Genomic DNA, 133,009 nt, shown 5'->3' with positions numbered 1-133,009 from the left:
GAGAAGTGAGGACGAAACCTCCGGCGGTGCTCGGGCTGAGACCACGCCGCCGTCGCCTCCGCGCAGCCACGCCCTTTCTCTTTTGACCTCCAGGTTTTCGGCTGGCGCTGGCTCTTTTTGCAGACTTGACGGATCGTAGAAGACCTGTGTCTCTCCCCTTCGCTCCCTGCAGGCGTGGCCCTCCAGCTCTACCTCCGAGCTGAGAAGCTGCCTCACTGTCCAGAGATACCAGCTGAAGCCAGAGAACATCTACCCACAGCAGAGAAACCAGGAAGAGCATTCTGCCTGTTTAATACATTACAATATGGACGGTTTCCTTTTAGTTTAAATATATATATATAGATAGATAGATAGATAGATAGATATCATCATCATCATCGTCATCAGTTCAAAGAAAGTAAAAACTCCTATATACCTCTTAATTTTGTGTGTGTGCGTTTTCTCTCCCCCAAATCTGTACCCATCAACTCTCCCCGTCTTTTCCTTTGGCTCTAATGAGACAGCATTGGAGGCAGGCTGGGAACGGATACACAGAGGACCTCCCTTCCGGAAGTTAATCTCACAACTTGGAGATCTTCGCTTAAGTCACCACTGCCTGCCGTGTCATCTGTGGGATCTCTCTGCCAGAAGGCCTAGTTTTGTCACAAACCTGGGATTGAGGGAGACCAGGAAGCTGCAGAAGTTAAGGAGGTTGGGCAGGCAGAGGTGGCTATAGATGTTGTATTTCACCCTCATCAAACTGCTGGAAAGCATGATATCCAAGCTTTAAGTAAGTGGTGGAAAGACCCTGGGAGTCAGAGATCTGAGCCACCCAAAAGCATGCACAGGATGTTGCTTTATACTAGAAAGGGGGCTAGCGATGAGTGTAGGGGTTGGGTTAGGCCCGCAGTGGTGGGCAAACGCATTAGTCAACAGAGCCAAATATCAACAGTACAACGATTGAAATTTCTTTTTTGAGAGCCACATTTTTTAAACTTAAACTATGTAGGTAGGTACATTGTTATTAACTTAATTAGGGTACTCCTAAGGCTTAGGAAGAGCCACACTCAAGGGCCCAAAGAGCCGCAGTTTGCTGACCACTGGTTAGGGTTATGTTCTGTGGGTGGAGAAATAGCACAACAGTCAGGAATCTAAGTACTAACCTTGGAAACAGTTGCGGGCAGGGAGCTGCAAAAATTGTTTGTGAAACTTCCTGCTGTAGAGGAATCCAGAACTCCCCTGAGGGTCCCGCCATGCTGTGGGGGGGCGAAGCTGTAAGCAGGCAAGCCCCAGGGCATCTGCACGTGGTGAGTGTGGTGGAGAGACTGGGGTCCTCTCCTGTGAGTGTGGGAAGCAGCTCCAATCCCCGAGGAAGAAAAGGTGCAGAAGGAAAATGGCTATCGGACGGTCAGGGATGACATTTTGGGAGGCCTTACTCTCATTTCTGACACTGGTTCTCACAACTGTCCTAAACCTGGCGGCCTCCTTGAGGTCCACAAAGCATGTCCTACGTAACAGTAAGATTGGGATTACTATTAGGATGGGCTCCATTCCTGCTGGAGTATACCAATCACAGTCATTATTTGTTATTTTCTTATTATTTTTAATAGATTCGGGGTTTTTATGTTTCTGACGTGGTGTATGGCAAGTTGGTAACCCTTGGTTAATATGCTTTAGTGCTCTTATTTCTATTTTTTACAGATTAGAATGTATACATTGTATGTTCTAAGATAGCATTTCCCAGTTTTAAAAAATATTCTACAGCCCTGACCGGTTTGGCTCAGTGGATGGAGTGTCGGCCTGTGGACTGAAGGGTCCCAGGTTGGATTCCAGTCGGGGGCATGTGCCTTGGTTGCGGGCACATCTCCAGTGGAAGCTGTGCGGGAGGCAGCTGATCGATGATTCTCTCTCATCGGTGTTTCTGGCTCTCTATCCCTCTCCCTTCCTCTCTGTAAAGAATCAATAAAATATATTTAAAAAAAGAAAAAAATATATTCTACAGACCGTAATGTTTTGTATGGGTTACGTGCCTTGTAGGAGGGTTTAACCTATTTCCACTACTTAAAGTAGATGAGAATCTTTGACAAAGATATAAAGAAAGGAGAATTATGAAAGGGGAAAAAAAATGTGGATGATCGAGATTAAAAAGAAATTTGGTAGATTGGGGCCGGGGCGTTAGGAGTCCAATCTTTGATAAAGTCTTGTTTGCTCACTATTATGCCTTTGAGATGAGGGCTTCCTGAGTGAGAACTGTCCTCAAATACTTCTTAAGAACGTCAACAGAAAGTTACCTCCTCCTCCAACATCCAAACGGAACTGAACATTTTTAACCATTAAGACTTACCACTTTCCCAAGTCTTGCTCCATAATCTTGGCAAAATGTTTTTCTGATGAGCCTCTCCTTCTAAGAAATTCCACTACTTCTTCTTACCTCAATATATGATTATTATATGCTTTTTTATACAGCACTTTTGTAATCCCTCTGCCAGGTATATTTTCCTAATTAGACATAAACCTCTGATATGCTGGAAACTTCTTTTTATATTGTCCATCTCTCCCCCTTAAAAATACCATTTAAATAAATACTATGGATAAAAATGTGAGTTGTAGCAATAATTAGGTAAGAATTTAAGAACAATTAGAGATTGGCCAAATTCTATTATTTATATCTAGTGAAATGTACTATAGTTTTTGTGTTTTGTTTTTTAAAAAAAGCCAGTAGACTAGTCTTTCTAATGAAAATGTTTATTTTCTAAATTAAAAGAGTAGGATGCAAAATTGTGACCAGTATGATTGCTTTGATGTGAAAAATAATCCTAAGCATGGAATAAAGTGTAAAAAAGGAAGTAACCAAAATATATCAATTACCACTTCTGGAATTACCATTTTATAAGTGGGCAATTTTTTAAAATTTTCTTTTACTTAAGAATGGTTAAAGGAGCTTTTTTAAAAAAAAAAATTTATGCCTTGTAACATACATCTCTATTACTCTCATATTCCTAATTTGGGACAAGCTAACATGTTCTTCAGAAGCATATTGTAACCCTTTAATAATTCAGTAGCATAGCCTTCCTCTAAACCAGCGGTTCTCAACCCTTTCACAGGGGTCGCCTAATACCATCGGAAAAACACATATATAATTACATATTGTTTTTGTGATTAATCACTATGCTTTAATTATGTTCAATTTGTAACAATACATCCTGCATATCAGATATTTACATTACCATTCATAACAGTAGCAAAATTACAGTTATGAAGTAGCCACGAAAATAATTTTATGGTTGGGGGTTACCACAACATGAGGAACTGTATTAAAGGGTTGTGGCATTAGGAAGTTTGAGAACCACTGCTCTAAACCTTCCCTGTTTTACATATTACCATATTTTTATCTAGGACTATACCATCTATCTGATTAATTGATGTAATAACTCCTGCAATTTACACAAATTATACAATGCCATTTTGAGATTCAAAAGGAATAAATGGATTTATTCATTTTACATTAACATGACAAACAAGGAAAGTATATGCCTTTTTTTTGTCTAAAGTTTTACACATGTCTCCTTTTTCCCCAATTGACTCCCCCCACCCCCCACCCCCCCTTACCCCCACAAGCCCCCATCGCCCCAGTGTCTGGGTCCATTGGTTATGCTAATATGCATGCATGCTAGCCCTTTGGTTGCTCTCTAACCCCCCCACCTCCTGAAACTATATGCCTTTTAATGGGAAAACATACCATCTCCTATTTAAAAATCTTGCCAAAAAAGTTGAACCCGATACTAGGAAATATAGAGAACATGTTAAACAGTATGGCTAAACAATCAGTAAAATTCAATCTATAGAAAATCATGGGACAAGTTAACTTCAACCAATAGGTTGCAGGAAAGAAGACAGAGAAAATTGTAGGTTAAAAGAGGCTTACTTAATTAAACCTGACTGACGTGGCTCAGTGGTTGAGCATCTACCTATAAATCTGAGAGCCAAGGTTTGATTTCGATCAGGGCTCAATCCCCAGTGTGTGTGTGGGGTTGGGGTGGGGGGTGGGGGGAGCAGTGAAGTTGGCGGGGGGGGGGGGGGCGTGCTGTATAATACATTAACACTAAACATATTTACCTCACAGTTTCTGAGAGTCAGGAATCCACGAGTGGCTCAGCTACGTGTTCTGGCCCAGGGTCTTATGAGTTTGCAGTCAAGCTGTTGGCTGGGTTGCAGTCTAATGAAGGTGATAAAAGATCCAGTTCCAAGATGAGTCACTCACAGGACTTCCCTGGTTTCTTTACAACATGGCACCTGGCTTTCCCCAGAGCAAGTGATCCAAGAGAGAGAAGTCAAAATCACTCAAACTGATATATCATTACTTCTGTATCCTATTAGTCCCACAGATGATCCCTGATACAGTGTGGCAGGGAACAGCAAAGCACAAATACCAGGAGGCTGGCTACTACAATTTGGCCTTCAAAGATTCATATTCTTCTCATATGCAAAACACACTTATTCTCTCCCAAAGTTCTCCAAAACAGTCATCCCATTACAACATTAGCTAAAAGTCTAGAACTTGAAATTGAGTCCAGATATGGATGAAGCTTTTCAGGTGTAGCTCCTTGAATAGAATTCCTCTTAAGAAGAGGACCTATAAACTAAAGACACGCAGTATTTGCCTAAGAGTAATTCTCCAAGGCTCCTAACTCTGCTTTCCAGTCTCTTGGATCCACCCACTGAATCGTCCTTGCTTCTCCATGTTTTCAGCTGTGCAGTTCTCTGCCTGTAGCAGCGTGGATGTCCAAAGCCTGTTTTCATTTGGTTCTCTGTCCTTTCCAGTCCGGGCTGGCCAACAGCCTAGTAAATATAATTTTGTTTTAAAAGTCTCTTAAAAAGCATATTCTGCTAATAGAATTCTCTTATAAACTTTGAGGGTCTCCTGTGAATTTTATTTCAGTTCACATCATTAAAGCAACACTCATAAATGTCTTCCCTATAAACCCTTTTCTACCTTGGTCTTGTCATGCACCGCACCCTTAAACTTCTTAGAAGTCCTGTAATTTCATTAAGATGGAGAGGCACACCCTTTATGTCTAAATGAAAATACGCCGAGTTACCACATTAGATCTTTTTAGGTCCTAAAGGGCTTCCCAATGACACCCTCCGCTTCATACTTTCCTGTTAGTGCCCTGGATTTGTTCTTCGTTCTGACCCATTTCCTAACTTTATATCTGTCACCTGGAGAGTCCGGGAATCTTCAAATATCACAAGTTCTGGCTCCTTTTGACCATCCTTTAACTTATCTCTCTCCTTATGTCTTACTATAAGAAATAAGAAAACATCTTTAACGTTCTGGCTGGAAATCTCCTAAGGCAGATAACCCAGTTCGTTAAGCATATTTTCTACTTTGCACATAATTGCAGGTGACAAATTTGCTACACTTTATGCCCCTTCAATTTCCAGTAAGATTATTCTAATCCGTTAAGACCTCATCTGCAGCCTTTTCAATGTTACCACGCGTCTGCAGTTTCTTTAAGGCTCTCAAACTCTCTACCACTTTCTTCCACATCCTTCCACCTTCCGTCTTCTGCCATTCCAAAGCCACTCCTACATTGTAGGTTTTTGTTGTGTCACCATGTCACTTTTAAGTATCAAAAACTTTATTAACTTCCTATTGCTTTCTAACAAATACAACAGGGGGAAAAAACTGCAAGTCTATGGACATGGATGAATCTAACAATGATAAGCAACAAAGCAATTAACAAAAGGATATTGCAGTAGGATTCCACTTCTATAAAGAACCTGCTGTGAACGTAAAAAATATCTTTCTTAAGGATGGGGACATATGTAAATCTATAAATTAAAGCAAAGGAATGATAATCACAGAATCCAACTAGTGATTTTCTCTAGCTGCCGAAGGGAGTGGAATAAGGAAGACGCCCACAAGAAACGTAAAAGTAGCATAATTAGACATGTTGTTTTAGCTGGCACAATCCCAGTTTGTCTAGTTTCCTGGTATAGTAATTGCATTCTTTCACTCTCAAAAGTGTCCCGGTTTGGCTAATAAGTTTTATGTTTACTCTTTTTTAAAGTAACTTTCCCCCTCTTTAATCTGAATAGAAGGCATATGGATCTTCATTGTCCAGTTCTTCCTTATATCACACAGGCATTTTCCAAATATTAACTTGAAACTAGCCAATATTTAATAATAAGATTTAAAACTTTAGTGACAACACAGTAACAAATAAACCTACTGTGTGTACAGGATAAATGTAAATAGGATTTGAATGAAGTCCTCATCTGCGTGGATGTGGAGATAGATAACATACTATGCATCTGGCACTGTGTTAAGCCCTTTACAAATATTACTGCATCTTCACAGCAAGATTTTTACATAAGTATATCTCCATTTTACACATGCAGACTCTGAGGCACAAAAAAAGTATCCATAATTTAGCCAAAGTCATACTGCAAGTGATGGAGCAAAATTTGAACTCAAGCAATGTGACAGCAGTCTACATGTCCTTAACCAAAATTCCAAAGTACATAATAGACATTCTTAATTTTTTTTATGGCATGTCTGATAAAGCCTAGAAAGCCCTTTTTTTAATCATGTTTTAAGTGCATGAAATATGCATAAGATTATAAATGAAACCAATATACTAAAATACAGTAATCAATGTATTCTACAAAAGTGTGCTATACATATGCTCCTTTTTTAAATTGTTATACATATGCTTCTTTATTTTTATGTATCAAATAAAATATATCAGAGGATCTAATAATATATATAGTTTTTAAGTGGTAAACATCAATTGTATCATGAGATTTCTACAATATAGTAATGTGGCAGGAAAATAGCTGTGATTTTTATTGGTGAAAAAGTCAGCAGTACTTCTAACAACACTGTGGTCTATTACTTTTGTTCACAATCGAAAGAAACACTAAATTTCACTCTGAGGTTAGCAAAAATTAAAATTTACAACCCTTTGTTTTATGACCTTAATTCATAGACTTTCAGACATATATTTTACTTCAGAGAGGTTATCTTCTCCACCCCTACTCCTCCCACTTTCTGTTTTGGAATTACACTCAAAGTGAGGTATACAAATAAATCAGTTTATTAGAAGTAAATATTTATCCATGTGGTGTATTTGAGTGGGGGATGAGAAACAGGAATGTGTAAGAATGAAGAGGTATGCATATAGATAATGGGAAGCTGCTTTAGAGTGTTTTATTTGGTTCCAAACATTTACATTGCACATGCAATTGTTCATAAAATAATTCATTATTGATACCACAGTGCATTGCAGTATACTATTTGTCAATACCTGTAGCAATGCAACAATCAAAAAAAAATTCAAATAGCTGAACACCTTTTAAAAGTTTCACTGGGCTAAAGGAAAAATATCTGACAAGTTTTTTATTTGCCTTTCTCATGATTTGATGTCCCAGCAGAGCAACTGGGGAACCTAATTCTGACCAACAAGGAGGAATTGCTTGGTTAATTGGAAGTGACAGAAACCTTGGGAGAAAACAACCACATACCAAGGATAATTATAAGAAGGTAACATGGGCCCTAAAGGATGGTGTCAAGAAATCTGAAGCCCCCAAATGAGGTGAGACTTGCAAAAAAAAAAAAATGCTAAGACAGGACAAAGAACAGGCTTTTTAAAATTCTGTTCAGAGTTGGATGATGACCAAGGAAGGGAAAAGCCCTCTTGCAGTTTCTAGTGTAAGGTTAGAGCTGACAGAAAGTGGAGCTCCCTAAATATTATATTGCTTCATTCTCTAGAAAGGAAACGTATATGACTTGACATAGAAAGAATTGTGTGTTTTTGTGGCATCAGGCAGGCCTGGGTTTAATTCTGTTTTTCAGCACTTAGTAGTTACATTACCCTGGGTCTCCTTCTTCTCATCTGTAAAATGGAAATAACTGTGTCTTTCTCAGAGAATTGTTCTGAGTAATGGAAGTAACACATTCAAAACACGGAGCCAGGCTCACAGTAGTGACTCAATAAATAGCAACATAATAGCAACTCAAAAGAGTAGTATAAACACTGACAAGAAGCAATACTCTTTCAAAGTTGGAGAAGAAATTCTAAGAAACCTAACAGTTCCAATTTAGATTATATCATCTGATGGGAGTGGCTTAAATGGAAGGCTTTGGGGGTGGGAGGTGGGGAGTACAAATGAGGCCTGAGAACAATCGTCCTCCTCTTTAAGGAATGATGGGAAACAGAACAGGTGCTAAAACACAAAACCTGGGCAAGTGTCGGTCTTCAGGGTGAATCAGGGTGAGAAGCGGAAATCCACAGCCTGCAATGATTTGCTTTTTGACTCAGTGATATTTTCTCCTATTGGTCTAGTATGCATTTGCTCAGGGAAGGGGGAATTTTTTTAAAAAAGTAACTGAAATGTAGTAGACAAAATTGATCTGTACCCAACAGGCATTGACATTTTTCGTCGTACACTTACAAGGTGGGGAAGAGGACGGGCTGGAGGATAGACTGACTCCTGGATGGCAGGCAGGCAGCCCCTGCAGAGGATTTTAGTGTAGAACCACAGTCTGGGCTCAAGTCTAGATCGTCATATTTAGAATCATAAATATGGGATTCTAACCATGTAAGCAGAGTTCAACAAACTAGTACAGATGTTTAAGTTTGTTCACTCATTGAGGTGTCACAAATGAATGGAACATCGACTCTGTGTAAATGTCTGTGTTGGGCTTTCGAGGCTCCAGGAAGGAAGGGTTGGAGGAAAACGTGACTGTTCAGCCTGGTGTATGTTTCTGAGAGCGCGATGGCCGTCTTCAAGCATCTGAAGTACTGTCATGTGGGAAAAGGGCCACACTTCCTCAGGAGAGTCTCAGAGCGTGAAAGTAGACCCATTGGTAGGACTTACTGTAAGCCTTTCAGTTCAATGTCAAAACACTTACAGACTGCTTTACTTGTTTTTAGGCCATTTCAGTTCACTGTCAAGAAACACTACCTAATAGAACTGAGCAAAAAGTGAGTGAATTCCCAGTCACTTTGAAGGGTTCAAGCATAGATTGTTGCCTACTCGACTGGACACTGTAGACGAGGTCCGAGCATCAGAAGTGTGCTCTCTGGTGTGATTCCAGCTGTGTGAGAAGTTATCATGCCTCTCTGGGACTCAGCTCTCTGTAAAATGGCAAAGTTTGACTAAATTGCCACCATATTCCTTTTGAGTTTTAAATTGTTTTGATTCTGCTGTAGTGTAATTACATTTCACTGTCTTTGTCAGATTTACAAAGTATCGGCCTTTTATCACTTGAAATGCATCTCACTATACTTATGAGAATTAATTGAGATGCTTGAAAAGCATTTGTGAAAATGCAAAACACTAACTATAAGACGTCATTGTAGTTCAACATCATGGACTATTAGGAAAATGCAAATTAACACCACAATGAGATTCCACTCTATACCTATTAGAATGGCTAAAAAAAAAAATACTGATGATACCAAGTACTGACAAGATGCAGACCAACTATGTCTCTCATACTTTGCTGATGGAAATAAAAATTGGTACCTCACTCTAAAATCTTTGGCAGATTTTTTTTTTAAAAAGTTAAGTATAACCTTACCATAGAATCAGTAATACAATTTCTGGATATTTACTCTAGAGAAAGAAAAACATGCGTTCATACAAAAATCTGAACCTAAATGTTCATATCAGCTTTATTTGTGGTAGCTAAAAACTTGAAACTACCCAGATATCTTCCAATGGGTGAATGAATGAACTGTGGTACATCCATAGCATGAAATACTACTCAGAAATAAAAAGGAACACACTTGATACACACAGCACCTTTCATGGATCTCAAAACCATTATGCTGATTGAGAAGTCAATCTCAAAAGGTTACATGTGGTATGATTCACATATGTAATATCTTTAAAATGGCATAATTTTAATGGTGCCAGGTGTTAGAGTTCGGGGAGGGAATAACTCTAAGGTAGCATGAAAGAATTACTTTGAAGTGATGGAATAATTCTATATCCTAATTTTGATCACTACATAAATCTATTATATGTGATAAAATTTATAGAACAATACACCAAAATATATTTATCTTCAAGGTTCTGGAAAGCAAGAAAATGTATATCTTTATTCACTTTTTGTTTTCACTGACTTTTCAATTTTTAGCTATGAATTGTCTTGCAACCAATAATGTAGAATGTTTTCGTATGAAACATTTTCCTTCCTGAAGAATACCATAGAGACAGAAACATCTGTGATGAGAATCATTGATTGGCTGCCTCCTGCATGCCCCCTACTGGAGATCGAACCGGAAACCCCAGGCATGTACCTCCAACTGTGATCTCCTTGTTTAAGTGGTCAACCACTGAGCTCCGCAAGCCAGGTGAGGTGCCGACAATAAACTGACTTTAACTGCAGTTAAAGCTGCAGGTTTGTGACTTTTGGACACCATGTTATAAGCCTTTGAAATGATGTCTCTTTACTAGACAGTGGAAACATTCTTTGTGCTCAGTGCAAAGGCAGCAATGGTTGGACCTTGTTTAGCTGCTAATGCTTTTTAGAGAAATTGTGGAGCTGCCGTTTTTTTTTATATTTCAGGTCCTCTCACAGACAGGTCTATAAGATGACATTAATTTGGGCAATAGGAAAGGGTTGCTATCGATAAGTATTACCAATGATGCATACTGTTCTTTGTTTACTTCCAACCACGAAAAACAACACTTTGTACTTTCCAGAGAAACTGAAATCACCTAGTCCTTGCAACTTAGGTCGTTTCAGTCTGGGAGAAAAAACAAAACAAAACACACCACACAACTCTTTTCAACTCTTAGCCAGTTCCTTCTGGCTTTCTGAGAAGGATAAACCTCTGAAAGAAAAGAGATCAAACTTACATGGGGCTAAGGGCAGCTCAGATAGCTACACTTTGTAGTTTGTTGAAAACAGAACTAGCTTTACTGGGAAAGAGATCATGTGTTATAGTTGTAAGGAGCAGAGAAAAGGTTAGAGGGAAGGTTACTAGCTTAAAAAATCCCATCTTAATTCCTCTACCTGTTGCAGACCTTAAAACTCTACCATTAGAAATTAATTTGTTTGCATTTTAAGAGATTATTTCTTATAGCAGTTCCTGTGTGTGTGTTTGTGGGGGCGGGGGGGGGGGCGTGTTATAAATTCTCTATCAATTTCTTTTCCTAAAAGTGAGTTTTGAAAACACAGACCAGGAGGTAACACTAACTCCTAAAAGCTCTGATTTGACTGTAGGAGTGCTGTGGAGAGAAATGATTGGAAGAGCACAAACTATAGTTGAAGAGATGCTAGAGGGAAATCTCTCTGACCATAGAAAACAGTGATTTCAATGTGTGATGACTATAAGGAGAAAGAGAAAAAAGAAGTGGAGAAACATTTTGTTTTTTTCATTTGCTGCTCTGGGCATCCATAATAGAAGAAAGAAAATACATTACTATATGATGAGATAGAATGAAAATGATAGACAAAATAGAAGGGTCATTCCCCTGTCATGCTTAGAATGTGAGAGCAACTTAATTTTCTTAAATATCTTGGTCATTAAGATTTTTCTAGCCATAATCATACTAAATTCATTTTGTTTTTTGTTTTACATTTCATTGCTTTCTGGTCTTATTTTTAATTGTTTCCTCTTTTCGACTTATTTTGAATTACTTTGCTTTTCTTTGTCTAGCTTCTTAACTCAGAAACTTAAATTACTAATTTTTATAACTTCTTTTCTAACATATATGTTTAGAACTGTAACTTTTCCTCCAAGCTCTGTTGGAGGAAAAAGTCAGCTTGAAATATTTTCTAATTTCCATCATAATTTATTTTTTACTTACTAGGTTAATTGAGCATGCAATGTTAATCTCAAATATTTGAGTCTTTGAAAAAAATATCTTAATGATTTTTAATTTTATTGCAATAAGAGAACGTACTTTGCAAGACTTCAGTCTTATAAAATTTATTAAGATTTGTTTTAAGGCTCAGCATATGATCTATATTGGTGAGCATAACATGTGTACATGAAAATAATGGATATTCCTGCAGTTGTCATGTACTAGTATAGTGTTCTATAAATGTCAGTTAGGTCAAGGCAATTGGCTGTGCTCAGATCTATATCTTTACTGATGTTTTCTAAGTTTTCTATCAATTTCTTGGAGAAGGATGTTAACTCTACTATGATTGCAGAGTTGTCAGTTTCTTAATTTAATTGTGAATTTTTATTTTATGTGTTTTGCTGATCTTTTATTATTGTCTTCTTAACAATCTATTCTCCAATTATTATGAATTATCCCTATCTTTGTTAATTTCCTTTGTCCTGTGGTCTATATCATGTGATATAGCCACCTTACCCTTCTTCGATTTTTGCTTATATAGTTTATATACTGTGTTATCTTTTTAGTTTAGTCTAGGGCCCTAGTAAGGTCACATTTAGGTCAGGTTGCTTTCCTCTGAGTTTGTGCCAAGAACTGACTGGTTCTGAACCTGCCCGCTGGTGGTCTCCAGGCTCAGACCCATAGAGAGGCAGTCAGAAGGCAATTTAATGAACCAATCAAACACAACCTTATTATGAGACATGATCAATAAGATGTAATCCTTTTATATGACCTACTAGAGGCCCAGTGCACAGATTCATGCACCGGTGGAGTCCCTTGGCCTGGCATGTGCCCTCTTGGGGGATGTCAGTGGCCTGGTGCACAGATTTGGCCTGATCCCTGCAGGCCAGGTCGAGGGACCCCATCAGAGCATGAATCCATGCACTGGGTCTCTAGTATGCATATAAGACCTTTGGTTAATCTCTTCCCACCCTCCTCCCTCCCCCCTTCCCTCTGAGATTCATTATTCTGTTCCATGCTTCCATGCCTATGCATTGAGTGTCTTCCCCCTGGTGGTTAGTGTGCGTCATAGCTATCAGTCAAACGGTTGAACAGTCATTTGGTCACTTAGGCTTTTATATATATACATGTATTTATGGCTCGAAATATCATTCACACTAGATGGCTATTGTTGTGCTGAGTGTTGTCATTTTTTTAAATTTGACAATCTAAGAGCAAAGATGTCAGTGCCCCTGACTAAATAGTCATGTATTGCAAGTTTTAAAAATTCTTGCAGCACACTGGTTGAAAATTGCTGATATAATAAACTGAAAAGAGCCATCCAAGGACAAAGAAAAACAAATACTATCATTGAAAACACATAACATTCATTCAATCAGTAATATGGTTTCTAAAAACAATAGGTAAGTATGTATATGAAACACATAAATATAGATATAAATGCATCAATATAGCCACTAAGCAATCATCAAAAAGTATATAAGATAAATTGTATACACTATCAAAATCTGCCATGTATTATATTTCTATTTAATGCATACAAATGCCCTAATGATTATTGAATGGAAGCAAGCTTAAGCTGCAAACAATGTCTAGAAAATTGGTCACTAAGACTATATTAGAAATCTTTCAAGAATAGAAGTAAACAGAAAATAAGTAGGTTGAATTGTTTGCATAGTTGTTGTAAATATTAAATTAAAATGTACTACAGTGCTCTGGCCTAGTGGCTCAGTTTGTTGGAGCCCCCTCTTGTCTACCAAAAGGGTGTGGGTTAGATTCTGGGTCAGGGTACATACCTAGGTTTTGTGTTCAGGTTCAGTCCCTGCTCAGAGTGTGTACGGGAGACAGTCAACTGATGTTTCTCTCTTTCAAATCAATTAATACAAATTAAACAAACAAACAAACAGCTGGTACCATTTTGGGGCTCAACCCATTTGGTTTCAGAGACTCTAATCCTATATAATAAAAGGCTAATATGCGAATCGACCAAACAGTGGGACAACCAGTTGCTATGATGCATACTGATCACCAGGGGGAAGATGCTCAATGCAGGAGCTGTCCCCTCATGGTCAGTGAGCTCCCACAGGGGGAGTGCTGCTCAGCCAGAAGCCTTGAGCTGGGCTCACAGCTGGCAAGCACAGAAGCACTGGTGGGAGCCTCTCCCACCTTTGTAGCAGAGCTAAGGATGTCTGACTGCTGGCTTGCTCACATCCCCCGAGGGCTCCCGGACTGCGACAGGGCACAGGCCAGGCTGAGGGACCCCAGCCATATGCACTTGGGGGCGACCAGGCTGGCATGGGAGGCCATTAGGGGCAACCAGGCAGGCAGGCAGAGGTGGTTAGGGGTGATCAGGCAGGCAGGGGAGCAGTTAGGGGCATTGGGCAGGCAGGCAGATGCAGATGAGTTGTTAGGAGCCAGTGGTCCTAGATTGCCTAAACCAGCATTTGGACATCCCTCAACGGGTCCCAGATTAGAGAGGGTGCAGGCTGGGCTGAGGGACTCTCCCCCCCTCCCCCCTGCGCACGAGTTTCATGCACCGGGCCTCTAGTAAATTTATAATTCTTTACCAAAAATAAATAGAAAATAAGCAACCATATACAACATTTCATTATGTGGGAGAGAGAGGGGAACTCCTGATATGTCTCAGTATAGTCCTGAGGCTTCTCTGCATAGTTTTAGGGCATTGCACAACCTAAGAAGGCTGGGCTAATGATTTTTCCAGTCCTCTATAATTCTTCATCAATGATAAACTAGCCTGGCTTTGTAAGATGTGTCCTTAGATTTTTGCATATCTCCAAATCAGTCAATATCACTAAAGTAAATAACTATTTTCACTCCCCCACTCCAATCCTATATAATAAAAGCCTAATATGCTAAGTGTCCAGTCATCTGTTCATCCATTCAACCAATCAAAGTGTAATATGCTAATGATATGCTAAGCTGCTCAACTGCTTGCTATGACGTGCACTGACCACCAGGGGGGCAGTCGCTCTGATGGGTAGATTAGCTTGCTGCTGGGGTCCAGCCAATCGGGACTGAGCGAGATGGGCTGGACACACCCTGAGCCCTCCTGCAGTACCTCTCCAGCTGGCCAACCTCTAGCATCTCTCCCTGGCCCAGATTGTACACCCATGGGGTCCCTCAGCCTGGCCTGTGCCTTCTCGCAATCCAGGACACCTCAGGGGATGTTGGAGAGCCAGTTTTAGCCCAATCCCACAGGCCAGACCAAGGGACCCCACTGGTGCATGAATTCGTGCTCTGGGCCTCTAGTATAACCATACCAGAAATAGAAAACTAAAGAACCATTCTGAAATGACATTGCTGGGTAATTCACTAGGCTTACTTGTTACCTACATAACTTGTTTCCTCACATCATCAACCTTGCATAATGATGTAACTGTTCAGATACAGTCTTTTGCATATCCTTTATATAATCCCATTTTTGGTTTAATCTTGGGCTTAGTATTTTACTCCAAAGTATGTGTAAGCTTAATAGAAACTAAATACAACCCACAATTTCATTTTCAACATTAGAAATTATGATGGAAACATAGTGAATGATTTTGTGAAGTTCATGTTTTAATTCTATATGTCCTGCTAAGGTATAATGAAATTCATGAATCAATGAAATAGCAAAATTGAAGAAATTAAGGATATCCACTGATAAAAATACACACACTTAAATACACAAAAGTAAATACTAAAGACCCAAAAGAATTCAAAATGCTTCACAGATGATTCTTTATCATTCATATTAATGAATGGCAGATGATCTTCATTTTAATTAATAGGTGTAATTTTTTCACCCTGCCAAATTTTTACTGACCCCACTGCTACATAGTTTAAGCATAATGTCTGCTTTCTCTCTTTGCATCATCCTTTGAAGGGAGAGCTAGTGAATAATAAAAACACACAATTGGACAACAGGTCTAGAAAGGGCAGAAAAGAAATTCTGAATGGTTTATGACTTGTACAATCAATAGGTGACTACCCTATTTAATCTCATAATTCTCTTGTGAGCTAGAATGGCAAAATGCGATTTGCTAATAAGAAAATAGGCAAAGAGAATATATTCACTATGCAAATTCCACATGATTTACCCAATGTCACCCTGAGCTAAGGCTCAGCATAGAATTGAGTGATTATTGAGATAATACAAACAGGGCATTGGATTACTACAAAAGCACATGGATCTCCTTCCCAGAAAATTTAAAAATAAAAATGCACATGTTGGCTTAGTATAGTTTTGCCAAAAGATATGACTATTAACTTTAAGGAATAGAACTCCTTTTAAAATAGCATCAGATATTTCCATTTAAATGAAACATTTCTGTTTTCCCTGTTAGACTCAGGACACTGGGTTGTGCTGGATAGGTGCTCAAGGGCAGCAACACATAGACCTTACCTTCAAGGGACTTTAAATCCAGTAGCGAGTATAAAATGTATACCGGTGACTATAAGATGCTCATAGCAACATTAGTGCTGCAAGAAAAACATAGAGGAGAAGGTAATTACGTTTAGCTTGGAACCTGATAAAAAGTTGGGTAGTGGGTAGGGGTACAAATGAAACCAGACTGGACATGAACTGATAATTATTGAAGCTGTTTAATGGGTATGTAGGGGTTTATTACATTGTTTGGTCCGTTTATTTTTTTTTTCCATAATAAAAAGTACTTCCTAAAAAGGCTTCATGGATGAAGTGGCATTTGAGATAGAATCTGACAGAAGGGCACTATTTGGTAAACCAAGAAGTGCAGAAGGAAACAGCAAAATTTTGGCATGGGGATGAAAAAGCCCTGGCCTGTGAGATTCAAAGTTGTACTGCTTAGCTAGAGCATAAGGTATATACTGGGTAAAGGAGAATGAAATAAAACGAAACATTATTTTCATTATTGTTTTGATGACATTGAATATTAAATTACGACATTTAAAATTATTACAGCAGTTAATAGTCATTGGTGACTTCAGCATGATTTGATTAAAGCTTGGGTTATGAGGAAAAGAGACTGGAGTGAAGCAGATCTGAATCCAAATTTCAGTTAGGAGGACATCGTAAAGTTCAGGAGAGGCTGTGCAGTCCAAAAAAGAACGGTAGGACTACACATGGAAATGGAAAGGTAAAGTGGTAGTTGGAGGATATTAAGATTATTGATTGAACTGGGAGGAAAGAGACAGAGGACAGGGAAAGTCAAATATAAATTCCAGATTTTGTTCTCAGTCTGGGTGCACAGACGCAGTAATGGCAGGATCAAAGTAGGTGAATACGACAAGGTAGGTTTTGACCAAGACTAGTCTGAGGGGCTAGGAGGAGAGCATCCAGACAGAGGGGACCGAAAATTAGCCCAAGAGAGGAATGGGAGAAGAGCGAAACTTGGGACTTTTTCATCAGGAACTAAGCACTGAAGCACACAATTGCTGAGCAGGTGGGTGAGAACAAAATCTTGGGGAATTAAGGGCTTTGTTTGATATGAGAAAAAGAAAAAGAGCTAAAGATAAGAGAACTCAGCAATACTACCAATAACATCTTGTATTTATTCAACATTGGCCAACAATTAACAATGTCAAATTTAAATGGCATAAAACAATAAAAGTTTATTTCTCACTCAAGCGAGAGTCCAATAAGGACATTTCTGCAGAGGGAGCTCTTCTCTCAGCAGCAATGCAGGGATTCAGGCTCCTATCTTGTGGCTTTGCCCTCTTCAAGGTCCTTGAAGTCTTGCCTATTCATCCAAAGGATGGGGAAAGCGAATGGAAGATCATGGTGGGACAGTTTTAGAGGTCATCCCTGGAAGTGATGTGTATCGCTTCTGCCCACCTGTGATTAGCTGGACCTCAAACCACCCAGCTGCACACAGTTTTTGCATCACATTTTAGAGGACTTCCTTATACTTCACTGTATAGAACAATTTCATGGAAGGCAATAAAGCACAGTTGTTAAAAGCATGATCTCTAGAGTTAAAATCACTTGAATTTGTTTGCTGGCATCACTATTTGTAGTACAGGTGTCACCTGGGATCAATTCATTGACTTCTCTGTATTTTGCCCGTAAAAATCTAACCCATAGGGTTGTTCGATTCAATGAGTTTGACAAATGTAAAGTGTTTAAATAGTGCCTGGCCATGTGTCTGTCATCAGCAAGTACTCAATAAGGATTAGCCATCATTATCATATTAGAATTATTATAGTAAGACGATAGCAATTTAATGGCAGATGGGCATGAAATAATGTAAAATGTAGAGAGGCAACATCAAAGGTCAGAGGAGAGAAAGCCATGGATTTGTCCATTAAGCTATAAGAACAATTGCAGAAAGTTCTACTTCATTATTGGTGTTTAGTATCAGCCAATAAGAGGTGAGAGAAGCAGGATTTCAAACTCACAGCAATTTTCAGTTTATGTGTTTAGAACTGCAAAATAAATTACTTCTGAGCAAATTGGATGGCATTGCAGTTAAGTTAAATCCTAGAAGGTTGAGATGGGGTCTTATGCTAAAGGTCGTTTATTGAGGCAAGTTAACCATCCCTTAGAGAAAAAGTGCTTATCAATTTGAGATTCACATTCTATTCCTTCACTCTGAACAAAAACTTTTAGTAGGTCACAACTGGAGGGTCTGAGTCAGCTCATTTCCCCTGAGCAAGTACTTCACTGTACCTTACATAAATGTAAGCATGAATACTGCCCACTAGCATTTCTTTATTTTTGGAAAGTTCACTTCTCTCTCCATCTTCTATTGTTCTCTCTCCATTCTGTCACATAATCTTTTCATTTCATCACTTTTGTGGTTTCTTGGTAAGTGTTCGTATATTCTTTTTTTTTAAAAAAATTATATTTTAAAATAAAACCTTTTGCTTTGATGTAATTGTAGATTTACATGCAGTTGTAAGTAATAATACAGTGACCTAGTGTACCCTTTACCCCTCAGTTTCCCCCAGTGGTAACATGGTACTAGTAAATGCAGGTCAGTATAGTATAATATCATAATAAGAATATTGGCTATGATATGGTCAAGATGCAGAACATTTCCATCATTATAAAGAACCCTCTCTTTGCCCTTTTATAACCATAGCAACTTCTCACCCCCCAACCCTCTCCTTGAACCCTAGCAACCACTAATCTGTTTTCTATTTTTATAAGTTTGTCATTTCAAGAATGTTACATAAATAAGATCATGTAATATATAGTTTGTTGTCTTAATTTGCATTTCCCTGTTGGTAAATCATGTGGAGCATCGTTTCCCATGCTTATTTGCTATCTGTATATTTTCTTTGGTGAAGTGTCTGTTATGGTCTTTGGCCTATTTTTTAGCCAGATTCTTTGTTTTCTTACTTAAGAGTGTTTTTTTTTTTTTTTTTTTTAAATTTGGGACAATAGTCCTTTACCAGATATATCTTCTGCAAATATTTTCTCCAGTCTGTGATTTGTCTTTCCATTTTCTAGACAGTGTCTGCTGTAGAGCAAAAACTTTAATTATAATACAGCCCGGTTTAGCAATTCTTTTTCAAATCTATGTCTTTTGCAACAATTAAAAAATCAGATAATATATGAATATTAAATAATATATGGATATCACTAATTAAATAATATTATTCTCAAAAGCATTTCTAAGTCATTTTTCTGGCCTTTCTCTACCTTACCTTTAAAATACAAATAAAGAGATATGAGGTTTCAAGCATGGAAGCCAGGAGTCTTCATTGAGGATATGTCAGACATCAGGAGGACATTTCATTTCCTAGACCTAGGGTGCAGGTTGCTGTAGTCAGGCTCTGTGTGAAATAGTGGGGTATTTACATCCATCCACCGATGGCGTGTTTCCCTGTTGTAAAGATGCGGCTCTCATATCAACCACCTCACCCCATTGCAATAGGAATGTCATTCTAGGGAGGACGTTCCTATTGCAAACTCCTCATTCTCCAGTTCTCCCTGCACCATCCTTGAAATTTCATCTCTTTATTTAACTTGACATGAACTCCAAACGAAGAGCTGGGAAGGCTTGGATGTTTAAAGTGGGTGTCGGATTATATCTGGATATGTAAAAGATATAAATCTGGAAGGTCTATGTCACAAGAATAACTCATAATTGCCTCCTATTACTTAAGCATAAGCCACGTTTGTCATACTAATATACTCAGGCAGCAAAATCAAGGTTTTCTTTCCTTTTTTTTTAACCAGCAGAGTCACACTAGTGAAGAAACTTTACATATAAATATACAGAATACCGGACAGAAACAATTCACAAGAACCAGCCCTCCATTTTATATCTAAAGCAATGAATGGATCAAAGAACAGTAGAAAGAAAATGAAAAGAAGACTGGATTAGGTAGATTTTTTTCTAACTCATAAATGTAGGGGGTGGGGTGGACATAACCCATATGAGGCCTCTGAAAGTATTCTGAAGTGTTAAGTTCAAACATCACTTTCATGATATAAATGAACAGCACAGTTTTAAAGAACATTTACCACAGGACATTTTAGAAAGCTTTTCCCTATATTCCCCCAAATCCAGGGAAATTTAGGTTTTATCAATCAGGAACGAAAAGATGAAACAAAAGACTAGGGTAAAAAGGGAGTTATCTAGGAAATAGGTGAACTGAGTTACATAAGTAAAGGTAAGAATGAAACAAAAATATTTTGCAGCATTGTAAACACTGTTATAAGTAATAAATTACAGATATACAAAATGTTTCTTTAATATACTTTTATTGATTTCAGAGAGGAAGGGAGAGGGAGAAATAGAAACATCCATGATGAGAGAGTCATCAATTGGATGCCTCCTGCTTGCCCCTCCATGGGGATCAAGCCCGCAACCTGGACAATCCAACATTCTGTGAATTTGTTCCCTGACTGGGAATTGAATTGTGACCTTCTGTTTCATAGGTCAACACTCAACCACCGAGCATACAAGCTGGGCAAAACCTTTTTTTGACAAGTAAGATACACTAGGGTAACTCTGTTATAATAGAAAAAATAAAATAAATGAAATTATGAAAGAGAACATTATAAAAAGAGAAGGCAGAGAACAGAGAGAGCCAACAAATGGAAGAAAGAATAAATGAAAATAAATGAAAGACCAAACAGAAGAAAATTTCTGGTCTGAAGAAAGACTGATATACATAGATCTTGTATGCAGCAAAATTAATAAAAAGACATACTACTATTAAATATATCCTATGTCTTTAGGGAGTTCTAAGTGAAAGGGAAGATTCTAGAGATGTCATGGAAAAAACAGATTTCTTACCCAAGAGTAAAAGTTGGATCTTTGACATCTTATAATAAACAAAATAAACATCTTATAATAAACTAGAAAAAAATAGAGCAATATGTACAATTTTGAGGGAAAAAAGATTCAGACTAAAGAATTACATATAAAAATGAATTTCATTTATTCGTGAAGGCAGCAGAAATGAGTCTGTTATATAAGACCTTAGAACATATGCCACTCATCTATTCTCCTTAAATAGACTGCAAAGAGACATGTCAGCTAAATGTGAGAAAAAGAAAATATAAAACTCAATAATAGCATTAAAGGATCAGTTGTAAACATGAAAGACAATAAACCAGAAATAAATTAATAAAAAGCTTTTAAAAGTAATTTTAAAAAAGAAAGGCAAGATCGCTTTAAAAAATGGCACATAGCATAAAAACTTTTAACAATAATCTGGATGTTGGGTGGATGGGGATACTACTTTCTTTGTATTACTTATTTTATTCAGTACATTAATCATTAAGGAAATGGATTTATTTATTTAATATGATAATAATCATTAGTAGAATGATAAAACTACCTTCTATCAAAATCACTAGGTGAAGTAGTTAATTTTAGTTTGTATAAGACAAGCCTTGAAGTCAGTAGAAATAGCAACAAAACACAAAATCACAAAACAAAAACACAAAATCAAAATGACACATGTTATTTAACATGTGCAAACATGTTAGCTATGACAATATATGTGAGTTAAAAATTTCAATTAAAACATAAATATTTACTAAGTCAAATTACAAAGTCAATTATATGTTTTTTATAAGAGTCAGATTATCAAACAAAAAAATATTTTAAAGTAAAATGGTTAATCTGTTTTGACAAAGTAAAATGAAAAAAAGCAGATATATTATTAATTTTTGGCATAGTAGAACCCAAGGTAAAGACAGAGCATTAAACAAGAGAAAGGTAATGATTGTTTTATTTTTATAAAGGATAACTCTATAATAGACATAACAGAATGTGCATATAACATTATAAAATGTATAGAATAAAACTATAAAAGTAATAGATAATAATTCTATTAGTATTTGATAGGGTAAAACATTCATAAGTTTATATGGTGTCTAAACAGCATAATTGTTAAAGTTTAATTGTTACATATAGATGTATATATTTAACTTTGTACCCCATGAACAGAAGATAAATTATCTTTCAAGAATCCATGAAATATTGGACAAATTGATAATAAATTAGACCACAAAGAACTGATTTAAAAAATGAAATTATACAGACCTCATTGTTTACTTTAGACCAGTGGTTCTCAACCTTCCTGATGCCGCGACCCTTTAATACAGTTCCTCATGTTGTGGTGACCCCCAATTTCATTGTTACAAATTGAACATAATTAAAGCATAGTGATTAATCACAAAAACAATATGTAATTATATATGTGTTTTCCAATGGTCTTAGACAACCCCTATGAAAGGGTCGTTCGACCCCCAAAGGGGTTGCGACCCACAGGTTGAGAACCACTGCTTTAGACAATAAAATTTAAAGTTAATAACAGATGATTAAATAAATAGATGAAGTCTTATAAGTAATTATTGGATTAAAAGGATATCAAAAGTACAATTATCAAATATTTAAAAAGTAAATATAAATATGCTGTTCTTTGAATTTTTGTATAGGTCAGAAGACTTTCATAATAAAGTTTGGAAAACTACCATGTGGGAATCCGTAAGTTTGAGTATCTCCTTCTACTCTCTGCTCTGCACTGGTGAAGGAAAGAAGTTTCATGGACCAGTTTGGAAATAGCCATGTTGAGAGCAACTTTCATCATCAATACTACCTGGAGGAATTTTGTGCTTCGAAATAGTTTTCAAAGATCACTCCTGGTAGCACTTTGAAGATTTATTTTTTTAGCTAATTTATATTCACAAGGTATGGCCTTCAAGGATATGTGGCCATTCAAACCACTATATACTTTAATACAATCTTTGCAATAGAGTTATTCAGGTGAACATTTGATATCTGGTGGTATAATCCTCTGATATGATAGTGTGAGTCTGTAAGTTAGAAGTTAACATGAAAAAGTGTCATGGAATTCATTTGGGTTCCGTACAATTCATCATCCAGCAGGTCAATGCAGACTATTGGTATACTGTTGGCGGAAGGGGGGTTAAGTAGGAAGAAAAATGCCAGAGCTCTCCTTTCAGATAGAATAAAATTCTTAAGTTTTAGGATTATCCTGCTCAGAACAACATGTACCTTTTGGTGGCAATTCAGGATTAAAATGCTGAATTCAAAAGATCAGGACAACTTGGCTTTTTTTTTTTTTTTACTTTTATATGTGAGAATAAATGGTCTACATCGAATATTATGAGGCAAGTGCTCTCACAATTCAAAACCGCACATTGCTACCAGTAGTGATTCTGGCAAATAAATAATTTTCATGTGGACTTCCAGTCTCATACCTGTTCCCTTGAGTTGGTCAGTGTTAAAATGCAGTTCCCAAATATTTGATAAATTTTGTTTTTTTCTTCCCAAATTTCTGCAGCAGTTACCACTTAATTTCCTTTTTCACCTTCCTCTTAAATATTATTATTTTTTATTTTATTTTTAATAATTTCAGAGAGAAAGGGAGAGGGAGAAAGAGACAGAAGTATCAATGATAAGAGAGAATCATCTATCGGCTGCCTGCTGCACGCCCCCCTACCGGGGATTGAGTCTGAAACCTGGGTATGTGCCCTGACCAAGAATCGAACTGTGACCTCTTGGTCCATGGGTCAATGCTCAACCATAAAGCCACACAGGCTGGGCAAACCTTTCTATATGACCCAAGTAACCTTATTATGCAATTAACAAATTAATAGTTTTAAGTGGCTGAATAAGAGAGGGTTCAAGAATATCTTTTGAACAGAACAGAGAACCCAGAATCGACCCAAGCCATTATGCTCAATTAATATTTGACAAAGGAGGCAAGAGCATACAATGGAGTCAAGACAGTCTCTTCAATAAATGGTGTTGGGAAAATTGGACAGATACATGCAAAAAAATGAAACTAGATCACCAACTTACACCAAACACAAAAATAAACTCAAAATGAACGAAGGATTTAAATGTAAGACTGGAAACCATAAAAATCATAGAAGAATCCATAGGCAGCAAAATAGCAGACATATGTCATAGCAATGTCTTTACCGACACAGCTCCTAGGACAATGGAAACCAAGGAGAAAATAAACAAATGAGACTACATCAAAATAAAAAGCTTCTGCACAGCAAAAGAAACCATCAACAAAACAACAAGAAAGCCCACTGCATGGGAGAACATATTTGCCACTCTTATCACCAATAAGGGTTTAATCTCCAAAATTTATAGGGAACTCATACAACTTAACAAAAGGAAGATAAATAATCCAATAAAAAAATGTGCAAAGGCCTAAATAGACACTTTTTGAAAGAGGACATAAGGAAGGCCAAGAGACATATGAAAACATGCTCAAAGTCACTAATCATCCGAGAGATGCAAATCAAAACAACAATGAGATACCATCTCACACCTGTCAGAATGGCTATCATCAACAAATCAACAAACAACAAATGTTGGAGAGGATGCGGAGAAAAAGGAACCCTTGTGCACTGCTGGTGGGAACGCAGACTGGTGCAGCCACTGTGGAAAACAGTATGGAGTTTCCTCAAAAAATTAAAAATGGAACAGTAATCCCACTTCTAGGAATATATCCCAAGAAACCCAAAACACCAATTAGAAAGGATATATGCACCCATATGTTCATAGCAGCACAATTTACAATAGCTAAATGGACTACTATGCTGCTGTAAAAAAAAGAAGGAATTCTTACCATTTGCAACAGCATGGATGGATCTGGAGAGCATTATGCTAAGCGAAATAAGCCAGTCAGAGAAAGATAAATATCACATGATCTCACGCATTTGTGGAATATAATGAACAATATAAACCGATGAATAAAAATAGAACCAGGGACATAGAAGCATCAAACAGACTGTCCAACACATGAGGGAAGGCAGGAGGTGAAGGGGTAAGACATCAACCAAAGGACTTGTATGCATGCATATGAACATAACCAATGGACACAGGCAGTAGGAGGATGAGGGCACGTTCTGGGGGTTAGGAGCAGCTGGGGAGAGGTCAATGGGGAAAATGGAGAGTCATGTAATACTTTAAACAATAAAGAATTTAAGTTAAAAAAAGAATATCTTTTGAGAATCTAGAAATATGATCATCTTAAATCTTGCCACCAAAAATTATTTTCAAAGAGTATATTATTTTAAAAATTGAGTTTATAAGGTTCATTCAGCATTTGTTAGCTTTTGATTTCACTAAGAACATAAAGATAATGAAAGTCAATCATGGACATGTTAAATTTCTCACTTTAAAGTTTTTTTGTTTGTTTGCATTGCATCACTTATCTAATTTCTAGATAAATGTCTAACTAAGTTCAATGATTTACATCACAGATCTAATGAACCATATCTTTAGAAGTGTTTTCCCTCTGGTAAAGTTCAATACACTGTTGAGATTTATTGCTTCTAAGAATTAACATTTTATCCCCTAACAATAAAATAACTTGAGAATAGAATAGTTAACTACACAGTAGTCCCCCATTATCTTCCATTTTGCTTTCTGCAGTTTCAGTTAGCTGCAGTCCAACCTCACTCCAAAAATATTAAATAGAAAATTCCAGAAATAAACAATTCATAAGTTTTCAATTGTATGCCATTCTGAGTAGCACAATGAAATCTTGTGAGTTCCTTCTCTGTACTTCTGGGGAAATGAATCATGCTTTTACCATGCTGTATTTGCTCCCCTCCTGTTAGTCACTTAAGTTTTCAAATTAGTTGAGAGGGAGGGAGGGAGGGAGAGAGAGAGAGAGAGAGAGAGAGAGAGAGAGAGAGAGAGAGGAAGATAGAGAAAGAGAGAGACTACATTCACATAACTTTTATTATAGTATGTTGTTAAAACTGTTCTATTTGATTATCATTGTTAATCTTACTGTACCTAATTTAACCTTATTATAGGTATGTAAGTATAAGAAAAACATAGTGTATATAGGGTTTGGTACTATCTGTGATATTAAGCATCCACTGGGGGTCTTTTAATATATCCTAGTGGATAAGGTAGGACTATTGTAGGTGTGTCTACAGGTTCATCTTGAAAGACAAGATAAGAAGGAAAGAAGAAAACTTCTTTTTTAAATTATTGGAAAGGAGAAACCTTTGGAAAAGCTGACATTAAATATTTTACTGCCTACTTATAATTTGTTAATCTTTCTTTTGAAGATTTAATGAGAAAGATTCAACAAATAAAATATCCAATGAAACTATCTGCCACATTTTTAAGTTAACATATCCCCTTCCATGTTCCATAATATTTTTATTTTTACTGTTTTACAGTTTATCTTCTAAAAAATCACCATATTTTATGCATTTCTCGTAGTATATCTTAGGATGAATGCTTTGATTTCTGTTTCAGAAAAGAAAAATAAAAAGAAAAGAAAAAAAATCAACCAATAAGATTTTGATAACAAAACACATTTCCTTAAATGTAATTCCAATTCAATTTAGGTTTAACATGATTTTACAAAGGATTTATACCTCACAAAAATATGTTTATGTGTTTGAGGTGAAAGTGACAATTTGTCGATGAGAAAAATAAAATGCATTTTGAGTCTGAAAGACTTACATTAGAACAATTGATAATATCTAGAATGTGTGCTATATTTTAATGAGAGGAAACCTTTTCTTAAAATCACCCAGAACTAACAATCTTACGCATAAAAACTTCATTATGCCGATCTCCCCCCCCTTTTTTTTTTTGCTTTAGTCACTATAATTGGGGTAGAATGCCTGTTAAAATACACAATTCATTCATTTGTTTTAAACATCACTTTCGTGAGTTAAACAAGAATTACCTGAGCTATGATGTCTCTAGATCAGTGATTAGCAGTCCCTTCATTTTTGCTAACTGTATTTTCTTCCTCTGTGCCTTGCATTGCTCACCAGATTTTATATATAAGTTAAATTTTTACCTTATGTCCTTAGGAAAGTGAGAAAAAAAGAGCCCACAACATGCCCCAGAAAATAGATAAAATAGACTCATGCTAACACATATCATTTTGAAATTTTAGTACACTGGATATGGTGTTCCAGAAAGAAAAGAATAGGTCACACAGCAAAATAAAATTATTCCATACTTCTCATTGGAACAGAGGAAGTTCAAGGTCAGTAGAAGCATACCTTCAAAATTTCTGAAGGGAAATGACTTCCAAACTAACATTCCATCTTAAGCCAAATTTTAATCAGGTTTCAGGAAATAAGTAAATTTCAGGCAGGAAAGTTGCTTGTTTCCTTCTTTTGAGAAGTGACTGGAGACTGAGTTCTACCAAAATGAGGGAACAAACCAAAAAAGATCTGGCAAACCAAAAACAGTTTTTCCAATTCAACAGAGAGATGAAAGTAATAACCATGATGTTCCTGAAGGGAGATCTCAGGATGAAAAACGAAGGCATATAAGATAACCTATGTATATTGGAGCATGGCAGAAGGATCTGTAAGAAACTCTATTAGGAAAATGAAACTGATAGAATGGTTGATCCATTTGAACATTTTTGAGAAAAGATTTAGACAACTTGTGAGAAGTTTTGGTGCAATCATTGATAAATATATAAAAAATTAAGCAAATAAGAAAAGAAAAAGTATTAGTTCTACACAAATAGAAGTTAACAGTAAAAGGAATCATGGTTTCCTTCCTGGCCCAGCTAGGAATAGTATTTAAATGACATTAATTTAGCCATTCCAGCTGTCTTCTAGTTACTCTTTTCATGGCATATCTACTTCCTATATTTTACTTTTAATCTATGTGTGTGATTTAAAATGTTGAACTTGATCATCTGGGTGAGGTGGTAATTGTCATCTTTCTCCCTTGTAGAGTAACTATCCCTTTCTCTCTTCCCTACTGTACTCTCCAATGACTTTTTAAACTAGGTACAATTATTACTTTGATTTAATTTAAAATTAATTAAAGTATATAGATGTTTTCCAGACATTTCTTTTCTGAACTACATGGCACATTCCTAGAAATTTGGGCAGCGACATGCAAAAGTGCAAGACAAATAGCCACTAAAGAGCTATAGTGAGCATGGAGAGGCCTTCTTTAGCAAGGAGAAGCAGAGTAACCTGTGGTATGCCAATATGAGCTGGAGCAAAACCATCATCAGGTTTAGGATTAGCAATGGATTGGAAGTACATGGATGGATTAGAAATTGATGGGCAGTATCTCAGGGCCCAGAAAGTGGGAACGGAGATAGATTAAGTTGCCACAAAGCACTGAAGTGGATCAGACAGGTTCCCAGGCAATTGGTTTCCATATTAGAAAGTCAGGGATCTATTAAGATAAATAATGGATCAGGAACTTAAGTAAGGAATCTAATCAACAAGAATAGAGCACCCTTGAGAAAAGCAAGGAAACAAAACAAAATGTGGCATTATAAAGTCATTTTGACTCAGGTCAGGGACTATTTCTGAACGCCAGGGACTATTTCTGAACGTAGGAACCAGCTTCCTTTATTATCTACCTGGAGGCTTTCAGCGGGAGTCCTTGAGGCTAGGTTGGATCTCTTGACTGGAGTGGGGAATGAGGAAGCAGCATTTCTGGTGTAATATCAATCATTTCTTGGTAATGTATGTCATAAAGTTTCAATAAAATGGCACAGTTAACATTTTATGTGTTTGATAAATTGAAGCTGGTATTCCTTCCATCTCCAGAAGTATATAAGTCACTATTTTGAGCCAGAAGGAATAAAAAAGCCCATTTTCTTCTGGGATATTTTTCTAGAACTGATGGCCTCTACAACAATAATCAAAATTGCTTTCCCACATAGTTTTATAATGGACAGTGGAGCGTGGCAAACCTTTGTCTAATATAAATCGCCCTTCTGGGTATGAATGTTACTCGTATGCAGAAGTAGAAGAAGAATCTCCAATGTGACTTTTCCTCCCTCACCCTCAGCTTATTTGTCCATGGAAGTGACTGGTCAGAAACAGGTTCTCAGGCCAGTTGTCCACCTTCACAGGGTGGGGAAAGCTGCTTGTTCATTTTATTCAGCAATTAAGTACTTAAGTCTTAATTGCACCTGTAAAAGTCTTAAAATTCTACAAGGGGTCAGGGCTGCAAGGTAAACAGGACACAAAGACTGCTTTTGAGAAGCTCCCATTCCAGTGAAGAACGGTCCCTCGGGTGGATACTGCTCTGATTAGGGTAAGCACATGACGTTATGGAATTTCCTTGGGAAGTGTCTAACTCAACATTGGGGTACAAAAGTTTGTTGGAGTAAAGACTTTATTCAAAAGTGTTACTTGAATCAGAGGGAGGGGACTGCTTCAAAAGGGAGAAAGCTCAAACCAGATCTGCAAACATCTGAAAGGTCATGCAAAAGATATTTTCTTTTTATAGGGAGGGAGAAAAGGGCTAGAAGGAATAAGGTATGGGGGTGGGGTGGGATGAGCAGGTGGCATGATCAGACAGTTGATGAGGAAAGGTCTTTTCTTGGGGTCAGCTAATCATCTGGAGAGGCTGTTAAGGAGGAACTGTTCTGCTCCAAAGCCCAAGGGTGGAGCAAAGTTCAGGTGTCTGGGGAAGGAGAGAAGCCTGACGAAAGTTTGGTCAAGTCAGGCGTTTTGTTCAGATTGGTCACTGGGGACAAACAGTTTAGCTAATCATTTATGAGACAAAGATAGGAAGGGAAGGGTCAGTGTCTGGCCTTCTCATAGGTAAACATGGAGGGCATCAATGAGTCTTATCTAAGAAGAGGAAGACTGAATAGTTCTTGGCCGTAAGCCTTTTCCTGGAGCAGAGGGCTCAGGTAACGTTCATCATTACCAATCGCTAAATTGATACTATTAAGCAAATTAAGGGCGCATTTGAGACAGGGATTAGGGGAGAGGGATTGGTGTAGTTGATCTTGGAAACAGATTGTTGGAAGGCTACTGCAGCAATTCAGAAAGAAACGTTCACTTGAATTAAAGAGTGGTAGTCATATGCCCAGATAAATGTTGTTCTGTGAGGTGGAGTAAAGGGAAATCTAGTCAATGTGAGCCATAAAACTACTAAAGAGGTTTACTAAGGAAGACAGTATACCTCAGTTAAGAAGGCAGTCAAAGGAGAAATCAGATCAAAAAGGTAGATACTCAATTGATCTAAAGTAAGATATCAGACCTCTAGAACCAGAAGGCCAGAAGACATAAATATATAAAACAGACCTATTTTCTGGGCAATGATTTTTTTGGATATGACCCCAAAAGCACAGGCAACAAAATAAAAACAAAAATAGACAAATGGTTAAAAAAACTTCTGCACAACAAAGGAAGCAACCAACAGAGTGAAAGACAACCTACAGAATGGGGGAAAATATTTGCAAATCATACATCTGATAAGGGGTTAATGTCCAAAATATATAAGGAACTCAAACAACTCAATAGCAAGAAAACCAGTAACCTGATTAAAAAAATGGACAAAGAACCTGAATAGGCCTTTCTTAAAAGAAGACATACAAATGGCTAACAGGTATATGATAAATTGCTAATCTTCAGGAAAATGCAAATCAAAACCATGATGAGATATCACCTGACACGCATTAAAATGGCAACTAGCAAAAAGACAAAAAAAGAAAAAAGAACAACAAATGTTGGCAAGGCTGTGAAGAAAAGAGAACCCTAATACACTGTTGGTGGCAAAGTAAATTAGTACAGACATAATGGAAAATAGTATAAAGTTTCCTCAAAATTAAAAATAGAATTACTATCTGATCCAGAAGTGGTTCTGGGTATAGAGCCAATGGAAATGAAATCAGTATCTGGAAGAGGTGTCTGCTCTCCCAGGTTCATTGTAGCATTATTCAAAGGAAGTGTTGTATATACATGCAATGGAATGTTATTCAGCCTTAAAAAAAAGAAGGAAATCCTGTCATTTGTGATGGTATGGAAGAACCTAGAGGACATTATATAGGCAAAATAAGCCAGACACAGAAAGACAAATACTTCATGATATCATAGAACTATGTGGAATCTAAAAAAGTCAAACTCAAGAAGCAGAGCGTAGAATGATGGTTGCCAGGGGCTGAGGGGTGGGGGAAACAGGGAGATGTTAGTGAAACAATGCAGGGGAATAACTTCTGGAGATTTAATGTACAGCATGATGACTATAGTTAAAAAACTATACTTTATGCTTGAAATTTACTGAAATATTTAATGTTCTTACCACACACACACACACACACACACACACACACACAGATAACTATGTAGTGATGGCTTTGTGAATTAGCTTGATTGTGGTAATCATGTCATGATTTTTACATAAAACACCATGTTTTACTCTGTAAATGTATGTAGTTTTAATTTGTCAATTATACCTCAATAAAGCTGGAAAAAATAATTTTTTAAAAGACCTATTTGAAGCCAATTAGATGATTATGAACCTGCTATAATATGTCATACTTTACCACCATGTTCATATTCACAGTTTCACTAGCTCAGTATTAAGCAATGTATTCATGTGACTAGTCACACTTAGAGACTGAACTAAGTATATCAGTACTAAGCCAGAGCCTTAGGTACATCACTCATGCTAGAGAGCAAATGTTTCAGGAGTACACTATTCTCATTCCCATCCAACATGGTCTCCACAGAAATTTCCTTAAGTCTTGGACCCAAGAAATGAGTCTCCTTTTTAAAAAAAGTACCACAAAATTAAAACTATGTTTCTCCCAGACAACAAATAAAATGAATTATTTGCCAGTATCTGCTTAACATAATCAACATCAAAAAATAGTAATATTAAGCCAGTAGAACTTTGGGGGATTTTGGTATGTATGTTTTTTATTACTGTTTGTACTGATAAAATTAACTGGGACACTACCACATCTCTTATCATTGGCTAGATTTTGCAAATGCTATAGTTTCTAATATTCGTCTTTCTTAAGAGATCTTCTCTCTTCAATTCATCCATCAATTACTGAGTGACTGTGATGTGCCAGGAAATGTGCTGGGTTTCAGGAATCTATATATATAAAAACCCAGTGACCATTACTGCAGAACGACCAGAATGGCCAGTTGCTATGATGCGAACTGACCACCAGGGGGCAGACACTCAATGCAGGAGCTGCCCCATGATGGTCAGTGCGCTCCCACAGCAGGAGCACCACTCAGCCAGAAGCTGGGCTCACAGCTGGCGAGCCCAGTGGCAGTGGCAGGAGCCTCTCCTAACTCTGTGGCAGTGCTAAGGAGTGGCAAGCCAAGCAGTAAGGAGTGAGCAGGTGGGCGGTTAGAAGCAAGCAGGCGGGCAGTTAGGAGCAAGAGGTCCTGGATTGCAAGAGGGCGCAGGCTGGGCTGAGGGCCTCCCCCAACCCCGGCCTATACATGAATTTCATGCATCAGGCCTCTAGTGCAATAATAAATATGAAAAAGCTTTATACTTGAGGATTGCACAGTAATAAAAAAGATGAGCATCCATATAGTATATGTATCATGTACTAATTTACACACTATGATGTGAGCTCTTTCATTCTCTAGTCTCATTCCACCCCTGGCGTGGTTTTGTGTGGCTGGGAAGTTAAAAATATTCTTTATATTTTTAAAGAGTTGTAAAAAACAACAACAAAGAAGATAGGACAGATAACTTATGTGCCTGCAAAGGCCAAGATATTTGCTATCTGGCTTTTACAGAAAAAGTTTGCTGACCTATGCTCCAGATCAGTGATTCTTAAACAAGGGTGCTCCTGAAAATCATGTGTGAACTTTGTTATGTTAAATATACAGTCAAGACAGAATCTGGCTATTTTTATCAGAATCCAGTGATTCTCCTGTGTACCTTTGTTGAGAAACTTTGTTCTACACACCTTCCTTAAGACAGTTCACAGAACATTTACCTGGGTTTAGAGACACTTAGCAAGGACTTTGTTCATTAACAGAACTTATGCTAGAGATCATAGAATATTCCTTTCATCTTACTTTGCATGCCTTAGTAGGATAGCCCCCTGCCTCTTGTATAATAACATTTTAAACTAATACAGCAATTTGAAAGGCAGATAACACATTTATACCTACTATATAATTTGATCCTGTAATAATATGACCTAGGATTACTGCTTTATAGGTTAAGAAACTTAGGTTTAGAGAAGTCAAGTACTCAAGGTCATAGAGGGTGTCTGACTCCTACTTCATTGTTCTTTTTTAACATTGTCTCCTACTTACTTTTTCTGATTCTCCATCGAAATAGACTATGCAGTCTATTCTTACTACCTACTAGCAAAATTTCATTACATTCCATAAATCTGTTAGCTAAAGAATATAATTCCTGTTTAACTTGAGAGCCTGTATGTCTTACGGCAGACTTGTGTTACAATAATTCCTCTAATTCGCAAGCACTTTTTCACATATATTATGTACTTGAAGTAAACTAGAATCTAACTCCTTCTTGGGTATAAATGGAGAAAAAAAGTATGTCTCTAGAGCATTATCCAACATTAAGCTCATGAAATAATTTGCAGAGGCACAAAGTTCATCCTGCCTAAGCAAATTAAACAATTTTGTTAACCCTGATGTCTTTGGTTAGAAGTGAAATTTATAACTGTATTGGCTCTGCACTACATAGCACCCAGAAGCCTTTATTTGCTCTGAGCAAGAGCTTTTTATACCCCAGGATATTGATATTCTTCCACTTAATCAAAAAGTATCCCAACTAAATATAACTGCTATATTCTTTTGAATATTCCAAGTCAAAAGAAAAATAATAAAGGATTATTTACAAACATTTTAGATGTTCTCTTACTTCATTCTTTCCTGACAAATCTTTATTTTTGACTAATCATTATATTTGGGAAATACCAGAAGAGATAGAGCTCAATCACATCCCTTATTAGATTGTATTTTTGGAAGTTTCATTGAGAAACAAACAGGGTTAGGAATGAAGGAGTATTCCTTAATGTTAGGAGTAAAATACATTTTAACCCTGTATTGACATAGCTTTGTAGGATATTTAACACTGTTACATGGGAAGTATCTGTGTTGCTGTCCAAGGGTTTACTTATCAATGCTGAAGCCATTTTGCTTTTGTGGATTAAGAATAAAGTTGTTGAACAAAAAGTAGATTCTTTCCGAGAAATGCAGGATGTCCAGGATAGACCTGTGGGGTGTGATGACTTGGTTGAACAATGAAACATTAACACACTTTCAATAATAACTCTCATTAGAAGACTTTATTTCTTTTGAAATACGAGAGACCTTTGGATATTTTCTTCTTCATATATCTTTTGAGTAGTTTATTTTTTTAAAAAAATTTACAGTTCAGGTACATTTAAGTCCTTTAGAATCAGTATTTGAGAATAAAAATATGAATTTAATTAAATGTAGCTTACTTTCTCACTTTTGGCCTGCATATTGTTATATCAAAGTCTTAGCATGAATACAAGAACTTAAACTTGAGGGAACTGTTCTAGATTTGTACTGAAGAAAATTTAAAGTCCTTTTCAATACACCTACTTAATCGATGTGAATATACTAGTACCCGCTGCACATGAACGGGGGAAGTAGCTTGTGCGGGATGCAGGAACAGGATCACCAAAGATTTTGTGGGTCAGAAATGGAATTTTAAAACCACTGCACTGCTTCATAAGGAACCTGGGTAAAGAATAAACTCAGTATTTGTGCTCTGAGGCTAGAAAGTGAGTTAGCAACCTGGTGACAACTGCCTTTAAACTGATGAACAAATTAGAACCAGAGGAATGGATACATGGAACAGGCTGACAGAGGTCAGAGGGAAGGTCGGGGCGGACTGGATGAAAGAAGGTGAAGAGATTAGCCAAAGAACATATATGCGTAGCCAATGGACACAGACAACAGTGCGGTGATGGTCAGAGGCAGAGAGAGAGCTGGAGCTGGGTGAAGGTGAGTAAAGTGGGGGTGGAGGGGTGATGAAGGACATCTGTAAGTCAACTTTTTGTTTAACTGTGGTGGGACTTCTTTTGTTCCTAAGCAGTAAAATAATAATTATGTGTTATACACAAAAAGTGTTTTAAAAAGATGACTTAGAGCCCAGCTGGTGTGGCTCAGTGGAGAAGCATCAACCCATGAACCAGGAGGTCACAATTCTGTTCCCTGGCAGAGCACATGCCTGGGTTGCAGGCTCAATCCCCAGTAGGGGGCAGGAGGCAGCCCATCAATGATGTTTCTCTCTCATCAACGTTTCTATTTCTCTGTCCCTCTCCCTTCCTCTCTCTCTAAAAATAGTAAAGGGGAAGAAAAGTGATTTAGAAATCACTAATAGGATTTGTGTCTTCCAGATGTTCAAAATGCTGTGTTTATGCCCCCCTGTAAGAGTTAGTGTTTCATTGGAGTCAAGAAGTATTTAGACATTTTCAGTGATTAACAAATCACAGCTATTTAAGATTTTAGTTGTTTTCGCATATGTCTTATTTTTTAGGATTAGTATTAAGTGGAAGGTGTAAGATTCCTTTTAACTTGGAGGAAAGACTGAAATGGTCTGATATGGATTTACTAAGGACAAAGTTTAGATACATCCAAATATGTTAAAAATAAGATAAGATAAAGAGGAGTAATTTAAATTTCTTAAAGTGATAAAAAATTTATATTTGCTGGTAGTGATCATAAAATTATCCTCACAGCAAAAATTTAAGGAAATATAATATCTCATAAAGGTAACCATTACTGGTAAAATGAATAGTATAATCTCATTTCTCACAAAGGAAGCTCAAACAGTTGATATTTCCATGAGAAAATACTCATTTCTGGATTACAATTGAATTTGGAGAGATCTTTGAAAAGCAAAGTGCTTTCAACCATGCCTTGTGTGTTATTTTGATTTAAAAAAAACAGCACCTCAGGTAAAATTTAAATATATATTTTCAAAAAACTCATGTTGGTATATTTTCTAGCAAATTCAAACAATTTCTCAGAAGTATTCTTATCAGTATTAACAATTATCCTATATAATAAAGAGGTAATATGCAAATTGACCATCACTCCAACACACAAAATGGCCACCCCCATGTGGACACAAGATGGCCTGCAGGGGAGGTCAGTTGTGGGAGACCAAGCCTGCAGGTGAGGGCAATTGGAGGGGGACCAGCCCTCCAGGGAATGGCAGTTGGGAGGGACAAGACCTGCAGGGGAGGGCAGTTAGGGGCAATCAGGCCATCAGGGGAGGGCAGTTAGGGGTGATCAGGCTGGCAAGGGAGAGAAGTTGGGGGCGACCAGGCCTGCAGGGGAGGGCAGTTGGGGGTGACCAGGCCTGCAGGGGAGGGCAGTTAGGGGTGACCAAGCCTGCAGGGGAGGACAGTTAGGCATTGATCAGGCTGGCAGGGGAGCAGTTAGGTGTTGATCAGGCTGGCAGGGGAGTGGTTCGGGGTGATCAGGCTGGCAGGCAGAAGCAGTTAGGGGCAATCAGGCAGGCAGGCAGGCAAGTGGTTGGGTGCCAGCAGTCCTGGATTGGAGAGGGTGCAGGCTGGGCTGAGGGACACACACCCCCATGCACGAATTTCGTGCACCGGGCCTCTCATTAGTAATAATGATGATTAAATATTTACATGAATAATGAGCACAATTATTTATCTTTAAAATTTACTTTCCAATCAATCAAGCAAGCATACTCTCCACCTGATATTACACTGGTGAGTGAACATATTTTCATTTAATACCCTCATTCACATTTTTCTTAATGCTTATTTGTATATTTCTGTTGATGTAATAGTTTGCAAGAAAAAGAGGTCATGTGTCTGTCTGAAGGTGGAATCTTACGAATATGCAAATAATGTTTTGATGTGATGAAGTTTTTCTTCCAAATGGAACTGTGCCTTTTAAGTTATATTGAATATTAGCCATAGCTTAGAAGGACACAAAGAACATGAAGATTTGAATTCTTAAAGAAAAAAATATCTGGGAAATAGTTGCTTTCTGGTTATAAAATACTGTATTGTTAAATCTGGCCTTCTCAATTTAGGTTAATGCTTTGTTGTAAAAAAAATAAAAAAATAACCACCATTTAATTTTTATTGAAAAGAAGAGTAGTGAACTAGCAATATAAAAAGATACATGGATTGTCTACCCTGTATGTTATAGTGTACTTCTTAAAATGCAAATTCTGGGACACATCTATTAACAGTTTTAATTGAAACAGGTATGAAGTGTCTAGACAGCTTTAAAATGTTTCTTTGGTGCACTCTGAAGAATAAGCCAGTTTTTTATAGTATCTTGTACTGTAAAAATATTCTATGGATGTTTAATTTAACCTTAGACAAAAATCTTACATGCAAACCCAGTGAAATTTTAGGTTGGGAATGTAGCAAGATAACATTGGCCTCTGAAGCTATTATCAGGGTATAGGTAGGTTGAGTGTGTATTTTCTATTCAGTGTTAGATTGGCCCTCACCTCCAAACACCAAAGAAATGGTCCTCAGACTTTGGTTGTTATCAAAAATACCTGGGGATCTTGATAAAAATACTAAGGTCCAGGCCCTATCCTAATTGAACGAGTCTCCACCACTGAGTACCTTTTTTGGCTTTCTAAGACTCTGATACACACCAAAGTTTGCGAAACACTGCCCAAAACAAAAGCTTAAAAGAAAATATTAGGATAATAAAAAAAACACCTATTTTGTTGGAAAAACAGCTCTAAACTATTTAAGTATGACTATAGGTAAGTATTTTTAAAGAAAGAGCAAAGAAAAATACTGAGTGTAGAACTTTTATGAGACAACAATGAAGTTGCCTCCTTCTCACTTTAAGAATTTGGAAAAATATTGCCATCTGAGATTTAAACTAAGGCAAATTCACAGTTAAAGAAAGAGATTTGGACATTAGAAGTTATCCAATACATTATAACTAAAGGCCAGACAGAGACTTGGAGCTTTCTAAAAATACCAATTAGGATAAATTAGGGTGAAAATATGACTATAACTAAAAAACATCAAATCCAGCCAACCACTCTTTCTAATGAAAGACTATGTTTAAAAGAATCGTGGACTACCGAAGATCTTCAGATGGCAAATAAACATAATATGATTCTCAACATTATCTGTTATTATGAAAATGCAAATGAAAACAACAATAAAATACCACTACATACTTATTATAATGGCTAAAATCTAAAAAACTGACAATATCAGTTGCTGGCAAGGATGTAGAGCAATAGGAAGTCTCAAAGCAAAATGGCACAGACACATTGGAGAACAGTTTGATAGTTTCTTACAAAGCTAAACATAAACTTGCCATAAAACCAGCAAACCATGCTCCTAGGTATCTACTCAATTCATTTGAAAACTATGCCCACAAAACCTCTGTACATAAATGTATATTCATAATCACAAAAAATCGGAAGCAACCAAGATGTCCTTCAATGGGTAAATGGATAAACCAACTGCTATACTTCCATACAATGAAATGCTATTCAGCAATAAAGAGGAACAAGCTGTTGATCCACGCAAAGAAAAAATGAATCTTAAATGCATATTGCTAAGTAAAAGAAGTAATTCTGAAAAGACTACATAATGTATAATACCATTTTGAAAAAGATGCTATAGAGACAGTAGAAAGATCAGTGGTTGCCAGTGGTTTTGGGTGGGTGGGGTGGGGGGGGGAGAATTAATTAGGAGAAGCACAGGATAATTTTAAGATGGTGAAACTTTTTTGTATGCTACTGTGATGGGAGCTACACATCACCATAAGTTTGTCAAAACTCATAGAAGGTGATAGCAAATAAGGTGAACCTTAATGTACAAGTTATAAAACATCTTTTAGGTGGTCAGGACATTCCAGGATGGAATGCAGACCATGACAAAAGAACTTGGTTATACTAGAAATGCATGAAACCATCTCACTAAAGAGTTGAAAGATAAGTTGCTGACTGAAGGAATTTTAGAAATGAGTGAATTCTGTAAAAGAAAAAACAAAAGCAAATGTACACACTAATTGATTATGTTGTTTTCTATGGCGGCATGGGTTAACAATTTAAAACCAGTATACATGTACTGGAATTGAAAGACTAAGTAAATGGATGATGGGTGGTGAGAGTCAGTTTTTCACTGTTAGAGTGGGAGGTTACAGATTACCATAGAGAAGGCTAGGATGATCCATATTGTAATGGATTAGAGTTGGAAACTTTAATACAAACTCATGTTTACCTTAATACAGATGGATACATATAGATATAGTTATACATATTTATAGATACCTTGGTTAGTGTACATACATGTATTTTCTTGCTCTGTCAGCTGAGAGAATCTAAAAGCAAGGTCACTCCAAGCAGAAATGAACACACCTAATGCTCAGATCTTTGTTTTTAATACAATTCTTCAATAAAGGAACCAAGACTACTTGAGAAATGACCAGTTCTAGAACTTGGGCAGGAAATATACAGGATGAGATATAATACGATGAGAATTATATCTGTGGTCTTCCTCCCCAAAATCCATTATCTCAGCAGTTCTCAATCTTCCCAATGCCGCGACCCTTTAATACAGCTCCTCATGTTGTGGTGACCCCCAACCATAAAATTATTTTCGTTGCTACTTCATAACTGTAATTTTGCTACTGTTATGAATCGCAATGTAAATATCTGATATGCTATATGTGTTTTCCGATGGTCACGACCCACAGGTTGAGAACCGCTGCCAATTCAACTGTGAGAAAGACATCAGACAAATTCCAGCTGAGGTACATTCCACACAATACTTGACCAGTACTCCACAAAACTGTCAGTGTTATAAAAAAGGTGGAAGGTCTGAAAAACTGTCACAGCCTACAGGAGCCTAAGGAGACATGACAACTCAATGTAATGTAGGATCCTGGATGGGATCCTGAAACAGAGGAAAGACATGAGACTAAAAACTAAGGAAATATTAAGAATATATGGACTTTGTTAATAATACTCTATCAATAATTGTCCATTAATTGTATGGAAGATACCATACTAATGTAAGATGTTAGTAACAGAGAACACTGGGTATGTCACATATGGAAATGTACTGTTTTTACAACTGTCTTGTTCTGTTCTGAAACTATTCCACAATAAGTATATTCCACATTTGTGTATATACAGAAGATATGGACTCTGGGAGAAAAAACAAAACCACAACAATGAGACTCCATTGACACGGCCTTTTACTGCAAGTCTGACGACCCTGAGGATGAACAGTTCAGATAACCTCAGACTGTATTTTCACATCTCATCCTGCCCTACTGACTTGCCATCTTCTGTTTCTCCCCTGATTTCTTCTCTGCACTCTCTTCATCCACAAACTGCTGTTCCTTTTTGAGGTGGAGCCATTTAATTACTTGTTTTCTTGTTGCCTTCTAATCTCCTACCTCAGGATCTCATATTCATTTTAAAAAGGCACTACATGGACCAGGGCAAGTCTATTGGCACACAGGCTTTTCTACCATTTCTTCCTTGATGCCTGCCTATAAGGCCTGCTCCAATCAACTTCCTATATTAACATACTCTTTCTTCTGATAGTATTCAGCACATTAATATATATTTTTATAGTCATGGTATTTCTGTCATGTCTTCTTGAGAGTATAGCCTCCTTTTATTTCTTGTTTAGAAATACTCTGACTCATTTGGTCTTCTGTTGGTTCATTTAAAAGATTTAATTTTAAGTATACCTTCTATTTTGAAATAATTTGTCAACCAGAAGAGCTGTATTACCTAAAACTGAAGGAAGCAGGTATTTCCATTTTGCATGTTTCAAGTAGAAAGCTCCAGCTTAAAGGGGTTCTTTAATTTCTGGAGCATAGAAATTTCATTTGTTGATTGCTTCCTACCACTAGTGGTGTCTTGGTAAATGAGTAACAACTGGATCTCAAAAAGAAAAAAATCTCACTTGTAGTATTTGCCAATTTGCGTAGTATAAAAGACTCCCATTAAGGCCAATTTCAAGCTAACAACATTAACATTGCTGGTTGGGAAGAAATCTGTGGTATCACATCATTATAAACTATTACCACTGTGAAGATAAAATAGATGTAAATAACTTCAAAAATATAGATAATAATAAAATGCAGCATATAAAATAATTAAGAAACAAATTTTAGTGTTTATTACTGTTGTTTTTAATGTGATTTAATTGTAAGTTTGTATGATTTAACTTTTAATAATGACTATGTTTAACAAGCAGTTTGCAAAGTCCTTGAAAATTTAAAAATCACTTCTCATAGGCCAATATAAGCGGGCATCAGCACCATCACTGCCTACTACAAATCTTGGAATTGAATAATTTTGATCAAGAATGCACAATTTGAGGTTACACTAAGGCAGAACAATAAATATCACTCCCTCCCCCACTCCGAAAGGTAAACCTAGTTTAAACACTAAACTTGACACTGGGCTTCTGGGTTTTAAAGCATGGGAGATACTGGCAACATCCATTTAGTTTCTCAGCCTGAAAGACTGAAGGAAACGTGTAACCTGCAACAGGAAGAATGAGAGTGAGGTTGGCAGTAATTTCTAGGATCAGAAGTCTGTAATTGTCCTTTAAAAAGTAAAGGTAGGTAGTCTCTGTCCCCTCAGTTCTAGGATAGGGAGGGAAGGGAAGTGAAAATTTTGGACCAGAAAAAGAATGTAGTTTTGGGGACTCAGGGTCTAAGATTCTAAAAGGTGTGTGTATATTCATATGTATATACTCTCAAGATTCAGACATTTTCTTATTCCAGGTCAAAAGCCAGTGTAGACTAGGCTATACTACAAACAGACTCAAATTTGCTTGAAGAATATGCTAAAAAAAATGCTCAAATTTGCTTTAAAAATATACATTTTTAAAAATATAATAGTCCAGGGCAGCTGCTCAGGTTGGCAAGGGAACCACTTGAATGCAGTCATTTAATACCCCGATCTCTTTCCAACTTCTGGTTCCACCATCCTCCAGTGCCTCCTCCTCATCTGCACTCAGACGGCACAAGGGGAAAGCACATGGTGAAGCATGGGTCCAGCCCGGAAATGGTACAAATTTCTTCCATTCATGTTTCACTAGCTAATCGATCTACAGGATGGGATGGGAAGTGTAGTCTTTCTTTTTGCCCAAGACAAAAGGAGAACAGTAGACAGCTAGCAGTCTTCTCTATACCCACTCATATTCTGGCAAGCCTGGAAAAGTTTACCCAGTATGCCAGATGCCCACAAAGTCCCCATAGTTGAGAATGTGATCAAAATAAACCAGAGGGTAGCAGAAGTGAGTTTCAGCTCATCATTTCTGAGAAAGATTGGAAGACTTTACATTAGCCATGTCATTCATCATTGAAGAAAGGAAAGGAAGCTTGGATTCATCAATGCAGCAATACCAGAGCTCACAAGGCAACAATTACTCCACTTGTCGCAGATAACTTATCTAGGATCAAGTCAAGAAGTCCATTCAAATGCATATATTTATTTCTAGTCATATCCCTTTCATTGAGAGAAGAAAACAAAGCACAGTTATGTCAGGTGCTGAGAGAGGAGCACCTACCACATGTCAGCAATATTTTCTCACTTGGCATTTCCCCCCTAAATCACTTCTGCAGGTGTCTAGTATACATTTTAAAAAATATATGTTTATTGATTTTAGAGAGGAAGGAAGAGGGAGAGATAGACATCATTGATTGGCTGCTTCCGGCACGCCCACCATTGGGGATGGAGCCTGCAACCCAGGCATGTGCCCTGACCAGGAATTGAACTGTGACCTCCTGGTTTATAGGTTGATGCTCAACCACTGAGCCACGCCGGCTGGGCTCTAGTATACATTTTTGTTTGTTTGTGTTTCATGAAGAATATCCTTGGTTTTGTGGAAGCACCTTCCTAAAAATGTAGCCTCATACACATGTTGTAATACTTATACTTCAACTACAAAATACTTTTGAAAGCCTTTTCCCTTTTAAAATATCCTTAACAGCTAAGTTATAAGTCATTCAAAAATAAGTTGTATTAATTTATTTTCATACCTTGATATTTACCCCAAATAGTTTTAGCTAGTTTGACCATGCAAATCTAAGTGATTCCCAATGATTTCTGGTTCTTTCAAAATATTAAACCCATGATTGGCACCTTTGAAGTCATTTTAAAAAGTTTGCCACAGGCTTTGATATTCTAAACAGTTCTAAAAATATTTCAGGTACTTGCAACAACTGTGGACTAAATGTCTAACTTAAGGGGAAAGCTTTGAAAGAAAATATTCATTTGATGTTTAAGTTCTGGTAAACTTGATTTTAAAACACAAGATGAACATTATAATAAACGTATGTAAGAAATTAAATAGTCAATGAATCTAGCATGAAAAGTAAAACAGCTTTATAATTACTTTGTCTAATTACTTCTGTTTGTATTTATTTTGTATTTTTGTCAGTTATATATGCATAGTTTAAAATGTAAAAGAGATTTGTAAGCCCTGTCATATAGAAATGGCAGTCTTCTGCCTTCTCTCTCCCTTTCTATTTCCTCTTTCCTAGAAGTACTTACACCATTTTTGGCTAACCTTTTGATATTTAACTCAATGTCTCCAAATAGCATGCTACATAGCTTCTTGTTTCATAGTTTTAGGTATTATCTATAGGTCTATCACAATAGAAGTTGAAGATCTAGCTCACTTTCCTCCTCATGCCCCTATAACTCATGCACAGCTTTCCATACCCTCTTTCTCCATTATATTTACACCCCAATTTTGTGTTGACATTATTATTGCTATGTAATCATTACTCATAGCTGGGCCATGTAGTGAATCAGGATCTTTACCCTTTCCTACATGACTTTCGAATCATTTTATGCTGTTTTCTTAGTTCCATCTGACATCCCAAAGCCAAGCCCAACTCTATGTCAATTGTTTAAGCTTCTCTCAAGTACGTTAAGATGAGTATTTGATCGATTTCACTCCCTACTCTCAATTTTATCTTATAGGATAAATCTTTCTTGAAGCCTTCTAATTTTCCCCATTCTGGGTGTGTTGCTTTCTCAGCCCAACATTATGGTTATTTTGGATCTTTCCTTATCATGATCTTGTGACTGCCTTATTTCTTGGCTAATTCTCCTGTGTTCTCTTTCTCAATATTCTTTCTTTTTTGATAGAGCAAATCCTCAGGTATTCTTCTGAGAAAAGGTACATGGGAAATAATTGAGAGCTCACATATCTGAAAATGTCCTTATTCTATCCTGAACATAAACTAAGAGCTTTCTAATTATATAATTCAAATGTAGAAAACATTTTGCTCCATCATTTTGAAGGCATTGCTCCATTACCCTTGAGATGTAAGTAGTGCTATTAAGAAATTCAGTGTGCCCTGACCGGTTTGGCTCAGTGGATAGAGCCTGCAGACTGAAGGGTCCCGGGTTCAATTCCGGTCAAGGGCATGTGCCTTGGTTGCGGACATATCCCCAGTGGGGGGTGTGCAGAGGGCAGCTGATCGATGTTTCTCTCTCATTGGTTTCTACCTCTCTAACCCTCTCCCTTCATGTTAAAAATCAATAATATATATATTGATATATATATAATTATATATATATAGATATATATATAATTATATCTATATCTATATCTATATCTATATCTATATCTATATCTATATCTATATCTATATCTATATATATATATATATATATATATATATATATATATATAACAGAAATTCAGCGCCATTTTCATCTCTGATTCTTTGTGACCTGCCCACTCTGGACAATTATCAGATCTTCCTGTGGTACACACTTTTATTTTATTTTTTTTGAAAATCTGGTTTGAGTCTGTCTTCATCGTTTTTCTGGCATTCAGTGGGTTCTTTCAAACTGGAAAATCATGTGTTTTGGGTCTGAATAATTGTTTAATAATATATCTTTAGTAATACCCTCCCCTCCTGTGGTAGGCAGAATTTTAAGCCGCTTCTATGATTCCCACCCATGGTACACGTGCCTTTATAGAATTCTCCTCCTCTTTAGTGTAGATAGAACTTTTAACTTGCTTCTAACCAATAGAATATGGCAAAGGGGATGAAATAGCACACTTTATATACCAAAGGCAAAGGGATTTTGAAAAAGTAATGTAGATCCCTAATCAGTTGAGTTTAAGTTAAGCAAAAAGGAGATTATCTGGGGTGGGCCTGACCTGGCAGGTGAACCTTTGAAAAGAGGATCTAGCTGTAAAAGTCTCTCTCTTTCTCTCTCTCTCTCTCTCTCTCTCTCTCTCTCTCTCTCTCTCTCCTTGAAAAAAGAAGCTTCCATGAGATTTAAAGCTATAAAAAAGTGAATTCTGAAAAAAAAAAAAAGCTTGAACTTTGAAGAGATCACTGAGCTTCTGAAGAGACCTCAGCCCTAGCTGACTCCTTCATTGCAACCTTGTGAGACCCTGAGTAGGGGACCCAGCTAAGGGTGCCTGCACTCCTGGGCCATGGAAATTGTGGGATAATAAATGTACTATGTTGTCTCAAGGAGCCATATTTGTGGTACTTTGTTATGAAGCAGTAGAAGACTAATATATTTCTCCCTACCCTCATTTGTCGTTGTTTGTTTTGTTTGTCCTCTGTTTTATTTGGATTTTGAATTATCTGGGCTAGTTATCTTTTTTCCCCCGTCTATTTTTCTGTTCAACTTTCTGAGAAATTTCCTTGGAATATTTTCTTCTAGTTTTTCTAATCTAGTTTTCCATTCTGCTATCACATACAGGGGTGGGCAAAAGTAGGTCTACAATTGTGAGTATGTGACAGAGAGTTTATTCTTGCATTATTATTTATCCTTATCCTATCTAATAATAGACAAACATGGTAATTAACCGTACCTCCAACATGCATCCCATCGGCTAATCAGGGCGATATGCAAATTAACTGCCAACCAAGATGGCAGCTGGCAGCCAGGCAGCTGAAGCGAACAGGAGGCTTGCTTGCTCCAGTGATGGAGGAAGCCGGTTCCCTGCCTGCTGCTGCTGGCCTCTGAGCTCCCGTCTAAGAAACAATGTTGCAATTATAGAAGCTAAACAAACCCCAGAAACCTGCTTTCAGCCAGCCGGGTCTCAGAGCTGGAGCTGCAACAGTGTTTCAATTATAGAAGCCAAACAAACCCAGATACCTGCTTTCAGCAGCTGATGTCTCAGAGCTGGAGCCAAGCCTCAGAGCTAAAGCCGGCTCTCAGCTCCAGTGACAGCCATAGAAGGTAAATAAATCCCAGAATAAATAAATAAATAAATAAATAAATAAATAAATAAATAAATAAATAAAAGAGGCTGGGAGCTTCAGTTGCCCGCCAGCCTGAAAACGGCCCTCAGCCCCTCACCCAGACTGGCCAGGCACCCCAGTGGGGACCCCCACCCTGATCTGGGACACCCTTCAGGGCAAACCAGCCGGCCCCCACCCGTGCACCAGGCCTCTATCCTATATAGTAAAAGGGTAATATGTAAACTGACCCTAACAGCAGAAAGACTGGGAATGACTGGTCACTATGACACACATTGACCACCAGGGGGCAGACGCTCAATGCAGGAGCTTCCCTCTGGTGGTCAGGGTGCTCTCACATGGGAGGAGTTCTGCTCAGCCACAAGCCAGGCTGATGGCTGCCAGTACAGCGGTGGTGGTGGGAGCCTCTCCTGCCTCCTCAGCAGCACTGAGGATGTCCGACTGCAGCTTAGGCCTGCTCCCCGCTGGCAAGTGGACATCCCCCGAGGGCTGCCGGGCTGCCAGAGGGATGTCTAATTGCCATATTAGGCCCAATCCCCTGGGGAGCGGGCGTAAGCCAGCAGGTGGCCATTCCCTGAGGGGTCCCAGACTGCGAGAGGGCACAGGCCGGGCTGAGGGACACCCCCCACCCCAGTGCATAAATTTTTGTGCCTCTAGTATTATATATTTTTCCATACAACCAACTGTAAACCTACTTTTGCCTACCCCTGTATATATTTTTAAATTCTGATAGCTTATGTGTCCTTTGAATTTCTAATTTGTTACTGCATCCTATTCCTGTTTCATAGTTGCAATATCTTTTTTACCCTTCTGAGGATATTAATAATGTGATTGATATTTTATTTTGAGAATTTTTTCTTCTCTATGTTGGACATGTGTTTCCTCCAAATTGCTTACATATGTAGCTTTATTTTAGTCTCTTTATCTTTCAGGTTGAAGATTTATCTCAGCAAATAAAGATAATAAGTGTGTGTGTGTATGTGTGTGTGTGTGTGTGTGTGTGTGTGTGTGTGTGTATGTTGGGCTGGAAGTAGGAAAGTGGCTTATCCAACAGTTTATTTCAGGGTGATCTGGCCTCCTATTCATTTGGGGAACCTCCAATGTCAGTATCTTTAAAGTTTTTCTTTTGAGCTGGACAGACTGTATAGGGTAGGATCTTCCAGTATCCTGGCCACTGGTAAAAGTCTGTCAACTACTATATTGGAAGGAGGGTAGGTAAAGAAGGCTACGGTTTTCAGCATTTAGCATGCATATTCCTACTTATTTCCCCAGCTTTCAGTAACCTCTCCTCACCTTCAGCTCCCATCCAGCCAAGAGACCCTCTATTTCACCTTCCTCACACACTGGGACTCCAGTCCTCTGCCAGGGTGGGGGTATTGGATGAGAAAGGAGAGAATGGTGATGGCTGCTTGGGTGCTTGGAGTTGTAAATGTCTTTCATGGATCTGATTGCTTTTAACACTTTCAGCATACCCCCTTATTTTACCCCCACCCCCATTTCCAGAGACATCTAATGCCACCCATCTCTGCTGTAAAAGAGAGTTAGTCCCTAGCTTTCCCCTCTGCTGGCTGCAGGATTTGTATTCTCATGTCTATTAGTTCTCTTTAACACTCATTCACTTATCTAGGTTGTTTGTTTGCTTGCTTGTTTGTTTGTTTTGTTCTGCTCTTCTGTTCTCTCTATCTTTGTTGGTTTGTGCTTCCCAAAAATATATCTTACTGCTATTTCTGAGATTTGAGAAGAAAGTAAAAGTAGATGTATATATTTAATTTGCCATATTTACCAGTAAGTCTGTTTATGTTTTACTGGGAAAAAAATATGGTTCCAGATAATTGCTCTACTGAACAACAGACATACCAAATACCTACCTGCTTAACTTTTCTTGGATATATCTAAGAAAGTACATTTATTCACACACACACACACACACACACACACCCCACCCCAAGCTTTGACTCAGGTCAATATATTGATTAAACAATTTTAGAGAATGGTTTTTTCCTCTGGGGAGATAAAGAACATTTATTTGTCAATAAACATACGGACTGTGAAAGAAGTAAATGCCTTTTCATTGATAATTAATTTTTCATGCTCACATAAGACCAGTGACTTCCACCTGCAGACAGATTATTTTGGAATACTGTTGCTTGAAGCTGAGGTTTCTGTTAGCCCCGGCTTTATTCCACTGTTGACAGTCTAGTCCATCAAACCAGAAGAGCTCTGACAAAGTGATAAAGAGCCAACATTGCTTTTGTCTTCTTTTTCTTTTCTGTACTTGTTCACAAAGCAACTGTCCAAAATAATATTTAAGCCAATTCGTGGTTGGAATAAAATGCTCATAATGTAAGGAATTATCTCCCTAAAGATGTAGTCATGTGTATTTGGCAAGTTTAAGGTTGAGAACATCACCAAATAGATGATCACAATTGGCATTTAAAAATCTTTATTTCTCCGACCATTTTAACATCTGTTAGACTCTCCTAGCATTTCTAACCTTGGCAAAGATGCCCTTGCAATATTTGTTTTCCTTTTTAAGAACCCTTATGAAATTCATTTCCCTGAGCCAAGTGTCCCAATAGTGTACTCTGTTTCTAAGTAACATCATCTCCTCAGAGAAGCCTTTCCTGCCCACTCTATACCTGCAGCCTATGGCTCTATCTTTCATTTTATTTATAACACATAACTATCTGACATAAAATTACAACTAAACTACAGAACAACCAACGTTCAGAACCACCTGAAATCTAGCTGAATGGAAGTCCTACAAACTAGAAATTTAAAGAAGCCACACTGAGACTGGTAGGAGGGAAAGAGACAAAGAACAGGCTGGTGGATAAACATCACGAGAAATATCTCAGCTGTGGGGAACCCCCCTAAGGAGTGAGGGGTCCCAGCCCCACACCAAGCCCTCTAGACCAGGGTTCCAGTGCCAGGAAGAAAAGTCCCCATAACTTCTGGCTGTAAAAACCAGTGGGGAGCCTGGCCGGTGTGGCTTGGTGGACTGAGCATTGTCCCATCTTATGTTCCAAATCTGTCCTCTCCTGTCTCAACCTAGAAAGGTACTCAGATTTTCTAAGGACTCCTAGATCATCCTGATTCATTTCCCATTTCAAGGTTCATATTCTTAATCTTCAAAGTCCCTCTGTAAGTTATCGAAGTAGGGCATGGATATCTTTGGGGACTAATATTCTGCCTACCAGCATGACTTTGTCTGTCTTTACTGTTGTATCCCCAGAATCTCAAACGATGTTTGCCACAGACTCAATATATATTGATGGGATGAAGGAACCTAAATAATGGCAGAGTTGGATCAACCCCCTACTGTCTCACACCCGGCCTGCTTTGTCAGGTAGTAGAAGAGGAGGCTTGGGTGGCAACACTCTATTCACAGCCCGTATAGGAAGTACCCAGACTCATTTCCACAACTGCCCAGGGCAGCATGCTGTGTGTGTGTTTTTTTTAACCTGGGCCCCATAATTTTCACCTATTCTGACTTTTTGAGCCCATATCACTGGCAATCAGATAGAGATCATGGAAAAATTCTTGGAAACTTGGGGTCCTAGAACTTACGGGAATCCTGAGACAGGAATCACCCTCACAAATGAATTCATAGCGCTCTCAGTTCAACTAAATCCTGGCATGGTGCCTTCTCAGCAACTAAAACCTCACATTTAATAACCTCTTCAGTGAAACACGATGGACGTTCATACCCACATGTTCAGGCATGTGCAGGCAGACTGAGACCAACACGGTAATTGTGACATTACTTCCCAGAGAGTCAATTACCAACAACAAGTAATTTAAAGCAATATTTTCTTGTAAAACAAACATGGGCCTGTTAGGAGGTAGTATATAACAATATCTTAAGTTTTCAAGGAAAACAGCATAATATTTTAAAGACATTTCAGACTTGCTGTTTTGGATTACTCTCAACAGTCCTGCTCCCTGCCTCCATTGGTGTAATTGGTGTATGATGGGGTTTTGCCACCTAAACATCCTCCTCTACTACCAGTTAGGGGGTACTTTGGTAGAAAAATGTCAAGAAAACTGTTCTAAACCTACCTCAAATATCGATGATCTGGCTTAGGGCATAGTCAGTATACACACATACAACAGTTTTCCTTTTTAATTTTCAGGGGCTAGAACTATCACTCATGAAAGATGACTAAAAGATGACATTTTGTAGATATCACTCAAGGCTGATAATATTCAGACTTCTTTAATAAAGTTTCTAAGGTCACAGATTCCTGGGTCAAGAAATTGCCACCAAAATCCTTCGGCAAAAGGAGGCAAAGCTTCCCCTTGCCACCCTTCTACCTACTTGTCTCTAGATATCCAGAGCCCTAAAGTAACTGCAAGCTTTCTACTCTGGCATCACGTGCTGGTAGGCCCTCTCAAAATTCTTCATGCTCTAAAATGATCTCTCACTTTTTATTGTTCTTCCTCTGTTTACTGCCCCGAATCCTCACCATAAACAATAAAACTGAGCTATTGCTAATTGATATCCTCCTAGAACAGCGGTTCTCAACCTGTGGATCGCCAACCTGTGGGTTGCGCCCCCTTTGGGGTCCAACGACCCTTTCTCAGGGGTCGCCTAAGACCATCGGAAAACGCGTATATAATTACATATTGTTTTTGTGATTAATCACTATGCTTTAATTATGTTCAATTTGTAACAATGAAAATACATCCTGCATATCAGATATTTACATTACGATTCATAACAGTAGCAAAATTACAGTTATGAAGTAGCCACGAAAATAATTTTATGGTTGGGGGTCACCACAACATGAGGAACTGTATTAAAGGGTCGTGGCATTAGGAAGGTTGAGAACCACTGTCCTAGAACAAAGAGCCAAGAAAGTTGATATTCAACGGAAGTAATTCATACTAAAATATGAAGAGCTGGTAAGTATGATGCTTACATTTTGAAAGTAGGACAGTTATCCAAATTAGTTCATTCAATAGGATGGGGATTATGTCTGTTTTGCTTACTCTCAGGTCTCTAACATAGTGCCTGACAGGAAATGAACACTCGACATTTGTTGATTGACTGGCAGAATATTTGGAAATGGCAGCTTTGAGTAAGGCAGCTATCTTAGTGTGCTTATTTTCTATGATTACTTACATTCTTGTTCATTTTGATAGGCAGAGAAATAAGACCAGCCCCCGCCCCACAATTGCTTACTAGTATTGCAAAAGCCTCATCTATGTTGTTTCATAACAAATGCATGGTAGGGTTCTTTGTTTTGGTTTTTGGGATTATTTTCACTTAGAAACTTCTCTTCCTCTAAATGGTGTTCTGTTTTTTTGTTGTTGTTGTTTTTTTTTCTTCTTTCTAGAACTGTTTGGGACATATCATATTTTTAATTTTTTTTTTTTTTTAAAGAAAAGCTCACGAGTGGAGAATGTCAGTGCAATTCTCGGTAGCACAGAACACTGACTGAGTTGAAGTTCAGAGGCAATGTGCAGGATGCAGAGTCTAGAATAAAAGTCCGAATTTCTCATTTAGGCTCAGCCAGTTGTGTGATTCCATGCAAGTCCTTTAACAGCTTTGGTAAGTTATTTTCTCCCACTATTTCCACATCTTGTACTAAACCTTCTAACCCTTGAGGTTTAAGATCTTCAATTAAAATTGTACTAAATTGTTTTCAAAGAAAATCAAAATGTCAATGATACAAATTATACCGGTTATACTGTTACATTTCCAGGAGATTTAACATGCCGTATATAAAATATCTGTTATATGGTTGTGTTGAACAATGCTAATATTTAATCCTATTATATTTTTAAGTGAGTCCATCCATGTTCCAGGTAAAAGCTAAACACAGCAAATAACACGGCCTCATGCTTACGGGGAGATGCAAAAAAATTCCCGCTGGGGAAATGGAACAATCCAGACGTAGCTCTAATAATGATCCTGCTTACCAGGCCTCTCCTGCCCACCTTCTTCTTCCTTTATCAACTTCTTCTTCTTGGGGTCCACTTTCACTGGCAGAGAGTATAAAGAGCTATTGCAAAGAGAAACTGGGAACGTGATAAAGCATTAACCCGGTGGGCAAGAAAATGAATTATGTAACTAAAGAATAGTGTGTGGGGAAAGATGTACAGACAGAAGGTGAATAAAAAGAGGTACTGTGCATGTTATTCACTTGGGCAGGAATAAGAGGGGAAAAATCTTACCACCTCACTTTTTCTCTGCCTTATAGTTCTAGATAAATTTGACAGCTCGGAATTCCTCAGTAACTCTCCCTTCTGTGTTTCACATCTCTTTGGTTCGCCTTTCTTACCTTCCTTTCAGTTTTCAAGTCCCCGTCCTAAACTCAAAAAAGGAAGAACAAGAACCCCAGGCCTGGCTCAGAGGAGTCTTGGTTTCTCTGTACTGTGTTTCTTCATCTGCAAAGTGGGAATGATAACGCTCGTCCCAGCCACAATACAGGAACATGTGACTAGCAAGTGGGAGAATGTGTTCCAGAACTCACTTCCTAAGTGTCATCATCACTATCTCTTCTCTCAAATCTCTCCTGGACTCACCTCCAGGGTCTTGCCTATCAATCTGTTTCCACCACAGCCCTTCTACTTGTCCAAGGTTAGTTTACTGCCTCTGTGGGCATCTCATTTTATTCTTTCTGCTTCTATCATACTTTTAGTTCAAATAAACTAATAGCCCATCAATATCTATAATCTATTTATTCATGATTAAAAAGAATACGTAAAACCCCATTTCTCTGTGAGATTAAAATGTCAATTCTATTCTTCCTTAAATTGGAACCATATGACATTTTCTTTAAAATCTATTAATCATATTTACAAATAAGAAAGCTTAATTTTAATATTCTTTATATTCACTATAGTGACTGATTTTGTTTTTGCTCACTCTGACCTCTTTTGAAATGGCACTTAAACAGTTCTCCTCAATGTTTGCAGGAATAAAGTAGGACAAATCCCAAACTCTTTTACCAATTTCTGTAGGAAACAAATTTCCTAGACACTGACCATACAATTTAATACCATGGAAACTTGTTTTCTTTCATCTCTATATGCTGAAGAAAATAAAAAGTTTGATTCTCACATTACTTCAAGAATATTAACTTTTCCTATGGGATATGGAATTCTGTAAAACTGCATGCAATGTAGTCCATAGTTTTTTCTTGTTTAATTCTTTACAATTGTTTTAAGTAAAGTAAATTAAACAAAGCAAATAGTGACATTAGACTGGAGTTCTCTGGTGCAAAATTATAGCTCTCAGAGTGTCTTTTAAACATGCCTTACCTTGTTGCTACTTATTGTCAAACATACCCAAATGTTTGTAGTGTGTGAATATTAAAACAAACCTATCACAGTGTCTGAGCAGAGTTAATAGTTTGCAAACGTCTCTTTGTTTCTTTTTATGCATTTCGCTACTGATATATCTTTTTCAATGAATGAAGCAGACCTGAGCACATACAATAAAGGAAAGCAAAAATTACCAGGTTTGGACTTCACTTCACAGCCAGAAAGATTCTGTTGAGTCTGCCAGCAGGGGATCTTGCGTATTAATACCCTACCTGGAAGAGCTGACATGTTGAAAATGAGATTAACACCTTCCTGTTTTACATTAACTAAGGCTAAAGTGTCATTTGCCTTATCAGGAGAAAAAATTCAATACTGAAGTGATAGGGTTGCCAACAAGGTGTGATTTTAAGAAAATGTTAATATTTTAAGTAGGAATTTTTGTTGTGATGGTGCTGATGGTGAGTCTTTGAAGATAAATACCTTGTGCAAATAAAAGCCAAAAAAGTCAGGATGAATGGGAAGCTAAACACAAACACATGTAACTCAGCAACTCCTTTTCAGGCCAATGCTAATTGACATTTGGCTCCCAGTACACAACTTGTCAGAGAGCTTAAAATAAAAACAAAAAACAAATAAATGAATACCCCATGTCAGAGAGTACTGATGCCTTGGGATTTGTTGCCAATTCCGGGCCAGCCTAGGAACAGAAGAGCTAATATAAATGATTTATTCATTCAGATATAAGATAGCACTTTTTAATTCTCTCACTTCACAATCCATCTAGTTATGTATTTACTAAAGATGAGCATTTAGATGAAAAAATATTAAAAATCCTAATGTAGGGAAGCCTCAAAATCGTTGTCAAGTGTAAGTGAAAATGGGGTGGGAGAAGTGGGCCAGGAGTGAGTGGATGTCCCCTCCTCCAGAGGGGCCCCAAACAGGACCCGGTGGGCTTCTCTCTGGCCTGAAGAAGGCCAGGTGGTCATCCATACGTCATCCTCAGGCGACAGAGCCTCTCCGCCACGCCAGGCACTCTCCTGGGAGTAGCAGAGGGTCCAGAAAGGAGGACATATGTTTTTTGTCCTCCAGGCCTCATGGTCTTGTTGTGCAGACAGACATCAACAATAACTAGATTAAAAAGCCAATTCCAGTCAGAGCAGAGGCATAAACCCCTCCACTAGGAGCCACAAGGGAGGGAGAAGAATTCTCCAGGCGGGATCTGGGACAATTTCCTGGTAGAGATAGGGTGTGAGCTGGATCCTGCAAAATGGGTAGGATTTTAACAGGTAGGAAAGGGAAATGGTAGAACAGACCAATTTATTATATTTTGACACCATGATCACAGAGAACATATGGTTAAATAGACACTTAACAGCTATCAATGGAAAATACGTAACTACAGAAAATACTGTCAACAATCCACTAAAAACAAAACAAAAAACTATCTCTACCTGTATACTGACTATACAAATGGTAAGAAAAAGGAAAAGTGATGGAGACTCTATTCTGCTTGCTAAATGTCTACTATTCAAATCTTAAGAATGGGCCATATCAGTAGCTATTGTTTCTATTCATTTCAGAACATCTAATTGCTGCTATCTTATGGGGTCTCCATGAGAAGAAAGGAGGGGGGCGGGAATGCATGAGATTTTTAGGAATGCCAACAATGTGAAGTTGGAATCCCACTGTAAATACTTGCACTCATCCTTCCAAAGATGACACGGGCCCTTGTGTTCAAAGGGAGCTGGAGGAGGACCAGCAGTTTTAAGGCAGCACAAAGGAAGGCAACTTAATGCCTCCCCAAGGAGAAGCCGCAGAGGGCTGTGCTGGTGGAGAGAATGATAATAGCAATAATAACAGTAAAAGCAAAGTGTGGGGGTGGAGTGGGCTGGGTGGGGTGGGGAAGGAGTCCTCATCACTTGGGATGAGGGGGGAGGAGGTGGAGGTGGCCTTCGCAGGTGCTGGAGGAAGAGCTGTAAGTGATGCAACAGGGCAGCAAAGCTGTGAGGCAGGGTGCACAACATATCCAGGGAGCTCCCAGGCATAATGGAGAGCACACGTTGCATCATCAGGATCACTGAGACCCCAATCCTCTGGGGAAGTCATGCCTTTTTTTGTACTAGATGTTTTGAAGCTGAGCTTGGGGGTGGAGGGAAAGAGGAGGGGGAAATCACAGGGAAAAATTAAGCAGCCTGAAAGGAGTGTAGGATTATGAAGATAAATGTTTACCTCTCCACTGCATGGTATCTCTGGAAATGAAGCTCTGTTTTTTTTTGTCTTTTGAATAGTGCTGTATCCATACTGGAAGAATGTGGGCATTGTGAACACATTGACTGTCTCAGATGATGTGGCACATTTTGATTTCTGCTCAGGAAAATATCTGTGAATCCTATGAGAAAGAGAAGGAGAGGGTCCCGGACAGGAACGTAAGAGATCAGATCACTCACCATCTTGCTCACCCTCTCCCAATGCCGGGGCCTTAAAGTTTCAGCAGTTTCCACAAGAGCGGGCGCCTCATCTGTGACCTGGTTGGCATTACGTCAAAACCCTTCCTCTCCCCCTCCCCAGCCTTGTCATGGCACCGGCTAAAATCAACACAAGGCTGGCTGGCTGCTCTCTCCCTGGCAAACTGAAACAGAAAAGAGTTCTTGTTGGGAGCTTTCTCTTCGCCTGATTTTCCTTCCTGTCTTCCATCCTTCCTTCTTTTCTCCTTTTCTTCCTTCTCACTCCCTTCCCCTGTCCCTCCCTCTCATTCTTCTTTATGTGGTTTGCTGTTTTGCTAATATCCAACTCCAGACCATTCTTTGTGTTTGGCAAGGGAAGCAGTTTTATTGTTTGGTAACTCCAGGGGGGATATGGTGTCTATGATGTTGTCTAGGCCAAGCCTCCCCCAGGAAGGTTAACTACCTCTAGCCTGCTCTCCAAGGGACATGGATGGCGGGCGCCCACTGGCGCACCAGCCATCGTCTTTGGTGAGAAAGCAGGTCCGATCCTGCCAGGAGTACCTTTGTTTCCCACAATGGTGCATGTCAGTGTTGTAAAGTGACTTATTGGGACCGGTTATCTGGAATCTAAGTCTTTGAAGTGTCATTAAGAATAAGAGAAATAGAAGACATTTCCCCCCAACTACTTTCTGAAAAAGGGTCTTCTCGGAGCAACACCCAAGTCTGATCAAAGGGTCTGTTCATCTGTCTCAAGAGCCAACGCTAGAGCCCAGCATGTAGCTAAAAATACGCACTCACAGTCCTAGAAAATTGTATTCATTAAACCCTACCTAAAGGTCCTCACCCAGAATCTGCTCTGTGCCAAAGCAGCGTGCTGCTGTTAATCCTCCTTTATAGATTAGGCAGTAAAATAAAGAGGGTGGGACTGAAATGCAGGGGAAGTCTGCACACGTGTTTGGAAAAGAAGAAAAGGAAAAGCACAGGGATTTCTTGTTCTCGCCTTCATGTTCCAAGTTGCTAGGGTTGTCCGGGCACCACTGAGAGAGGCAGGGCTTTCTCACGTTCACAGAATTTCCCTTCCTTTACACATAAAATGGGAATTTAGAAACAGAGCAAATAAAAGCCTTTCAGACTGTGGCATGTTGTTATTTCTGTGTACCTCCTCCCCCCTTGTTTGTATGTTCAGGAGGAAATAATGCCGATCACAGCTGGCATTATTCAGCATTACTATGGGCCAAGCACTGTGGCAAGTGTGTTATATGTGAAATCCCAGTTCCATTCTTCTAAGGTCCCTGTGAGACAGGCCGTTGTGCCACCACCCTCTTGCAGAGGATGGCTGGGGAGGTGAACTAACGGGAGCAAATAAATGGCAAAACTGGGGATTTGAACCCGAAGCTTCCAAAGTTTTGCTATGTATGAATACTATCGTGTCATCTCTAAATAGTTCCTGTAAACTATGTTTTATGGTTTTTATTTAAGATTTTGGTAGCTGTGCCAAATAATAAAAATTCTGTTATAATCTTAATCTTTACAATTTCCTGCAATCCAATGGTAGGGTTCTTTGAAGGGAGGACTGTCTCTCCCTCACCTTCGCATCCCCTGCAGCCCTTAAAACAAAGTATCTTGAACAGGCTGGGAGCTAAAGAATTATTTGTTGAAATGCATTTTACATGATCTCTGTATCTAAATAAAGCCCCTCTAAGCAAGTCCATTTCCCAAACACTCGGGTTTTCCTCTCCTTTGTAGCCATCCTCTTCTTCTTGTTTTGTTTTCAAAAGGTTGATTTTGAACTGGAGGGACGCTGCAGTTGTCTTGTCACTTAGCGTGATTTGAAAGTGAGTCTGTGTAGTGCCTTCGCCTGCCCTCAGCAATCAGGCCTCACACGCACGAGGCTCTGATTGTAGGAGTTGCCTTATTTGCATTGATGAGGATGAGCCAGCTGCTAGAGCATACAGAACTGCACCTGACACAATCACCGAGTGCAGGATTAGCACGGGAATCAGGAATCCACCGCGCCGCGTGGCAATCTCAGTGCCACATTAGAGTCACTCATGCACAATGACCCAAATTTGCAATGAGCATAATTAGCAATCCAAAGATGCATATTAATTAGGGGGCCAACATTTTCCTCCATTTCCCTAAATTAAAAATAATAGTCTTTCCTAGACCAGTCCGGGTGTGAAAGTAATTCCGGGGATTGTGAGTTTTAAAAGATGTGTGTGTAAACCCCAGAAAATGATGTGGGTTTCTTTGGGTAACTAGCCGCCCCTCCACACATAAACACTGAGGTATTAAGTTTGGCATCAAATATGGTAAAGGTTTTGTGGTGTCATGTTCCTTTTTAATAAGTAGAAAATAGCTATTTACAAGGATAAAAATAATAAAAACAACAATAGCTGCAATGTGTGGGAAAGAAAAAATTAAGCTCTAAAAAAGGGATTTGATATTTTATATTATGTATTCCTATTTCTGAGGCTATGTTTGGGTCAGTCATAACCACAGATACCCTCAGTGATTTTAGGATCTACTAAAAGTGTAAGAGATTATGTTGAATTTTTATTAAACAGAGTTTATAAATCAAATGGAACATTCCCAAACCCTGGGCTGTGTTTCCATATGCCTGCAGACTATAGGTATTGAAATGCTCACCTATACTTTAGGAAAAAAAAAACCCCACAACATTTTGCAAAAATTGAATAAATGATCATTCGAAGCAAAAGCATGCAGTTCAAAAGCTAAACCTCCCATTGGAGAACAGAAAATTTAATGAGCTTTTAATGGAATGCAATGCTCAGAGTAGTAAATTATTTGTTAGTTGACGATGCAATCAGCATGCTGATTAAGGTTGCTTGGTTTTTTACTAAACATTAACTGAATGAAAACGGGTAGTCCCTGTTCTGCTTGGGGGGCTTTAAGGAAGCAAATGGACTTTCAGAACAGAGATTGTCAATAAAGGTGAGTGCACTCCAGGTGTCATTTGAATATGATGATAAAATACTTCTGATAAATATTTAAAAGCATTTTAAATCCACAATGTTCGCCTAGTGTATTGTGGACTCTGTTTAAAGAAACAGTGGGCCTTAGCAGGCCTAACAACAATCCCTCTATCTCTCTCTAGAAAGAAATACCTAGATCTGCTTTCTTTTATTGCAAAGAGGAAAAAAAAGGGGGGTGGTATGCTTTGAAAATATAAGTCAGCATGGACTCTGGGACCAGGAACTGTTTGGGACTTTGGAATGTATATCTAAAAAAAGATAAACAGGACAAAAATCAAAACAAAGGAAATAAAGGAAGAGACATCTGTTTCTCTGGTTAGATTAGGATAGAAATTTAATTAAGCAGTTGTGCTAGTCCAATGTCATAAAATAATTGCTATTAGAATACATATATGTATATTTTCATTTATAAATGATGGTATTATGAGGGCGAGAACTATTGTGATGTCGGAGTTATATTCTGTCTAGTTTAGGACGTTTGAAGGGGAGTAAAAGAAAAAGAACAAAAATTGGAAAAATTATGTAATGATTATTTTTGTTGTTAGATTATTAATGCAGTTTATAAGGTATTTAATTTACCAAATATTAATTGATATGTACATTAGCTATACATTATTATTTCTGGGAGAGATTTTTGTAACTAAATCTGTTTAAATTGCTAGATTTATTTCCCCCGCCAAAAAGAGGATTTGTTTGTTTGTTTCTCTCCCTACAATTGAAGAATTATGGGTTTGTAGGTTAATTTTCTTTGAACAGCTACAAAGTTCTTTTTCTATAAATCCTAATTAGTTTCATCATTGGTGATTCTCTGGCAATGATCAGGTACCTTAAAATCCGATAAATAACCACCTCTCAGTTTTAACTATTCCTGTTTATGACCCAAGAGGTTAAAAGCCTTTGACTGGCATTTGACTTCTGACCTCATATAAATGTTATCTTATCAGTTCCTGCTTGTTAACTTGTATTGAGTGCTTGTCCCTGATGGCTTTTAGATAAAGGGTTGTGGGTTTTTTTCTTTTTAATATATTTCCTATAGGAACTAAACCATTTGCTTTGTTCTATGCCTAGTGCACTCCACTCTACACAGTAACCTGCTATAAATCTGTTACAAAGCCCCAAATACACTTTTATTTATCCTTGACATTATTTTAGCTTAGCTTTAAGGATAGGATTTTGCGATTGAGAATATATATTTATTATAATTAATAGCAGTAATTACTAGTGATTTTAATTCTCTAACATGTTAGTCAGGAAGCTGGTTAGCTTGCTATTCTCTCTCTTTTTTAAATACAAAAAAAAATATTTTAAAAAATTTAGCTTTCCATTTTGTAGCAGCATAGGATGAGTTAGAGGGATAATTTATGGAAATCTTGTCTTCCCAGACTTCAAAAGTCCGCCTAATGAGAGAGTCATCAGTACAATATATCATTTTAAAAAAATCGAATCCAGACCATGAACAGGGCATTTTTGAACTTTTTGAGGAGGAAGGTGGTGGCCTGACGCCTGCCTTTGCCCTCTGTCCTAGGAACGAAGAGGGATTCGACCTTTTAGTCCATTTGCAGCTGTGTGTGTGGTTCACACATTGGCGTGTTCATGTGTGTGAGGCCAGTCACTACGTACAAACTAAGTACATTCAAATGTTTGCATTTTAATCTCTCTCCACACCTCAGTGGCATCAGGAGGGTATTCTAGGCAGGTTTGGTGCCTTAGTGGCTGCCTCATTTGCAAATGACCTACGATGTGATTTCTAAACAAAATATCACATTAATTTCTATGTGGAAACAGGCAGCGAGGAGGGGAAGGAGGAAGAGGCAGCCATCTTGGCGTCACTTTGCCTTTTAGCCTCCTTCTCTCTCCCCCTAAGGCTCGCTGCTTAGGATATTATCTTTATTTTTAATTGGCCTTCAGTATAATGCAGGAGGCATATACAAGAGACCTTTGTATTCGTATTTGGAGCAGAGAGAAGTTGTAGCCTCTTTGGACTTTAAATAATAATTGTGACTATAGACAAACTACACCGATTATTCTCTATCCTTCTAAATAAATGTACATATAAATGAAGCATATGCCACAGCTTGTAAGAGACCTGTACAAAACCTATTAAGGGAAACAAATGTCTATTTGGGCCATTCATTTACTGCTATCGAAAGAATTAATATGTCAGTAAAGTTATCTGCCCTTCCTCCTCCCCCATGCCTTCTTTTCTCCCCAAACACACACTCACATGCACACACATAAACACACACACCCAGACCCCCACCATGGGGAAATGGCAACCCTGGAAACTTGTTTGTTTGTTTTTGTAAACTGGAATTCCCTTTCTCTTAGATCCTAAGCATTTTAAGAAAGAGTGCCAAGGACCAGCTTTCATTTTTTATTTTATAATAATTTTCGGTGTGGAGAGCTGGTCTGGCTCTGCGAGGTCCCCACACTGCTTTCATCATGCTCATACTCTGGCAGCACCCGGCTTTCATGCAGCTTGTCCTAACTTTTCATTTCAACCATTGCTTTTCTCAAAGTGGCCAGAGTTTAAAGACTGCAGAAGCAAAGGGAAAAGAAATACCACGGCAGGGGGAAAAACAAACCAACCCCCAAACTGGTGCTGGTATTCACAGCACTGACACATTCTCCAATGTTTTCTCTGTAGTTATAACACAAAAGCTCTTTCTTCCCTGTTTTGATGTGTTAAAGACTGGAAAGAGGGAGGACACTTGGAAGTGGTAAAATAAGCATTTGGAAGCACAGGGAAGGTGTTTCTCCTTTGAATGTCCAGCGTGTGTCAATAACATGTCGTTAGTTATGGTTTCATATTAATTAACATTTTTTAAAGGGGAAGGGGATGAAAAGTTACCTTTAAGCAAGTTGTGCCCCATTTGTTGAACTTTTAGCTGTCAGTGCTGCCGTTTTCTGTGTGCGTAATAAGAAGTGCATTTGAGGCCAATCCTTCTGCTATCTCTGAAAAAAGGAGGGCCAGAACCCCACGTCCCTCTGAAAAGGGGATGAGCAGATCAATAACAAATTATTTTCTAGTTCTGGTATTTGGCAGAAGAAACCACAAACTCTTACTCCTTTAATGTCTGTAATCTGAACTAATTTTTCTAGCCAATATTATTGGCAGATTGTTTTACTGAGTGAAACAAATAAGTATTTGAAGGACAAATAATTACTTGATTTCTAAACACTCTCCTATTCTGACAGCTAAATTCTCTGAGTTGAATCCCAGAGTCCCTTACAATTGTACTTAGCATCATGGCTTTAAAAAACAAGATTTAAACATGTAAGATGGCTGATTTCAAAACTGGCACAAGTTACACCCAACATTCTTATTTACATTTAATTAATCTTTGAAGATATAGTTGTCAGTCTCAGTATAGCTAAACAGAAAAAGTATTTACTTAAACCTGTTTTATATAAATCAAAATGAACTCCCTAAACACTTTTGATGGAATATTTTAAAATCATTGTAGCTAGTAATACTTTTAAGTTATTGTAATTAGAGGAGGAAGAAGAAGATGAAGGAAAATCAAGGCTCTTGTTTTCCTGCATAGCTGAATCTTCAAGCTTTATAAAGTTACCTAAGGAAGTATTAAAAGATACAGCTTTTATATGTTTATAAACTTACCCTAAAAATATATTAAGAAGCAAACTCCATCCATTTGATTGGTCCCTATTCCTTGCCAAAAATCAAACCTGTTCTGTTTGGAAAAAGCAGAGACTTCTGTGATATGATGGACCTTTTTACATTTAAGCAAAGTCACTGAGGACATAGAGTCAGAAATAACAGAATTTTTAGGACCCAAGTAACCCTTCCTGTGTGAAGACTCATCTAGATGGATTTTTGAATTTCCTTTGGTCTCTGTCCTCTCTTTTTTTCTGTTTTCTTGATTTGTGTAAATTACTTTTGTTCTTTCTTATTAGGATGCTTAATTTGAGCACACCCTCCCAGCTTGATTCTCACTCTGGATTCCCCAACTTGCCTGGGTTTGGAATGGGGAGTGGTTTTCCTTATTTAAAAAGCTTTGCAATTCAGACTCAGGGAGCCAGACCTTTGTTTTTGTTTTTGTTTTGTTGGTTTGCTTTGGGTTTTTCGGTTTTGTTTTTGTTTTGGACATGCTGAAATGGGACATAATTTCAGGACCCTTTTTCATGGACATTCATCTGGACATGCTCAAAGGTCACACCCGAGGTCATAAGCCATGTTCGCATCCTTCTTATGGGAAAACAATAAAAGAATATCCACAGGCATCTGATACCAGGGGCCTGGCCGGGACATACACCTTGCCCTCTTCCCCTTGGCCTTGCTTGCCCTGAAGAATGAATACATTCATCTCCAAAGTTGATGCTTCGAAGTGACCAGTCAGATGCTAGCAGGTCAGCTGGCTCTCCGCTTGGACAGAGGGTCCATAAATCAGAGAAATGTTGATGTGGTTGAAAGAAGAAGGTAGTCGGGCCTGAGGGGAGCCACGTAAATCTCTCCCCAGCATTGTTCCCCGGTAGGGAGTGGGGGTGAAGTTAGGGTAGCTCCTGGGGCCAGACCTGTTATTCATGCCCTCGCCCTCCTGCAGTGGGTGCTAACTTGTTGTGCATGCGAGCTGCCACCACCCTTCCCAAACATCGGCCGCTAGGAAAAGTCAAGCACTGCTGAGCCCTGATTTTCTTAATAGTCAAAACCAAGATGCATTTGGGCTATGATGATAGGACAGCCCCCTTGAAAAGATTATTTGAACTACAAAGGCATTCATTTAGGGCTAGCAATGTTGCAAAAGGGCCTGCTAGAAATTAGCAGCCTGTCCTGGTATTTGGAGAGCAAGAGTGACAACTTATTGGAAGTTCTCAAGGAATCATTTATATTTCACACTCCACTAGGCAGCTGATTTGAGATTGTCTGTTAGCATAACAAAGGCTCTGAGCCTGTGAACTTCAGAAACCTTTCGACCTCTTAGCTGCTGGCATGAATAGCCCCCAGTCCTGCCTATAGAGATCTCCCAAAGCTGCCCTGTTCGTGGCTAAATTGTTAATCAGGGTAATTTAATATAGTTTTCAATATGCCTCATCTTTTATTGGGAAAGGTATTCACAGCTTCCCTACCCCTGAAAAAAAGTTCTTTTATTCAAGTGTGAGAGGGGCAGCTGCAGACAGACCCTCATCCCTTGCTCTCCCCCCACACCCCCTCTGTAGCAGCAGCAATGTTCTGAGCAGCAACCATAGTGAAGGGCCAGAAAAAGAAACTCCAACTACAAGCTCTCTGCATGCACTCCAACCTGAACCTGAAATTCTAGCCTATTTACATGAGGAACCGACAAAACAAAAACTAGAGGCTCAGCCATAACTGAAACCTCAGAGCCAACACACACACACACACACACACACACACACACACACACACACACAAACACACACACACACACACACACGCCACACCCCCTTCTCCACCCTCCCTTCACCACCACCTTTCTCCTCCCTCCTCATCTCCCAACTAAGCTTCTCTTCTGGCTCCCAACAAAACGCACCAGACCCCAAGGCCTGCTGATTTTCATTTCGCTCAGTCTTTGGAAGCGGCCCACACAGTCCTGCAAGCTCCTTCACACAGCCACCCTCAGCCTGGTGCCCACATCCTCTCCCAATGGCACATACACTAGCTCCCCCGCCCCTCGCACACCATCAATTCACATGCACATGAGTTAGCTGAAAAGAGCCAGAGCACAAATATATTCATTTTAATCCAGTTAAGACCTAAGAGGTCTCATAGGATATTATTCAATAGTTTGAAAACCAAGTATAAAACTCAGATTTTTGCTACACCGTTTCATCTCAAATAGGCCTACAGCGTGCCTTTCTTTCACCTTCTACCAGTACGTATTGTAAAAAAAATAATAATAAAGTGAATAAAAAACAATCACAAGCAAACCACCCAGCTGCAAGCAGATACTGCTCAAATATTATGATGTTGTCTTTTTTTAATGACTGTGTTTCTCATCTCCATGTGCAAAGAACAAGTGCATACAAAGGAGGAAAAAATATGAAATTACTATGCTTTAAAATTTCAAAAGGAAGGCTACAATCTCTTAATCTTATTTTGTCACATGAGAAGTTTAGACAGCTGTAGTTTTTTATCTTTCATTTACATTTGAGAATTTTAAGATATCTGGAAAAGGTGTCTGAATGTGTCCTGATGGCTATGGTGGGATTTTCTGCGTAATCGTGCGCTGTCTTTGTGTGTCTTGCTTCTTCCTGGAACAGCCATTGCTCATGTGCCCCGTTTTGGTTGGCGTACTTGTCTCTCAGCCTCCTGAAGTTGGATAAAGCCAGGATCTAGTGCCTGAAGTATTTTCTTTGAATTTGCTCTAGTCAGAGTGGTCCATGATGGGGGTGGGGAGGCTTTCTTCACTCAGTTGGGATTCTACTCTAGTCTCTCAAAACTGCTCAGGGATGGGAGACAAATTTCTATTTACAGGGTCAGGGAAAGGATTATTTACCTCTAAAATAGAAAGTACAAATATAGACCCACAATTAATAACACAAAACAAATAACCCTATCTCTTTCCCAAAATAATTTTCCTTGGAGTTAAAAATAAACATTTAAAAAATAGGTTTCCTGGTCAGTTTTAATATCTAAACAATGCCTAGAGGTGATACCTTGGAACAGATAGTAAAATAAGTATATCTGGTTATAATATGACAATCCTAAAATCTGAATTTTTCTTTTTCTTTTTTAAAAAAAGGAATCTGACAGCTTTAATTTCAGGGTTGTAGAAGTGTTTTTAGATTATAAGCATTTTTGTCACTAATCTGTGCATTATTTATTTTAATGATGAGCTTTTTAGTGTATTTTATCTGTAAGTAGTGCTTTTAATTTTCTTCATGTCTTCAGCCAGAATATTTTTAAAATATTAATTGACAGCTACTACAAATCAGTGGATAAATATTTCTGGTTTCTCTTTTAAAAAGCCAGTTATATGAAATCATTCCTACATAAAACTAACAGAAATTTCACTTATAAAAGATGTTCAAAGAGAAAAAATATCATTTTTTAAACCCAAGAAAGAAAAAAAAATACACAATTTGCATTTTTCTGTGCTTTGGCTTAACGTTTTTTCATTAGTCTTTTCTTCATTAGAATTTATGATCCATGTCCATCATCACACTTTCATATCTCTGATTTCTGTTAAATTTTCTAACAGAGGTTAATAAATATAAAAAGGGGTAAAAAGGCCTATTTACTTTCATGTAAAGTGCTCAATATTTCAAGGTTATTTGTATTTGCATTTATATTTTTCCATGTTCTAATTTTAATTATTAAATCTTGAAATTAATTCTATTTGGAGTAAGGAAGTAACAGGAGGACTTTTTTTCCTAAGGAATTAAATAACATGATCTTGCTAAATTACAATGTTTTCTTGGGCCTGGGCCATCTAACACACCCTCTCTAGCATGGCACAGTTTGGGCTTTATATTTATGGAAGCAAAAGGGTTGGGGGGAGAAGGATGTATATTTGGAATGGTGTTTGACAGGGGGAATGAACGCAGACACCAGAACAATTATATTACAATCCCATTGGGAATGCCAGCACCAAATTTAGCCAGACGGATGGGGTACTGTCTAGACGGTCCCTTTTGTGTATCAGCTGTTTTTTCCCTGCTTTATTGCACTGCCTGAATGTATGAGTTGAACATGCATATGGATCTCAAACACAACCATTCCTACAACCATACATTGCTATTAAACTTCCCCTCCTTTGGCTCAGAATAAAGGGTTGTGTATTCCTACTATATCCCCTTTACAATATTTTGTAACTAAAATGCAACTTCCAGAATCAGTGGTTTAATAAAGGTCATAAGAAAAAGTAGAAGGTGCCAATCTGTTTTTCTATATGAAAAAAGATGTACTAGGTAAACATTTCTATCTTCTCCTATATGTCTACCTCTTCTTTTTTTCCACACAAGTAAAAGCCATCCAGAAAGAAAAGAAATAAAACAATGACTGGAAAGAGGCATAATGGGTGTAAATTACCACCCTTACTTTGAAAAGGGCAAAGGATGGAAAGAAAGAATATTTATTAAATGTTTACAGTGTAATTAATGGTAGTGTGTGTGGATTTCCTTTTTTTTTTCTTTCCCTCTATTTGGTAAGCCAAATAGAATTCAGTAATCAAGGCTTTTGTGAGGTCTTATAAATAGATTTCCAAACTCTTTTAAATATATGCTTACAAGATGGCTATAATGTTACTGGGCAGGTTGGAAATCCCAGAGACCTTACCTATTAGGATTTGTTTTGTTTGTTAAGATAGTGCAGGAAGGCTAGGACTTACTTATTTATATGTGATGACAGTATCCACACAAAACATTCATTGTTCAAAAGAGCAGGAATGCACCCCTAAACAGGATGCATACTCCACGGGTAGTAGGTACTAAGGTTGGATGACTTTCCTAACAACCCAGAATCTGAAATGAGCACAAATTAGTTATTCCAATTAGAAAGTGAGAAATAGAAGGACATTGATGCTAATGAAAGTAGGTATCAGATCTACCTCTTTCCATAAAGGGTTTTTCAGCAACTTTGTCTACAGTTACCAAGAATTAAAAGGTATAAGAAATTGGAATTCCACAAAATGTGAATAATTATAAATAAAAGTATTGCCTTGTAGTAGGAGGCCAAATTAATCCACTGTTTCAAGAAAGAGAATCCCATCTTTCAAAGCACAGGTAACTTTTGTTAATATAAACACACAAACTATTTGGAGCATTTGCTGAAAATTTTTGCCTTAAAAAATGTTAAAAGTTTTTGCCCTTTAGGAGGGAAAAATCAAAGTTAGAATTATGATAGAAAAATAAATTTAATAGTTGGATTTTGGTTTCATGCACTAAATTTTTTCAATAACTAAATATGGAGTTTTTATTTTTAAAATAAAATTTTCCACACTTTATCTCTCGAATTCAACAACTGCCACCTACGATGGACAACAAAGATTTTATCCATCTTTTGAGGACTGATTATTGAAGAGAGGGCTAGAGGAAAGAGAAAGTAAAATTTATACCCAATTTTACTGAACAAGATAAGACTATGATTTATTTTTTTGGTTTAAAACATCAGGTCACAAATTAACAATCATAAGACACGATCAGTGACACAGAACTGAGGAAATTTCCTTGTTGGGAGAGGGTATGGATCTTGAACAACCAACATTGAACATGGAGACCTTGAGTAGGCACTTGTAGTCATTGGTGTTAACAACCTCTGAGGTCTAACTTCAGTATGATTGAGGAAAAAAATGTAACCAATGGCTGGGACAGAGAGCAAAAGAAGCCAAGACTGAGAAATAAGAAAGCAAGAGACAAATGGGGCAGGAGTGGGGGAAGGTTGGGGAACGGTGATTGGGAGTGGGTGGCATACTGGGTTAGTGACTGAGAAAGAATGAAAGAGAGAGCAGAGAATGAATATTCTAAGCATTGTTTTAATCTAAAACAGAGGCGCTTCCAGGAGAATGAATTTCAATGGATCTGAGCCAAAAATAATTATAGAGATTTTCTTGTTTTGTTTTGTGAATGAAGAGCATCTCTTTTCTCTGGATATCTGAGAGGGAGAAAGGACCAGAGCCAGGAGATTGAAGTGATGCCCCTCTGCCCCTTTACTTTCCACACAGCACAGGAGCAGACCTTTCTTTCTTTCCTTTTCCAAAAGCTTTTGGCACTGAATTGTACTAGGAAGAGGGAAATGGCAGCAGCCCTCAAACCTGGATTTTCTATTTTAACAATAGCTTGCTTACTTTGATAAAGCTGAAGTATTAAAATTGGAAGCAAGATTGGGGTGGAGGGGCATGGATATATATTTTAGATTCTAGATATAAAATTGAGCTATTTTCAACCAAGAATATCCACCTACTTGAGATATTTGAAACTTCCTTTGGGGTTTGTTTTACCAATTACATTTGTTTCCTTGGTTTTGATCATCAATAGCAGGCTATTAAAGGAAATAAAGTATTCTCTCAATTTTTCTCTATGATGTAAAATCTTTATCTTGGAACCTTTTTACAGGAAAAAAAATGTCATTTGTTAAAATAGCTATGACTAAAATTTGTGTGAAAGCAAGATAATATACTTCTCATGAAAGCAGAAATAAAAGGCTTTATACCAATATGAAATACACAGGATTGGGACAAACCCACTAACATTAATAGACTTTTGGGAGAAAGCAATCATAAACAACTCAAAATTAATACCTAAAGACTACTGCTTTTCTTAAGTTAAATTGACTTACATACAAATCACTCTGTTAAGTACTGTCTGAACTGAATACTCTCTCCAAATCTCTTTTTTAGCTATTGTGCCATGTTAAAGACTCTGTTGTCCTTTTTAACATTCACAGATGTTAATTCTACAAGTAGGTTTAAGGTAACACTTTATCTTTGTATTGCCTGAATTTTTAAAAAACAATGTATTTCAGAAAACTTAGAACCAATTCCTTTCCTCTACATCATATTTTGCAACTTGTGAAAATTAACTTTTGGTATTATAAACATTTGACTAAGTTTAATAATTTAATTATCTAGTAGAAGAACAACATAGAGAGTTGTAAACTTAATGGGTTAAGAACAAAATGACCTTGATACAAATTTAAAATAATAAAAACTATTTATGTTATTTAGTGGTCAAGATTAACTATTGGCTTAAGCATGAACATCTCAGAAAGTAGCAAAAATATATATATATTTAAAAGTTTTATATATAAAATTGTTCCTGTTTTTCTGTAAAAAAAACTAATTACATATATGGTAGTTGGCAGTAAAGTTATATAATTCTATTATGTAGTTAAGCGTTTTTTTTTAATTTCTTAAAGATGGAAATGTCTTCATGTACATGGGACTTTATTTAGGGATTTTCAAAACATATTTTAAATGTCACTGAGAATATATTGTATAAGTCTATGAATATGAGTTTTATAAATCCACATTTAATTTAATTAATCGTATTGATTCACTTGACATTTTTCTCCTGAATTTCTCCTCCCCCCTTTTCTTCATCTCTCTATTAAAAGTAATTCATTCACAGTGGTAGACTAATTTTTGAAGCAGATTTTACAAAATAAAACCAACAATGGTTTTGGAAAAACATTTAAAAGGATTCAACTTAGATTTGTTAGCAGTGGTTAAAATGAATATTTAAAAATTCTGAGTACTTAATCACACTAATCTTAACATATTTAAAACCCAATCCCCAAATGAGTAGATCTACTTTTTTAAAAGAGCCATTATTAATATTAATAACCAGAATAATCACTAATATGCTTTAAGACAAAATGCATATATCAGATTAATAACAAATATTTATTTTTCCAAATTTTAAAAGAAAACTTTACTTTTTAATATAACTTGCAAAATAGGAAAATATTTAGTAATATTTAATGTCTATTAAAAAACCCATATATATAAAATTTGAGAATTCTATTTGGTTTTACTACATCATTAAATTGTTGAGGAAAAATAGTCTAAAACATTTAGAATATGGCATACAATAATTTGTTATTAATGGCAATGCACTATATCACACCAATATTTGTATTTACTATCAAGCTCTAGAACTGATTAGGAAATGAGGAGATAAAGATAGATTTACAATTGATAAGTATCCTAAGGATATGAGCATTAATTACCAAGCTAAAATGAATATAGAGCCCTGGGTATGTGCACCAAGGTTTCTATATTTTATTAGTGTAGACTGGAGTGTACAGATATGCTAAATATATATATCTTTGTCATTTGTTTGCATTGGTCATCATGTTACAAAATGAATTTTTAAGGTTCTGTCTTGACCTTTCCTTTTCTTGCCCCAAATTTCTTAATCACGTTCAGAGCTTTGCTCAGAAAAGTTACATAGAAATTGCCTCAAGGAAGTCTTGTTTGTTTGTTCTTTTTATTTTTTGGTGGCATGGAATCCAGTATGCAAATGTGGGCAGGGGGAGGAAGCAGCAAGAAGCGATGAAAAGGATTAGGATGGAAACTTCCTCCAGCTTCACGGGCTTGTGTGCTGGCCACAGATGCCATTATGGTGTATAGGTAAGGTATGTTTAATATTAAGACTTTTAAAGAGTCTTCACACTCCTGAAAATTCAGAGGCAAAGCCGAGCCTCATTCTTTAGCCCATGTACTTCACTGTGTTGGTCCAGGAAGCCTGGCTCAGGATAGTCTCATCCAGCTCACAGGCTAGGGTTTTGTCACTTCATGCCATAACCTCCACATTACTTAACTGTAGTTTTAAAATGTGTTCAACAGAAATGCTGATATAAGCCTAAATGTAGCTGTACTTGCTGTTTCTGCTCGAAGTTCATTCATAGTGGTGGATTTAGTTAAAGGGCCCAGAACAGCCATGCTTAACAGTAAGGCAACAAAATCCTCTTGGCTTCACTGGGGCCTAGGTATATGTCAGAGCAGAGGGAACTCACTGTAGATATTTGAGATAAGTACCTTCTATAGAAATGAACACATCATAGGTGTCCTATATAATCTAAAGAAAAATATGCTGCATTACAAATAAAGCCCCATTAGCTTTTTTCCCTATTTTAAATGCTATTTTATATATCTTAGGCACAGAGAATATGCAGTAACATTTATGATAGTAATAGCTGACTCGAAATAAGAACTACTAGTGATTCTAGGTGTCTATTGAATCATAATCAAGAACTACCTGGCAAGCATTAAGTGACAATTAAGGGTATTCTTGCTAAAATATTAGATGAATTGATAACAGAGAAAATGGTCACTTTGGCAGAAAAGTCAACAGAAAATAGCAGTAATTATATGTGCCTTGTACACAAGTATACTGTATTACCTCCAGTGTGCAATGTGCTATTAAAAAAAAAGTATGGTACCTCTTCTGGATAATGCAGCTGCATTAGGAAGTTTTGTGGAATGGCTTATTTTCCAGAGCACAACATTTAGCTTTTCCACATGCTTTTTTTTGGTAGAATTTCCCCTCCCAGTTAAAAACTGGTTTTCATCACACAACTGCATAATTATTTTTATGCAACCAGCAATAATTACTTGTTTTGTGTATCTCTACCAGAGTGATTCAGTGTTTGCTGTTCTACCTCATAAACTGCATCTGTATTGGAGGCATGTGAAAAGGAGTATTGACCTTATATAATATATTGCTACATTGGTAGGGGCACACAGCTCTAATTCTTTGTAAAAGGCACAACAGTCTATATTGCTTTGAGTTTTCCCTTTTGAATGCTATGTGAGGGTTCTGACTAAAGCAAAAAACTGGAGGTAACTGAAGACAAGAAACCTCACAACATGGAAATTACTCAGTACACAAAGAAACTCCCCCTCAGATAGATGTACAATGGGTGACTGAATAAAAAAGGCTGCTGGAGGGATTTGTTGATAGTGGCATCATAGAAAACTCTGGAATCAGTATTTGTGAGATTTGTCACACCAAAAAAAAAAAAAAAAGAGAGAGAGAGAGAAGAAATCAAACACAGATTTCAAATCATGCAAGAATATATAATCATTTTATGTCACTCACAAAGCTCTCCACAAATAAAAATGAAAATTAAGCAGAGCCTCTCCTGCCAGTCGTCTTTCATCTCACAGCAGTCCTTCTCTTCCTCTCTTTTCCTTCCAACTCTCATTTGTCTGTTGTTTTCTTCTCTTTCAAGTTCCCTTTCATCCTGCTTTCCCATGTCCCTCTTTAGTCTTATTTAACCAGTGGTGCCAATAAAACTAAATAGTCTATTTAAAACAAATGAGTCAGGGCCAAAAAATACGAAATTGGTGTCTGCTTAATGAAACTATACCTGCAGCGTTGTCTTATTTAAAATTTTTATCATTTTTAAAACAAAACACAAAGAAAATACTGGAGAATGGAAGTGCTGGTGAGTGTTTCTGGATTTACTTACAAATCCATATACTGTTAAATGCAGTGAAATCCTTGTGAAACTACTTTCGTGCTTACTGATCCCAGGGTGTAGAAAGAATTAGCTTATCCAGGAAAACTCAAAGTCATAATTAGTCTCATAATCGGGTCTCATCCTACATTTCTTTCTCATATGGTACTCCCAGTGGGAGTTCTGCATGAAAAGGGACAAGCGGATTGGGCATTAATAATGGTGTACCTGTGAAATATGAACATTTTTCTATACTGCTAATCAATGAAATCAGAAATCTACCCCATCTTGCTCTTATACCCTTCAACCAATTAAAAGAATAACATTAATAGATTTTTCAAAATAAAAAAAAATACTTTTTATAAAACAACTCTCAAAATTATAGAATTAAAAATAACTCTCAAAATTATAAAATAAAAACGAAAGCCATTTTTTTTTCTAATTTGATTACTCTGGTCCAGTGGTCCTCAAACTACGGCCCGGGGGCCACATGCGGCCCCCCGAAAACATTTATCCGGCCCGCCGGGTGTTTTTGCCGCCGCTGCCTGTTGCTGAATTTGTTCATAGTTTTTTTTAAACTATAGTCCGGCCCTCCAACGGTCTGAGGGACAGTGAACTGGCCCCCTGTTTAAAAAGTTTGAAGACCCCTGCCAGACTCTGGTCACTCAAATACCTTATTGACTGACTGACATAACCAATTGTTTTAATATATAGACCTCGCCTAAATAAAAGAAAAAAGTGTAATAGTTTTTACAATCCTGAAATAATGATGTTTTGTCATTTTTGAAACAGAAATAACTTCTTTTAAGAGTTACATTATGATGAACTGCTAACTAGGCTTAAAAAAGGAGGCAAATGCAATCATAATTGCATATCTATCTAAAGCACAACCCTGCACAGCTCTAAAAACCTTAACAATTTAGACAATAGTTCATCAACAGGTGAATAGATAAACTGTACTGTATTCAAACAATGGCATACTATTCAGCAGTACACAAAAATGAAACACTGATACCTTTTCCAGCATGGAAGAATCTTAACATAATTACAAAGAGGCATGAGAAAACTTTTGGAAGTAATGGATTGGTTCATTATCTTGATTGTGGTGATGATTTCACAAATGTATACATATGGAAAAACTTAAAAATGATACAGTTAAATATGAACAATTTGTAATATATCAATTTTACCTCAGTAGAGCTATTTAAAATAAATGGGCCAATTTAAATGAATACAGCAACCAAACAGAAAGGATGCTAGCCACTGACAAATAATTCAGATAGTAGGTTTCAAAATTAACTAGGTAATTGGAATCATGTATAGTTGACCATAAAGAATTTGGGAATTAAGATTTCCCTCTTTATCCTCTTTCTGATATTTATGATACCTGCTTTAACTCAAAACTACTTTCTACTTTTTTCTTGTTAAAAATGGATTCAGTCCTGAATGAGGGGTGAGCATCACAAGGTTCAGATTCTGGCTCCAGCAGTGCCACAACCATGTGACTGAGGGAAGATGACTAACCAATGTCAGACTACTAGTAGACAACTGTTTGAAGTGGAGGTATACTGAAAGTTCTTTCTCCTAGGGATAATAGGATCCATCCAACAAGCATTTCAGTTTGACAGTTGTGTGCTTTGTCATAACATCTCTGAACATTTCTCTTCCTTTTCTTACTACTGTGTATGATAAAAATGGAATAGGGAGGTGAATTGGGGGGTAGTGTGAGCAAAAGAACAGAAATTGCCTGAATATATTTTGTCTTAGGTAGCTATCGCTATGTGAGCTTATCAATTTCAATCTATTTCAGTACAAATGTATTAAAATCCACAATAAGGTACAAAAATCACCATATTGCAACTCTATGCTGGAATGGAAGATGACTAATTGAGTCACCTATCCAAGTACCTTGTGTGGTACAGAGTAAGGGGTTGAGAAAAGCCTAGGTTATTATTTTTATTGTGTTCTATTTTTATTATAGCAAATGTGTATTTATTTACTTGTAACCAAAACTTTAGATGCATAATTTGAGTTAGATCCGTGCTCATCTCAGGGATGCAGAAAAAAACAGCCCTACCTAATTTTTAATAACCTCAAGGACTAAGCTAAAAGTCAATAAACATGTGGAAAAAAAAGATTGGAAGCAAATTAAAGGTATGTGTAAATTGACACTTTACTAAAAGAACAAGCTTAAAACTTTGGGTTTATAAAAATGTGTTCATGAAATTGAAACCAAAATGCATTAAGTAGAATGTATTTCTAGATAAAGAAATACACGTGTTTGACATTATACTTAAAATGCAAACACTTTTTCACCCTCTTATATTATGATTTTTAAATTTTGATTTTAGAGTTACAATATTAAAAATGTGATAATGAAAGTGTTTTCATTAGAAACTTAGGTACTTTTAGTTTTGTTTTTTAAGTGTCATCTTTATTTTATTTAAAAATATATATTTTTTTATTGATTTCAGAGAGAAAGGGAGAGAGAGAGATAGAAACATCAATGATGAGAGGGAATCATTGATCAACTGCCTCCTGAAATCCCCACACTGGGGATTGAGCCTGCAACACAGGCATGTGCCCTGACCGGGAATTGAACCAGGATCTCCTGGTTCATAGGTCCACTTTCAATCACTGAGCCATGCCAGCTGGGCTAAATGTCATCTTTATGCCAGCGTAAATTTTCATGTCTCATAGTTAGGTCTCTGAATTAAGACTGGCAAAAAGAAAAATGTGCCACTGATCTTGGATGTAAACTTATAGTATATCTTATGTTGGTATGTAGTTAACTCCTGAATTTTCAAATTCATACAATAGCTATGATTATAATATTTTCCTGGATATTTTTTTTCAAAATGGAAAAAACAAACAAGAGAAATTGACGTTTATACTTTGTCCATGTCTTCAGGGTCCCCCCCCCCTTTTTCTTTCTTCACTCCTTCCTTCTCTCTTCTCACTCATCATTTAGCAATGATTTTTTCCCCTGCTATTGTTAATGTCAGTCAGTGACCAAGGCATTGTCTTAACCCTGAAGATGCAATTGCTTTAGGCAAGACCCCTCACTATTTCTTGACTGTGCTTAGGGCTAAAAGAGCTCTCCAGATACAATGTCAACTCTCGTTCTACAGTGTTTGTGAGATTGTTTTCTTTTAACATCTCAGTACAGGAAATTTGCCTTAACCAGGACCAGTTAGTGATAAAGGAATTCAAAGTTTTTTGAGTTCCCACCACTGACCCTCCCCTCCACTCAATTTCTGATGTTCCATATAATCTAATGAGATGAGTACACTTCCTTCTCCTTCAAACTACTGGGGAAGGGATCCAAATTAAGCTGTTTGGAAAACAATAGATAGAGGGGAAACTCTGTATTTAGGTTACTGGAATTGGTGACTATTGCTAGAAAAACCAAAGGGCTTTTTGGTCGAGATAAAGATCCTTGAAAAAGCTGATTTCTTCTCTCTGTGGAATCATCTCTTGGTTCAGCTGTGACTTACCGTGGTTGAGATGGTCAGTCAACTTGTCATCCTTCCTGCACTTCTTACCTGAAAGGAGATTGAAATTGGCATCATGTTTATGATATTTCCCGGCCACATTCCAGATCTGTATCATTGGCAAAAATCTGTCCTACCCATTTCACTGCATTTTCTTTAGGGCCCATTGTGATATGTATGTGAAATCACTTTACAAACTATAAAGTATGATAAAAATGTGAGATGGTTTTACTGGAAACAATTGAACACTAGAAACTGATATGGTATAAGCAATATCAGGGAATTACATATTGGTCAATTCAGATCCTTCATTTTTTTAGGACCTGGCACAACCACCTTATTTGTGCAGATACACCCCCCCTTTTTTTTCTTTCTCACAGGAAATCAGCTTAGTAGGTAGGTTCAACGAGCTGTTCTTTGCAATATTTTATTATGGAATCGGGAGGAAATATTTGTAGGGTTTTTGTTATTGAACCATTTGGACATGGAGAGCTTTACCAGAAAAAAAATCTTTCACATATCAGAAGATATGAGAACAATGTCTGTGGACGAGCCATTTCGATATCTTTAATGAGCCCTATCTCCTATCATCTAATAACTTTCCTACCCACTCTTCTACAAACTTAAAGACCCTCCTTTTTCTCTCATTGATCCATTAACATAAAGTCATTTTCTAATGCACTATTATAAGTAATTACAATTAGAATGGATTTATTAATTAATGGCTATAATAATCATTATTAATTACTCTTAACTATACAGCATTCCATTTAATGTTCCATAATTCTTCATCTTTAGAAAGATAGAATTTAGAGTTACCCCTGAGGACAATGGAACCAGGACATCAGTTAGGGACTATAGTTAGAACAAAGAAATAAAAGTATATAATACTTAAAAATGAAGAGCTAAACAGACCTTGCAAATCTCCATGTTTATTTTGCCTATATCAGGTTAAATTTCTAAACATTGGGAAAATCAATACAATCTCCAAATTTCACCCTGTGCATTGCTTTTATTCATCAACTATTCAACGAATATGATGATCTCAGATTTGTATTTATGTAGAACTACAATATTTAAATAGACAATAAACAATTTTACCTATTTTCACTAAAAATTTTGCAAAATAAAAAATTAAGAGAAAGTAGTTTTTTAACCCAGAGACTGAGAATTATTTGAAAGAAGTTGATGTTGATTGAAAAACAAAATGCTATTTTAATCTATGTCTGAGGAAAGTTATTGCAGTATTTTAGAATATTCCAAGCTCCATGTATTTACTTTACCTAAAATGACATCCTTTGCTATCTAGCATATTATTTATCTATATCTAATCATTTCTATGTGTTTTTCATTGTTCGAGCCAAAGACCGACATATCATAGCAACACTTTCTCTAAAACAATGGAAAGTGGCAAGAACAAATTTTACAGAATCCTGTTTCAAAGTAAGCAAAATTATACTGGGGGAAGCCTAAGCAGATATTGCAAGCACTGACAGCTAGATATGGGAGAAAAGCAAATTACTTTCTTAAGAAAACCTAGAATGAAGTTGAGTTAGATGAGTTATGAAAGACATACAATTAGACATAAATTGTACATTTTCCCCAAATAACTAACTCAGTTGTTCCCTTCTACTGACCATTTTTGGTTCAATCCAATAATCTCCTACTTTGATACACAGTTGAAATATTTTATTCCACTTCTTAAGATCATGTATTTCAAGAAAGGTTCTGCACAACAACTTTTAAGATGCCATTGTACTAGAACTAGAAAGTATGCACTGGGACATTAAAAATGGCCTGAATGAAAACGGGATATTCTGCAGAATCCTACAAATCCCTCCACTGCCGCTCTCTGGTTTCTGTGTCAGTTACCTTGGTTGGTTTTAATAGTCACTCTTATTTTTTTTAAAGCTTTTTAGCAAATGATGCTGGATCAGTTTTATTTCCATACACACACAAAGATAGGCATGTGCAGAGAAAACAAAACAGAAAACCCCAAACTTTAATCCACATATTAAAACTAACTCAAAATGGATCATAGAACTATCATGAAGAAACTTGATGAAGAAAACAGGAGAAAAGCTTTTTAAAGGTGGATTGAGCAAAGAATTCTTATATAGTTAAGAGCATAACCCATCAAAAATGAAAAAATAGTATTTTAACAAAATTAAAACATTCTTTTCATCAAAAGATACTGTTAAGAGAATGAAAAAGTAAGCCACCACTGAAAAAGAACAAGATATTTGCAAAACATATACCTAATAATGAAACTGTCCTAAGTGTATAAAGAACTCTCAAAGCTTATAAGTAAGAAAACAAACAAAACAATTTTAAAAATGGGAAAATTATTTGAACAGATAATTTGTGAAAGAAGATATAAAATGGCAAATAAATATACGAATATATGCTAAATATCATTAGCCACTAGAGATAGCTAAATTAAAATGATCATGGGATACCACTACATAATCATTAAAATTTGTAAAAGTAAAAAGACCAGCAATGCCAAGTGTTAGTATGGATATTGAAGACTGGAACAATCACTTTGGAAAACAGTTCAGCAATTTCTTAAAAAGCTAAATATACGTCTATGCTATACCCAAACACTCTACTCATTCATAAGTATTTATACCTCACACAGAGGAAAGAAAGTATATCTTTGTACAAAGTTTTATACAGGGATATTCATAGCAGCTTTACTTGTAACATAAAAACCTGGGAATAATTCAAATAAGTAAATTAATAAATAAATTGTATTATGTAGATATAATGGAATATTATTCAGGAACAAAATATAAGGAACTATTGATACACACAATATGAGTTGTTGAATATATACTATGTGTTATGAAAAAAAATCAAGTAAATGCAAACTAATCTATACTAAAAGAAAGCAGACTAGTGGTTGCCTGGAGATGACTAGGAGGAAGGCATCATAACAGGGAATGATGGATATATTCACAATTTTGATCATGGTGATGGTTTTACAGATGTGCACGTTTGTCAAAACTAAATATACTGTGCACTTGAAACATGTACATTTTATGACATGTCAAGTACACCTTATTAATACTCTAATAAATACTCCATATCCCAATCTCTTCTATTCTTCCTCATTTTACCACAAAATCCACTTTATTTCATATTCCAATTTTCAGCCTTTCTCTTGATATAAGAAGACTTACTAGTACATCTCATGAAATAAGGAAGCAATGGACTGATAAACTTTAATTAAGAAGTTATACATATAGTTCTTGTCCTTACTTCAGTCTTCGGTATATCCTATATGACTTCTGGTAATTAAATTTAGCTGCACTCCATGACCCAACTGAACCTAATGTCTGTTTTTTAGCGGTTCTCTCACTGCCTTCTTCCTGCGGTCTTGCTGTACCAGTCCCAAGTTGCCCATGGTCCGATGGCTTTGTTAGGGGTCTTCTTCTGTCTCTTTTATCATATAAATTTGATCAATCCAGAAAAATAAGCAGTTTACTTTAATATTTATTTGACCCCCTGGGAGGCCAACTAGTAAATTGCTGCATAAAATAGTCAAGAGACTATGATTTGATGATTGATTGGAGACTAGAGATAAGGGAGAGGGAAAAGCCATGGATCATGCCTTAATTCTGGCTCTAGAAATGGAGGTAATCATGACTTTATTTATTGAAATGGGAAAGCCTGGAGAAAAGGCAGATTTGGGCTGAGGGGAACGAAGTCAGTTTTCTATGATTAAATCATAGGTGTGACTGTAACTCATCTAAGTTGTGATGTGCTTTGTATAGTTGAATATAGGGTCTGCACATCAAAGCAAGAAGAAAGCTAAATATGGGAGATATATGTGAAAATAGAGTGTTTTTAAAAGATTAAATGGTCAAAGTTGTTAAATAAAAAAGTCAAGAAATCACATAGGATATGAACTGAAACCCACTGAGTTCACCACAAAAGGCTTTTAATGAATATATCTGGTAGAGTTTTCATGAAATGGTGAATTTTTGAAACAAACTAGAATTCAGAGGATGGAGGAATAAGTAGAAAGTGAGGGAATGGAATGTCCTGTCCTTGTAATGAAGACAGGCACCAGAATTACGAACATGTTTTCTAAAAAACACTTTAAATGAAATCGTCTACCTCTCCCCCATATCTATTCTCTCTTCTTTCTTCTAGGTATCTCTACTGAGGTAGTTTATTTTAAAGAAATAATATCTATAAAATGTTTAGCACAAAGCCTAACACAATAAATGCTCAAGTAATATAATTATAGACATTTTTAATTATCTGGATTTAACCCACTTCCAAAACATGTGGGAAAGCAAAATTTTGTATAGCAAGAGAAAATATTTCATTATCTTAAGTGGGAAAAATAATACTGTATTCTTGGACATGCAAAACCCCAACCAGTTCCCTAATCATCATTAAACACTTGTAAACATCTCTATAATGATCTACTAAAGATTTATTCACTATAAAATCACACAATACTTAATTATTTAACATTTAATGAATATATTAGTGAATGTATTGGTATGGATTACAGACAGTATCAGATACAAAGTGTATCTTCCTTCTACACTACAATTAATGTGTGTTGTACACAAACAAGAAGAAAATATGTAAAAATGCATAATGAATGCAATTAACAAAATTTTTAAAGAGGTCATTAAAAAAAGTTACTTTCCACAGTGAGGTTTGGTGGTGAGGGAGACCTTTTCATTTAATAATGAATAATAACTTTAAACAAGGCAAACATGAACCATTCTCCTATTTGGAGAATATCTGAGATATAAATGCTACACGTTCTGAATTCTCTTGTACAACTCTCTGGAAATTACATGGAGATGCATTATAAGAATTTTAGAATTTAAAAACCAAAGCGAGGGTAAATATTTTTAAAAGTAGTTATTTCTATTAGTAGTATTATGTAGACCAGTTATGCAACCCCAGAGTGCTATTGTTATGGGACATGAGCAAAGTAGAGCCGTGGTTCTCAAATGGGAACAATTTTGTCTTCCAGAAAAGGAGCTAGTTTGGGAGGGGACTGTGAGAACAATACTACATTAACTTTTTACCATGGTATGCTTCAGATATGAAAATGCATGAGATAATGTTAATTGGTGCCAGAATTTTTAATCTAAATTTTCTGGTTAATTATTATTATTTTTTAAACGTGTGTGTGTGTGTGTGTGTGTATTGATTTTAGAAAGAAAGGAAGGGAAATGGTGACAGAAGAAAACATCAATGTGAGCGAAAAACATGGATCAGCTGCCTCTTGCACGCCCCACACTGGAGACCCAGCCCGCAACCTGCAACCTGGACATGTGCCCTGGTGGGGAATCGAACCAGCAACTTTTTGGTGCACGGATATCGTTCAACTAACTGAGCCACTCCGGCCAGGACACTGGTTAATTCATTTTTGAAAAAGCATTTAGATACTCATCAAGTTATAAGTCATCTGTGCCCTAAATCTGGGTCATTTATCATACATTTTTTATGTGCAATCTCAATCTTCAAGGCATTACTGAAGAATGGTATTACTACCCCATTTTATGGATGTGAAAAATAAAGCTTAGAAAGGTTAAGTGACTAAGGTCATAAAGCTACTAAATCATTGTAGTACAAGGATTTAAAACAATGTCTTCTAAATAGAGTCCTGGGTTACAGCTAAAATAATTTTATTTAAGTACTCATGCATGCTACAGTTATTTTAGACCGGTGATGGCGAACCTATGACACGCGGGTCAGAGGTGACACGCGAACTCATTTTTTGGGTTGTTTTTTCTTTGTTAAATGGCATTTAAATATATAAAATAAATATCAAAAATATAAATCTTTGTTTTACTATGGTTGCAAATATCAAAAAATTTCTCTATGTGACATGGCACCAGAGTTAAGTTAGGGTTTTTCAAAATGCTGACGCGCCGAGCTCAGAAGGCTCGCTATCACTGTTCTAAGACAATCCCATACAACCTCATCTTTACTTACTTTAACAAGTTGGCTTCCCCCGCTAGGTACTTAGACGCACACATGCACTTTTTAAAATACATTTTTTCCTTATCAAAGTAATGTCAATGTAGAAATTTGGAACATATGGAAGGTGTAAGTCAAGAGGACAAAAATCATCAGTAATTTCACCACTTAGAAATATTTACTAATAAGTAACTTTAAGGTAAGGATTTGAATCTTTACCCTTTTTCTTTTACACTTTTTCTCTGCTAATGGTTATATGATGTACAGTGATATTTCTAAAATGAATCATGAGGAATTAGAAAGAAAAGATGAAGGGAAAGATGGTACACAAGCTAGAGAATTAGTTCTCAAATTCATAAAGAAGAAACTAGTGAGGTGGGGGTGGGTAGAGAGAATGGGGAGAGGGTAATTCCTAGAACCTTTTTTTGCCCAAGGAGTATTTGGAACTTAATAAATCTTAGTTCATCTGTCATCTCTGTGCTCTGCTAATGACAAGATTAAATTGAAGCTACACTTTCCTCAGTGCTTATCATTTGCAGACGCAGTACTAAGAGCTGTACTCACATTATCTTATTTTATCCCTGCAGCAACCTTGAGTAGGATATTATTATTTTCAACTTAGATCAGAAACGTAGGCGTAACGAGGTTTTAAAAACTTGCCAAGTTGTATATCTAGTAAGTGGGAAAGTGAGGAGCCAAAGAACATATATGTGTAACCCATAGACACAGACAACTGTGTGGTGATGGCCAGAGGGGAGGGCTGAGTAGAGGTGGGCAAACGTGTGTGGGGGGGATGGGGACATCTGTAATAGTGTCAACCATAGAAATGAAGCTTTAAAAAAAGCAAATGTGTCTGGCCATGGAGCCAGTGTTCTTAGTCTTTGTTACACTGTTTGCTCTCTCTGAAAAAAACCAGGCATGGAAGCGTGTAGTTCAGGGAAAGGGAGTCAGAGAGGAGTTGAAGGAGATCTGGGGATCTTGGGCAGAGAATGCTTTCTCATGATTTCTAGCTTCAGACTGATATTCGAACTCTAAAATATAGTTCCAAGCCTGAGTCGCTAGATATTTTATATTTGATTCATTGAAAAAATACAGTTTAGTAAGAAATAACATGAGGAGATTAGGATGTGCCGGTACATAGTAGGCCCCAACAGTTTGCTGAATGAATGATCAGGAGATGAGAACTCCACTAAACTGAAGATCGCTTCTCTGGAATAACTTTCAGAATAAGCTGAGTCCGACTCCTATTGACTTACCTATTTAGAAAGGCCCAATCCCAGCAGATATTGGCTGACTGAAAATACTATCACCTGCTACCTTTCTTTAAAATACATACATATATATATATATTAGAGAGGGAGGGAGAGGGAGAGAGCGGTAGAAACATCAATGATGATATAGAATCATTGACTGGGGATCGAGCCCACACCCCAGGCATGTGCCCTTGACTGAAATCAAACCCAGGACCCTTTAGTCTGCAGGCTGAGGCTCTATCCACTGAGCCAAACCAGGCAGGGCACCTTTCTTAAGGTCAGACTACTGCTCTTGGAAAAGAGAAGAATATTAGAGTTATGTGTGATGATAAATCATCACATTTTGGCTCAAATTTAAAATAAATAAAAATAATCCTTTGTTTTTGACAAAATGCTTGGAAAACACAGTTTTTGGCTTTTGGTTTCAGGTTGTAGGATGGAGCTGTTGTGGAAAAGAAAAGACTTTAAGTAAATAATATTCTGGGTGCATTTTCTCAGCTCAGCTTCTAGGTTGGGAATATTCTGCATATCTGTGGAAATATGTTCTTCCCATGAAGCTCTATGTAAATCACTGGTTTTACATGAAGGCCTATATTAGTCTAGTCACTCACAGACATTTTTATGCATAATTGTTGGGTAATTGTCAGTGTTTATTTTTGTGATATATCTTTCAAAGCTGCTGTTCTCTGGGGTCTCACATAAAAGAAGGTATTTATCTCATTGGAATCTTAATCATACTACAATGAAAATGAAATGCAATCAATAAAATATAATGCAGGTGTGTTCTAAGATCAGCTACCTAATGGTTAGGTTCACATCTATCATTCTTTAACTTTCTGAGGGTCAATATATAGCAGAATCAATGAGCTAACTAGCAAATCAAAAACACATATCTGTCTAATTGTGGGTCTATTATTAATTCCTTAATAAAGTGCATGACTTGTTGATGAGAGTTTATGCTGCCTATTCTTTTTTAAACCTCTAAGACTGGGTTGCTATCCTAAAGTTTGAGATTATTGAACTTTATTTTTAATGCTAGATATCGCTGTAACACTATGGGAGTTAGAATCAGACGATGTTAAAGCAAGAAATGGCTATATAGATCCCTCCTCACCCTTTCTTTTAGGAAAGGAGACAGTGAAGACAATACTGTAGAATCATTCAATGTCACCCACTTAGTGGTGGCCCTGAACCTGAAACCCAGGTCTCCAGGTTCCCAGGCCCGTGCTCTCCAAAACATCAAGCCACTTAATTTCAAGATCCCAACCCAGAGCCTGGTTTTGCAGATATTGTGGGTACGGTAATTTGCCTTGCAACTATGGACCTGGCCCATGTTCCTTGCTTTCTAAGCAAAGTGAGATGGGAATTAAGTAGGTGAAGACAAAAGGGAGCAGCAGAAGCCTGCAATAACTGAAAATTCTCTCTCACAGTGAATTCTCACAGAGAATTTTTTAGTCTGGTTTTGGTAAAGGTGAGCCACCTATCTCCCATTCAGAAGTTAGTGTCTGAAAGGACTAGCACCAATGTTAACTCTGTGAAAAATACTGCTTCTACATTTCAGGAAGATAGATGGAGCTCCTTGGTGCTCCTGCCAAGTAAAATGGACTATTAAAAAAATATTGATATCTCGCCTAGCTGGTGTGGCTCAGTGGTTGAATGTTGACCCATGAATCCGGGGGGGGGGGGGGGGTGTCACGGTTTGATTCCTTGTCAAGGCACATGCCTGGGTTGCAGGCTTGATCCCCAGTAGGGGGCGGGTAGGAGGCAGCCAATGGATGATTCTCTCTCATCATTAATGTTTCTGTCTCTCTCTTCTTCTCCCTTCCTCTCTCTGAAATCAATACAAAATACATTTTAAAAATATTGATAACTCAGTTGCCATTATGGTATTTATGTTTACAGTAGAAGACAAAAATTAACTGAATTTTTGCACCAATTTTCCATTGCTACACTCTATGTGAGTCAGCTTCAATTGTTCATTTTACTTCATGCTGGATAACAAAAAGATGATAAGCTTTGGTCATTCGTGTAACTCTAGAAGCACCCTGCGAAGAAAGAAGCAAAGGTTTTGAACTCAAGTTTTACTCTGTGTGTAATTGTACAAACTTATAACAAAAAACAAATGGAAACAAAATTATAAATGGAAATAGCTATTCATTTCAGTTTTAGAAACATTCACTTCCACCATGTAAATGGTCACTAGACACTTAGAACAAGTTAAAGATGCTTGAGTAAGTTTGGCATTTTCACCAAAATTGCATCAATTCTCTACTTTGTTAAACTGATCCCAGCATTTGCTGTGCAGCTCTGCCAAAAATAGGTTTGACTGAGATTTCCATTTGATTGTTAGATACAGGTCTTTTGCAACAACCAAATCAAGTTGACCAGTTGAATCCTCATTCTTATTCATACTTCCTTATTACCTTGCCGTGTCTGAACAAGTTACCCAGGGTCATGGAATAGAGAGTGGAATCAGCTCTTCCTACAACATGTTTGTGTCTTGTGTGTGCATGTGTCTGTAAACTAAAATTACTGACTTGAAATATAATAAAACTCTTATAGCTGGCAGAGGCCTTGGACAACATTCAACCCAGTGTTTCCCAGGTTGAGGGATCTGTGCATTAGTGTGTACAGGATAATGTTAGGAGGCATATCGAAACCGAATGCCAAAATGAGAAAACCCACTTACTTTCAGGTTTTTGGAGGCTTCTAATTATATCAAGAAGAAAGTCTCAGGCTGGTGCTAACAAAGAACTAGCTAACATTTTCCTTTTTGAGAAATAGAAGGCAAGCCCGAGACTCAGAGTCTTCAGCAGATAACTATGTTGAGCAAGAATTTAACAATACTATATGGTTTTCATTAAATTAGTTTTTTTTTTCAAATTACCATCTATTTATGGCATGGACACAAAACTTCCTTTTAAAACATATGTAATAAGTTAAAAATAAAATAAGTTAACTTAAAGACACAAAGTAAGTAAAAATTAGTGCAGTGAATACAGCGGTGCAAATATGACAAGGCTGTAATCACTCATATGCTAAAAGTCCTGAAGCTGCTGTGGGAGATGCTGCAGCCTGGGGGCCAGAGACCGACTCCGCCCTGAGCTGCTATCTGTGCTCTCTTAGCGGAGGCAGAGGAACCTTCACACAGAGGGGACAGTTATACAGAAGCGCAGCGTTTGAACATGGGAGATTTTAAGCTCAGAAGGTAAATATCTCAAGAACTCAAATGTGAAGTCAAAGTTCATAAAATTTTTCCCCTTCTTTCAGTCTTTTAAGAAGTTTACTTTGTCAAGGAAGTGATGTCATTTTTTATTTGGTAAAAATGAAACTGTGGCATTGTTTATTTGCTTCATTGACCAGACTTAAATTGACCAGTCTTTTCACAGTATTTCTCCTCCCCAACCTCCGGTGAGCAAGGAAGGTGCCAGTGGAGAAGTGAGCTTACATTAGGATCCCTCAATGGTAACAGACTGGTCACTTTCTTCAAAACATGCTCATGAAAGAGCATATTATAGGATGCTTGAGGACTATAGTACAGATGCTAGTACAAAAACTGGATGGAATTGGTTAGTGAAACCTAATGTTAGTAGGTCTAAATCCTGGGGTTGAGAGAAGGTTTTAAAACTCATGTAGAATCACATATGTGAGGCAGGGAGACAATGACATGAAAGTAGAGTCCAGTGGTTTTTTTTTGCAAATGATTATGAAGGGTAGTGAGGTCACAGAAGGGCCCTTTATATCAGGAGACATGTTGGCATGATATGGGATGGTTGTACATTTTTAAAAGCATTAGGATTATGCTTTTTTACTTTCCTTATGATAATAATTTTACATTTAGGCAATCAAGTATCATTGTATAGCAAATCATCTACTTTAGGCATCTCCTTACATTCACCCAAACTGGCTCCATGGAGCAGATTCTTAGGTGTTAAGGATAAAAGGAGGGAAGGAAGGAAGGAAGGAAGGAAGGAAGGAAGGAAGGAAGGAAGGAAGGAAGGAAGGAAGGAAGGAAGGAAAGAAGGAAAGGAGGAAGGAGAGAAAGAAGGAAAGAAAAAAGGAAGAAAGCAGGTCATAATCCTTGTCCTTAAGGTACACCATGTGAGATTGGGGAGCATTTGTTAATGTGCCAAAAGGCAGTTGGAGGATATTATGAACCATGCTCGTTTTGGGGAGGTACTTTAGCAATGGGAATGGTTAAAGTTCAAGATTAAGAGAAATCATTCCAGTGGACATTGCACTCCAGGTAGTCACTTGAAACCTATCTCCTTTAGAAAGTGTAAACTTTTTCCCATAGAATACAAGATCAGTAAATTATGACATCTTCAGTAGTCTGGAAATATCAGAATGCCACAGTAGTGGCTGTCCAAGAACATGACTAGAGAAATACTTTAATCTTCAGGCCACTTGGATAGAGCCAAAGCATCTACTGCCTACTCCTCCTACTCCAGCCACATCCATCACAGTAATTAATCAGAATTGGTGATCTTTTTGTTGAGGCAATATGAGCTGACATCTAATTTTACTATATAAGTAAATTATTAGTTCATGCCAGAACAAAGAGAATGGTCATTGTCACTGATAGTCCATTACTCTACACAATAAAAAAGGCCATTCATAGGCTACATGTAGGATTTTCATGGGACTCCAGGAGTTCTTGGATCTCATTTTGAGAACCACTATTCCATTGTACTTTATGCTGGTGTTTCATTGGAAAGTACACGTATGGGATATATAGATGGAAAGTTTATGCATCTAGTAAGGTCAAAGATGGAAACTTGAGGTGTGCAATTTTCAGGAAAATTTTAGGAAAGTTGCAGGCTTTCATAACATATTAATGTTCACACTTTACTCACTAGTTTGCTTGAAAATGATTTTTGATCAGAATGGATTTTTTTTTTTTGGAAAGTGTAGGAAGTTGCTTTTTTTCCCATCTGTGATATTCAGCATTTTATCCATATACATACAGTTTTATCAGAGATGCTTAATCATTTTTTGGTTTATTTTTCAAGAAGCCTGAAAGGAGTTTGGGCTTTCTATGACTTTGGTAAATAAATATGCAATTAAGGGACAGTCCACCTCATTTAAAAAGGTTTTTTTTGAGAGAGCATATTTACTAGTCTCTATTTCCAATTTTTGTCATCAGTGGAATAGTCTCTGTTTGGGCACATTAATAACACACACACACACACACACACACACACACACACACACACACATGCACTCCTAGGGGCATCCTCCCCTACTGTGACATAAAGTTTAGGAGTTTGTATTCTACCTGCCACTGGTTGAAATACTGGTTTCAAAAATAATGAAACAAATAGAGGAATCCTTAGATTTTACTTTATATAAGCACACAGCAAGAAAGATAAGCTTAATTTTTAAAATGGTGATGATGTGGACTAGATTTCCTATCCAGCAGGAAGATGTATAGCATGAATAAGATGCCAAGAAATAAACCAATAGGGTACCATGTATGAATTGTTTTAAATGGGGAAAATATTCTAAAGGACTCATAAGCCATTATTTCAAATGCCTGTGTAAATATAGTTTAGTTCATCATCACCTTTTCCAATTATGTTTACATTCAGCTCCAAAGTACAGCCTCTGCTTCCTTGTTTAAAATGCCACCAACAGAACTAGCATTTTCATTAATACGAACATTTACAGTGCCCAGAAATGATGGGGGAAATAGAAATCTTTTGTTATTTTAAACTAGATGTACCTCAAAGAGGTGCCCCATTAACTTTAGCTTAGCTTTTAGAACAAAGCCATTTAAAATACTACAATTTTTAGGTTTCTCATGAAATGTTCATGTTTCTATAATAATAATAATTATTATGTCTACAAAATAATATCACTTTATTTCTGAAAAATATAATTTGCATACCTAAATAGATTAGGGATTAAATCATAGTTTTTAAAAATTAATATGATTTAAACACAATTTTTATTTTTATTATTCTGGAAACTTAAAAATTTTTTTAGGTACAGTGGACATACAATATTATATTAGTTTCAGGTGCACAGCATACTTATTAGACATTTATATACCTTATAAAAGTGATCATCCCAATAAATCTGGTACCCACCTGACACCTTATATACTAGTAGTTATTACAATATTATTTACTACATTCCCTATTCTGTACTTTAGTTTCTTAATAAAAAACAAGTTCTTTTTTCAGGTCAGTTATCTGGAAATGTACCTAGATCTTTGTTTTGACTGAAGTTAACCATTGAAGTTAACCACTGAACATTATTGTACAGTGGTTAAGAGCAAGGCCTTGGAGAACACTGCCTGAGTGGGAAGCCGAGCTTCACTAACTAACTACCTGCATGAGCGTGGGAGGCTGCTGAACCTCTCTGTGCCAGTGTCCTCATTTGTAAAGTGGGGATAATAATAGATCCTATCTCAGAGGTTTGTTGTGAAGATTAAATTAGTAAATATTTGCTTGAGAGAACAGTGAAATAAAAGTGTTTATTCTTGCTAATAGGGCATTTCACAATAATAAACAGAAGTCAAGAAGGAATAAAATGAAAAATATGTAAAGTAGGGCCCAGCTCAACAGAAAGAAGCCTTTGCAAGAGCTAGACTGAGAAGGACACCTTGACACCTTTGGTCCACTCCAGGAACCAGGATATTATGTGTAAATATTATTGTGTCTTCCTTCTGTAGGCGTATTTCCTTAACAATACCCAAACATAATGTTTTTAACATTTAAAGACCATCAAAAAGATAATTAAGAATAATGAAGTGCTGAACTAACTGCCTTCTGCTTTGACCTTCACTTCTATTGTCCAGGCTTCTCTAGTTTTCAAAGTTGATATATCTGGCATTTGACTCTTTTTATGCCCATGTTTAGCTATTGGCTCATTTGGTCATTCTTTCTGATGTTTCTAATTTAGTCTAAGCATGGATCATCATTACCTTTCTTCCTTGTCCACTACTCTTTGCTGCTCTTTCTGCTGCTCACCCCAATTCCCCCTTTTCCATACTGAAAAATAATATTTAAAGGAATATGTGCTGTCTCACCACACCTGGCTGCTTATATCCACTGCCCTGCTTCTAACAGCACAGGAGCCACACCATGCGCCATTGGAATGAATGATGGTTACTGCCCTTTCAGCTCTTGGTGGTAACAGTCCTAGTTGATTCCTCACCAATACCTCTAAATCAAAGTAGGGAAGGAATGGTTTTATGGTACAATATACCAGTTTAAAGATATTGGTCTGGTCTTACTGCTTGAAGTTACAGGTTAGAAGAAGAGAGAACCATATATCTTTGGGTCTGAACTGGTGACCTAGACATGAGTTCCAGCACCTGTTAAATACCCCAGAGCTATTCTAGCCCTTATAGTGATTTCTCACTGCTGGTTTGTAAACAGATGGTAAGGAGGAGAAAAAGAACACACTGAAAACCAAGCATGAACCAAAGACCTTTAGAAAATCACTCTAATACTTGCCCAACCATGCTCAGTGGGAAGACTTGCTTTATTGAATCCATACTTTATTGGAATGACTTTTCAGAAGACACACTGTTTAAGAAAATCCTTGCTCAGCAGAAAATATTTTAGATAATGGAAGGAAGAAGAGCCAAAGATGGTGATTATTCCATGTCCTCATCCCTTTCTTTGTCCCTTTTTTCACCAAAATTGAAAAAAGTACCATGGAAAGCAGAATGTGATGGCATAATGGAAAAGAAAATCTCTGTAATAAACAATGGGGTCAGAGTGCGGGTCCAAGGTCTGTTACGTGAGAAAGCTATTTTTCTCTATGAATGTCAACATCTATTCATACAAGAAAGTAATAATATCTGCCTCACAGAAATGTTATAAAGATAACTTTGTATATTGAGATAGTAATATTGGACATGATTATTGTTTTCTATTAGCAATAAATAATTTTGATGTTATAGATCTAAATAAAGTCCCCAAACCTCGTTTTATATCAAACTAGATGTATGATTTCCTTGTTTGTTTTTTTCCTTTTATTCTAGAAGTTCATAATCTTCACATCTTCTGGGATGCAGTACATGGAGTGCAAAGAGCTCAAACATTGAAATATGAGAGATCTGAAGTCAAACTCTGGCTAGGCACTCTGAATTAGCGACAGTCAAGGCTCTAACCCTTGGTTTTCCTTTCTGTAATATGGACTGAAATCCATTTTTTCAGGGTTGTGGAGAGGATTAGTGATAATGTTGAAGGTACCTAGCCAAGTGAATAGTTCACAGTAAACAACCATTATATTACAGGATACTTTTGTTTTTTTTTTATGTCTTCATAGTATCATCTACACATGGGTTTGCCTTTGTTCACAATTACTTTATAGGCCCTCAAGTATTGTGCTTGATGGACAGTAAATGCTGATAAGATTGTACCTTGACAAGGATGAGTCATTTGGATTGATAAATGATTAAACGGTAATACGGTGGGCTCAAAATTCTTTTTTGTTCAGATATCCTAACTAGAAATTCTTTAGAAACTCAAGTTCCTGAGGAATGTGAACATTGCTAAAACATGGTTACTGCCTTTAGGAAGCTTACATCCTAGCAGAAGGTATTTCTTTCACTAATATCTGTGTCTAAACAAAAACTTGTCTTTGTATGGTGCCTGGGCTATGAAACAAGAAAAGCAAAAAGGCTTTCAGAGATTAGGCAGAAGTCTTTGAAGTCATCATTCCATCAAAGGGGATGAGTGATGGGTAACAGAGTGAGAGGGCAGGAGGAATTAAAATCTGTTAATCGTATTCAGGCACAGTACCAGGCAATTCACATTCGTTGTTTTAGTTAATCTTACAACTAGCCTATGAGGTGGGTTGAAAATGTTGACTTTATGGTTGAAACAACTGGTAATCTCAAAGAGGGCAAGAACCTTTTCTAAGATCACATACCCTTTGAATGTTGAAGATGGCATTCCAATTATTAACAGGAGTGGGGTTAGAAAGTGGGTTTTGTTCAGTTCAATAGAAAATTTCTTAATCTGAGTGTCTCACCTTCTCTAAAAATTTCTCATTTTATCTCCTGGATTTTCTTCTTCCCTTATTTGTTGGGACCAACAATGAGTTCAATTCTAGATTTTGAAATGCTCTGGTGAGGGTTACATCCATTCTTCCTGTGCACATAGCCCAGAGGGCTCATCTTATGCTTTAACCTGCACACTTACAGCAAGAAGAATCAATAGCTATTTCGTATGTGCTGGTATTTAGTATTCAATGAAAGGAAAATCAGCCAACATTTTTTAATCATATAAATATGGTACAGACTACACCACCATTGAAATATACTACTCAGTCATTTATCCTTTTATTTAAAAAATATTAGTATTTAATGCTCCCCTCCCCTGTAAGTCACAAAACTTTATACAAGCATACCTCAGAGACAATGTGGGTTTGGTTCCAGGTAATGATAATAAAGCAAATATCACAATAAAGTGAGTCATGGGAATTTTTTGGGTTTTCAGTGCATGTTAAAGTTATGTTTATGTTCTACTGTAGTCTACTAAGTGTCGAAAAACTTGCCTAAAATCAATGTATGTACCTTAATAAAACTATTTTTTGCTAAAAAATGCTAACCATCATCTGAGCCTGTTGGAAAAAATGGTGCCAATAGACTTTGCTCAACACAGGGTTGCCATAAACCTTTAATGTGTAAAAATAGCAATATCTATGAAGTGCAATAAAGTGAAGAGCAATAAAACGAGGTATGCCTGTAAAGCTGTCTTAGGTAATAGGAACAGTCAGCCATGAGTACCGGATTACAGGGTTTAGCAGAAAGGATATTTTTCCCTATGTGTCAACAAATCTGAAGATGACTAATCCAGAATAAAAAAGGGTAGAGGTGTGAAGAGATCAGAAATCTGTCTCCTTCTTTGTGTGTTTGTGGCTAGAACACTTAACATGAGGTCGATCCCCTTAACCAGAGATCTATCCTATTAACCAGAGATCTACTGTATAACTGAGTCTGTCTCTTCAAAGAACAGTCAGCGAAGCCCCACCAGCAGCTTCACCTCACATCTCGTTGGTCCGAACCTATTATATGGCCACTCCTAGGAGCAAGGAGAACTGTGTTATGGTTTGGAATACAAGAAATTGTAAGAAAAATATTACCAGTGAGATAGAAAGAGACCTTTGTAGAATGTCAGAAATTTAGTTTCTCAGTCTCCATGATAAAGAAAAACAAGGTAGAAAAGGGCAATAAATGGCTTCGTGGACACTATCAGCTCATCCACAGTGTCAGGCACAGGAAGCTACTGGTCTTCCCTGGGCTGTTTGATGCCAGAGGGCATTCTGCATCTACTGCTTACTGTGAAACTTGACCTCTGTCAAGCTTAGCGTCCCTGTTTATAATACAAACTAGTGGCCTGGTGCACGGATTCGTGCACATTGAAAGGAAATTAATTAGAAGGTGGCTGACAGGGCAGAACTGGGCGAGACAGGCCAGACACACCCTGGAGATGTCTGCGGAGTGAGTGGGGTCCCTCTGGCAGGTGGAGTACCTCGGCCTGGCTTGGGGGGGATCGGGCCAAAACCAGCTCTTTGACATCCCCTGAGGGGTACAAGAGTGCGAGAGGGCATTCTGCAAAATTGCTGTCATACAGTGTGTGGAATGCAAACACAAGTGTGCAGCAAACCAGATTTGGGGCTGACAGTACCCCAGAAACAACATAACCCACGGCCAAAGGTGGAATTATCAGCCCTGCGAGGAATCGGGCTCCCTCCTCTCTGGTTTCGGGGTGCATCACCCAAGAACCGCCGCTGCCATGTCACTGCAACTCGGCAGCTCCTGCATTGAGTGTCTGCCCCCTGGCGGTCAGTGCGCATCGTAGCGACCGGTTGGATGGTTAGACACTTAGCATATTAGCCTTTTATATATAGAGATATAACTACAGAGCATATTTTAAAGTACTCTTGTGACCATTTTATACTGATGAGTGTTAAGTGCTTAACATAGTGCCTGGCACATAGTAAACTGTAATAAATATGAACAACTTTAAAAATAATAATCATTGCTATTATAAAGTATAACACTCATACTAGTACTTCTTGACTAGAGTGAGCCTTTTTACATGTTGCCTTTTGCTTTTGCTTGTTTGTTCGTTTTGTCCTAGGAATACACGTCCTGAGCTCTGGATGAGTGCTGAGAAGGTGCGCATCACACAGAACACACTGGACCCCAACTCAGATATGGGGGGGAAGGTTCCATGACAGCTGAGTCAGATGTGCTGATCCCTGAGTTCCTTGATGCAAAGCTGCTAATAATCTCTCCCCTCAAACCGACGAGGCTGGTGCTACCCGGAAGCACTGAGAGATGTCATGCCAATTTACACAAATCTTTATTGTTGACACTCTTGCATAATGACATCTTTATTCATGTGAAAATACAAAATAAATTTCAACTATATGATATTGTTTATGTTCATCAGAAATGCTATTTGTCTTTACAAAGTCTGGTTTCAATAAACTGTATGTAATGGATATTAAATAAACATGAAATTTTACACGTTCATAATATTTGGTTTCTTGTGATTTTGATGAACTACACTTTCAAACACTGTCAGTTCATCCTTATTTACAAACAAAATGTTTGCTTATAGCAGAGTGATGTAGTGACTTGCTTTATTTTAAGATAAGTCAACTTTTCTATTCAATGTTTAATGGGAAACTGACTCAAAAATGTTCTTTTAGGCAACATTTACATTTCTCTCTGTATAACATATATTATACTATTTTAACTTAATTCTGTGAGCTACATAAACCAAAAACATTCTAATTCTGTTTTTAATGTATTTTTTAAGATAAATAATTTATAATGCACTAATAAAACTAAGGAGCTCTTATTAAAACATATTATATGACCTACTAAAATTGATATATGGAAATTGACTCTCTTAAAAGTAATTTTGTGAAATTATTTTGTATAAAATGGACTTTCTTATATGAATTTTTGACAACAAATATAAAACAAAAAGAACTTGAAATCTCTCTCTTTATCCTTCTGCACATTGAAGAGAAGTAATCGAATACTTTCTAATTTTATGATATTGGGGTTTCTAGAAAAAGAAACCAGATGAATAGTAACCATTTTAATTGTGCATATCAGCATCTAGCAACCTATTTAAAATAAAAATCCTTTCCAAAGTGCACTTAATCTTTTCACATCTTTAAAATGATACAGTTTTATTTGTGGATTTATTTTTGAAATGTTTTATTTTGCCATCCAGGGGGAGAAATGTCACTGTTGCTTTTTCTGTTTGTTCATTTGAAAGCTGAAAATAAGTAGCCCTGAGCCCATGTTCCTTCATTCTGTAGCCTTTCCTCATAACAAGCACCCTATAAGCACTCAAATGAGATAAGAAAATCTATGAAAGGGCAAATGAATATTGTAAATATTAAGGTTCCTTTAACCTTGAAAGGGCTTATTTTTTTAAAAATATACTTTTATTAATTTCAGAGAGGAGGGCACAGGGAGAAAGAGATAATAACATCAATGATGAGAGAATCATTGATCAGCTGCCTCCTGCATGCCCCCCCCTGAGGACTGAGCCTGCAACCCAGGCATGTGCCCTGACTGGGAATCAAACCATGACCTCCTGGTTCATAGGTTGACGCTCAACCACTGAGCCACACAGGCCGGGCAGGGCTTATTTTAAGTGAGTACTCATGGCATAGCATGACCAACAAAGGTTATCATGGAGGTACCTATCTGACACTCTGCCTTTACAGGGAAGCACCAGGAAGATGTTGGGGAAGGGAAGGCTGACCCTCATTCAGAGGGTTTCAAACAACAGGGCGATGGTGTCTTCATTCTTAGTGTCTGGTCCTTAGTTTTGAGGTTGGGGTGATGGTTGAAAGAAGGGAAAAGAAAGAAAGAGAGGAGGGAATTGAAGAATCTGAAAAGCAGAGATAAAGGAGTGGCACAAGTTTATAGGAATTTAAGTAACAAATGCTGATTCCTAGGACCACCCTTCAGAGCATCCTAGCACCTACTTGCAAGGGCCAGCAGGATTTAAAAAAAGAGTTAGAACTTTGGATTCCATAAAAAAATGCTTTTCTGTGTCATTTCTTGGGTTGGGCTACTGTTGTGGGTAACTAATCTCACCCATTCCTAGGATTCTTTCCTTTTGACTGGTTCCATTTTTCAGGCAGTGACCTTTCCCTGACCTCGGCCCCTAACTCTGGGTCACCTTGTTGTAGCCCTGGTGTAGCGCTGAATAGAGGGCTTACCAAATTGTTGGCACCGGATAAGTGGTACTGAGCACAATCATCCCCTTTCATGAGCGAGAGGGAAGTTGCCTTTCCGAGGGTTCAGAGAGCTGAGCTGACTTGTGCCTCCTTTTCATTTTGTTGCCTAGTAATTTTCCCTCTGGCCAGATCTGCAAACTGGGTGCCTTGCAGGAAGGTGACATGCACCACTGATGCAAAAAGGGAAAAAAAAAAAAAGACTATTGGCATCAACACAACATTCAATAGTACTTCAAAAACAGTTTCATTTTATGGTGAAACAGGTCAATTATTTGCCCCAAATAATTAAAAAGTTTAACTGCTTAAAGTTAATCTCAGATATCTTTACATTCTTATGTTAATTATAATCCTCCTTTTAGTGGAATCATTATCTGAACACCTAGCTGTGTCAGTTTTTTAAGCCATTCCCTGAATTACCCTAGGAAAGAACTCCTTTTACCTCAAAGTGAAAACAATCTGTATCTCCCAAGCTTTCAAATAGGGAAAAGAATTGTTTGATTAAACATCAGTCAGAGGCTCTAAATAACCTCTATCCTTGACCTCTGTGTTGCCACCTCTCCATGGCTCCACCAGCAGGATGGTCACTTCAGAAGTTCTAGACTGTTCTGCTGCTTCTTTTCCAGGAAGAAACGTAATGGGTCCTAACGCTGAGATTCAGGGCTACAGTGAATAGCAAATTCTGATGTGTCACACTGAGATGTAAGACCACTATGCCAGCCTACCTCTTTTGAATAAATCAATATGGCAATATCAACAATTCCCCAGGCTACTCTCTATAGTCTCATTTACTCCCATTTTCAGGATGTCAGCACTAAAGAAAGACAAAAAAAAAAAAAAAAAAGGGAAAAAAAGAAGGATCTCAGTAGCTAATGGGAACATCAAGCTAATCCCTTACCTTGCCTTCCAACTTTCTCAGTTTTTGGGAAAATGGTGCTTCAAATTATTTTTCAAATGAGTAGACTGTTGTCTTATGTTTGGACATTTAATTAGATCTAAGGGGTGAGGGGGGGATGAAAGTTTTTAATGCTATTTTGCTATCTAAAATACTCATGAATATTTCCACCATATTAAGTAATTCTTTATCAAATATACTTGTGATTCCAAGTGTCCTGGCTGTGGCTTCAGAGAGCCCAGCCATCAGTCAACTCTGCCCCACGCAGGACACATTTTGCTGTGTGCTCTAAAGCAATCAAAGAGACTGCAAATGTTCTTCAAAGAATACATCTAGAATGCTACTTCGTTAAGCATCTCCTTGGCATCCATTCTATTTTCCACTTTGAATTGCTGCATTTAGTTTTGTAATGACCTCCTATGGCAAGGAGGTTTTATTAACTCTTTGATCTTCTAGCTTTGGGATAAAAACAAAGAAAATATAAATGAGCACTTTGTATACTGTCTTATAGAAGAGACCAGAAGAAAAAAGGAAATATGTTTTCATCAAACAGATTGGACTGTGTGGAGACTTTCAGCCCTTCCTGTTATTTCCTCCCTTTAAGAAAAATGCTTATCAATGTTGTACATGTGTTTGTTTTAATGTTGTCTGTATAACCAGGTCCTTGTTTCTCTTCTCTCATCTCCTGGATGAGGTTAGGGTCAGATATCTCTTTGTGGATTTTCTTTTTAAGATATTCTCCATCCTTGGTTTCCTTTAACCCTAAGCACAATTCTTGGGAAATCTGCCGTGGTGTTTATGGGATGCTGGCAACCGTGCCCTGTTTCCAAGTGTTGCTTTGTGTGTGTCTATGTGTGTGGAGGGGAGAGAGGATCCCTTGGCCAGTAGTTAGCGAAATACTGCATTGAGAAAAAAACTGAGAACACTTTGCATGTAAATCCCGATTCTGTTCTTCATTGTAACTGTGTATAAATTCTGGGGTGAAATCTCAAAATTTAATTATCTTGCTCCTAAAGTGCCTTTCACATGGACTGACTGTATATTTATTTATTTATCTATTTATTTATTTTTAACTTTCTTCCTGTTTATTGAATTTATTGGTGTGATACTGGTTAGCAAAATTGCACAGGTTTCAGGTTCACAATCTACAACACATCATCTGAACACCATCCCAAGTCAAGTTTACATCCATCACCATTTATCCCCCCATGACCTCCGCCCCCTCCCGCAGAAATCACCACACTGTGGTCCGTGTCCATGAGATCTTTCTCTCCAAACACTTTTTTTTTTCCCTCAATCCCAAGCCCCGTAGTTTTATATTTTGTTACCCTTTGGTTTGCTTTCTTTTACATACTCAGCTGATTCTATCTTTTTGGGTCTTGATCATTACTTTGGAATCACACAAACTTTAGGTAAAAAATTATAAAATGCCAGCATTTCATGATAAAAATTAAATCCAAAGATTGGAAATAGTTATTAATCAGAATACACCTTCTATTTTTCCTGTCTTGTAAGCAGCAGTTTATTATATCACACACACTTTCTTTAGCATCTTTAAATTTGAAAGTGTTATTTGTTGTTAAATCTAAAGTAACCTGAACTAACAGCCTGTGGACTTTCTAGATTTGCTCAACAGAGACTGTAAAATAACAGGTGATCTAGTTGTATCCTGGTAATATTATCAGGTCCTATGGAGTGTCTTATGTCTATGGAAAATAGAAAGCCTTTATTTAAAATTTCAACATGGCTTCATTTCATTTGGGCAATGGTTGATAATCACCTTAATTTTCCTCCTTTTCTCATGTCCTTAAAATTGGAAATATTTATTTTTATTTTAATGAGAAATTCATTATATACTTTAAGAATTCTCATTTGAATAAAAGTTTGTTTTTATTATTCCATGAAAAAAGGCAAATATAATGAAGTATTTCATTTTACAAAATTTTAGTGAAGACATTACTTCAATCCCTGTTTGAAATTAAATTAATATTTAAAATTCATATTGATTTCTCTTTTTATAAAAAGCTGCAGAAAATATAGTATGATGGCAACAAGACCATAATCATCTAAATGGCACCTACATTCCTTGCTTCTCTTCAACCAGAATGTCCTCTATTAGCTGTCCTAAGGAGTCTCATTTCAAACGTTCTTTTCTAGTTTGATTTGTTTGTAATCTGGAATGTATTTATCCATAGAAATAACCAGAGAATTCCTCAATTTAGTATTTCCAGCCACAGAATCTAACACCCTTGTGAAGGAAAATCCAAAGGGCTTAATGGAACGACATGCTACAGCTTCCTGTGGCTTGATTAGAGGAAAAAAGAATTTGGGTCTTAAGCTTTTTCATTTTGTTCTCTTCCTGGTGTCATAAATATGTCTACTTTTCTTCCTAATACTGCTCCCTTTCTTCTTCTTACAGCTTATCTCCTTCCTTGGTTTACAATAGACACAGAACTTACTTTTTAAATAATAATAATAATAATAATAATAATAATAATAATAATAAATAGCTAACCTTTATTGCATGTTGCTACAAATTAGATGCTTAGTCCAAATGTTCTATAATATCTTAATTTTCAATTTTTTATATGTATTTTTTTAATGATTTCAGAGAGGAAGGGAGAGGGAGAGAGAGATAGAAACATCAATGATGAGAGAGAATCATGGATCGGCTGCCTCCTGCATGCACCACACGGGGGATCTAGCCCGCAACCTGGGCATGTGCCCTGACCAACAATTGAACCTCAACCTCCTGGTTCATAGGTCGACGCTCAACCACTGAGCCATGCCGGCTGGGCTATAATATCTTCTTTAATCCACACAACAACCCTAGATGTAAAGCATTATTACCCTTATTTACGGATCGATAACCGAGGAATTGAGAAGGTGAATAGCCTACTTAGGATCATCCAGTTAGTACTGATAGGATAAGAATTTAAACTTAAGCAGTTTGATCTGTATCACATCTCTTGTTAACCATGAGAAGATATTTGAGAATTCCTAAAGTTATTTAACGCTAATGTATTATTTCACTTCTTTAAGTCACTGCTGACAGCTGAGAACAGAAGCAAACATCACAGGCACCTCTTAAGCAAGTTGTGAGTGGCTTTGAGACTAAGCTGTCCTCAGTTTCAGAAATCAGAAATCCTTTCCACTGTACATTCTTATATCCTTGACAGGAAAACAGACACCATTCCCCACTGGGAACTGAACAAGGTCACCTTGGCCCAGGTTGTCAGGAACTAAAACAGTAACGAACACTTGTCTACAGGAAGATGACGATATTGCAATTAAAGATTCCTAACATTTCTTTAAGAAGAAATAAACACAGAAACGTGTAGAGATTGAATGAATATTTAATAAATATGAGATGATAATTTGGCTTATTAGTACCATTAAGTAATTTTGTTAAAGAAAGAAAGAATGAATGAATGAATGAGTAGAGAGATAAATAATCAGTCTAACAGGTAAGTAGTCAATTGATGCCCTCTAGCTAGACAGAAAATCAGTAGTTGCAATTACAAAAGATCCCCATAGCAGCCTGTTGGGGCACAAGTAGGGAGTGGTGTGTCTTCATAAAAGGAAGTGTGGCAGTTGGCTATTGCAGGGGATTTCAGACATCTACAATGAAGGTGAAAGTTTTCATATAGGCAATTGTAGTGAGAGTCTGGAATTTGGAGACTCACGGCTGATTCTGGAATGAACAGTTTTGTAACTTTTGGAAAATTATTTTTCTTCTTTGGGTCTTGGGTTCCTCTACAAAATTAGAGAGTTGGAAGGAAAAAAAGTCAACATTTCCCAAAGAGTATGCTTTGGAACAGCAGCTCTTTGGGATATAAATAAAAAAGCAGAATTATGTATTAGTTGGAGCCTTCTAAGTTGCAAGTGACAAAATACCTGACTCAAGCTGGCTTAATAGAAAAACAGGATTTATCCTCTCATAGCTTAGGAGTCCAGGGGGAGAGCTTGCCTTGGCCATGGCTGACTCCCCTCGTTTTGAATAATGTCATTAGGTAGAATAATGGTCCCCCAAATCACTGTAAACTGTGAATAAGTTACAAGACAAAAGAGACTTTGCAGATGTGATTAAGGTGTGAGATGCAGGGGATTAACCTGGGCCCAATCTAATCATACAGTCTTTAAAAGGAGAAGAGGAGAAAGGTGATATGAAAAGGGCTTACCCTGCTGTTGTTAGCTTTGAATACAGAAAAAGAGGGCCACAAGCCAAGGATTGTGGTGGTTGGTCTCTGGAAGTTGTGAACAACCCTCTACTGAACAACCAAAACGCAAATGAGGACCTTGTTCCTGCAACCAAAGGAACTGAATTCTAACAACAATACCAATGAACAGAAAATGAATTTCTAGCTTCCGGAAAGACACGGCCCTGCTGACGGTTGGATTTTAGTCCAGTGACCTGTACCACACTTCTGACTTCCAGAACTGAGAACTGTAGGACAAATTCATGTTGTTTTAAGCCACTAAATTTCTGGTGATCTGTTATAATGACAACAGAAAATTAATACACCACTTGTTTGTGCTTCCTCATGGAATTCCTTCATGAGTGAGGTGGTCCCAGCAGTTCCAACCTCCTTCCCCTTGTCTTAATGACATGTAAAAAGAAAGGGCCTCTTCCCCAATAAATACTAGAAAGGCAGTGGATCATGTGCCCATCCTCGAGCAGTTGCTGGGGCTGGGGGTTAATTTATTAAACCACAAATTTATGTCAGACCCTTTCAAACCATAGAAGTGAGATAAGGGAGGAGGGATTTCCATAAGAGTAACTAGGGTCCAGAAAGCAGAATTCATACTGGACAGTCCTAAAAAGTGTTCACTAGCTTGGAAAGATCTCAGTTAAGCAAATTAAACGGTTTTACTCACCAGGATTTCTTAGAGCCTGATATATATATTCTTCCTATTTTCCCAAATGTGTTAGTTTTGTATTGTTGCTGTAAAAAATCACCACATATTTAGCGGCTTAAAAAATACACATGTATTATTTTATAGTTCGGGAGGTCAGAGGTCCAAAATGGGTTGGCATGCCTGCAATGCTTCTGGAGGCTCTGGGGAAGAATTTTTTTTCTATGAGAATATTGCTTTTTTGAGCTTCTGGAAGTTGCATTCTTTGGCTAGTAGAATCTCTCTCCATCTTCAAATCTCTCTTTCTCTGTGTGTGACACTAATCTTCTGCCTCACTGATATAAGCACCCTTGGGCTTACATTAAGTGCATCTGGATAGATCTCTCCATCCAAGTCTCATACATGTAATCACATCTGCAAAGTCCCTTCTGCCATATAAGGTAACATATACACAGGTTCTCGGGTTAGGACATGGACATCTTCAGGGGCCATTGTTCTGTCTACCACAGCAGACTTATTTGATCACATAAAATAAGAGTCAGAAAACGATAGCCGGTGGGCCAGATTCAATCTATTGCCTGTTTTTATACAGTTCCCCAACTAAGAATGTTTTTGATGTTTTAAAAGGGTTGTGTAAAAAATAACACAAAGGAAAATGTTATAATTGAGCAGCATTGCCTAAAATATTTACAATATAGCTATTACAGAAAAGTTTGCCAAATCCTAATATAAAGTGTTTTATAGGATTAGTGCTTCTTGGAACACATGTAAGAAATAATTAGTTGAGATGATTAGTTTAGTTTCTTTCCCCATCTACCGTTTTATTCATACATTAAATGAACATTTACTGAACACCCATTTATACTAGGTGCTGTCCGAGGCACTGGGGATATAAAAATATGAATCAGCCCTAGCTGGTTTGGCTCCGTGGATAGAGTATTGGCCTGTGGACTGAAGGGTCCTGGGTTTAATTCCAGTCAAGGGCATGTACCTCGGTGGCAGGCTCTGCCCTGGTTGGGGCGTGTGCAGGAGGCAACTAATCGATGTGTTTTTCTCACATTGATATTTCTCTCTGTCTTTCCCTTTCTCTTCCACTCTCTCTAAAAATCAATGAAAAAATATCCACGGATGAGGATTCAAAAAAATATAAATTATAGCCTCTGCCCTCAAACCACTTACAGTCCATTAGAAAACTATATTAAAATAAGTGCAAACAGATGCTTCGGGCTGTATGACAGTTGCCTGGGTAGAGTTCAGTGGCATATAGAAAACACATTTTGGTGTGAGTGCTTAGTCCATGTCCCTTCCCTGAGAACGTTCCACTTTAGGCAGTTGGACAAATGCAGTGATTTCTGTAATATGAGACCCTGCCCTGTGACCACTGGTTATTGGGCCAGGTTGACACCCATTCTAAGCCAGACTCCACCCCCCCTCCCCCCCCCCCCCCCAGGAATTAAGTGAGCAATTACAGGCATTAGCCAGTGTCTTCTGGAAGCAATACGAAATTGGAATAGAAATGTGTTATGGTCTGAATGTTTGTGTGCCCCCCCACTCAAATTCATATGTTGAAATCCTAACCCCTAAAGATGATAGTATTAGAAGGTGAGGCCTTGGAAGGGTGATTAGGCAATGAGGGTGGAACCCTCATGAGTGGGATTAGTGCTCTTGGAAAAGAGACTCCACAGAGCTCTCTTGCCCCTTCCATTATGCGAGGAAACAGCAAGGGCAGATTATGAACCAGGGAGAGAGCCTTCATTAGAACGTGACCGTAGCGGTGTCTTGATCTTGGACTTCCCAACCTCCAGAACTGTGGGAAATAAACTTCTGTTGTTTATAAGTCACTCCGTCTGCGGTATTTTGTTATAGTAGCCTGAACTAACGTAGACACCACACTTGCCCTCATGTGCTCAGAGATACTGAAAAGTCAGTGTGAAAAGAACAAAAATTATAAGCGGATGCACAGAGAGAGGAAGATGCCATGCAGCCCTGGGTGGAGTCTTTTTCATGCTCCAGTTCTGGGTAACCACTTCCCATGGAGTTGGAGCTGGGTACCTGAGACTCCCCGGTACACCAGGCATGAAATCTTTAGTTCCTGTTTACAAGGCCGAATCCCAGAGGAGTGGCTCTGTTGGCTGGGACTCTGGCAACTATTATGGAAATATTTCAAATGGAAATATTTCAAGATTTTAGTCAGTGCTATGTCAATATTTGAGTATAGCTGCTTATACCCTTGTTATAAAGCTTTAACTTTCATTGAAAATAATTGAAGTGAGTTTCTATTACTTACAAACAAATAATCTCCAAGAAAGGGAGGGATCTTAAAGAAGAAAGGAATACATTCTATCTAGGAGCTAAAGAAAAATGTTTAGTGCACCACCTGAGCTGAGTCAGGAGGGCTGAGAAAATGTGTGCCACGGAAAATGTAAGGGCTGTAGTTGAAGCAGCATGAACAAGGGTAGACGCACAACATGGCCAGCCATTATGTTAGGAGTTGTGCTGCAAAGACAAGCACAGCAGATACGGTACCAGTCTTCACAGAGCTTACAGCCTAGTGAGGAAGATGGATATACTTACAATTACAACAAAATGTGACAAGCATCTATGCTAAGCTTCTCTGTATCGTTCCAATTTTAGTAAATGTGCTGCCGAAGTGAGCACAGACAAGCATCTATGATAGGAAAAAATGTGACAAGTATTTATGGTAGAAAACACAAATTTCTGACAAAACACGTACTTTACTCAAACTTTGGGGTTCAGGGAAGTTCTCCAGGACTAGAGTTAGAAACAAAAAATGATGGCAGGTGCTATGGGTTGGAGCATGGAGGAAGGATTCCAGGTGGGAGAAACATCATGTGGAGAGACCCTGAATTATGTTCCTTCTGCTTAAGACACCTAGGGTGGTGTCTTTCCCCTGCATCAAACCTCAGCTTTTACAGGTTTTAACACAAATATTTTAGTGTACCACATGTAATTCTACTTATATGATTAGAGAACATAAAGATTGGGAACAAGCTGGAGGAAACGTCACCATGCATATAATCTAAGAAATTGACACCATAATTTAAAACTCCTTTGCAAAAGCAGTAAGTCTGCATTTAACGTATATCATGATATATATGCATATATATGCTGATCTGGTGTTTTAGTGTCTTAATAGTAACTGCTTGTGAAGGTGCATACTGGGAACAAAGAATATAGCATTTTTAAAATTGATGCTAGCATTGTGTCATCAAATTGAGAGTAAATGCAACAAGAATATTTTTTTCATATTTTCAATATTATAGTGCCACTGACATCATTATCCATTGGTCATATTAACCTCAAATCCACAATGCATTTTTATGATCTGTATAATGGAAAAAGTGTTCAAAGATGTGATAATGTACAGCTTCGTTTGGGTATTTATTATCTGATTATCGTAATGTGCATCTTTTATAAAGATTCTGATCTTGAAAACAATATGTACTTTTCTTATAATATTGTACCACACCTGAATGTGCTGAATGTACCTATAGAGAATTCTCTTTGTATTCTGGGGTCTATGTAAAAACCCATTTGCATCTAACCAATAAAACACACAAGAAAGGAAACTTGTAAACAGCTGGTTTATATAGATTTTTCAAAAGGCTTATGTTCTGATCCATAACATGTGTGGAATTTATATTAGGTTTTGGGAAAGAAAAATGGAAGTTACTACAACTGTGAGTCAAGAAATTAATTCCAGGGAAAAGAAATAATATCTCTTTTCTTAAAAGACAGTAGCAAAATGTGTTCTTGGTTTGGATGTGTTTCTTGATTTTGTGTTATTGGCATGAAATATACTTGCCTAGAAGAGCAATAGCATCTAATATAAAATTATTAACCTGCTTCATAACTCTAATATGAAAACATCTCTACACATAATGTTCTAGTTTATAAAGATAATTGACTACAGTTGAACTTTTCAAGGTACTAAAGAAAGGTTTTATAAATTTGCAGATATTCTGGGGTGTGTGTGTGTGTGTGTGTGTGTGTGCATGTGCATTCAGTTCATATAGTTTAGTGTCCATAAAGATTGGGTAGTAAAGTGAGGTATCTTGGGGTTTTTTTTTTGTTTGTTGGTTGGTTTGTTTTTTTTAGGATAAAAAGAGCACAGGACATAGTTTTACATATAATAAACTCTTTAGAAAGAATCTGGTTTACTAACAAATTTCATGGTTTAAATCAGTTCACTGGTGTTGTCACTATAATTTGGAATATGTATTTTTGTGGGTTTTAAAATTTTCCCCTAATTCCACATTTGAATAGAGGTCCACCACATCATTGTGTTTAGACACCGTTAACAGCTGTCATAGTTGAGCAATCTCCATTCCTTTTCCTGTCAAAATTTTCTAAATGCTTCCTTTTTACTAAACATTTCAATATCATATTTAAAAGCATATACTAAGATAGAAAACTGGCAGCAAATATGGCTCTTATTTAATTCCCTTTGTTATTAGGAAATCATAAGAATATATAACTTTTACCAATTTTCCTTTATTTAAAGCCCAACCTCAATGGCTCTGTGTTTAATAGGTTGCCAAAGAAGATTCTTGTATAAACTTTACAACTATCACTGACAATAAACACTTTTGCAAAAATAATCGTGCTGATTTTTTTCTAATTTTATGATTAATATTAGAACCATAACTCAGAATCTAAAAAAAAAAAAAGTTTCTTTTAGCAGACTAGAACTAATTTAATGACTAATTCAATGCCATCAAGCTGCACTGAACTGACAAAAGACACTTAATAACCTCTATAACTCTTTATTTGAAAGAGGGTATTTATTCATAAAAATAGAATAGATGCTTCTTCCTTAGTTATTCTTCGGTTACTTGGTATTCGTATTTTTTTACTTAAAAAATAAGAAAAACCAAAGAACAAAAATTAATGTGCTGACATTATTAACGATAACAAAATTGGAAATCTAGATCTCTAATTATTGTAGACAGGTTAAGTAAATTAGAGTACAGTGGGGCCTTGACTTACGAGTTTAATTCGTTCCAAGACCAAGGTCCTTAAGGAGCTCGTTAACTCAAATTACTCTATCAACTCAATGCAAAAAATCGGCTGAGAGACAGCTGGTATCTCAAAAAACTCGTTAGTGGGGACACTCGTAAGTCAAGGCCCCACTGTATATCCATACAATGGAATACAGCAGCCATTTAAGCAATGTTGTAGAAGGATATTTATTGAAATGAAAAAATGGTTTTAACATAATGAGAAGAAAAGTACAAGCTTCTGCTTTGACTTAATGGTAATGATATACCAACATCTTAACAGAGATTATATTTGAATAGTTGCCATGGTGGTGATTTTTTGTTTTATAAACTTTCATTTTTCCTTTGTGCTTTTCTGTAATTTTTGAATTATTTGCATTGGCTTTTCATTATTTTTGAAATTAAGAAACAGTTATTAAGATATCCTCATTGAAGAAAGGAAGGAAAAATGAGTGCAGGGGCAATAGCCAGTATACTTTTGCAGGCAGCATGATGCTGGGTTCATGTTCATCCGCCCTCTTCTGTCGAAAATCTCCCTTGGTGACAAGTAAGGTCAAGGAGGGTTGGTGATGAGCCCACACCTGAATTGTTCTCAGGCTTGATTATGATTGCTCAACCTAGTGGAAGAAACTCATCGTCTGATTATCATTTTGTTTTTCCCCAAATGTTGGGCTTACATATCTCCCACTTACTATTAAACACATACTGATTCAAACTGTTATGTGACTATCAAATGTATATATTTTTACAGAACATATCTAAAAACCACTATCTTCATTTTAAAGCTGTGCTTTGTCAAGTATTTTTGCAAAGGCAAAAAGCACTTTTAACGTATTTCGCAAACTAAGATGGAAAGATAATTTCTGCTCACCTTCAGCTGTACTCAATATTCAGTCATCTGACACATTTGTCGTTCCCTGTGTGTGGCATTTTCGGCATGTTGTTAATGTCGACTTTATCTGGTCATCTGCCAAAGGGAAATCAGGTGCCAACTGTCGCTTCTGAGATCCAGAGTTCATGAAAGAAATAAAGACCAACTTTTGGCTCAAAAAAATCCTATGAAAAAGTAACAAATTCCTGTAGCATAGTTAAAATATGTTTCTTTAATTTGAGGATGCTGAACTTACAGTATAACTTTATTAAGCATACAAGTTTTTCCATAATTATGTGGGCCAAAAAATGAGATAGGCCTGGAACTTAAGAATACTCCCTTTAAATATTAGAGTTTTTATTAAATTATTGTAAATATAATGTTGAAAAAAATGGTGCAAACCTCTTGCTTTTTCCCCCTTACAGGTGCTTTAAAAGACAATGAAAAAGGAATTCAAATAATAAAAATAATCACATGATGGAGAAATAATCTATTCAATAGTTCTAACTTAATTGGTTTGAATTATCTAATCATGAATATAGTGATGTGCTTTTCTTAGGAGACTACTACCCTAGGAATGAAGAGCTATCCCAGTTCCACCCTAAACCGATACTGTGACCTTGAGTAAAACCCAGAAACTCTCTGGGTTAAGGTTCCATAATAATACTTCACACAATAATTTTAATCACATGTTTGAATACATTTTTAATGGTAAAACTGAATACTTAAGTCCATAATGATGAAAGAATTGACTAGATAACCTATCAGGTGCATTCTAGCCTAAAACTCATTTGATTTTATATATGTATATGTTGTCTATATAACATTTTTAAATTTTCAAGCATAAAGTTATACTAGTGATGAGAGCTTATATTTTGAACTACTCCACCTTTCTATCTGCAGCCAATTACTACTCCAGTCTAATGTTTCACTGTATATAAACTCATTTATTCTTTCATTCATTTCAAATATGTGATGATATAGCTATAAAATCAATGTTTGGTTATTTTGAATAACCTAAAATAGCAAATAATTTAAAAATCACTTCCACTTGACTTTGGAATCTATTACATTCATTGTTTTTCCAGAAAATTTACCTCATAATTATGTTGTGTGAATATGAAATGAGTTTCTATTCCAAATTCACACATTACATTCTGTCTGCTGGGTGATGAGGAGAAGCATCCCAGGGCTAACATTTGCCATATAGCCATGATAATTAGGATCAATTGTGTGTGTCTTTAACTCTAAATTTGGTATTAACTCTTATGAGTCAAGGTTACATCTACTGTTTTGTAACCTTTTCTGGAGTTTGTCAGGATCTCATCTCTTTTTGCAAATTTTATACACTGTGTGTATTGCTTTTGGAGGCTTTGTTTTCCATACTCCCAATGAGTATTATCTACTCTGCTTCTGTGACAGTTACCTATATAATAAAAAGTGAGATGGCCTTTAAAAAGTATTTTAGTGGTCCCCTCAGCAAACAAAATCAGTGAACAAAGTCTGATAAATTTAGTAATGTAAGCCTCAAAGCTTTCAAAACTATTTTTAAAAATGCTGTGTTTACAGGACATTATTATATAAGAATAATTCTTAACTTCCCCCTAACCCTTTATTGCAATCTCAACTCAACTTAGTTCAGGTCAGCCTAGGTAAAGATGCTCTTTTAAAAAATATATATATTTTTTATTGCTTTCAGAGAGGAAGGGAGACAGAGAGAGAGAGATAGAAACATTGATGATGAGAGAGAATCATTGATCTGCTGCCTCCTGCATGCCCCAATCTGGGGATTGAGCCCACACCCTGGGCATGTGCCCTGACCCGGAATTGAATCGTGACCTCCTGGTTCATAGGTCGATACTCAACCACTGAGCCACCTCAGCCAGGCAGGATGCTCTTAAAGGCTGCTCTTCTTACCTGGTGAGTTTCCACTTCCCTGGCTATCACTCACCATCAGAACTCTGAACAACTCTCACTCCATTCACTCTACACCAAGCATGTCAAACTCAAAGGCTAACACAGGCCAAATAAACAAGGTTTAAGTTTATGTGGGCCGCAAAAAACCCAAAAGCTTCAATTTTCATAGAAACGAGGGTTCATTTCAATAGGGACATGCTGAATACAAAGGGCTGAAAGGAATGAGTAATCATTAACATAAAATAGTAGAACATTTTAATAAAAATTAGTATTTTTTTCTTGAACATTAACTTACCAGACACTGAATAACTGCACAAATTAATAAGCATAATGCAAATAAACCTATTTTTCTTGTTCTCCGAAAGTGAAATATTTTCTGTTGTGCACATCAAACAAGTCAGTACAAGACTAATGACATGGCAATCGGTTGCTAAAATATTCGCTGCTAGTATTAGTGGAGAGGAATGGCGCACCTGTGTGTAAGGCGCATAAGGGAAATGAATGCAACATGGTTATAATAACCAGTCATTAGCAAATGTTGTAGTTCATTTAATCTAATAGACAAACATGGTAATTGACCATACCTTCACTATGCCTCCCATTGGCTAATCAGCACAATATGCAAATTAACCACCAAGAAAGATGGTTTCTAATTTGCATACTGTAGGCAGATCCTGCTGCCCCGCCCCAGCACGAGATCCTGGCCTACTGTGTGCTGGGAGGGGCAGGTGGGGCAGGTGGGGTGGGTAGCAGCGTGATTCGAGCTGCCGCCCGCCCCAGTGCAGGATCCGGGCCTGCCATGTCTTGGGTGGAGTGGGTGGGGCGGGCGGCAGCACGATCTGAGTGGCTGCTCGCCCCAGCGTGGGATCCGGGCCTGCCATCTGTGACCGGGGAGACGGGGCAGACACTGTGGGATTGGTCGTGCCATCTGCCACCTGGGGAGCGGCCCTAAGCCAGCAGGTGGTTACCTCCCAAGGGGTCCCGGACTGTGAGAGGGCACAGGTTGGGCTGAGGGACCCCCTTCCCCTGTCAGTGTACAAACTTTTCTGCAAGGGGCTTCTAGTTATTAATAATTATGTATAACAGGATAATTTTTATTAAAACGTTTCTTACATGCCGTTATGTTGGGTGGGCTGCAAACATATTCGTTGTGGGCCGCACGCGGGCTGCAGGCCACGAGTTTGACACGCTTGCCCTACACATCTGCTCCCTTGTTAGCCTTTTTTACCATCTCCAGATTTTTTTATTTTAAGCAATGTATCTCAACCAACAACCTCAAAAGGCTTGATTTTGGGTATTATGATATTTAAAAACCCATTTCCCAGACCTAGTACAACATGTTTTGATCACTGAAATACTGTCACCTGGATTTTTTAGGCCCCTTGCAGTTGAAACATTAACAATTATTCCACAAATGCACAGCCTTTGAGTATAGTCTTGTTAATTGCTAAATTTTAAATATACTTGCTTAAAACGTCTAGGACTGAATTTATTCATTCATTCATTATACAAATATTACCTAGTGTTTACAACGAGCCAACACTATTTCGGCTACTATGGATACTGTAGTTGACATGACAGACCAAATGCCTATTCCCATGGAAGATATTTCCTAGCTGGGAGAATTAGACCAAAAAACAAAAACAAAAACAAAACAACAACCAAAAACAAAATAAGACAAAACTGAAAAAGAAAATATTAGATTGTGATAAGAGCTAAGAAGGAAGAAAAACATTAGGGTAATGAGTAGATACTTGCCAGGTTAAGATTTAGATTAGGTAGACATCTGATGTAGGTAACATTTGACTTGACTACCGAACAACAATTGCCCCCTTTCAAGCCCCCTACAAAGCCACAGCCAAACATGAATATCTGGGGCATTAGAGCAGGTCCAACCACCTTAAGGAGGTGAGAGCTTGGCATGTTCGGCAGCAGGCCTTCTGGTTGGATTAGGGTTAGAACACCGTGAATGAGGGGAAGAGTAAAATGAATTGAGGCCCGGGAGACAGGCAAGGTCCGCATTGCAGGCTGTGAAAGGAGATAGTAGTGGGAAGCCATTTGAGGGTTTTATTTAGTGATTTATATTTTTAAGAGATTACTTGCTGAGTGGAGAATAGAGTAGAGTAGCAAAGGTAAAAGCAGGGAGATCAGTTAGGAAGTCTTGGCTATCACTCAGGTGGCAGCTGTAGAGGTGCTGACAAGTGGACATACTCAGGATGTTTTGAAAATAACTCCAGGAAGACTTCTGAAAAATTGATTGCATGTAAAGGAATTGTGAAGCAAGGGATGATTCCTAGATATTTGGCCTGGGCTGGTGGGTGAATGGGGGTGCAGGTTGTTACAAGAGAGATAACCATGGGAAAGAAAGTTACTGGAAGGGACTGGCACCAAGCATGGGTTTTGGACATGTTACGTTTGAAATGCCTATTAAACTTCCAGTGGATATATGGAGCAGGACGTTGGATTTTGAGTCTGGAGGTCAGGTGAGGTCAGGGCTAGGCATATAAAGATGGAAGGATAAATGAGCTCAAGTATAACAATACATTTAAATCTTCAATTTTTAAAATCATTCTCAATATGATCTCTTGTTTTCTCTGTTGGGGTTTGAGAGAATTCAGAAGGGAGTCTACTCATTTTGTTGTGAAAGTAGAGGTGCATGCTGAGCCCTCCCCTTGAGGCAGCTCTTTTATAAGCATGTTTATTTTAGGTAATTCATTACAGCAACTTAATTTTGTTGTGATTAGATGATCAGGGAGAAAAAAATATTGTCATTCTCTCAGATTTTGACAAGAATTCTGTAGGAAAAGTTGGTCATACAGAAGCTGCAAATATTACTGACACCACAGTATATCATCTAAGAACAAGGGCAAGAAATTCCACAAGCAAACTTATTCTTGTAAGATTTCCTGGCAGATGTTATAGATAGAAAAGTTTACTCAAAATTACAATAAGCAGATATATATTTACATGGTTTTCTATAGAAAAAACACACCCATTATATATCTTTAAAATTGCTTCCCTGCTTATTATCACTAGAGGAATGATATCAGGGCCTGGCATCCAACAAATATATATCTATGATGACATAATAAACAAATGAATGACCACTGTTATTCCTTGACACTTTTTAGTAAAATCTCTTAAGTACTGCAGAGATATATAACTTGGTGATCCTACATAATCATGTTAAAACCACCATTTCATATTTTAAAATCCCACAAGAATTTTTGAATACATATTATGCAAATTTTGTTTTTTAATGTTAACCAAGTACATCTTGCCATATTAAAGGTTTTTAGAATGTGGGAGTGAAGTCTCATCCTTTCATGCTGATGCTATGATATGCTAATTATAATTAGATTAAATCACTTTGAAAATTCTCATTGCCCCTTTCATTATAACTGAAGATGGAGTTAGACAAATAAATTTATCCAATGGTGTAATGTGTAATTTTCTTTGCTGAATTGTGTTTTGTTTTAGTGTACTAGAAAGTCCTTCCTGAGGGGGTCCACTTGTGATCCTCAAGGAGGTAGGAAACTATAAAAAGTGTAACTACAGCAACCAAAGAAAACTGTTCTTATTCTCTTCCTCAGCCATATGCATTCCAATCACTCTTGTAAAATGTCATGTACAAGCTTTGAAGTTATGGAGCCTTTTGTCAGTAGAACTGATTCTACCAATTCATGGTTCTCTTCTTTCTTTTAATGAACATAACTACTAATCTGCATCAGATTCCTTTTAGCCTAAAATATATTCTCATGCCATAACAATTCCACTCATCAATGTTTCAAATTTTAGAAAAAACATTCTTGTTTTTCCTTGACAAAAGTGCAACATTTAATGTCTGCTATTTAGCTGCTGTTTATTTGCTTTTTACATTTCAAATGAGTCATGGCATTTTCTTTTCCATTGTCTTATTAATAATATTTCAAATGAATTCTGGGGAAAATAGTCATCTCTAGCTATAAGACAATAGGAAAATTCTAATTCCTATTGCACAAATGGAAATTCAAAATGAGACTGATAGGTATATAGGGATAAATAATAAAAATAATTTATTCATTCAATGGATTATTAAGTCCCAATTATTGTGCTAGTGATTGGGAATATAAAGATAAATATGATATAGTTCCTGCTCCCAAGAGTCTTACGATACAGTAGTGGGAAATAGGCATATAAGAGAACAAGCACACCGAAGTGTTTCAGGAGCTATGATGGTAACACGTGGGGAGAAAGAGGGGAGAATTTTAACTTCTGCCATAACAGGCTTCATAGAAAAAAGTGTCTTTTTAAAGCTTTGTGTTATCAAGAAAAACAAACCACATTTTCAGCATAATACGCATCCCTCTTATTGAATAGTTCTATTTTTTAAAAGTGATCTTTAACAATGTTTTTGCCTCTATAATGCCAAAGCAATCTTTTGAACAATAAAAATTTAAACAACTCATTCTTTGGTTTACCAGCATGCTCTTCTCAAAGCATTTGGCTGATAATTAAAATGACTAGTTTGGGTGTGACTTAAACACAATCTGGACTCCTGACTGGAAGCCCCATACTCTGAGTCTAGAAGTTACAACTTTTCTTGCCATTGTCCAGCTAGGTGGTCCCCTCAATATAATTACATTCAATTCAACCATTGTTTAAATGCTAATTTGTAGCTGTGAAAATATACATCTGGCCTGGCTAGAGCGGCTCAATTGGTTGAGTGTCATACCGTGCACCCAAAGGTTGCCAGTTCGATTTTCAGTCAGGGCACACACCTAGATTGCAGGGTCGATCCTTGGTCAGGGTGTGCTAGGGAGGCAACTGGTTGATGTTTTTCTCTCAGTTAGATGTTTTTCTCTCTCTCCTTTCTTCTCTATAATTATATCCTCAGGTGAGAATTAAAAAGAAAAAGAAAGAAAATATACACCTGTAAGTTGTGTTTCAGGAGCCAATGCAAATTGGCTTTTGGTTTCTACGTAGGCCTAAGGACAAGGCTTTGCTTGCTGATTTTTTCTCTGACTTTTCTTTTAGAGAAGAAACAGAATGTCACTAAATAATGATAAAATAGGCAGAATTTCTAAGAATATGAAAGAAAAATGAGTACAAGAAAGACTGAAAATTGTTTTACCTATTTTCAAAAATACAAAATGAATCCTGGGTATTAATCTTGGAATTAGCTAAGCTCTAGACCAGTGATGGCGAACCTATGACACGCATGTCAGAGGTGACACGTGAACTCATTTTTTGGTTGATTTTTCTTTGTTAAATGGCATTTAAATATATAAAATAAATATCAAAAATATAAGTCTTTGTTTTACTATGGTTGCAAATATCAAAAAATTTCTATAGGTGACACGGCACCAGAGTTAAGTTAGGGTTTTTCAAAATGCTGACACGCCGAGTCAAAAGGTTCGCCATCACTGCTCTTCTTATTTTAAAGTTTGAGGATCTCCTTTTTAATCTCTCATTTACCCCTCAATGTAAGGATTTCTGCTCCCACCAGTTCATATTAAAATGCTCCTGACAAGGTCATCGTAACTACCTTGAAGATGATCCCAATGGGTCCTTTCCACTCTCCGTTTATTTGAGCTTTTGGCAATATTGGACATCATTGGCAACACCCACATCCTTGAAACATTGTTACCCGTTGATTTATATGATTCTAGATTTCCTTTCACCTATTTGGCCACTCCTTCAAAATACCCTTTTCATTTTTTTTATTTTTTTTTTAACGATGTAGGTGTTTCAGTATTTGGTCCCAGGTCCTCTTCTCTTCTCTTCTCATTTTATACCAGTAGTTCTCAACTTTTTTTGTTTTTGTTTTAAATCTGAAAAAAGCAGTGTACTAACTCTCCAGAATGATGAACATAGATACAAACAAAAAAAGTTTGTGCATTACTTAAGCTGGTTCACAAGATAAGACACCCTCCCTCCCCTGCTCATACAATTTAATAATGTAAACTTCTTCACTTACCATCAACATGCTAATACCCACATTTATATACTCACCCTAGATTTGTTTGTCCTATATGCCAGACTCATACATCAACTACTTATTAGACTCCTCTCATATGTCCCTCAGACACCTAAAACCCAATATATCCACAATGTAACTTATCTTCATCCCTTCTCTTCGGTACCTCTTCCTTTGTTTTGTAGGACATGGTGCCACCACTAATGCAATTATTTCACAGAGCTCTCCTTTTATCCCCTCACTCTATCACAAGAGCTATGAATTTTGTCTTCAAAATATTTTTTCAATACCTCCAGTTTTCTACATACAAATATCTACAGACTCACCATTTCCTCTCTCTTGACCCACTGCAACTACTTAGTAACTGTTTCTCCTGCCTCCAGTTTTCTTTCCTTCTCTGATGTACTCTCTGTGCCCATGCAAATGCAAATTGGATTATGTCACTTCCCTCTTGGCTTCTCAGCATCCTTCTTCTATTCACAAATAGATCTATCATCAAAACTGTTGTATAGTTATAAGAGCGCTGGCACAAAGAATGTTTAACTAGCTTCCTGTAATCCCCAAATCATTCACTAAAAGGACACGGAGCTAAAATCTGATCGTGCCCTGATTTTTTATTTATATGATGAGGTTTGCATTAACAACTGCATTTCCTAAGATTTCATGAGAGAAAAAAATGAGGCAGTAATAATCGTAACAACTTTCTTTTTGCATAGTACTCTGCAATTTACAAGATGCTTTTATATTGCAATAAATGTGAGTGCTTTGAAACACTAAAACTATGAGATTTAAGAGAACTTTTTTTTATTTTTCATATAATATTTCATGTATGAAAGTCACTGAGAATCAAGGTAATAGAACAGGAAAGAAAACGAATGTTTCTGAAGTTTGACCCCAGAAGCTCTTTCCAACTGTCAGCAGATCACCCTAAGTATGGTTCAAGAGACATGGCCCCTCCCATCCACGGATGGGCTAGGTAATTCTAGTGTCTAGACTGCCTACACGGGCCCTTGAAAAGTCACATTTACTAGAATCTTTAAAAAGCATCCTCTTTGTTCAGAAAATATTCAGTCTGAAAGATGATCTCTCTGTGACTTCGCACTACTTGTAGCAGTAATTTTATCTTTTAGTAGAGAGCCTGCAATAATAATATGTCCTTGGAGGAAAGTGGGAAGGGGGAAATTTCACATCACAATGAGTAATTCAAAAAATACAAATAAATCCATATAACAAAATATTTAGGCAATGCACAGAAATGTATGTACAAAAACTGCTTTTTCTCTCTTCCCCCCCGTTGGTACTGTTTTACTTGTCTTTCATAGGAGAGTTGGAAAAGTCGGAGGGGAAGTTTTGCTTTCTCCTAAGCTGCTGCAAGCTGGCTGTTTGGAGGAGGCTGACTTTGTAGTGGAAAAATATGGGCCAGGAGTAACTCAGTCCTCCCCCTCCTTCACAAAATATCACCTCAGCTTCCTGCTTGACCAGAAAGCATAGGGACAGGGGAGGAAAACGTGACAGGTTCTTGAAAACAGCTTTACCTGTGGTTAAATGAAAAGAGATTCATGTCATGTAATGAACAACATAAACTGATGAACAAGGACAGATCCAGAGACAGAGAGGCATCGATCGGACTGTTGTCTGGCCTCGGAGGGAAGGTAGGGGAGGTTGGGGTAAGGGGGAGAGATCAACCAAAGGACATATATGCAAGCATATAGGCCTAACCAATGGACACGGACAACAGGGGGTTGAGGGCATGAGTGGGGGGCATAGAGGGTAACGTGGGGATAAGGACACAAATGTAATAACTTAATCAATACAAAATAAATAAAAATGATAGAACAAGTTAAAAAAAAAAAGATAGAGAGAGATTCATGTCACCACCAAGAAAGACCCATAGGGCCTTTGCACTGGAAACAGCAGTGCTTCAACCAGAGTCACTGGATGCTTTAATGCAGTGAATCCAGGCTCCGCTGATGTCAACGAAACTCATGGGTATGTAGATTGGGATAGCACCACTTTCATGAGGCTCACATGGCCAGTTCTAGGATCTCCAGGGGGATAAGTAGAAGATACTTTTGGCCGTGGACTCACAGTCACAAAGGTCTCAAATTTAGACTTTTGACATTATTTCTAAATGAGGTCACACATGCAGCTGCAGAGCTATCCTGACAGGACTGAAAGAAGTTCATTGTGTCATTTTAAACTTGTGCATTGCCATGAAGACGTCACTGTTGACAGCCCAGATCAAATTTCCTGCATTTCCCACCTGAATTACTACAGGAACCACTAAATTTGTCTCCTTGCTTCCACTCTTGCACCCCTACCATCTCTTCTCCAAAAAGCAGCCAGAGTGGTTGTTATTAAATGCAAATATCATAACCCTGATTGCAACCTTCTAATAACCTCCCATCGAACTCAGAATAAATGCTAAGTCCTTAGTACAGTTCTATACAATTCCATGTGACCTGACCTTTAGTTACCTCCCCTACTTCATGTCAATCAACTTCTACTACACTCCAAGCAGACTGACCTTCTTGCTACTAGAACATGGCAGAGATGTCCCCATCTCAGGGCCATTGCCCTGGCTGTCATCTTTCTTGGAAAAATCTTTGTCCAGATATTTCATTGCTTCATTCTTTCATTTAGATTTTTCTTCAAAAGTAATTTCTTCAGAAATGTGTTCCCTGTACAATTTTTAAAAACACCTCTATTGCTCTCTATCCTTTCAGGATGCTTTGATTTTCTTACACACACACACACACACACACGCTTTTTGTCTTTCTCACAAGCATGCAAGCCCCATAAAGGCCAAGAACTTTGTTTTGTTCACTGCTGCATCTCTTGTGCCCCAAACAAAAGTGACTATAGCACATTAGGTGCTCAGTAAATATTTGGTGAATGAATGAATGAATGTATGGTCATTGGATCATATTGCCTATGATGTACTAAGAACTGATTTTTATTTCTTGCTTATGCTTTGCAAAGAAATCACTAAAATGCTAAATATACATGCTGGAGCGTGGCAGCTTAGGGAAAGCTGCACCCTTGCCTGCCGCATTCTCAACTCCCTGCTCCGTCCTCCTGCACAGGAAGGAGCCTCATAAATATGTAAAGGACAGTCCAGAGGCAGTCCCTGGTCACACTGCCCCCACCCAGCCACCCCTTGCAGCAAATGGCCACTCCCTGAATTCTCCTTTGATGTAGGGTGTGCACACCAGCAGCAAGGTCGGCCCTGAGAGGAGCTCAAAGGAAAGGCCACACAGGCCTGGCAGGGGGCACAGACTGTTCAGAAAGGGAATTCTGGAGTCTGGGTGTCCGAAGCATGGTCTGTAAGGGGGAATCATGGACTATCGTGGACATGACCTCTGGCATGGGAATGGGCATGGCTGAAGGACAGTAAGAGCAGGACCCTAAAAACTATGTATCCACGAGTCACATGTGGCTATTTAAATAAAAACTTGATAATAAAAACTTTGTAAAATTAACATGTGATTCTTCAGTTGCACGAGTTACATTTCAAATGTTCAATAGCCACATGTGGCAGATGGTTACCTATTAGTCACTATACAGATGCAGGACCTTTCCATCCTCAAAGAAAGTCCCAATGGACAACTAGCACTGCTCTAAAGCATGGGACCCTTCCCCTCTTCCCCAGGTTTAAGTGAATTACTCTATCAGCTTTGTTGTATTTATTGGATTTATTCAGAAAAAATGTATTGAGCATCCACTATATTGCATGTGCTGTAGGAATTCTTGGGAAATCAGAAATAAACAAGGCACAATTTCTGTCTTCCAAGAGGACACCCCCTCGAGAAGCCCTGCGGCTGAGCCACTACTGACATGAAGTAAAACGAGGTTCAGTTCAAATGGCAGAATGCTGGCTACCGTTGGGGGTAAGTAGCCGCCAGCAGAATTCAAGTGGTCTGCTCAGGGAAATGGGGTTAAAACAGTACCAAGACCAATCCAGCAATCTGTAAATCAAAGGGAGACTAGACCCAGAACTTCTGCGTAACCGAAACGTTTGCCTCTTAAAGTAAACTCGGTGTCAGAAGACAGGAATGAGCTCATCTTGCTTCATGAAGTTTGTTTTGTTTTGCTTTTTAGGATAATTGAAGAGTGAAGGCATAATGGCTTTTTTAAAAAGCCACTTCTTCAAAATGTTGTCTGTGTGGTTTAATGTTTTTTCTAGAAAACAATTATCTATTTGTATTTGTCATCCAATATTTCCCCAAGTATATGTTTTTCAATGTTTCTTCCTTCAATTTCTCTCTCAGTAAAGAACACACAGAAAATTAGAATTCAACTAATCATTCATTTTCCCACTCAAACTAAAGAAACCTGTTTTGAAGAAAAAAAATTACCTTACAAAGTTAAGCCTGGATTTCTTTTTCTGAATTGGACCTGTTTTGTTCTGGCAATTTTGTTCCAGTCTTACAAGTGTATAAGCCAGTGCTGCACAGATGCTGTGTGAGAATAAAGATAGGTTGGGATAAGGGCGATTACCTGACATCGAAAACGGTTTCAAGTTTTTCTTCTTACTCTTTCCTGGCATCAAATCTAAACTGTAAAAGAACCCAGAGAACCAAGATGTCGGCCCAGTTAAAGGCGGTATTCGCCGCCTCCCACAACCACATCAAAATTACAACTGAAATACAGAACAACCGTCATCCAGAACCACCCAAAAGCTGGCTGAATGGAAGTCCTACAACTAGAGAAGGAAAGAAGCAAGCACAGGTAGACTGGTAGGGGGTGGAGGTGCAGAAAGGCCTGGCCCGACACCTACCTGTGCCATTTTCTAAATCAGGAGGGAGACTGTTTCTGCAGAGGCTGCCTGTGAGGAGCAAGGGGTCCCAGCCCCACACCAGACCCCCTAGCCCAGGGTCCCAGAGCTGGAAAAAGAAGTCACAGTGACTTCAGGCTGTAAAAACCAGTGAGGATTGTGGCTGTGGGACACGGGAGCTGCGGGAGACTCAGTGTCTCTCTTAAAGGACCGGCGCACAAACTGACAAGGTCCTGTTTCCTCTGAGCTCCAGTGCCTGGCAGCGGGCTGGGGCTCTGGGAGACCCAGACACATATGGGGAAGTACTGGCTTACCTGACATTGGAGCAGGAACTCGGGGCAGCTTTCTCCCAGACCACAGAAGATTACAACTCTACTCATCCACAATCGACACACTTAAGAGGCAGACTCAGTGAGCACCGAAATGCCACTGAAGCAAGTCCTACTCCATAGGGGTGTCCCCTGCACAGCAGATCTCCCACTGTAGTTGAAGCAAATCCACACAGCCAATTGGCCTGGAGGTCAATTCCTCCCAGAGATGCCAACAGCAATCAAGACTCAACCACAAGACAGCCCACACAGGGTTGCACCTAGAGTGCTCAACTCAGGTGACTGGGGAGGCTGAGCCACTGGGCCCTGCAGGACACCCACTACACAAGGCCATTCTACCAATTCCGGGAGACACAGCTGCTCTACTTAATATATAGAAACAAACACAGGGAAGCAGCCAAAATTCAGAGACAAAGAAACATGTCACAAAATAAAGAAATGGAAGAAAGCAAACTACTGGATACAGAGCTCAAAACTATGGTTATAAGTTTACTCAAGGATCTCAATGGAAGCATCAGGGGACTTAGTGAGACTTTCAAGGATCTTAGTGAGAATGTCAAAGACATGAAAAAGGACCAGTCAGAAATTAAGCATACACTAACTGAAATAAAGAATACTTTACCGGGATTCAACAGTAGAGTAGAGGATTCTGAGAATCAAATCAACAATTTGGATTATGAGGAAGCAAAAAATACCCAAGTAGAAGAGCAAAAAGAAAAAAGAATCCAAAATATGAAGATAGTGTAAGGAGCCTCTGGGATAAATTCAAGTATACCAACATTCACATTCTGGGGGTGCCAGAGGAGAAGAGAGAGAGCAAGATATTGAAAACCTATTTGAGGGAATAATGACAGAAAACTTCCCCTACCTGGTGAAAGAAATAGATTTACAGGTCCAGGACGTGCAGAGAGTCCTTAAACAAGAGGAATCCAAAAAGGCCCACACCAAGACACATCATAATTAAAATGCCTAGAGTTAAAGACAAAGAGAGAATCTTAAAAGTAGTAAGATAAAAGAAGTTAGTTACCTATAGGGGAGCACCCATACAACTGTTAGTTGATTTCTCAACAGAAACTTTGTAGGCCAGAAGGGAGTGGGGCAAGAAATATTCAAAGCGACGAATAAGAGCAAGGACCTACAACCAAGATTATTCTATCTAGCAAAGTTCTCATTTAGAATTGAGGGTCAGATAAAGAGCTTAACAGACAAGATAAAACTAAAGGAGTTCATCACCACCAAACCAGTATTACATGAAATGTTGAAGGGTATTCTTTAAGAAGGGGAAGAAAGAAAAAAGGGAATAAATATGAACAATAAAAATGGCAATAAATACATATCTATCAACAATTGAATCTAAAAATTAAAATGACTGAACAAGAAATCTAATGAACAAAATAAACTGGTGAATAAAATAGAATCAGGGGCATGGAAACATGGGACAGACTGACAAATCTCAGAGGGACGGGGGGTGGGGAAGTGGGAAGAGATTAACCCAAGATCTTACCTATGAACACAGACAGTAGGGTGGTGAATGCCTGGGGTGGAGTGGGAACCAGGTGGAGGGGGGCCAATTGGAGGAAGAAAGAGAGACAGCTCAACAATATGCTCAACAATAAAGATTTTAAAAAAGAAGTGCAAATTGGTAGCTACAAAATAGTCATGGGAATGTAAAGTGCAGCAAGCATAGGAAATATAGTCAATAATATTGTAATGACTCTGCATAGTGCCAGGGGGGTACTGGAAATAACGAGAAAACACTTTGTAAAGTTTGTGATTGTCTAACCAATATGTAATATACCTGAAACTAATACAACATAATATTGAATGTAAACTATAATTGAAAAGTAATTTTTAAATAAAAAATAAAATAAAATAAAAAGAAATCCTACCAGAAGCTTTTGAGAAACTAGAACTAAGGCGAGGGTAGGTTCCTTAGCAACCCCAAGGCTTTGGGATTTGATTAAATTTACTAGATTATTAGTTTTGTTTATGCTCCTAATTAGTGTTAAATTGTATATTCGATTCTTCATTTCACAGAAACTTTTGATAATTGGCAGCTGTCAATCAGGCAACTTTGAAATATGTTATTCTGAAAGTGTGAGGACACATGTTTAAATGCACATTCTCTCTGGGGGATCAATGCCCAGGCCAACGGAACACCATGCCAACTGTTGTAAATTTCTCCTTATTATCATAAATGTGATGTTTGATTCAAGGATATTGCCTAAATAAACTAAATTGCCATTTATAATCTGTTGGTAATTCCACATGTCTCACCCAGGATGGATTTTTGCCTTTCTTTGATCTAGAATTTTCACATGCTTTATAGAGGTACATATTATATATTGTAGTGATATATAGTCACACCACTTTATGGATTTGTATTAAGTCTGCATTCATGTTTCTATTGTTTCAGAATATTTATTCAATTTCAAATGTTTATTTTCATATATTTTAAGCATATTTAAAATGCATAGGCAATTAAATCCTTTAATATTTTCTAAGGACTACCTGTAATGAGTTTATTCTGCAAAAAACAACAATAACATGGAAACATATAAACTACTCTAATTTTATTTATATGGCCTAAAAGGAAGATCTATTCAAGATGAAGTAAAATTGACTTTGTAGACTTGATGAATGTTTCACTTTCAGTAGGGTATCAGAAAGATAATAGTAATAGTTCTAGGATGAGAATCCTTTTCTTTTTTCTTTTTGGAGATTCATAACCTTCTCCAGTGGATCCTTCTTTCTTCATAAAAGATGCAGATCTATAGAATATCATCATTACTGTCATGTTCTATTAAATACACGTTTTAAGTTCTTTTTGGCATAGCATCATAAGTTGAATTGACAGTCCAAACTGTCATTTATACTGAGCAACAATTTGTGTGGTCTAGAAAAAGTAGCTAAGTAGCTTTCCACAAAGAGGAATATTTCCTTGCAACATTATCTTTTATAGAGCAAAACTAAAGCTTTCAAATTTAAAAATAAAAGACTTGGAATATGCTATTATCTTAGCCTGCATCTAGACATATTGGCTAAACTGGTTAGGAATAATTTTATTTGTTGTCCAAACCTCAAGTTCTAAAGCTTAACACATTTCTGCATTAAAGTTTTTTAATGAATTAATTTTAGAGAGGTGAAGGGAGAGAGAGAAACATTGATTTGTTGTTCCACTTCCTTATGCATTCATTGGTTGATTCTAGTACGTGCCCTGACTAGGTATTGAACCCACAATCTTGATGTATTGGGATGGTGCTCTAACCAACTGAGCTACCTGGCATTTTAAAAGAAGGTTTAATAATATGTTATTGAAGAACTATTTCTTAGCAGAAAACATAGTTTTCATAACAATTGTCCCAAGAAATAAATTCTACCTTCATCTATATGGTAGGATCACTGCTTTATATGTAAAGATCAGTCTAGTCATGCACACTACTCTCTTTCTCAAGGTGTCCTATAGTTTTAGGATTCTAGGCTTTTAACTTGGGAATCCAGACTTTGATTTTTTTTTTAGGAAATCCATGTTCAAGAATTGTAATACCCTCATGCTCTTATGGGGCAGAACTTGGAAACTTGTTACACTGGTTAACTAGTCTACTAGAATTACCATTAGAAATTAATACAATAAACACAATCCTAACTGCTACTCTTACACCAATGATTGCCAAATTTTATCTTTCAGTTATCTAGAATTCCAAGTGTTATTGTTTTGTTTTGTTTTGTTTTGGAAAGGGGGCTTTGAAGAAACAAAGGTTCCAATAATTATGAAAACATATGAATGAAATACAGGATTTCTCAGATGTAATAGAGTGGAACAGGCCTGCCTAGTACATGAAGATGCTTATTATAGCTCAAAGGACAATATAGTGGGCAGTGTTTCCCAAGCTTATTTTACAACAGACCTATCTTTTGAGATACCCCTAAAAATAATATCGCTCAGAGACAGTGCTTAGTACACAGCACATTCTCAAGAAATGTTTGGATGAATATATAAATTAGTAAATGAATGAATGAACAAATAAATGACCAACTAGAGTTTAGGACATGTTACTAGACATACTATTTATGAAATTTCTTTAAAATCGAAGAGCATTTATAATTTATATTTTTCAGATATACGTAGCATCCAATAATGTCATATAACCTATGAACACAAAGTAAATATTTGCTATCGTTATTGAAAGAAGTAATGAGGCAATTCGGTTTTTTAACAATAACATTTTTCAAATAGCATATGGAGAGTCCCACTGCCCTTTACACTCACAAACTAGTTTTCAAGAGAATATATAGGTATCTTCAGTTACCATTGTTGAAAGTGAGTCAGGTTAATAATATAAAAATGAAAGTGATGATTTCACCTAGGTAGTGCATTTATCTGTGGCTAATATTTTAACTATAGCAAAATATTAGATAAATATATTGTCATGAATGGGCTGCAGGAAGGATATGATATTGTAAAGCATTCTCATTGAGGTTCTTTTTGATTGGGATAGATAGAAACATCCTTGACTTGATGTCCACGTTCTCTCTTTGGTGGCAAACATGAGTGCCCGTTTCAACACCCCATGCCGCTGCTCTGAGAAGACCACAGAATGGACCCAAGTATTGCCTGGCCACCTCTGTCGCTCCAGGAAAATGCCTCAGAGGGCACAGGATTCATCATGGCCTTGGCAAAGCACCAGCACATACCAGCTGTGCGTGGGACTGCTCAGCCTCCTGCTCAATGGAGAGGAATAAAAGTCGTCAGTCTTCCTCTGCAGGTTTTCATTAACTCTCTGCTAATCTGGAGCATCAATTCTTGGACTTCTGGGAAAACAGAGTTGTTTAATCCTAAAATCTTAAAGGCAAACATCTTTCTCTCAAATCTATTTCTGGAATTTGTGAACTTTTGAAAGTAACAGTCACAGCAGACTTGAAATATCCACCTTTTGTAAAGGACAAGTTAATGGTGTGAGTTCCATCTATTACCTGTTATCTGAATGCACCAAATTAGAAGGAAAAATAGGGAGAGGGCTAGCCTGGGGGCAGGGTGGGAATCTGTTCCTTCAGTTAGATTTACAGGGAGTCCTTGTAAACAGGGTGCTAAAAAGTGTGTTGGATTTTTTTTAACCTTTTGTGACACACAACAGAGCTGTGAAATCAGTGAATTAAATAGTTCCAGTCCCCTGGGCACACATGAGCAATAGCATAAAGATGGACAGCACCCATTATAACATTACTGTTATGGAGCAGACGGACAGCTTCGGTTTCAGTCTTTTGTCCTTTCTTCAGAATGGGGCAGAACTGGGAAACGACTGTAAATTTTCTCAAAAGAGATGAATAGGAAAGCTGTTAACTTTTTTCTTATTAAAAAAAGAACCTTGGAAAAATTCCAAATTACACATTTTGCAGCTCTTTGACTGCAATTCTTTAGCTTTTGCGGCAAAACATCTGTAGGTGGTTAAGCATTTCCCACCCTCATTCCCCAAAATGGAATATCTCATTCCTGGCAAGACATCCAATGCTCGCAAAGACATATGTTTACCAAACCAGTTCACTGCCATATGTGTGCCACAGTTTCTCTAGAGCATGATGCATGTGAGATGATTGGCTTAAGAGCCTCAGAAAAGAGAAACAAGCAGAAACAGATTGAGAAAGAAGTAAAAGACGGGGAGAGAGTGAGAGAAGGGGAGAAGAGAAAGGGAAGGGAGAGAGAATTATTTTTCATTGTCCTTTGAAAACTTAATTTCCTCCTTTTGCAGTGAATGTTGATGAGAAATTTCCCAGTCACATTGCAGTAGATTTTCTACTACTAGGTAATTTCCAAAGATATTAAGTGTCAAAATAATGAGGGTACCAAATAGGTGAGCCTAAGAAGAGATATTTTTATATATAATCATGTCCAAGTTTATGTGTATGATGTGTGATAAAATGAAACAAATGTTAATAATCACGAGTTTAAATTTTATTTTGGACTTAGTAAAAAACATGTTTTGGAATATTCCTAGAACCTCAAATGCAATATAATCATGCTAAGGTTGAATGAGTAAGTCTAGCTATCAAAAGGGGGGAAATGGTTATTGCACAAAATGCTTATACTCACTGAAATAGTTATTAATTTTAAAATAATTATGAAGAATGTTAAAACATATCCTGTTAGCAAACAAAAACAAGGCGGAAAAAAGAAAGTTTCATTTTACTTTTTCAAAATTTTCTGTATTGCACGTTAAAATATAATAACATCAATATGGGAAAACTTTTAGTAGTAAATAGCTTCTGATAAACAAGTACGTTGATAATCCCCTGGAGTATATAACAGTTTGATCTAAAAGAATTTTAATAAAAAAATAATTTGAAGCATTAAAGAAGGACAAAAGTCTAATAAGAGGATTGTATATAAAACTGATTTGTGAATTATTCAATCTTGAAACAGTCACATCACATTACTTTATTATGAAAAAATAAGAGAATTTGTTAAGTTTTATCTATTCTATTTTTTCTACTGTTCAGAACTATATTATAGTCAATGAATAGATCTGGGTAAAGCTTTGAAATAGCAGAAATGTGTCACCACAAGCAACTCCCATGTGTTTCTATAAAGTTTGTTTTATCTTTTGGAAAGCTTATGCTATTTAATAAGATTTGGCTTCTTGCTTTTTATCTCATATTGAAGTTTCAGAAAAAAAGAAAGAAAAAAGGTCTAGTACTTCTCAGCTATGTTGTGGTGTTGTCATGGATACACAAGTAGGGGACATCACTTCCACCAGTAAGTAAACAAAATTCTCAAAAAACACTTGGTAGGACATTCTAACCTTATAATATTGTTGCCTGCAAAAAAGCTTTAATAAGCAAATGGGTTGTGGTTTTAAAATAACACGTATGAGGCCTTGGCTGGGTAGCTCAGTTGGTTCGAGCATCGTTCTGATATGCAATGTTTTTTTCCCTCTCTCTCTCCCTCTCTCCTTCTCTTGTCAATAAATTAAAAATAAATAAAATAACACATATTAGTAGAAAAAAGAAAGACAGATTAATAGCTACTTTTGTGTTTGTTCAACATTTTTAGAGGAATTTAAAACTGCATAACTTCTTTTCTTCTCTACTTTTATATTGCACATCATTTGTTCTTATATCATTAACAAAAATTGTCATTAGAATTAGCAGTTCCTGCTTTCTATGACTATAAAAGTACTTCACGAGTACTAATTATTTATAAAGAGAACAATAAAATGTTCTCTATGTTATGTGGGGGGAGTCTTTGGCAGGTATTTGGAAGATTACATTTAACATCACAGCCTTTAATGGTATTTCATTTTGTGTTTTTAATTGCTTTGTTTTGTTTTAATTTTTTATTTCTTTCAAAGCAAAGTTTGCTATGCATTTCAGACTAAAGAGTTAAAATTGCTTTATAACAATTAAAACAGGTTGGTTTGATCGTAGCAAATCAGTGTCATGTTAGGATGAAGGAATAGTAATTAAAACCTTTAAAGCTGTGTTTCAAAATTAAGAAAAAAACACATGGATTGTTCAGAATGGGGTATTTAGTTCTGTATAATAAATTTAACAGGAATAAAAGTCTGCCTCATAATCAACTTTTCCAACTCATGTGTGATGGAAAAGTTTTGATAACCGAGATCACTTAACTTTAAACACTTTTGCCAGATATGGAGAATAATGTGCAATTATGTCTGTATATATCTTACAGAAAAAATATGCACACTTTTATTTTTTTTTTTAAAGCTTTCCCTCTGTGTAGTTTTAGGAAGATCCCAACACAACTCATTTTACACATTCCACTGGGTTGGTTTTTTTTGTTTGTTTGCTTGTTTGTTTGAATTAATACACCAACAATTGGCAACATTACCAACAAGCTTACTTAGTAAGTTGCATGAACTTGTTTAAAATAATGCATGAAGCCATGTATTCTATTATAGCAAAATATTGAAATTGACATATTATATTAAAACAGTATAAATATTCTACAACTTTATATATTATCTTACTCTAAATCTCACAGCAAAGAGTAATTAATCTGTGCAGCATGTGAGGGGGGGTGGTAGATTTATACCCTGATGGAGGTAAAAATCTAGCTGACGTACAGATGCACATATGAAAAGATTTTGCAGTAAATCTGGATCTACAAAAATTACATGGGAAAAATACTGATTTATTTCCAGTCATTTCAAATAGACGTTTCTAAATTTAATCTGTAAAACACTGTTACCCCGAAGGCCTGCATGAGAGCCACTGCAGTTCCTTGTGGGGCTTTCTTATTTCCATTTTCCAGATCCATGTTTTGCCTTTTCTCAACTACTTTTAAGAACTGTAAGGAAGCGGGGCTCTAAAATTCAAGTTCAGTGTGCAGAGAGTTAATTTAAATTTGATAACAAATGGTTCTGTTTTGAAATGAATGTAGCCTGGCAACTTCAACTGGGAACCCTTCGGAGGGCCTCCATTATGTATGCAGCTTCTTTGAGAAATAGTTTCACACATCTGACCCAAGGACCACTATGTTGTGGCCATGAAATAAAACTGTATGTAGGCATTGTTTCATTTCTGTACCCGCTCTGCACTGCCAGTCGCCAGTCCCTTCCCCCCCTTGTGCATGCACACATACACTCTCACACACACACACACACACACACACACACACACACACACACACATACACCCACTCGCACAAACTCCCTAATTGTCACTCTGTTTCTATTTTTCTAGTAGACTGAATGTATCAATAGAATTATCATAAGCATAATGGCCCCTGATTACTTTTTTTGTTATAAAAATATTCTGATTCTAGCTGCCAGACTGTTTGGGTCAGAGTCAGGAGTGGGAAACCTAAGAGAGAAGTGAAGGGTTAACTCACCCACAGCATCTCAATTTTTTTCAACATGGCTGCTTTGTCTGTGTGCACACACCAACCGCAAATGCCCTTCTGTTATTGTACAGCCAATTTGACGTGTCAAGTATTCATATGCTAATCGTGGTACAGTTTCTCACTTTTTCTACAGATAAATGGTAAAGATTGTTACAAGACAGTGCAACACAAGAATAAACAGCTTTTATTTCAGACGCGATAAATTACTTTCCATTCAAATAACATGCGACACACGCTGCTGACCATTTTGTTTCCATTCACTGCTAGTTTGCCTTCTGGGTGTGTGTTTTTTAGAATAGTTTGAAAATATTTAACAGATATGGACAGAGTTGGTACTAAAGACTTGATTGCATTAATTTGCTTTGTAGTCATTGCATCCCTCGGAGTGCGTTGCCATGCTCAGTTATTATAGTGAGAGAAAGTTGGATGGAAAATCCGACACTGTTCCCCTAACATGGTACAATCAAGTCTTTTCAAAGCTTGGTAATGGCAGTGTTTGAAGAATGGATATCTTCCTTTCCAGGTTAGCTGAAATGTCACTTAGTAAATAAATTCCCTTGCTAAGAATATCACCTAAAAAGAGACACTTGGATAAAATGTAAGTTATTCTGTCAAAACAAAGTGAAATCATTTTGGTTTTCTGAGACATACGTATGCCCTTCATAAAAGGCTGAGTAGGTTCAATATACATGGCTAAGCCATAAGCTTACTGTTAGGCTAGACAGATTAATGTAAAGATGAGGGGCGGAGCATGGGTAAGAGAGCAGAGTTTGAGAGATAATTAACCAGTCCTTAAAGAAATATTTTTTAAAAAATGTACTGATGAACAAGTATGCATTGATGACAGAGTTGTAAATCATAAGAAACATTTCTGATTTATTTTTCATCAGTCTAACAAAAATGTGCTTATATACTCTTGAGTTGTAATATTTTCCTTTAGGGACAAAAATTAGAAAACTTAGAAATGAAGTGATAATTCCTGCAGCTACTTCTCAAATTCACTTTATTGTACCTTGATCATTTGAGCCTTAGAGATGATCACTATTTAGTTTGTATTGGGTCTTCTATGGTTGTTACATATGCTTTAATGACCTCTTTGGATGGAAAAGTGAACAAAATAAAAAAAAATTTAACACAAAGCAAAGTAGCTGGATTCACTGCTAGGCTGAGAGATCATGGTTTTTCAAAGTAGGTCATACAAAAGTAATTATTCCTAATTACTCAAAATTAAATGTACACATGTACCTGTGCGCACACGCACACACATGGATCCAGGCAAAATCACATCAGAGAATTTTTAGAAGTGTAAACCTTGGTCATGGGAAAGTCTACCTCAAGACATTAAGTTTTCCAAAGGCAACTATGACATCAGGTCAACGAGGCTGCAGGCCCCTAATAGTGTAATCAGCAGATTGTAAATTTGTACATAGTTCTAGTACAAAAGCTAGCCATTTAAAAGTAGTCCTATGATCTCGGGTCTTTTCTTTAAATTCCAAAATGCCAGAGATGACTATTACATCATATCAATGAAGATTAATGAATGTGAGTGACCAATTTGATATCAAACATGGACAATGAAAGGTTTTTCTACTGCAGGGCTATACAAGGAAGCTCACAAAACTTGTTCTCCCTTTCTCCCCTTCTAATGCCATAGCTAAACCTATAAATTAATAGGATCAACTTTCAATATCTATTTTAAATCTTACATGTTGACATTACATAGGTTAACACTATTTTACTACAAGAAGAGTTGTTAATGGCAGATGAGATGCTAATTTTTACTTTATGGGACACTCATCAAAAAGTGACTGTAAGCTAATTTATCAAAATTGAAATAAAGTAGGACACCAGTAACTATTTCAAGAATTAATTTAAAATGTGATATATGTCACACATACTTGCAATACTCAGATTGTGTTATTAATTTAAATGTTTCTTAACTAATTACAAAGAATAAATGGAGAACTTTTTACCCATTGTTTCTTTTCTCCTCTCATCTTGCCTCTCTTTATCTGTGTAAATGCAATTAGACCTCACTCAAAGCTCTGGATCATGTATTTTCTCCCCATTAATTCTTGTCTTTGGTGCAATAGCACCTTGGTCACAAACACAGGAATACACAACAGGGAATTTTCTTTCTGAGCCTATTTTGGTATTGCCTCTTTCACTTTAACCTCTAACAATTTTATTTGCTTTGGAAGTTGCCTTTTTAAGTGCAAAAGTTTAAATCACTAACTCAAATTTTAAACAGTGGAAACATGGTTACCAAGGGCTAGGACTAGTACAGAATGTGATACTTGATCTTTCATAATATACTCCTGCACAGGAACTCCAGGCAAAATGATCTGGGTTCAGGTAGTGACATTCTACCCTCACTCACAACAATTTAATTATAACTGAGGTTTCAATTAAAAACAAATGGAATGGAAGGCCAGCATGCTGAGGGCTGGCTAATGGGATGGCAGAAACAAAGCTTTTGTCTTCTTGCCTCAAAAAGTACAGGTTTTAGGTGTATATTATAAAAATCCTGCAATTTATCCTGACTGGCTAATATTGGTATAAGAATTGCAGTTTTCTTTTCTTTATTTTAGAACTGTTTTTATGTATATAGAAAAATTGTGCAGAAAGTACCGAGTTCCCACACCCCACTTATCCACACCCCACTTTCCACTATTAACTTTTTGCATTAGTGTAGTACATTTGTTACAATTGATGAACCAATATTCAAAGAGTGAACCCTAATGTAGT

General features: G+C 37.2%; 1 long non-coding RNA gene and 1 pseudogene across 1 annotated transcript; one reads left to right on the top strand and one right to left on the bottom strand.

The window, feature by feature from the left end:
• The first annotated feature begins 58,772 nt into the window (after nt 1–58,772).
• Nucleotides 58,773–94,940, top strand: LOC132232417 (uncharacterized). The gene is made up of 2 exons (XR_009452423.1): nt 58,773–58,905; nt 94,645–94,940. It is a non-coding gene; the product is annotated as an uncharacterized LOC132232417 (long non-coding RNA).
• A 10,147-nt stretch (nt 94,941–105,087) lies between these two features.
• Nucleotides 105,088–105,185, bottom strand: LOC132233944 (U6 spliceosomal RNA; annotated as a pseudogene).
• Between the last annotated feature and the right edge of the window lie 27,824 nt (nt 105,186–133,009).

The sequence above is a fragment of the Myotis daubentonii genome, chromosome 4 (assembly GCF_963259705.1).
Source record: "Myotis daubentonii chromosome 4, mMyoDau2.1, whole genome shotgun sequence".
Classification (NCBI taxonomy): domain Eukaryota; kingdom Metazoa; phylum Chordata; class Mammalia; order Chiroptera; family Vespertilionidae; genus Myotis; species Myotis daubentonii.
Note: the sequence above shows the minus strand (reverse complement) of the source record. Positions and strands in the feature narration are given on the sequence as shown.